The sequence below is a fragment of the Petromyzon marinus genome, chromosome 45 (genome assembly GCF_048934315.1).
Source record: "Petromyzon marinus isolate PM22_M1 ecotype Great Lakes invasive population chromosome 45, UKy_Petmar_22M1.pri1.0, whole genome shotgun sequence".
NCBI lineage: Eukaryota > Metazoa > Chordata > Hyperoartia > Petromyzontiformes > Petromyzontidae > Petromyzon > Petromyzon marinus.
In genome coordinates, this window is record NC_133711.1 from 10,148,948 (window position 1) to 10,269,019 (window position 120,072).

The 120,072-nt window shown below is 52.5% G+C and overlaps 7 protein-coding genes, 1 long non-coding RNA gene and 1 other non-coding gene across 12 annotated transcripts; 4 read left to right on the forward strand and 5 right to left on the reverse strand.

Moving 5' to 3' along the window:
- Positions 1-338: 338 nt before the first annotated feature.
- LOC116952142 (protein lifeguard 1-like) lies at positions 339-15,004 on the reverse strand. Its single transcript, XM_032971224.2, has 7 exons — positions 14,875-15,004; positions 10,340-10,533; positions 9,663-9,775; positions 8,880-9,080; positions 7,859-7,987; positions 7,019-7,162; positions 339-6,141 (listed from the first exon to the last, which is right to left on the reverse strand). The coding sequence occupies exons 2-7, from the start codon at positions 10,521-10,523 to the stop codon at positions 5,992-5,994; spliced, it is 921 nt and encodes a 306-aa protein (XP_032827115.1). The 5' UTR covers positions 10,524-10,533; positions 14,875-15,004; the 3' UTR covers positions 339-5,991.
- Positions 15,005-18,319: 3,315 nt separating this feature from the next.
- Positions 18,320-35,939, reverse strand: LOC116952140 (uncharacterized). The gene is made up of 10 exons (XM_032971219.2): positions 35,763-35,939; positions 35,092-35,233; positions 28,670-28,774; positions 27,421-27,535; positions 22,896-23,117; positions 22,276-22,520; positions 21,637-22,048; positions 20,778-20,956; positions 19,542-19,599; positions 18,320-18,661 (listed from the first exon to the last, which is right to left on the reverse strand). The coding sequence occupies exons 4-10, from the start codon at positions 27,502-27,504 to the stop codon at positions 18,320-18,322; spliced, it is 1,542 nt and encodes a 513-aa protein (XP_032827110.1). The 5' UTR covers positions 27,505-27,535; positions 28,670-28,774; positions 35,092-35,233; positions 35,763-35,939.
- Positions 18,501-21,334, forward strand: LOC142930923 (uncharacterized). The gene is made up of 2 exons (XR_012946904.1): positions 18,501-18,586; positions 20,788-21,334. It is a non-coding gene; the product is annotated as an uncharacterized LOC142930923 (long non-coding RNA).
- LOC116952199 (U5 spliceosomal RNA) lies at positions 25,067-25,184 on the forward strand. The gene has a single exon (XR_004404406.1). It is a non-coding gene; the product is annotated as a U5 spliceosomal RNA (small nuclear RNA).
- On the forward strand, positions 31,995-42,079 carry LOC116952141 (sulfotransferase 2A1-like). 3 transcript variants are annotated; one of them, XM_032971221.2, is made up of 7 exons: positions 32,090-32,223; positions 35,532-35,772; positions 37,697-37,905; positions 38,363-38,489; positions 39,487-39,581; positions 40,199-40,379; positions 40,991-42,079. In XM_032971221.2, exons 2-7 carry the CDS (start codon positions 35,559-35,561, stop codon positions 41,110-41,112), a joined length of 948 nt encoding a protein of 315 aa, XP_032827112.1. In that variant the 5' UTR covers positions 32,090-32,223; positions 35,532-35,558; the 3' UTR covers positions 41,113-42,079. The 3 variants fall into 3 exon arrangements, with proteins under 3 accessions (XP_032827114.2, XP_032827112.1, XP_032827113.1); XM_032971222.2 differs by having other exon boundaries at positions 32,116-32,223; positions 35,537-35,772; XM_032971223.2 differs by lacking the exon at positions 39,487-39,581 and having other exon boundaries at positions 31,995-32,223.
- Positions 42,080-49,302: 7,223 nt separating this feature from the next.
- On the forward strand, positions 49,303-63,391 carry RMDN1 (regulator of microtubule dynamics 1). Its single transcript, XM_032971305.2, has 11 exons — positions 49,303-49,533; positions 56,163-56,269; positions 56,886-56,998; positions 57,596-57,692; positions 60,102-60,264; positions 60,582-60,671; positions 60,761-60,816; positions 61,191-61,278; positions 61,413-61,443; positions 62,065-62,198; positions 63,158-63,391. Exons 1-11 carry the CDS (start codon positions 49,423-49,425, stop codon positions 63,215-63,217), a joined length of 1,050 nt encoding a protein of 349 aa, XP_032827196.2. The 5' UTR covers positions 49,303-49,422; the 3' UTR covers positions 63,218-63,391.
- Positions 61,691-81,131, reverse strand: LOC116952124 (beta,beta-carotene 15,15'-dioxygenase-like). 2 transcript variants are annotated; one of them, XM_076074087.1, is made up of 11 exons: positions 78,097-81,131; positions 76,465-76,593; positions 75,222-75,351; positions 74,486-74,633; positions 71,160-71,307; positions 70,197-70,414; positions 68,067-68,336; positions 66,470-66,575; positions 65,897-65,991; positions 65,087-65,198; positions 61,691-63,790 (listed from the first exon to the last, which is right to left on the reverse strand). In XM_076074087.1, the coding sequence occupies exons 1-11, from the start codon at positions 78,158-78,160 to the stop codon at positions 63,633-63,635; spliced, it is 1,578 nt and encodes a 525-aa protein (XP_075930202.1). In that variant the 5' UTR covers positions 78,161-81,131; the 3' UTR covers positions 61,691-63,632. The 2 variants fall into 2 exon arrangements, with proteins under 2 accessions (XP_075930202.1, XP_075930203.1); XM_076074088.1 differs by lacking the exon at positions 68,067-68,336.
- Positions 81,132-81,285: 154 nt separating this feature from the next.
- On the reverse strand, positions 81,286-93,029 carry LOC116952180 (V-type proton ATPase subunit d 1). The gene is made up of 8 exons (XM_032971304.2): positions 92,775-93,029; positions 88,324-88,495; positions 87,387-87,565; positions 84,966-85,045; positions 84,362-84,439; positions 84,012-84,188; positions 83,603-83,680; positions 81,286-83,029 (listed from the first exon to the last, which is right to left on the reverse strand). Exons 1-8 carry the CDS (start codon positions 92,902-92,904, stop codon positions 82,868-82,870), a joined length of 1,056 nt encoding a protein of 351 aa, XP_032827195.1. The 5' UTR covers positions 92,905-93,029; the 3' UTR covers positions 81,286-82,867.
- A 2,265-nt stretch (positions 93,030-95,294) lies between these two features.
- On the reverse strand, positions 95,295-119,596 carry LOC116952196 (cadherin-2-like). Its single transcript, XM_032971328.2, has 15 exons — positions 119,392-119,596; positions 115,524-115,590; positions 114,732-114,859; positions 113,389-113,535; positions 111,812-111,967; positions 111,102-111,246; positions 108,006-108,178; positions 105,398-105,532; positions 104,839-105,024; positions 104,251-104,501; positions 103,570-103,712; positions 102,897-103,127; positions 101,967-102,197; positions 101,169-101,512; positions 95,295-100,622 (listed from the first exon to the last, which is right to left on the reverse strand). Exons 1-15 carry the CDS (start codon positions 119,434-119,436, stop codon positions 100,389-100,391), a joined length of 2,616 nt encoding a protein of 871 aa, XP_032827219.1. The 5' UTR covers positions 119,437-119,596; the 3' UTR covers positions 95,295-100,388.
- Between the last annotated feature and the right edge of the window lie 476 nt (positions 119,597-120,072).

A 120,072-nucleotide genomic window follows, 5' to 3' on the forward strand; every position in this document is an offset into this window, starting at 1 on the left:
GGTCGCTTGTAGTGGGGTATAATGTGGATGCCTCCTCCATTTCTTCCTAGGCATTTGGCCAGCGTGGAAGAGTAGGCCAAATACCCTCAAGAGTGGGGCTCTCTGGAGCCCCCTCTCGTCGTGGCCCTTACACCAGCAGTGGGCGTTGGCAAGGAATTACAAGGCTGCACCTTTTACGACGGGACGGGTTCAAATATCGTTCCGAGTCGCGAGTTGGCGTCACGACAAATGTGACGGGATTCGTAATTGTGAATGTGTGCACACTTTGCATTTATAACGAGCCCTGCGTGCACACAGCTCTCGGGAACACATTCACACGACGCACGCACACACATTCGTGGTTTTTACATTAACGATTTATTGCTGAAATACACACAGCGATGAATTGTAAGGGTTTCAATTACATCTTAACAGCGAGTGGACGATTGCGAATGCGTACACGCTGTGGCCGAGGATGTGGACAACCAGAACACGTGTCATTCCCGTCCCTCGAACGACCCACAAGCAGGCTCTGCCCAGCACGCTCCTTTTAAACGAGTTGTTAATCCCTAGCACAGCCAAATCACAAATCCCCAGGCCCTGCAGTGACCAGGATAAATCTCGTCAGTGTATAATTAAATCTTCGTCTAGTCTACCGCAAGAGTCCACCATGTAGTTCACTATTAGTTATTAAATGTTAGAGGTACGTGCCACTACCACCTCCCCACGGAAATATTATCAGGTCAGCCAGTCAACTTTTTCTACGTGAGAAAATAACAAATTACCATGTTTGGTATTCCTCGTTGCCCCGTCTCAAATAACGCTACTAAATTAGTGTCTTCGGCTGCGCCTTCACTCAAGGGCAATGTTGGTCTCGTCATAGTCACGCCGAGGTCTTTGCTAGTGAGTCTATAGCTAAATACGTCACGATTGATGGTTTTTCGTCCACTTAAGTCATCGTTGACTTAAGAAATACACATTTTGATTTGAATGTGAATTCCCTCTAGTTTCATGAGCAAACGTTGACACTGCCTAAGGACGGCCCAAAAGAAAGCATCACCTCCCTCGCCTGCCACGCGTTATGAACTTCACGTGAATGTGGAGGCCCTGTTTCAATGATGCATTGTTATTGCTCTTGTTACCGGTTTGTACAGCGACGTCACGTCAGTAAGTGATATGTATAGTGTCGGCGTACGGCGAGGTTGCAGCTGGAATGATATCATTAGCTCATGAGCCATTGCTTTCGGCGATGTAGATGATGGGGATGGGGACAATGGTCTCGAGATGGGTACACGATAGTGTCCTGCTAATTAAGGGGACTCGTGGCTAGACGGATGCAGGTATTTAAGACTAATTGTGGACAATTAAGACGACAGCACCAGCTGTGCGTTATAGTTCATTGTAATGAGGGAGTATTTAAGTAAATTTGGCCTTTGGCAGTCAATTGTAATTTCATTCGACGTTACCATCTCGTGGATGATAGTCATGCTGATGAGGGTTAATCGCGTGGATGCGCTCACGTTGCCAGCCGATACTGCCACCCTCTCCGAGGTGAGTTTTGTGCTTTTTTGGTAATCAACATTTACAAACTCCCTTCACAAGAGTGCTCTTCCTGACGAACAGCAGGGCAAAGCAACACAGCACCCCACAAAGTCCTGCGGAGAACACACGGACATCGCTAGTGCACTGTAACTGCGTTTTAAACATCGTGCAGTCGTCTGATAACATTCTTCTGCCCTTGCGTCTACATCTCGTCGACCGCATCACCCGGAGTGCACCGGATTTCATCAGATCTCGCAAGCTCAGCAGAGTTGGGCCCGGGCAGTGTTGGATTAGCGACCGCCACGCATTAAAACGCCTGTTTGCATGCCGCTCCAGGACTGTTGGTTGACCGCAGTGCAGCAACATACATCGTTGTACCGTACTTCTATGCTCCAACATCTATGCTCGCGCGCTTTCACCGACCCGCACTGACCAACGTGCTAAAGTCGGGGTCAAAACAGCTCCCGCGGCGCGCGCGGAAACCTTCATTCATTCGGCAGTGGTTCGACATGAGAAACGCGCTGTAGCGCGTGGGCAGAAACGGAATGTTGGCCGTACAGAATTGAGACCACCGAGGTCGTCACGTCGCGTGCCACCGATTAAGTGACAACATCTGTCTCAGCCCACCTCGAGCACAGCAATGAAACACTGCCTGGAAGTGGAGGCCCTTCCACCGGCAGTGGGCGGCATGAGCGAGAAATTGCAGGGCTGCGCCTTTGTCTACCCCTCGGTTCCACCACCGCGCGAGCTCCTGTGGGCACGGCGCACACGAACCGCGTGACTGTGACCTCTCCCCATATGCACCGCTAATTGTAAAGATTAATCATTTTTATAATACAAATGCATTTTTTTATTAATTAAAATTGTGCTACTTGCACAACAGTGTAAGGGTATACACCACGAGCTTCATGAATAGTCACACTTTACCAATTAGTACACATCAACCATAATATACCCAGTGTGTAAGCCTCAACTCACCGGTAAGAGCTTGGGTATGTTATAGGTGTCTAGATCGACACACGAAATGAATATGCAACGCCACTTTCATCACTTTCATTTGACGCCGTTTTGGTCACAATCACTTCAGTTGTTAAAACTATATCTAGCAGGCGACGTTTTGGGCAATGGGTCTTTCACAGAACTTTGCTCAAAAAACGTCACCTCCAATGTACCGTTTCCTTTTAAGTGTTAATGACAAATGTGTTGCGGTGTTTTGTTGTTAATTGTGCCCGTGCGAACACCGCTGTCAAACGCACCACCACCACGACCAAATTATTTGTTCGGTTACTAGGATAACATTTTATCAGCGAGGGAAACTGTAGCGACCTACAAGTGACATGGCTGTCCGAACTGGCGTGAAATGGCACAATTTGCCGCCCAGAGCCCTCGCGCAGTAAGGGGGGGGTGTCGGTGGCACGCTGACCCCCGTGACAACCTTCACGTTCAGCGCTCACGCCGAGGAAGATTGTTGAGACCGCGATGTTTACTTCTTTCGGGGCCGATGCGGTGACACGTGCGACCTCGCGTTTCGCGGCAGGGTGTGCCCCCAAACTAACGTCGCGACGTCCATTTCGCACGGCTCCGCGTCACTTTGCGTCTCGTGCATGCTTGGTGTTTGTTTTGATTGCACCGCTGTGTTCGTGCGCTTTGTCGCACTTCCCGCGACTCGAAATCGCCGCCGTGTTGCAAACTGAAACCCGCCCCGTGAGCCGAGACGACACTCGACACTCGCCTGCCGCAAACCTTACAATCGCCGGCGATTTTACTCCGTAAAACACGCGTTTGTTGGTCACACAAGAACGATACCATTCAATATACCGCTACCAGTTTACCGATGCAAATAACACAAAAACACAGTTAATGGGTAATGTAGCCTATCGTTTAAAAAAATGTGTTTTACTATTAACGTTTACATATTGCCAGGAAAGAATAATTTAACAAAAATTAGGAACGAAACATCTTTCTAAATACTAACACGAGTATCGCGGACCGTGTATCGTACGATGAAGCACGTCCCAGCGTCGCCACGACAGGGCGATTCTACCCAAACGGTGCCAATAAAGTGTCGTCCTTGCAGCCTGCCTGCCGGTGGGGTGTGCTGCTGCGTCATCTAAAAAGAGATCTTCCACACCTGCACCGCGCGGTGGTGGAGCCTGCGTGTTAGGAGCCCAGAGCTCTGATACAACATCTCGATATAACTGCGCGGTCGCTACGCGGGCCGGGTGCTGATATGGCGGCCACGGTACACGGGCGCGTTTGTTTGCCATTGCAGCAGGCAAGGATGCCAATTTAAACGCGTGGGCCAATGTAGCCACCCTATCGATAGGAACACAACAAGGCCAGAACGCAGAGATGACACAAATGCATGGGGTCAACGAGTGATGGGGACTCAGCAGTTGGGCCGCATCTCACTTTCACCTTAAAGCAAGGGTGGTGGGACCTTTAACCGAGGCCCGAATGACTTTTAAAGACCACAGGGTTTACCAAACTCCAGTCCTCACGACCCACCACGTTTACCAATTTACTGCTCCCATTAAAATATAATTTAACACGTGCCACGCTGTACGTGCCCATGATTGTTAAACGTCCCACGTGACGTGCTAATTAACGCTATGTCTTGTCACGTGGCACACGTGCATACACACGCGCAGATCTCAAATCTTAATTTCAATAGGCTCTATTAACGCACAGCGTTGATTCAGCTCGTCGCGTGGGTCGTTTAACAATCATCAGGCGCGTGACACGAGTTCACTTGTATTTGAATGGGGAGTATATCGGTAAACGCGGAAAGACGTCGCATGGTGAGATCGCGAGGACTGAAGTTTGGGAAATCCCTGCATTAGCAGGCAACAGCACGTGAACACACACACTTCAGTCACTGCAAGAGGCCCTTAAAAAGACTATTAATGAGTTCCCCAAAATGAAGTGTTGCAAGGTCGAAAATATCCCCCCCGTGGTACTCGATTTGCACTGCCAAGATGCTTGAAGGTTATGTTAAATATCGTGGGCCATTTTTAAGTGGTACACCTGGTACACACAGGCCGTGCGAATTGAGGTCGGTGCCATAGGCTCCCCCTCCCATCCTATGACCTAGATACGCTGTACAATGTCAGTACAAGTGATGGATGGGGGGGGGCGTAAACGGGCTGTGCTGGACTGCGCCCTTATCGATCACAAAGTGAAATGCTGCCACAAGGATATTCACATGCATTAACTCACACACGCGATTCCACACACCGATATACGGACACCTCATGTGCACTCTGCGGTCGCGCGTGACCAACCTGCTCACTGGTTGGCTACATTCTATGCGATGGTATCCGATTGCAAAAAAATAAAATCAAGAACCTGGCCCAATCGCGCACAAAGCGCCGTTACAACAAAATTTAGTGGTGCAGTAACAGCGAAACGCGTCGGTAAGCGGCGCGATCTGTATCCCGTAAGAGGATCGCCTGCACCCCCCCGCCCTTCCCCGGCTAATTGCACACTAATGATACTCGGTGTATCTCGACCTTCAAAACTCACACTCGGGAACTCCTCCACCCAAGCCCAACCTCCACTATGAGACCAGAACACGCATACGCTCTCGTTTAACATCCGCGAAAACACTTTTGCTGTTGACACACCGAGGCAAGTGGAAAGGAGGTAACATTATATTTGATAAGTAGAATTTTTGCTTCTTAAAGGAGGATTTGCATTAAGTAAAGATAAATTTTAACATATATATTTTTTTTACAGAAATTGTTTACGCAACAGCATTTAAACCAAGCAGACAGCCTCAGTCGTTCTACACTCTGCATTAAGACATTGATTTATTAATCCATTAATACCAATTTCTTAGAAACAGTGAAACTCAAAAGCCAACTTGATATGCGACAACCCTTCATGTGCTTGGAACGTGGACACTGGGAAGCGAGAGTTGAAGATGTTGGCGCATGAGCGCCGGAGAGCCCCGACCCTCCCATGTCTCCACCTTGCCCCGTGCGAGGCTCTGGAGAGTAGGGAGGGTCCGTGACCTGATAGCGAAGTGGTTTAAAAGTCTCCTGCTTCTCAATTGTCTCCAAACCTAACTCATTCCAAAGGCCCTATGCTCATGCATGGGTTAGCCGTATTGGTTGTTGCCCATCAAAGCCAATTTTTGTTTTCACTTTTAAAATAATTTATTTCGAGGGCTATTTCATTCCGCGCATTACACGGCGTGAGGCTGCCTTGCCGCACAAGTCTATAAAACTCTATCCGAGCATTTTCTACGAGGTTTCTACTATATTTCTGAGGTGAGCACGGATGTCTTGACACGGAGGTCAGAGGCGTTGACCATGGACGACGACAACTTGCTGCTGTTGCGCCTCGACGGACTGAAGCTGTGTACAAACCTCTCGTCGAAAAATGAGCCAAACGTCACCGAATATGCCACGAATCCCTAACACGAAGACACATTTCCTAACAGGACAAAGCTGGCTCGTCGTGCACTCAGTTGCGAGAGTTCCCAATGATCATCAGGATGTAGAGGAAAATGTTGATGACGTCCGTGTAGAGGTTGAGGGCGGCGAAGATATATTCCTCAGGGCTCAGCGCGTACTTGTGGTTCCCCATCAGCAGCTGCGTATCCACTGCGAGGAACTGTGGAGAGGACAAATCCTGCTTAGCAGCAACATCGCCTATCAAGTGTCTATGCAACCTTGTTCATGAAAAACTCTTGTTACAGGGTTCTTTCAAATGGCAGCCCGTGGGTCAGATGAGACCGACAAAGGCTCTAGAAGCACGATGCTGGGCCGTGGCCCACCGAGAGATATGGCTTGCCAAACCACAGAGCTACAGTGTGCAATGAAACAGGTGAACAAGGGATCGAGATGAGCGAGCTGCAGACGTGAGAAGTACATTTGTTGGTGCCACCACGCTGCGCAACGAGCTGGGCGCCTGTAACCCAGCACTGGTGGTGGATTGCAGATTGGTTAAACTCCTTCCCTTCCCATGGGCTGCGAGGCTTTTAGGGTATGGCGGTATGGCAGCACAGCCAAGTTGTTTAAATTCCATCTGTATTCCATCTGGCCGGGGATTGAGTGTTACCCCCTTCGCATGAGTGGGTCTTTTTCCTGATACTCCGGTTACCTCCCATACGTATAAAGACTCATTCAAGGAGTTAGCCTAAATTCCCAATATAAGTAAATAGAGCTCCTGAAATTGTTGGTAATGATGGTTCTGGTTGCCTCCTCACTTGTCTATGGTTTCCCACGCCTCCAATGGAAAAACAGTACGAGTGACACATTCTGCAGCAGTTAGAATCACGCCGTTACATAAAATAAAACAATGCAATTATTATGGTTGTCACAACATCTGTGACATGAGACTAGGACGTTAAGACATGAATCTGTGGAGGTGGCTACAGCAGAGGCACAGAACACAAAGTCCGTGGATAACTGAAAAACAAGCACACGACACTGTGTGAAATAACGTGATTTTATGGCTCAGAAGAGGTAGTGACATTCTGGCGACTCACCACGGTGAACAGCAGGGCCCCCAGCGCCCCGTAGACGATGTTGAGGATATGATTGCGCAAGATGATGCAGAGGATGGAGAACAACATCAACACGACCAGCATCACCAGCAGCACGCCGTTGCAGGATGTGAAGTCGTACTTCGTCTACAGGAAAGATGGTCACAAAACACAACCGTCGGCTTGACCGTCACGAATACCGTACAACAATCTGCGCACCTTGCGTGAGAGATGTCGTTTGGTTTTGCTTGGCCAGGGCATGTCGCTTGATGGGATGATGGCCAGTAGTCGAGAATAACGATGGAGCAGCAGGCAAGGGTAGGCAATGCTCCCAAAGAGGTCAATCGCGGGGACGGAGTGATGAGATCCGCCCATATACGCATGGTCGGTGGCTTCTTACATCACAGGACAGAGACAGCAAAGTTTGGGGAGGCCTTCATCCAGCAGTGGATTTATCATGAGCATCCACGCTGCCGACGTGAACGAACGTAGACTACGGTGCGTTTAAATTTTGATTTAAAGCTTTTGTGACTGCAGTAATTCATATTCTTAGTTCTTTCGGTAAAGTCACGTTGAAGGGAAACAACAAAATAATAAAATATATATAAAACAATAAAAAATTCTCACGACGTTTCGACCATAACACAAACGGTCGTCTTCAGGTGTGTTGGTTTGCATAAATTTATTTATTCGACCATAACACAAACGGTCGTTGAAGACGACCATTTGTGTTATGGTCGAAACGTGAGAATTTTTTATTGTTTTATATATATTTTATTATTTTGTTGTTTCCCTTCAACGTGACTTTACCGAAAGAACTAAGAATACGGTGCGTTTGTTTACCTGCATAGAGAACAAGATGACAGCCACGCAGACCGCCACTGTGATGCCCATCGCCATCACAACAGCGTCGGCCTCGTAGAAGGTGGCAATCATCCCCACCATGTAGGACATGCACAGCGTCAGGATGGACTGCACACGCGACACATAACCATTTTCATTCAACAGCATTGCCGACACCACAGGTACACAGTGTTAGGTAAACATGGGGAGAGGCCACTGGGGACTCGGAGCTGGGCGACACTGGCCGAGGTTGGTTTTAACGACATTGGCGATGAAACGGCCTTCACCACCCACCCACTCAGCGCAGGACAGGACCGCTCAGTAAAATCGTGATGTCATGTGTTTGTGCTTGTAGTAATCAATTATTTTCAACTGTCACCTATGCAGCTATCAGGTTCCACATGCTTCACAATGGGGAAAAGGTATATATATTCTGAAATCGAGTCGGAACCCCAAATCATGACAAGTCATGCAATCATTCTTGGGTCGGGGGGAGAAGGCAAATATTTACATTGCTATATAAGCATTTGATTAAGGTTATGTGAGACAGGCATTGGAATGGGACCCAGAGATCCATGACCATAAAGAAGACCTCAAGACTTTGCAACAACTACAGGATCTAGCATAACAAATTATCGTGATGTGTGGTGGCATAAATGGCCAAAGCTATTAGGACCTCTTGATCTTGATGCAGAAAGCAAATCATAAATATCATGTTGGATATAAAGGAATAAGTAAACAAATCTCAAGAAGGTATGAGACTAGTCACGGAATTACAGTCAAAGGACAGAATACAGCTGAGAGGTAATCACTGCAGAGATGGAGTTCATTCATTCATGTGCAGGAGCGAGTTGGATAATTGCATCACAGGGGAATCCTTCAACAATTGAGAGACAACTATTGATGAAAATAACGGGGGACAGAGAGGTTCCTGAAAACACAGCTTGGCCAGAAGCTTCACATACGTCACGCTGCCGTGCTGCTGCATTGTGCAGTTTGAAAGTCCTGAATGACCACGCACCAGCGTGATGATGTTCCAGGGATGCTTGCGGCGGAATTCCCCGCAGCAGCTGAGCGCAATGAGACAGACGAAGAAGACTGCGTAGGAGGCGTAGTAGAGGCCGGGAGTACTTTTAACGTATGTCGAGACGGCGGGCGAAAAGCGGAAAGTGCACACGAAGGCGAACGTCACCAGCAGCTGGGCAGTCAGGACCAGGTACACCTGCACGCAAACACACACGCACAGCACGTCACAATGTGTCGGGGCGGTGACACAGCCCAGCCGTTTTGAGTCCGGCGGGCAGCCCTGGCCATGATTGCGCGTGTTTTATCTGTCAGATGCACGATGTCTGCTTCACGGATCCCGTGATGTCGTTCAACATGAGGCCATTGTGTGCCTGTGTCGTGGTCCAAATTTGTCATCGGGAAAAAAAAATGCTGCAAATGACTAAACGGGGATTATATACAGCAATCATTTCCCCCTACTGGCACATGAATACCCACTTGAAGGACAGGTGTTGAGTGACCTTATGTCATACAGGGGCAGCTGCCACTGGGTGTGCCCTTTCAAAGCATTGGAGATATGTGATATAAGTTGCCTTTAAGTATAAAGTGCTCTTACATGCTCCGGAGTAAAGGGCCCTGTATCAAACACAAATTATCATTATTCTGCTCTGTGGGTTTTCGTGGTTATAATGTACGGCTCTCGGATGTGTTTTCAGTTTGTGACATCTGTTGCTTGGCATGATGTCCAAAATTGCCACGGAGTTTCCACCGTTGCTTCTCCACTACAAGCATGACTTACCTTTCTGATGAAAGCTCGCCGCACTGTTTTGTCAGTCCAGTCAGAGATATTGAAGTCTTCATTATCGTGGTATATTGGCGGATGCTCATCATTAAAGGCAGGAGCTGAAGGGCCTGAAACAAATCACACACCCTGTTGAGATTTCAGCTCTGATATTATTTAAAAATATATATTTGTCTCCCAATTAATTTCAATTGCACTTACTGGAATCAGTAATTCCAAGATAGGATGTATTCACGCTCTGAGCCACCTGACGTACTCCAACATCTTAACAGATTTTCAATCATTTGTGTCAACCAGGGAATGGACAACAGTTGAAAAGTTAGACCATCCCCTGATTGTACAGTTTCTCAGTCTTATTTTATCTGGGAATTTTTTTTCCTACCATTACCCCCGCAATAGATAGGTAATATATTCTTCTTTCTTATGGCAAGGAGTTGATCAATAATGTTTATAAGTTCATGTCAAGGATGGTGAGTGAGCCCAAGGACAGCTTCGGATGTAACCACATGGTGAATATCTGAAATGCTGCTAATGAATGATCGCAGCCGGCAGTGGCGTTACTACGAGTGCCCATGGTATGATAATTGTGAAAGCGGTCGCACTATGAACTATCCTTAATTGATCATCGGTGTCGGAAATATATTGAGATGATTATTGTGGGTGTGCAAAAAGACCTGGAGCTGGGTGGTAGGGTGTATCGCTGTAGCCCGGACCCCCGGATGAAGGGCCGGGGGGCGTCAGGTAGGGGGGCTGCACGTAGGGGGGTGCCATGTAGCCGGGCTGATCCGGGTTTCCCCATGACTGGCTGTCCTTCGGTGCATTGGGCGGCATCAGGGGAGCTTTCTCGCTGGTCGACATTGTGGCGTTTCTGTGGAAAAATAAATCACAGCACAAACGTCATTATCCAGCCACCTCCATTACACAGGACATAACCATCCTCATCCATCCATGTCCATTACACAGGACACAACAACCATCCTCATCCAGCCATGTCCATTACACAGGACACAACAACCATCATCATCCAGCCACCTCCATTACACAGGACACAGCTACCATCATTCAGCCACCTCCATTACACAGGACACAGCTACCACCATCATCCAGCCATGTCCATAACACAGGACACAACAACATCATCATCCAGCCACCTCTATTACACAGGACACAGCTACCATCATCCAGCCATGTCCATAACACAGGACACAACAACATCATCATCCAGCCACCTCTATTACACAGGACACAGCTACCATCATCCAGCCACCTCCATTACACAGGACACAGCTACCATCATTCAGCTACCTCCCGTACACGCCACTGCATGAACACTGCAGGCTAGCGGAATAAAGTGGAGCCATCTGTCATCTCGAACAGTAGTAGCTGCCCAACATGCAATACATGAAAGTTATTGTGGGCTTCCCTACTATTTTCCATATGGGCAGTTCCACTTTCGGATGCGGATCTTAAAGATGTGGGTGTAATTAGTGCAATCATTAAGTGACATTTTAATTTTGCGTAGTACATCAATCAATTACGACTTTAATTTGGATAAAATTATTTGTTCACCTTTCTTGGTAGGGAAGAAATGCTCACAGAATACCAGTGTTAGACGTGCTTAGATGAAATCACTTTTTCATCCCAACTGGGATGGTGATGTTATATTCAGTGTATAAGCCACATTTTCTAAAAATATAGACAATAACTTTCAAAATTACAAGCCATGTGTTTTATGATGATTTAGATGTTTTGCTCAATCTGTGGAACTGCCCACATACAAGTACTTTTCAATGTTAACATTACAATGTGACAGGCAATCTTTCCAGCATAATTAGGATTCTCAACAGAGCACGGGTTAAGGTGGCGATGCAGTAATCCCACTCGGCATGGAAAACACATTTCTGCCTCACTGCTAATATGCAGCCTCCCTATTCATTGATGTTCATTGATCATTATTGGCCACAAAGGCCCAGGCAACGCAAGCCTTCTGAACAATATCCGCTCCACTCATCACAAGTACCTCCAGTCCTTGTCCCGCATGTGCACACAGCGGTAAAGGTGCAGCACTGCAATTGTTTGTTCATGTCACTGCTGGCAGAAGGGCCTCCATCAGAGAGAGCTCTAGACAGTCCCTAAAGGGGTGTTTCTGGTCTACTCTTCCACAATATACAGTGTGGGAATAAACTGCCCTCTACCCCAACACAAGTGGACATGCAAATCGATTGTGCTGTGCCCATTTATACTGCTTGGGTGGATTTTAGAAACTTGCTCATTGTTTCAACACGTGCACAAAACAAATACAACATTCTATTCTGTCAGCAAGAGGGCTGGAGGGGCGGTACAAGGTTTGGCCTGTTGTGCAATGAAACCGACCACCTGAGTTCGACTCTCAGCCATGGCTAGCATTGGTGGGCTGTGGGCAAGTGATATCTTAACCAGTTCTGGGCCTCCACCCCTTCACCAACCTGCACTGCTGACCGGCAAGGTGCAGTATAGTCAAACAACCCCCATCCAGCAGCGGACTGACACGCTGTGTATATTTTACCGAAACAGGAAGCTTCGCTCGGTCTCAAGCCTCTTTCAGGAAGGTTCTGCATGACCGAAATTACATGGCGAACCCTTCATTCAGTAGTGTTGTTTTGCAGAAGGTTCAAGATGGAAATGTTAAATCTTAAAAAGCATAATCACCGTGCATTCTTGATAATCTTTGCGATGTAAGAATAGGACAAGGTACCACGTACGTACAATAGATTGACAAAAATAACTAAACAGTACATTATTTTCAGCAACAGCTGTTTAGGCTCTTTGGCAACCACTTTCAGCGAAACTCTCTTTAGTTGGCAGCACCGATGTTGTCGACAGGCCAGCGCCGTGCTGATGAGCTGCTGCAAGGCAACTTTAAACGATGACGCGCGTGTACTTACGAGAAGCAAAGCTATGTGTTGATGCCAGGTAGTCATTGGCCCAAGCAAGCCCGAAACTGAGGATAGTTCCTCTTTCTACAAACGTAAACCACAAGCTCTGCTAGTTGCAGATGAGACCGTTTCTTCATCGGCCCCCTTAGGCAATTAAAGCAGCTAACGTAGTTATGCTGCTGTGCCCTTGCCTGCCAGGAATATTATTATATACAAATAAGAGGAAACCACAAACCCAGTGCGGCTAGACCGTTGTCATGACGTAATACATCTGGCTCCTACATTTTACATGTAGGCTTTCACGACCAACATGATTAATAATAAAATGTGTCATAAACCCTCCTCCACCCCGACACAGCCAATTAATAAAGTTGTCACATGAACAAACGTGCCAATGCATCGCTGCTTCAGTAGTACACCGGTGTGTTGGAGAGAAATATCACACCGTTTAATTCTGAGATCTGCCTGATGATGCTGGTTGTAACTTTCAGCGAAACGTCGTACCCATTCAAATGCTGCGAGATTTATCTTCAACACACACGTGTGCTGAAGCAGTAATTAACATTGGCATGTGTATTCACGTGACTTTACTAATTGGCTGTCTGGCGGAGGAGGGTTGACGACACGCATTGTATTTACAAATCTGCTGCTACTGCTATCATCAACACAAATCACTTGCTACTGCTGCCGCTGTAATAATCAGACTGCAAACGAGATGAGGGGGCAATAGGGCACCTCAGGTTGTTATCATTGCCATGTAACGATGCACAACCTAGTACCTGCACATCGGCTGATTTAATCGCTCCATCTCCAACGGCGCACGTGCTCTATCTAGGACACGATCCATTATTTGGCTGCTGCCACTGTTATTAATATCTTGACGATAGGACATCATCCCTTCCAGAGACGTGTCCCTTGCCCAAGCGGTTTGGAATTCTGTGTTCATTATCCGCGCCTTCCCCTTTCGCGCACTTCTTCACTTTCGTTTCCTCGTGTCTCTTGGCCAGGTTCCCAGTCAAACCACGCAACAATTAACGTAGCAAGGGTATTTTAAAGTGCACTATGGTAGGCGGACAGACACACACACACGGCCCCAGCATCCCACCACAACCACGTTAATGATTAAATAGGCAGTGGTGGCAGCACGGAGGCTGGTCGCAGGCAGCACGCACCCTCGGGAAAGAAAACCATCTTGGCGTGAGATGTTGTGCATCACGCACACCGATGTTAAAACACCCGAAGTGTATATGTTGACAGGATACGGGCTGATCTGGTAATATTATTCCTGTGTTAGGAGGCGCCCTCTGAAGGTCACTAAGCTCCCGGCTGGGCCTTACCTCCCCTCTTACTGCTCCAGCTCCCCTGCATCACCACCACCACCATGGCCTACCTGATTAGAGCAAGCATTTGGCACCGATCCATGCCGGATCAAACAACCAAGAATCCCGACTCAAAATCGGACCGCCAACAACAACAACACACACACAACGCTTCACATTCACTTAGCACAGTCCCCGACATATCCACAAAGCCTGCGCCTCGGTTCCATGCCACTTGGTCGTGGTAATTGGTGTCCGAGCCTACGGGCATTGCAACATCAGGATCCGTCTTTATCCTGGAGAAATCCGTTGAGCTATGAAGCTCTTAAACATGCAACTGACCCAAAGTCCCAACTAAAAGCCACCACCATACCCCACACTCAGCCCTAACGATCAACACTGCGTGGCCACCGAACACATCACTCACGTTGATCGATGCCGATGATGATGACGACAACGTACACACACGGTGGTAGTATGTACAGTATGCTGAACTTCTTTCGCGCCGTACGTAGCCAATCGTGCTAATCTGAGGCGCGGTAATGGTTGATGCGGTAGTGATGTTATGGTGAAGGAGTTCGTGATTAACTGTTTGATGATGATGCTGATGGTGGTGACGTGTTTATTAATTGATGATGATGACGATCGTGTTGATGATGGCGAGGTTGTAATGGCAGCGTTTGCTGCCATGACGATATCGCTTAAGTACGACTATAATCCCGCTATGTTTAGGGTGGCTAAATAACCTATGCAGTCCATAGCTTAATAACGACAATGATAATGAAGACGTTTGATATAATCGCCGTAACATGGCAACAAAGCCATTGGTGATGGTGCTGCTGATGATGATGGGAACCGCGCGATAACGAAGCGGCGACTTCACATCTCGCTGCGTCACGACGACTCGACCCTCGCAACAACCAGGGGGGGCCCCCAGGGGGGCCCAAGGGGACTCCTGGGGGGGCCCAGTCTCACCGGGAGCTGCTCGGGGGGTCCGCGGCTGTGTCCCGTGGGAGAGGAGTCGAGGGGGTCTCTGCGGCGGGGGTCTCTGCGGCGGGGGGGGGTCTCCGGGCCGTCGTCGCCGTTTGTGCTCGGCGGAGGCTTCCGGAAGTGGGGTGAGAGGTCCGTGACGCGCGCGTGACGCTAACCACACACACCTCACTCCTCCTCCTCCTCACCACACTCCTCCTCCTCACCACACACACCTCACCACACACCTCACTCCTCCTCCTCACCACACTCCTCCTCCTACTCACCACACACACCTCACCACACACCTCACTCCTCCTCACCACACACACCTCACTCCTCCTCCTCCTCACCACACTCCTCCTCACCACACTCCTCACCACACACACCTCACTCCTCCTCACCACACTCCTCACCACACACCTCACTCCTCCTCACCACACTCCTCACCACACACACCTCACTCCTCTTCCTCCTCCTCACCTCACTCCTCCTCACCACACTCCTCACCACACACCTCACTCCTCCTCCTCACGACACTCCTCACCACACTCCTCTTCCTCACCACACACTCCTTACCACACACTCCTCCTCACCACACACCTCACCCCACACCTCACCACCTCACTCCTCTTCCTCCTCCTCACCACCACACTCCTCCTCACCACACTCCTCACCACACACCTCACCACACACTCCTCCTCCTCCTCACCACACTCCTCACCACACACTCCTCTTCCTCACCACACACACCTCACCACCACACTCCTCCTCACCACACTCCTCACCACACACTCCTCACCACACTCCTCCTTACCACACTCCTCACCACACAGTCCTCACCACACCTCCTCCTCCTCACCACACTCCTCACCACACACTCCTCCTTACCACACTCCTCACCACACACTCCTCACCACACACACACCTCACCACACTCCTTACCACACACTCCTCACCACCACACACTCCTCACCACACACTCCTCACCACACACTCCTCACCACCACACACTCCTCTTCCTCACCACACACTCCTCACCACACTCCTCCTCACCACACACCTCACCACACACTCCTCACCACACTCCTCACCACACTTCTCCTCCTCACCACACACTCCTCACCACACTCCTCCTCCTCCTCACCACACACTCCTCACCACACACTCCTCACCACCACACACTCCTCACCACACTCCTCACCACCACACACTCCTCACCACACTCCTCCTCACCACACTCCTCCTCCTCACCACACTTCTCACCACACACTCCTCCTCACCACACACTCCTCCTCACCACACTCCTCACCACACTCCTCACCACACACTCCTCACCATCACACACTCCTCTTCCTCACCACACACTCCTCACCACACACTCCTCACCACACTCCTCCTCCTCACCACACACTCCTCTTCCTCACCACACACTCCTCACCACACTCCTCTTCCTCACCACACACTCCTCCTCACCACACACTCAACACACTCCTCTTCCTCACCACACACTCCTCCTCACCACACTCCTCACCACACTCCTCACCACACACTCCTCACCACACTCCTCTTCCTCACCACACACTCCTCCTCACCACACACTCCTCAACACACTCCTCTTCCTCACCACACTCCTCACCACACTCCTCACTCCACACCTCACCACACACTTATCTTCCTCACCACACTCTCCTCACCACACTCTCCTCACCACACTCCTCACCACAGTCCTCAACACACTCTCCTCACCACACACTCCTCACCACACTCCTCACCACACTCTCCTCACCACATACTCCTCACCACACTCCTCACCACACTCTCCTCACCACACTCTTCACCACACTCTCCTCACCACACTCCTCACCACACTCCTCACCACACAATCCTCACCACACAGTCTTCACCACACTGCTCCTCACCACACTCCTCCTCACCACACTCCTCCTCACCACACAGTCCTCACCACACTGCTCCTCACCACACTCCTCACCACACTCCTCACCACACTGCTCCTCACCACACTCCTCACCACACTCTCCTCACCACACAGTCCTCACCACACTGCTCCTCACCACACTCCTCACCACACACTCCTCACCACACTCCTCACCACACTGCTCCTCACCACACTGCTCCTCACCACACTCCTCACCACACTCCTCACCACACACTCCTCACCACACTCTCCTCACCACACTCCTCACCACACTCTCCTCACCACACTCCTCACCACACTCTTCACCACACAGTCCTCACCACACTCCTCACCACATTCCTCACCACTCTCCCCCTTACTAATTGGTGGTGGCGGGTTTATCGACACATTTATATTTATTCTCACCCAAAAACCTCTTATGGATCCAAATAACCTCACCTTTACTACTAAACGCAATAATAAAAAGCACTCTGACTGAACCTCGCACAACACATGCTTTATTTGACACTCTTCACTACAGGTTAAATCGAGGCACCTACAGGCTACAATGCAGCAAGGTTACGTCAGGCTATTTGAATAGTGGAGTGTGAGTGTTCTTTCCTCAACCAAAGGTCCCAAACATGATTCTCTTGAAACAGTATTGAGGATCACTGAAGCTTTATTGTGTAAATTAGAAATCATTTCGTGTCAGTGGACATCACCGGCCACAGTTGATCAGCAATGATTGTTAAATGTTGGTCCCAACACAGCTGCAAGGCTTGTGGTGGCATGATTATTAAACACCTGATGCTAAATCCCATCAACACGTTTGTGGATATGTCATCAATGTCCTCACTCGTTGAGTGAATACTCATGCCACCCTTTTTTTACAAGTTAATAATGTGTTTAAAACACCCCAGTGACCTGCTGAGAAATTTGTGTAAAATCAGAGCTTTACATTACAGAGTGTGATGGATGTGCGGCCTAATGCAAATATGAACAGGCAATAATACAATTGAATTTATAAAATGTCTCAAAATAACACAGCAAGACACAGTAGAACACTATACATTACAATGTGGATCTATATAGAAGCGTCTAAACGCAACCGCATCTCGAGACACGGTATAGAAACATTTATCGAGGCCGTCAGTCATAGGCAGAAGAAAAAAGGAAGATCTTGAATTTGACACGCAGAGAGTCAACAGCACAGAGGGCAGGGGGAAGGAACTCCCTGGTTGTGTTTTCAGGCTATGTTGCGTGTTGTTCACTATTATGTCAAACGTTATTAACACCATTCCTTGCTCCACGTGCTGGGAGCTTCTTCATGCCCTGATCATTGTAACTGAATTGTAACAGTTCCTGAAGAAGGCCCCCAGCATGTGAAGCGAAACATTGGACATGATGTTGAAAACACACCAAAGAGCTCAGCAAGACAATCGTGACCATGAGATTTTGTGGAAGGCGAGCGTTTTGATTATTATTTTTGCAATGAGACCAAACACATGAGCGCTTCTGACATCACCATGATCATCAATCTCCCCGCGCCCTGGCATCCCTGACTGCCGGCCCCAACACCGCCTGCTGCCCTTGCTCCCCCTGCCGCTGCTGCCCCCACAGCACCCCACGTGCCCGCGCGCGTCTCGACAGGAACCCGCACACGCAACCAAGTGCCGTGAGCAGCAGCAGCGTGCCCAGCACGGCACCCGGCGACGCTGGCGGCAGGCGGGAGGACGCCGGCTGCTTTCCTCCGAGCAGGGACCCGTCGGGACCCGGCAGCCACACGCCATGGGGCAGAAGGTCCGAGGCGAAGTGTGTGGGGCCCCCTGACCCCCCAGGCTGGCCAGAGAGTTCTGCAGGCCCCCCGACCACCGGCTAACGGGCAGACGCGACGGGGGAAACCAGACAATTGGTCCGTGTAAGCGGTCACGTAAGATCCTGCAGAACAGGTCCCTGCAGGGTGGGCTGGTAGGAACATTGGAATTTTTCACTTCGTTAAAGTATTGAAAGGGGACGGACGGACGGGTGGACGGACGGACGGACACATTAATCTATTGCAGGCTGGTACACTCAGTTTACAACTTCGTTCCTACCAGTATAAACTGGCTAATGTAAATGGACAACGGAGAGGTCAGAAAGAGGATGGCACATGAGGCAGTCAAGCACGGTTGGCTACGTACGATGCGAAAGAAGTCCAACGTACATACATGTATGTATACATGAGGCTACAGTGGCACGGATATCCACTCATGATGCGTACTGAATATCAGTTCTGAGAAAAAACTCATTCAATGGAAACCAACGCACGGTAGAGCCTCCTGAAAAATAATCCCGAGACTCCGTGGGGGTCTCAATGTACAGCCCTTTGTCAATCCACTGTTTGAAGAATGCCGCCACGCACTATGTTGGCCCTGGAGATTGTTTGAGCCTACCTCATTCAAGTGATACAGCGTCAGTTGTTGAAGAGGTTGCCTTGGCTGGGAATCAGCCATGGTCATAGCACAAAGCGTTTGCCCGTGCAACATTTTAGTTTCACGTGGCAAACATACCTTTGTTTATTACACAACTGGCAAGCAAAATTTATGTAAGTATCGCACCTCCGTCTGGCTGTCTTAGAGGAGGTGCACCAAGGAGATGGAGCGATTAAGGATTTGCAAAGGGATAAATGTGGAACGGCGTGAAATATGTAGAGGGGCCTGGAGCAATTGACGTGGAGTTTGATCGAGCAGGTGACCTTTACTCAGATGTATCTCACCTTCTGGGGTTTCGTTCCACGCAGCTTGGTCCTCGCAGGATTCATAGTTTGCGTGGTCCTTCAGCAAAAAAAACACACAAGCCGAGATTGCCACAGATGTTAATTTAAAGCAGGGGCTGTGAATCTACTGCCCATGGGCCTATAATGAGGCCTGTTGCTTCAAAACGGCCTGAAAGCAATTTGTATTCATTACTGCGAGCATATTAGCCGCACTAATCTGGTACTAGGAGGGGGAGTATTGTCAACCTGGAAAAAAACACTGCTTCTAATTTTAGTGTCGCCCTCAAGTTTACCATGGCAAGGGCCTGTTTTTAATCGGTCGTTATTGTTGCGTTATTATTGGAGGTTGCCCACCAAATATATGTGAAAGCCATACTTGTTGCTCAGGAAGGAAGACGTTCCCCACCCCCAATTCAAAGGAAGATGTGACCGAAAAACAATAATTTATCTTGCAGAGTGTCGGACTAAGCTAGTGCGGGCCTCTAGCATATGTTACAAAGGGGCCCTAAATAAATAAAAAGCACAAATATTAAAACACAATGTTTAACTTGCATAGTAAAGTAATTTTTTCATTGCTATATAGCCAGATAATAAGACAAATCGCTGACCTTAAACACTCAGTCGTTCAGAAAAGTTGAAAGGAGTATAGTACTGTAGTAATAGAGCAAGTGCAGAATCACTGAACCGGAATTGATAGCTTGAAAGAATTTAGCGTGGGGCCCTTGAAAGTGCGAGGCCCGTAGCATGTGTAGCTACTTTTACTAGGATAATCTGGCACTGTTTGCAGATACACATCTAGGCCGCGTTTCCTGGGCTGTCTCGCACGAGTTTAAAAGTATGATGAAAAATACTGCAAAGTTATGGTTAAGACGTGCCATTCTACTATTATGGTATGCTTGTGAGGTCACTACAACGCCTGATTTGGAGCTCATGGCACAACTGCATCAGACTGGTTCTGCCGGCATCGCCCGGTTGCTGCTTTGTGAAAGAGAAACACAAAACGTACATATGCACACAAAACCTTATAATATTGCTTCTCAAATACTCCTTACCTAGGCATGTATATACTCCTAATGAAAATCCATAGGTCTGTAGCTCATCACAGCAGGACTCAAACCGTTATCTCCGTGTACCATCTGAGGTGCTCACAACCATTTGTAATCGTGACTTTGTTTACAAAAAGCTATTCATTGTTTGGGTTGAGTCATAAAGGCATTATTAGATATGTCCCCTGACCTTTGCATAGCGGCGCCCGGCATTCCTGGCTGGTCCGTCCTCGTGGTGGTGGTGGTCCCTCTGGTGGTCGTGGTTCTGGTGGTCGTGGTGGTTGTGGTCAGATCGTGGGGGCATCGCGACGTGAGGACGTTACGCCCGGCCACCCAGGCCGGGGACGCACAGGTGAGGCCGTAGTACACCTGCCAGGAGCCGCAACAGCACCGATTACTCGCCCGAGTAATTGGTGGAATTACTACACTCAAGAGCATTTTTTAACGTGAAAATAGATGAATACAGAGGACATATGCAAATTGGAGATATCATACTGACTGTTAAGGAAAGCAAGTAGGCTTGGCGAGGAATCATCGAGATAACGGCTGGAGGTCGAGACTAACGGTGGAGTGGCAGCTAAAGGGAAGAGCTATATGGAACGTTGCTTCAAGAGATGGCTAGGGGAGGCATTCACCCAGCCGTGGATAGATCATGGCTTGAGTATGATTAAACACGACAACAAATAATGTAAAATAAATATAATTTCCATTGAATTTGGTCTCAATAAAACATGATACGGGCCAAAATGTTCGCCGTGTCCTCAACGGATTGTGACTTTTAACTCTGACTTCTGCGGATGTCAACACTGAACACCAATTCTGCCGCTACCCATTCGCCATTTCTAAGCATCGAAGAGCTGTTTTTCCGACAACAAAGAACGCAACCGGAGAATAAATACCAACACTTTAAAAACAAATTACAAGAACATTGCGCCTGCAAATCTGACTTAACTTTGCAAGTATTACAATCACTATTGTCCCCATCTCCTGTCTCTATCCCCATCCCTACCCCTGGGTGCACCCTCCGGACCCCCGTCCTCTCCTCGTACCCGCACTCTCGCGTCCAGCAGCCGCTGGCGCAGGGCGCACACCGCGTCCACGTCCTCGCAGGCCCATGGGTTCCCGTGCAGCACGAGCCAGCGCAGCTGCAAGGGCCCCAGCGCGGGTCCCAGCGCGGGTCCCAGCACGGGCTCCGGGCTGGGGCTGGGTGCCACGGTGGTGCTCGTGAGAGGTTCGCGGGGTCGCGGGTTGGGAAGGGGCCCCAGGGGGGGCAGGGGGTCGCGAGGGGGCAGGTTGAGCGCCGGCGGCGAGCGCAGGCGGTTGTTGGACAGGTCCAGCAGCTGCAGCCCCGGCAGCTCGAGCAGCAGAGCGACGTCCAGCACCAGCAGCTGGTTCCCGTGCAGGTCCAGCACCTGCAGCGAGCGAGCGCCAGCAAAGTACTGCCCGTCTGCACGAAGGGACCTGGGGAAAGGGGGCAGAGCAGGAGGAGGACTCTCTCTCTTTGTGGCTCTCTGTGTTAGTTACTGGTAACTTGCGCTGAGACTATGAACTCGCTGCGCTTGACCACCCGGATAAATCACGGGTGACCAAAACCCCGATTCGAAACCAGGGACACGACAGCGCCCCGTGAACCTTGCTTCGGGTGAAACTCGTCGCTAATGTTCCTTGGGAATTTTGCGAGCACTCACGTGAGCGCATTCCCGTGCAGGTAGAGGCGTCTCAGGTGCACGCAGCCCGCAAACGCACGGCGTGGCAGCTCTCGCAGTGCGTTCCCGTGCAGGTAGACGTCACGGAGTCGCGACAGCCTGGAAAGACCCTCCGCGGGGAGGACTCGCACGCGGTTGTCGGACATGTCCAGCGTGCGCAGTGCCGGCAGGTCAGTGATCAGGTCAGCCGGAACCTCCTCCAGCTCGTTATCCTGCAGCTCTAGGACCTGGCGAGGGACCACGGGAGAGGTGTTATTTGTTGTTGATTAACACCAGGTGAAAACTCAGGAGATCAGGATAGTCTCATTTTGCAAGAGTGGCCTGGGTCAGCAACATGAAAGAGGTGGGGATCCCACATGGAGGAGGCTGGGACTCCACGTGGGGAAGGCTGGGACCTCAAGTTGTCAAGGTTTGGACCCCACATGAAAGAGTTTGGGACCCCACATGGAGGAGGTTGGGACCCCACATGGAGGAGGTTGGGAGGAGGTTTAGAACCCACGTGAAAGAGGTTGTCACCCCACGTGGAGGAGGCTGGAGATGGTTCGGAACTCCACGAATCGAACACACAAGAAGTGGGACCCCCCCTCCCTCCCCCCCGCCACCTGGAGTCGCAGCAGGCCCTGGAAGACGCCAGCCTCGAGCTCGGCGACGCGCGAGGCTCGAATGCTGAGCCGCTCGAGGCTGGGCAGGCGCGCCAGGCTGCCCGCCCGCAGCACGCGCAGGCGGTTTCCTCCGAGGAAGAGCTTCTTGATGGGACGGTCGTTCTCCAGCAGGGACGGGTCCAGTAGCGGGACCTCCTCCAGCCCCTCGTCGGCGCACTTTATCTGCCACAAGCGATGTTATTGCGGTTAGAGGCTGGGGTCAGGAATAAGGGGTTAGTAAGGATAGGGGTCAGGAATTGGTTAAGGGATATGGATGGCTTTAATTAGGCTAGGATTGGGATTAGGATTTTGGTGAGGGTTAGATATGGCATTATATTTGTTACTGTTTGATTACTATATATGGGTGAAGCTTAGGGGGGGGGGCGGCACGGGGGGACAACGTCCCCTCAAAGTGGACAGCTTTATTTATGTTCGTTAGTTTGCAATTATGATTAAAATTAATTATATGCACCCGCGATTCCTAATGTGAGGGACAAAGCGAACCCCACCGCGACAATATAAACGGTGCTTCAAAAAATGTTTACACTTATATGGTACTTTCGTTTTTGATGGGAAAATGAACGGATAATACTACGCTGTAACGTTATAACAATTGTCTTGTTAATATCTTCAAAGAGTCTCCCCCCCACGTGTTCGCCATCGTTGTCACGTGGCCTGAAATCTTCTCCAGGCGGTCTCCAGAGCCCAGAGGAGGCAGCACATGTCACGTGGTGTTGTTGCAAATTCTCGGAACTGTTCACATTTTTTTGAAGCCCCCTCCCCTGTATTTTATAACCCTGTGTAATGTATCCTCAATTATTGACACCATTAAATCGGGTCAGTCGGTATTAAACGTGTTCGTTTATCAAACATGTACAAATGCATACAATGTTTTAGATTTGTTACAGCGTGTGCTTGCTAAATCGACAACATGAAACAAGCGGGCAACGTTATATATTTATTTTCGATTGTGCGATCGATTGCGATGGGTCTGCGTCCGCCACACCAGAGCAATCGATCGATCGCTCACACGAATACAGAATATTCATAATGTTTGTGTTGGACGGCTGAACATGTTTCAATAACCTCTTGATTTGATGATTTCTTACGTTTGGCCGACGATTGAAGACGCATCAACGTACGTCGATTAACGTTTTGCCGGAAAATGTTGAGGATTATGCGGAGAACGTTTGGGGCCGTCCATAAAATTAAAACACATGCTTCAAATCGCTTTAAACTATAGTCATTGTAGTGCGTATTTAATGTGGCGCTACACTCTGATGTTGTAGGAGAAAACATTTATTAGAAAGTCTATTTAATTAAGTAGAACGTTTTGATTCAAAGCTTTCGTGACTGCAGTGATTCATATTCTTGGTTCTTTCGGTAAAGTCACGTTGAAGGGAAACAATGAAATAATAAAATATATATAAAACAATAAAATTCTCACAATTGTTGTTTTATATATATTTAATTTTATTGTTTTATATATTTTTTATTATTATTTTTCCCTTCAACGTGACTTTACCGAAAGAACCAAGAATATATGTAGAACGTGTTGTCTATATTTATTTAAAGTTGTGCATTTTGATATGACGTCACATTTCTCACCCCCCCTCCTCGTCACACATCGTCACAATGTCTGACCCCCCCCCTAGGTGCGTGACGTCATTTATGGACGGCCCCTTTTACATATACGGTACGGTGCAGTATTGCCGAAAAATTTTACATTTTATATACTTCATCAGAAATGAAACATAGCAAGACATTCCTTCGCTAAAAAAAAATTAAAGGATTGTTTCGTATTTAATATTTTTTTTCCGACACAGTTTTCATTTTCTCAAAGCTATCGAAGGTCTCTGGCTCTTACGTCACTTCCGTCCGCCATTGGTCCAATCGTCTAATTTATGCACAACAAAAATGCAGTGCCGCACGAATGTATACTGTTTTCTTTTTACGTTAATAATATTTGTATAGATATGAATATCCGTCAAGTGAACACTAATCCGAATTTATATCGCACTGTGTTTATGTATTATTAAAAGAAAACGAAATGTTAGTCAGCGAAGTAAGGGACCCATAGGATAAAGAGAGGGCGTGGTGGTATATGTACCCACGTGTGGGGGTCTAAAAGCTAACTCTGGTTTCTCTTCAAAGCGAATAAATCTTTCGCCTTTTACTAAAGATTTCCGTGGAGAGGAACAATCCAAGGAGACTGAAACCAATTTTTCGTTGCCCTGTTTCGGCAGGGTTCCTTTATAAAAACAAAATCAGATTTAATTAATGGCTTATTGCTGGGTGTGCACATTCTGTGGTAATTCTGTATCCACTGCAATTGGAGACCTCTCTGCGGCCGCGATACTCTATCGTGGCACGTTATTGGCCAGTGTGTTTATATTCTTGGTTCTTTCGGTAAGTCACGCAGAAGGGAAACAAGAAAATAACAAAAATATAAATTATTTTCGGTAAAGTCACGTAGAAGGGAAACAAGAAAACAATTTTAAAAATAATACAAATGTAAATTATTTCACTTTCATTAAAATATTAATTATTGTATTGTTTCCCTTCTACGTGACTTTACTGAAAGCTTTAAATCAAAATTCAGTGTGTTTATATCTATACGTTTTTTAATTATGTTCTCCATTTTTGAACGTAACGAACATCAAGCCCATATATAAAGGCGATGTAGCACGCACATAATTTGTTGCTGAATAATCGTTTTTGGAGGAATGTTATACATTGCACGCGAGTGGACGATTTTTATAAAGTGCATACTATGAATAAAACATGTTAATCTACCTTTACAATCTGACTGAAGGTCCTGCAACGGATTCGAGATAGGGATAAGGTTAGAAGTTCGGGTTAAAGATGGTGTTGGAGATTTGGATAACCCTATACTCATGGTTAAGGATTGGGTGGGTCCTAGTGTGTGCATCAGTGTGTGCATGAATAATTTGTATGATTCCTGCTCACGGCCAACACCAGTGATGACAATTATCTGAACCGATCTTGGGCCTCCCCTAGGTCGACTAAGCTTTAAATGAGTACCTGGTGTGGCATGTAAACATCGCTACTGGGGAGACAAAGGCGGCCGGGCGTGGTGCTGGCCACCCACCCCCTCGTGTGCCGTGGCGGTCTTCATAGGCGCTACTCGCTAACAGCACTTGCCCCTACAGCTTGTTACAGGCTATTCTGGCCGCCTTTATCTTTGTATGTCACCGTGCCGATGTGTCAGTACAAATACGCCTCATGTCACTGTTGTAGGCTGTGTGTGCGTCTATAACCCAGCGACCCGAGATCGCTTCCTGCTCACGGCCAACACCGGTGACAGCGATTATCTGCACCGGTTCTGGGCATCCCCTAGGTCGACTCAGCCTCAAATGAGTACCTGGTGCGATGTATAAACAATCGCCACTTGGGAGACAAAGGTGGCCAGGCGTGGTGCTTGACCCCCTCGTGTGCCGTGCTGGGCTTTATAGATGCTGTTAAGGCTATCCCGGGGGATCTTAGTATTTTGTGTGTGACACTGATTGTGCGTCACAGTGTGTGTGTGTCGCTGGATGTGTGTGACGCTCCCGTGACTCACGTAGTCCCTCCAGCACTCACGTATTGTGTGTGTGTGACACTGATTGTGTGTCACAGTGTGTGTGTGTCGCTGGGTGTGTGTGAAGCTCCCGTGACTCACGTAGTCCCTCCAGCACTCACGTATTGTGTGTGTGACACTGATTGTGTGTCACAGTGTGTGTGTGTCGCTGGGTGTGTGTGTGACGCTCCCGTGACTCACGTAGTCCCTCCAGCACTCACGTATTGTGTGTGTGACACTGATTGTGTGTCACAGTGTGTGTGTGTCGCTGGGTGTGTGTGTGACGCTCCCGTGACTCACGTAGTCCCTCCAGCACTCTCGTATTTTGTGTGTGACACTGATTGTGTGTCACAGTGTGTGTGTGTGTGTGTCGCTGGGTGTGTGTGACGCTCCCGTGACTCACGTAGTCCCTCCAGCACTCACGTATTGTGTGTGTGACACTGATTGTGTGTCACAGTGTGTGTGTGTCGCTGGGTGTGTGTGACGCTCCCGTGACTCACGTAGTCCCTCCAGCACTCACGTATTGTGTGTGTGTGACACTGATTGTGTGTCACAGTGTGTGTGTGTGTCGCTGGGTGTGTGTGACGCTCCCGTGACTCACGTAGTCCCTCCAGCACTCACGTATTGTGTGTGTGTGACACTGATTGTGTGTCACAGTGTGTGTGTGTCGCTGGGTGTGTGTGACGCTCCCGTGACTCACGTAGTCCCTCCAGCACTCACGTATTGTGTGTGTGTGACACTGATTGTGTGTCACAGTGTGTGTGTGTCGCTGGGTGTGTGTGTGACGCTCCCGTGACTCACGTAGTCCCTCCAGCACTCACGTATTTTGTGTGTGACACTGATTGTGTGTCACAGTGTGTGTGTGTGTGTCGCTGGGTGTGTGTGTGTGACGCTCCCGTGACTCACGTAGTCCCTCCAGCACTCACGGCACGGGCACGGCGCCAGCACCGAGCCCAGCGCGCACAGCAGCAGCAGCAGCAGCTCCTCCATGCCAGCGGACAGCTCCCCACACAGCCAGCCCCTAGGCAGACAGCTGTCTATATAAACAGCTACCGATACAGACAGTTCACTAGACAGCTCTTCACACAGACAACCCCCGAGGCAGACAGTTACTGGGGCAGACAGCTCCCCACAGAGACAGCCTCCAATGCAGACAGCTCCCATAAACAGACGGCTCCCTGTACAGACAGCTTCCCACACAGACAGCTTCCCACACAGACAGCTCAAGACACTGCCTCCCGTACTTGTCGCTACCCTCGTCCTGTCGCGCTGTCTCCCCGGGGCCTGGAGTGGCTGTTGCTGGAGGCGCGTACGTGGTGATGTGGGGCAGGTGGGGCAGGTGGTGGCGTGCCCTGGGCCCTCTCTGCCCCCACCTCTGCTCTCAGTCCTTGTTGGTTACAATGGTAAATGGCTCTTCTCCAGAGAGTCAGAGAAGCCCTCTTCAAGGTTATGCCCAGCTGAGCTCTCACGCGAAGCATTCAACAGAACCCGCAAGTGCGTTCCGTGCAATTGGCTGTGGTTGACCCTCAATGGTCTCCAGAGTGATTGCGTGGAGGGCTCTTGGCTAGCACAGCACAAGTTTGGCACCAGGCAAACCTGGCAGCAGAGGCGATTCGTCGACTGGGTCGATTAATCGACGCGAAACAAATGGCTGGACTCTACCGCTTGTTTCGTGATGGTCGTTCGAGCTCCTTCGAAAATGCTGGCACCTCAATCCTGCCTCCCGAAGGCGTCAAACCCCCCGGCTCCCTCCCCACGTGCTGTGTGGTCAAGCACGGGTCGATGATTTTCAGTGATTTGTCAAATCCAATATTTGCATGAAAACAGATACATTCGACGGAGACGACGACGCATCCTTCTCGTGTACGTCTCTCCACGTGAATTAACACAAAACGTATTTTCTTTACACCCCCCCTCCCCCCCCCCCAAATTGGCCGCGCGCGATGTCTTCTGGCAGCGATTTCCATCGGCAGCGTTGTTTGGACGCCTCCTCTCCGCGTGTCGCTCACCGGGGCCCCCGTGTGACCATACTTCACCACGCTGCTCAGTGCGGGCTCCAGAAAAAGCCTCGAAATCTGTCGTTTTGCCCGCCCGCCGGACATTTGGTAAATGGCACCCACGGGCGCGAGTCTGGGCCGTGCACGCGAATCCTCACTTGACGGCCTCGGCTGGCAGCTTGGTGCCGGAGAGGCCGAGGTGACGCAGCGCAAGGGAGCTGCAGAAGAACGGCTTGCACGACGGGGCGATGTCTCTCGTTCGTCTGCCGGAGAATGGGAACGGTCAACGGTGGCAAGCACAACCAAGCCCTCATCCACTCGCAGTGAAATACAAGCATCGGGCTCCTCTCGCCCGCCACGACGTCCGCGTACCCAACATTTCATTTGCCACGTGCGTCTCCACTAACACTTGTTAATCTCACGACTTCATGATCCAGCACCCACTGATTCACTCCAGTCACTCACTGGCGCTCGGTCGCCTCCTCATCACTATTCTACCGCTACTACCGCGACCACTGCTGCCGTGATCTTCACTGGTTGATGCCTTCACCCATGTTGAGAACTCGGTCGACCACACGTTGGTTAATCTCAATCCATACCGTGTTCAACCACCTCACTGCAGGTCACCACAGCACACACTCACCTACTCACCCACACCCTCACTCACCCACGCAACCACTCACCCACACACTCACTCACCCACGCAACCACTCACTCACCCACACATTCACTCACCCACACCGTCACTCATCCACGCAACCACTCACCCACACCCTCACTCACCCACGCAACCATCACTCACCCACGCACCCATTCACCCACACACTGATCCATTCCATCACCACACTGTAGGTCACCACAACACCTACTCACCCACACCCTCACTCACCCACGCAACCACTCACTCACACGGTCACTCACCTACGCACCCACTCACCCACACCCTCACTCAACTACGCCACCACTCACCCACACCGTCACTCACCTACGCAACCACTCACCCACAACGTCACTCAGTTACGCAACCACTCACCCACACACTCATCCATTCCATCACCACACTGCAGGTCCTCACACTTCTCTTTTCAGCTTCTTCCCTCGCACTGTTCCACTTTGCAATAACCTCCCATTATCTCTTTTCTCGAGCTGTTATAATAATAATAACAACCTTGCACTCAATTCAAGAAGCGTGTTAACTCGTAGTTCAACTTTGATAGTGCTGTTTGTTGCTGACCGCTCCATGGTTTGAGCCTTGAGGGCCTGTGCTTGGCAGCTGCGTTTAAAGGAACAGCAACGTGAGAGCATTGATAGCGGAAACCACCGCGACGCTCGGCACAGACCCGGCAGGAGCTTCAACGGAGCCTCGCGGTTGTAACCCGGCAGGAAGCCCTGGTAAATACTGCGGTGTGTAATAACCATAACGTGCTATGCGCCCTCTGCCTCACTCGCAATGGACGTTAACAATCCCGCGTGTGTGTGTACGGGTAACCGTCGTGTGTGTGTGTGTGTCACGGTGGAGATTTGCCAAGTTCAATAAATGACAAGGCCAATTACTTAATTGAGATGAAAAAAAACGGAACAATAGTCGCCCCACACAAAACATTCCCCCTTCCCTCACCTCCCCATTGCAGAAACGAGTCCACTCACGGAAACGGTCAAGAGGCAGCGAAATAAAAACACCAGGGACCGCAACGTGGCTCTGTGCCTGCGTGCACCCCGTCTCACCCGGCTCTCCCTCGTGTCCACAGCCTCACGTGGACTCTCGAGTGATCAAGGAAGACTGTGGTGGTGTCGTGATCGAAGTGTCTGTGGGCAGTGTGTAGTTGGTAGAGTAGTGGGCGCAGGTGGTGTATCGGCAAGCCATCTCAGTCCAGTCAACCCATGGCACATGAGTCTGTCCCGTGGCCTCCTGCCAGCGGGCGTTCGACACTTCACGTGACCTTAAAGTGCACCAAGCCTGGCACAAGCGCCGTCGTGACGTCACGGCTTAGTTGCGAATGGCGGCTGTTGTTGCAGTACAACGGTCAGCACGTTGCGTTACGAATGCCCGGCGACGCCCGGTTCGATAATCGCTCACGTTCCGGTCCTGGACCTCTCCTAGGTCGACTCGGCCTCAAATGAGTACCTGGTGCGGGCGTGGTGCTGGCCACCCACCCAGCCCCTCGTGTGTCGTGCCGACCTTCATAGGTGCTCGCCAGCAGCACTCGCTCCTACAGTCTGTTCAGGCCATGCGGGGAAACTTTTGTCTTTTGTAAAATGTACGTGCATGTATACAGGGTAATAATAGGGGGTTTTCCACTTTTCTCTGGCAACAAAACTGAAACCTTTTTTATAAGGAAGCATGTGTGCATTAACCACAAATCTTGTGGTCAAAATGTAAACAAAAAAACACACTGATAATATATGCATTGTCCTTGAAACTGATTGGTCCAGATCAGAGACGGCTTTCTTTTGAGCCTCGTCTCAATTGGTGCGAGACCAGAGGACGCCAAAAGGCGTATAGCTCAAAGACAATGTACCATCAAAGTAATGAGGGCTCGGGGTAAGCATCTACACCATTAGGGGAAAAAAACCCTATTATTATTATAATTTGGTACTGGCAAAGGAGGTCTAATGATAAATACAGGGGGCTTCAAATTAATGTTAACACTTACATGGGACTGTCGTTTTTGATGGAAAAACGAACGGGTAATACTACGCTGTAACATGATAACAATTGTCATGTTAGTAGCTTCAAAGAGTCCAAGAGTCTCCCCCCACGTGTTCGCCATCGTTATCACGTGACCTGGAATCTTCTCCGGGCGGTCTCCAGAGCCCAGAGGAGGCAGCACATGTCACGTGGTGTTGTTGCAAATTCTCAGAAGTGTTAAAACAAATTTGAAGCACCTTGTATATACAAATTGATGTCCTCGTGGACCACACGGCCAAGTGACCCAAAATGGCCCAACTTCAAACCGAACCCGTCCTGGGCTACCCTCGATGTCGACTCAGCCACAAAGGGGTCGCGTCGTGCTGTGTTTGTGCTCCCCCGTCGAGGCAGGGTTGCGCTTCGTGGCCGGAAGCTCAAGCAGAACACTGTGTTGCATCATCATCATCATGATCGTCGTCTTCTCTCTCTCGTGGTGGTGGTGGTGGCTAAAGAGGCACGGGGGGGCGGGGGAATGTTTCGCAAGCCGAGAGGGGAGTCTCTCGTCTCAGTGGGATAGGAGGCCCGGGTCACCGACCCACAACGAAGTCGTCGGTCGATGCGTCGACCTGACCGGTCCGATCGCGCCGGGTCCGTTTGGAACGCACGAACCGCACCGCCGCCGCCAACCACTCGGTCACGTCGAGCGGGCCCGCCTCTGCATCGAGTCGACGATGGGAATCAGCAGACCCCCTGGCACCGCCGTAGCGGGCGAATCTGCCGCATCAGCAGTGACCGCGCATCGCGGGCGTGCGCGCATTTTTCTGCGCAGTCAGAAGGTTGCGGTGTTCGCGTGTTCGTGACGCGTCGCCTTCCCTATTCCGAAATCGGAAACCGCGGTTTTTGCGGGTCTCCTTATCGCACCCCCCCAGGGCTCAGCGTGAACCCCCCCCCCCCCCACCGACTTCGCCGCCCCCTGCATGCCATGAGTTGTGGTCCGGAGCGAGGAGGTAGAGGGAGCAGAAGGGAGCGGAGGGAAGCGCCACTGAGTCGGAGACCGTGAGCCGGGAGGGACCTCTCCTGCAGGTATTCGCACACATGGCCTCCACACCCGGTGTGGATGTACACCCGGGGTTCATGTCCACCTCGTGTTACGATCAATCTCGTGAGAATGTTCACCTGGGGTTCATGTGCACCTCGTGTTCATGTCCACCCGGGGTGCATGTGCACCTCGTGTTAAAATCAATCTCGTGCAAATGTTCACCTGGGATGCATGTGCACCTCGTGTTAAGATCAATCTCGTGCGAATGCTCACCTGGGGTTCATGTGTACCTCGTGTTCATGTCCACCCGGGGTGCATGTGCACCTTGTGTTAAGATAAATCTCGTGCGAATGTTCACCTGGGGTGCATGTGCACCTCGTGTTCATGTCCACCCGGGGTGCATGTGCACCTTGTGTTAAGATAAATCTCGTGCGAATGTTCACCTGGGGTGCATGTGCACCTTGTGTTAAGATCAATCTCGTACTTCCTCGTTCCCGCTTTTACCTTCCCCCGCTTCACCTCCTCTGTCAGGTTAAGCCCCTGCTTAGCTTCCGAGATGCGACGTTCTCAGTGCATTCCCGGGTAATGTATGTACATGCGGGGGCCGTGATGTTTGACCATACTTCACCAGCCGGGTCAGTACGGTTCGTGAAGGTTGGGGCGGGAGGGATGAGTGCAGAACCACAGTTGTTCTGGCCGTGTGTTTTTGTTTATCAACCACGAGAAACAGAAGCAGCGATACCTGAGTGGAAAAAGGGACCCCAAAGGGTACGGGAAAGCACCAGACTCAGCAGAGATACATTGATACCAGCAGAGATAGAGATACAAGCAGAGTTACCAGTAGACATACAGAGACATCAGCAGAGTTACAGAGATACCAGCAGAGATAGACACATTCCAGAAGAGGTAAGGAAATACGAGCAGAGATAGAGATACCAGCAGAGATAGACACTTTCCAGAAGAGATAAGGAAATACGAGCAGAGATAGAGATACCAGCAGAGATAGACACATTCCAGAAGAGATAAGGAAATACGAGCAGAGATAGAGATACCAGCAGAGATAGACACATTCCAGAAGAGATAAGGAAATACGAGCAGAGTTACAGAGATACCAGCAGAGATAGACACTTTCCAGAAGAGATAAGGAAATATGAGCAGAAATAGAGATACCAGCAGAGATAGACACATTCCAGAAGAGATAAGGAAATACGAGCAGAGTTACAGAGATACCAGCAGAGATAGACACATTCCAGAAGAGATAAGGAAATACGAGCAGAGATAGAGATACCAGGAGAGATAGACACATTCCAGAAGAGATAAAGAAATACGAGCAGAGATAGAGATACCAGGAGAGCTTCAACGATGCCAGCAGTTACACTGCGTTTCTGGCAGTAGGTGGAGAAACGGAAGTTGATATAATGCACACAGATTCAAGAGAATATAAGAAAGGAACTAATCGCCTAGGCATTGGAGGCGAGAAATGTTTGTGCCACTACCAAACAAAAAAGGAGGAAATACAATGTGAAACATTGCGGAAAAATTACTGTACTTTAATTTAGCATGCAAGCAAAATTGTTGAAAAGTATTAATGAACAGAATGGCAAACCATTTACTATCCACACATCACATGTATCCACCCGTCAACTCACCCACCCTTACAACCATCCACTCACCCATCCACACAACCATTCACTCCCCAATCCACACCTCCATAAACTGACCCACACAATCATCCACTCACCTTTCCACACAACCATCCACTTACCCACCCACACAACCATTCACTCCCCCATCCACACCTCCATAAACCCACCCACCCACACAATCATCCACTCACCCACCCACACAAACATTAACTTACCCATCCACCCATCTGCACCTCCATAAACTCACACACCCACACAATCATCGACTTACCCACCCACACTCATACTCTCTTTCGGTAAAGTCACGTAGAAAGAAGAAAAAATAATAAAATAAAACACGAGTTTTCGGTCGCAACACAAGCGTCTGTCTTCAGGTGAGGACGCTTGAAAGAACCAGAGAGTATGGATGTATGCAGGCACGAAAGCTTCAAATCAAGATTCACCCACACTCACAGAACCACAAAGAACCCCCGTATACCCTTAACAGACTGTAGGGGCAAGTGCTGTTAGCGAGCACCTATGAAGGCTGGCACGGCACGCGAGGGGATGGGTGGCCAGCACCACGCCCGGCCGCCTTTGTCTCCCCAGTGACGATGTTTACTAACCGCACCAGGTACTCAGTTAAGGCTGAATCGACCTAGGGGAGGGCCAGGACCGGTTAAGATAATCGTCACCGGTGATTGTCGCCGTGAGCGCGAATCGAATTCAGGTGGCCGGGTTCGTAGCAGCAGCGCGCTCACCGCTCCGCCACCGCTCCTCCATCCACAGCCCTCGGCCGGTGGCGCGAGGCGCTCGCAGCTCGCGGGGCGCTGGGATTCGTGACGTCACATATCCAGTACCCCTCGCTCTACGAAGGGGGCGCGTTCTTTAAAATTCACGCGTAAGCACGAAATTTGGTAAACGCGTGATGGCTTTTCCCCATTAATTTTCTGAAAGTAAAAAAAAGGATGTGTTTAGAAAAATGTACACACCTCTGTCGCTTTTCACACCACAATAACAAAGAGGATACATGTTTCGATTTAAAGCTTTCGTGACTGCAATGATTCATCTTCTTTGGTTCTTTCGGTAAAGTCACATAGAATGAGAATAAATAATAATAATAAAACGTCGTGAGAATATTATTGTGTTATTTTATTTGATCAATTTATTCTTTTATTCTCATTCTACGTGACTTTACCGAAAGAACCAAAGAAGAGGATACATGTTAAAATGATCGAATTTTAATTTATTTAAAATTAAATTAATTATCCTTTTCAGGGAACTCACCGTAAAAATCTGCACGTCGGAATGCCTGGACACGTGGAGACGCCAGCGTTGCACTGTTAGGGACTCCGTGACGCTATCGTGGAAGGATGCTGCCCCAGCCTCTGGGGTGGCTCCTCGTTTGATGGCCTCGTGGCGCGTGCCGCTGTGGCATTTCGTTCACGCGGAAAAAAATTATTTCGTTCATTGAAAAGTGTCCATGATTTGTCAATCGCGTTCACGCGAAATTCCGTAAACCGAACGTTCGTAAATCGAGTGATACGCTCCGGTTTGCCCAATCAAATTCATATCCTTATAGACAAACAGAAAATCAAGCTCATGATTCTAACGCCACGATTTAACTCAACATTCATTGAAATTAATCAATTCGCATAGTCTGATGATGATGATGGTGGTGTGTGCACTGTTATTCCTCAACGCCCACGCCTCGCTCCCTTTCCCAGCACAGGGAGCAGTAACGAAGGGCAGCTATGGCGGGGGAGCAGCAGCAGGAGCAGCAGGAGCAGCAGCAGGAGCAGCACAACGGCGTGGTGGAGGCTCAGCACGAGTCGCCGAGGACAGCCATGTTTGTGTACAGCGGGGTTCTGTTCCCCAGCAACATCCACAGCGCCGAGACCCTGGGCTACGCGCGCGAGTTCCCCGTGCGCCCCGATGACCTCTTCGTGGTCACCTACCCCAAATCAGGTGCGCGTCCCTCGCCCCGTCGCTCCACGCAGCGGCGTGACGTGCGCAGGGCAGGCAGTGGGGTGCCCTGCCCCTGACCGCTGGTGGCCAAAGCTACGGGTTGGGTGTCCCCTTGACAACCACCGTGAGATTTGTTTTCAACTACAGTGTCAAAGAACCAACCACTTGTTTAAAACGCGGTTTAAATTATATTTTTTCTGAAAATTGCTTCATTTACGTTCTATGTCTTATTTTTTTAGGCTATATATCGCGACGATATGTAATAGCCGAGGTGCGACTGTACGAGACAAATCAAATATTGGGGTCCCACCTTACCGATTGCCGCACCACCTGAGCTGATAGCGTCGTTACTACGCCACTGTCTGTACACACGTGCACCTTGCCTGGCACAAGCGCTGATGTCGCCGTCACCGAGTTGGAGATTGGCGGCTGTTGTTGCTGGTGGGAGATTCTTTTACCTGTGTTAGTGCAGAGGTGTGTGTGGGCATCAATCACCTGTGCTAGTGTACACGTGTGTGGACATCATTCACCTGTACTAGTATACAGATGTGTGGGCATCAATCACCTGTGCCAGTGTACACGTGTGTGGGCATCATTCACCTGTACGAGAATACAGGTGTGTGTGGGCATCATTCACCTGTGCCAGTGTACACGTGCGTGGACATCATTCACCTGTACTAGTGTACACGTGTGTGGGCATCATTCACCTGTGCTTGTGTAAAGGTGTGTGGGCATCAATCACCTGTGCTAGTGTACACGTGTGTGGGCATCATTCACCTGTGCTAGTGTACACGTGCGTGGACATCATTCACCTGTACTAGTGTACACGTGTGTGGACATCATTCACCTGTGCCAGTGTACAGGTGTGTGGGCATCATTCACCTGTACTAGTGTACAAGTGTGTGTGAGCACCATTCACCTGTGCCAGTGTACACTTGTGTGGACATCATTCACCTGTACTAGTGTAAAGGTGTGTGTGGGTATCATTCACCTGTGCCAGTGTACACGTGTGTGGACATCATTCACCTGTGCTAGTGTATACGTGTGTGGACATCATTCACCTGTACTAGTGTACACGTGTGTGGGCATCATTCACCTGTGCTTGTGTACAGGTGTGTGAGCACCATTCACCTGTGCTAGTGTACAGGTGTGTGTGAGCACCATTCACCTGTGCCAGTGTACACGTGTGTGGGCATCATTCACCTGTGCCAGTGTACACGTGTGTGGACATCATTCACCTGTGCTAGTGTACACGTGTGTGGACATCATTCACCTGTACTAGTGTACACGTGTGTGGACATCATTCACCTGTACTAGTGTACAGGTGTGTGAGCACCATTCACCTGTGCTTGTGTACAGGTGTGTTTGAGCACCATTCACCTGTGCTAGTGTACAGGTGTGGACATCATTCACCTGTACTCGTGTACAGGTGAATGGTGCCCACACGGAAGAAATCCCGTGGCTGTACCGTGATTCTATGCTCCTACATCTATGCTGCGCCCCTTCACGAACCCGTACTGGCCAAACGTAGTCGACTAACCCCGCACAAACCACTCGGCATGGACCGGCCCTGGATTGGCAAATGGGGCCTTACATGGACATGCACGTTGCAGAGTTGCCGCAATTTGGCGATACTATGTTCTGTACAGGTTGTAACGTGGGAGATGATTAGAAAACTCGTCGCAAGCATAATGGAGGTGCACAACAGTTCGATAATACATTTTACAGTAATCCGCACCTCATACTGGCAGTGCAGCAAGGCACACAAAAATAAACAAATAATACCAAAACAATCACAAAGTTACGCTAAACGGATATAGCGATAATCCTCATGTCGTGACAACTGGAATCGTACCGCATCGTGGTAAAACGATATCGCGGCGACGCTGCAACAACATTTCCCCGCGCGCGCGGCACGGCACAGGCACGACGTGGATGCAGGAGATCGTGACCCTGGTGTATAGCGACGGGGACCTGGGCCCCGTGCAGACGGTGCCCAATTGGGAACGGGTTCCCTGGCTGGAGCAGGACACGGGCAGGAAGCACCTGGAGCATCGCGCCTCTCCCCGCCTCATCACCACGCACCTGCCCTTCCAGCTGGCACCACGTGAGATCGGCCAAGCCAAGGCCAAGGTGTGTTGACGGGGGGGGGGGTGGGGGGGGGGTCGCCTCCATGACTGGCTGCCCTCGGTCTGTTGCAGATTTCCACTTTGTGTCCTTCTGACAGATAATCCCGAATGTTCCGAGCGAACTTTGTCGTACGTGCCTTTAGCTTTGCTCGCGTTTATATTCGAGTTCAGACCTTGCAGTCTTAAAGATGCAAGGTTATTCACGAGTGTGTACAGCATTACTTGCTGTGAAAATAAATAAATAAACTCACGGGACAAAAGCTGAAAGGGTGCAGAAAGAATAATGGAGAAGTGCATGCTCGCAATTACACGGAGATGTTCAATATATCATAATGACTTGTCAGGAAAAGTGCACGTCGCTAGAAGGGATGATCGCATGGCCGGTGGACGAGGCTATAAACAGCATCGTCATATCGTGGCAACCTCACTGACGGTCGACCCGTGTCCTTGTCTGGGGAAAGGTCATTTATATGGCGAGGAACCCCAGGGACATCCTCGTGTCCTCCTACAACTTCCACAAGATCGCCCACTTCCTGGAGGAGCCCGGCACCTGGGAGGAATTCTACGACAAGTTCTGTAAAGGCAAAGGTAGAGAGGAGGGTCGGTCGTGGGCCACATTCATGTAATCGTTGCACCCCGAACACCAAAGAAGAAAAGTCCTTCCCTCCACCCCCCCGCCCCCCACGACGTCACTTAGACATACAAAGACAAAGACCCCCCCGTATAGCCTACACAGACTGCTGAGGAAAGTGCTGTATGTGAGCACATGTGAATGCCGGCGTGGTGCGCGAGGGGCTGGTGTGGCCAGGACCACGTTCGGCCAACCCTTGTCTTCCCGAGTGCTGACGTTTTCACACCGCACCGAGTATTCGGTTGAGGCTGAGTCATATTCTCGGGGAGGCCAAGGACCGGTTGAGTCCACTTGCTGCTGATGTTGGTCCGGCTGCAAGACCTCTCTTACTGTTCTTGCAACTGCAAAATAGATATTAATTGCGATTGAAATTCATGAGAATTGCACAATCACATCTTCTTTGGTTCTTTCGGTAAAGTCACGTAGAATGATAATAAAATAATAAATTGATAAAATAAAATAACACAATAATATTCTCACGACGTTTCGGCCACAACACAAGCGGCCTTCATCAGGTGAAGGGGGCGAGACTGTCTGGTAGGACAGCGCTGGAGTGAAAGAGCCACGTTCAGATACGGCCTTTAAGCTGTGTGAGAGGAATCATTCAGCCATTTCAATGCTAAATTATATGCTAATTCCTTTGTCAAGGCGCTTTGTTCCTCTCACACAGCTTAAAGGCCGTATCTGAACGTGGCTCTCTCACTCCAGCGCTGTCCTACCAGACAGTCTCGCCCCCTTCACCTGATGAAGGCCGCTTGTGTTGTGGCCGAAACGTCGTGAGAATAGTATTGTGTTATTTTATTTTATCAATTTATTATTTTATTATCATTCTACGTGACTTTACCGAAAGAACCAAAGAAGATGAATCATTGCAGTCACGAAAGCTTTAAATCGAAATTTGCACAATCACAGTTGTAGTTGACTTCAGGCGCGGTGGTCCCGGCGTTCCCGCAGTGCTGTTTGGCTCCTGGTTCGAGCACGTCAGGGGCTGGCTTGAGAACCGAGACAAGGTGGACCTCTTCCTCGTGTCCTACGAGGACCTGCACCGGGTGAGCATGACGACGACGATCACTGCCAGGCGCCTGCGAGCCCCGACCCACGACATGAGACTTGTGGAGGTCGTAGGGTCACGGTGGCCTCGACAGCAGCAGCGGGGTTTGCTACAGTTTCACGGTGCGGCCGCCCTGGTTAATGCTGCACGTGTATTAACCATCAGTGCTACGCCGACGACTGCTTCGGCGGACGTGAAGGGATCCCGGTGGACGTGATTTGAAACAGAGCAGGCCGCGTGCGCCGTGGTCATGGTCCAAATTAGGAAAATTCCGCCAAAAGATGACTCCAAAATGGGATTGCACAGAGCAACGTCGCCCCCTGTGGAGCACGGTGCCTTCGCGATAGCCCTGCGCTGTAAGAATGTTTCGAATACCAACTGTAGTGGTTACGTGGTGAGATTGTGACGTCTATCGAGTGCGCGGGCGGTGCAACGGCACCAGGGCCCAAGTGGCTGTGGAGGAACCCAAGCGGCGGGTGACCGAGAGAAGGGGAAATTGAAAAGGTCTCCACCCCCCCCCCCCCCAACTCATTCCTCTCACCGTGGGCCCACGCCAAGCGCCCCACGCCACTTATCGCTCCCGTTCCGTTCGCGGCGGCAATTGGGAGAGCGCAGGACTTGGAGGGGGTCGTGCGCCGACTGTGCCACTTCGTGGGCCGGGAGGCGAGCGACCGGCTCACGGAGGTTGTCGCCGCCCACTGCCGCTTCTCCAGCATGAAGGAGAGCCGCATGGTCAACTACTCGCTCGTCCCCGAGCAGTGGATCGACCACAAGCACGGCAGCTTCATGCGCAAGGGTGCGTGCGTGCGTGCCGTGCGCAGAGCGGTCTGTAGTGCTGTGTCTTTGCATAGGGCCCACGCTTCTTTTGAGGCAGCCATAATATTATTATCAGACATCCCTATTCGCACCTCCGATTAACACGGTTGGCTACGTACGGTGCGAAAGAAGTTCAACATACATAATTACGTATTGTGTTTAATTGTCTCCGCGTGTTTCTTTGTGTATGTCTGTTTCTATCTCTTTCTCTCAACCTTTCTCTGTGCCTATCTCACGTTTCCACGTCGGTCTCTTTGTACATTTCTCTCCATCTCCGTACCCGTCTTTGTGTCTGTATCACAATGTGTCATCTGTGTGGAACTCTGAATATCGTACTCTCACATGCACGGTGTATGTTATCCGGTTTCCACCCACACAAATCCAAACACTCCTGAATGTTATTATTCCCGCACCTCCAATTAGCACGGTTGGCTACGTACCGGTACGAAAGAAGTTCAACATTGACCAAACATCCCAACGTAGCAAAACCTCGATCGAAAAAATTGCCTCGTGGCTCCATGTGGATTTTCTCGGTAGTGTAAATAATAACAACATAGAAATGACCTTGCCCCCACGTCTGTGTTTCGGCAGGAGTGGTCGGCGACTGGAAGACTCAATTCACGGTGGCTCAGAGCGAGCACTTTGACGAGCTGTACGAGGAGCGGATGCGGGGAGTGATAATGAGCACCTCGTCAGAGACCCTGGAGCCGTGACACGTCACGGGGGGTGAGGGGTGCCACGTGGCCCAGTGGTACACCCAGGAAAAAAGAAACCGTTCAGAGGCAGAAAATTATTGCCAAGGAATTATTGGATATATGCTGAGTTTTCATCGTCTAATATTAAATTCACTGTATCGAACTTTAAATATGCATAAATAATTATGAAGTTTTTTACAATTTAAAATTTCAAAAATAAAAAATGGTCTGATATACAATGGCCATCCATTGTTTTTAAACAGATTAATATAGTGGCCTCTCAAGGCTGGAGGGCTCCTATAACAGGTCCCTGCAAGGTGGGCTGGTAGGAACATTGGAATTTTGCGCAATTTTATGACATTGTTACGTAAAATTGTGCAAATTGAGAGCGTCTTCCCACCTTTTTGCCCTCAAAATCGTTGAGGGTTCTTCAGACAAATTAACCTCGGTAGAGGAATGGAATGGTGAAGTCCTTATTGACTGAAATCTGCTCATTTTGGAGCAATGTATCATAAAATCGTTAAGGGCTGGGCCGAAAAATGACAACAATTGCATTTTAAAATGAGGAATTGTTTCCCGGTATACGGTAGTATGGGGCTTTTGAAAGGGGACGGACGGACGGACACATTAATCTATTGCAGGCTGGTACACTCAGTTTACAACTTCGTTCCTACCAGTAATAAACTATATCAATTGCTGAGTCAACGTATTGTTCCATGCCTACTGTTTAGCTTAACCATCCTGATGGGAACATAAATTGTCAAGAATGTTACCATTACGATGTGTTTAACACATACTCTATTGATTCCTATCATTGGTATATTAAACTGTCCAGTGCTTAGTGTGGCATAGACGGGTTGACTCGCAATTAGTTTGTGTGAAGCGGTGACGTTGATGGAAAGAGTTGATTGTTGCTTCACGAACTCCTTGCAGCACAATTCAGTAACCGGTTGCACGGAATATTAAAATTGTCTCTTGAACAGTTGAGTGCCTCTTCTCTGCCCTTGTGTAATCGGTGTTTCTATTTTACATGTTCCCCAAATCGATCTGTGGAAAATCCCATTATCTGTCTTCTTTGGTTCTTTCCGTGAAGTCACGTAGAATGAGAATAAAATAATAAAATAATAAAATAACAATAAAATTCTCACGACGTTTCGGCCACAACACAAGCGGCCTTCATCACCTTCATCACCTGAAGACCGCTTGTGTTGTGGCCGAAACGTCGTGATAATTTTATTGTGTTATTTTATTTTTATTTTATTCTCATTCTACGTGACTTTACCGAAAGAGCCAAAGAAGATGAATCCTTGCAGTCACGAAAGCTTTAAATCGAAATCCTATTATCTGCTCATGTATTCTTCCTAGTATCCAGTCTCCACGCTTATTCAAGAATAAGGTGCCTCACGGGGAGTGCCCTGGGTATGTTGAATTTCTTTCGCGCCGTACGTAGCCAACCGCGCGAATCGGAGGTGTCCCTGGTCTCTCCGGCCCCGAGCAGCCCACAAAACACCCAGAGACACACCGCGACTGAGAAGACGGTGTCCCGGCCAGCGAGACATCACCCAACCCTACGCTGCATCACCGTCGTCCCGTAGAATGTCTCATACTCAGTTCCACGGATGTGTTTAACTGTTATTTATACAAGACCTAATTTCAAGGTCACAAGCAAAAAAAGAATACGATTTCTCAGACCCCATCAGACTGTTGAGTTCATTGGAAGTCAGAATCTGGATCTGTTCTGTTAAGTAGGGCAGTCCAAAGTGTTGCTATTTTTTCACGTTATAAATGCAATCGATATGGTAGTCATTTGTAATAATTACATTGACCTTATCGATCAGTTATATTTGCTGTTGTGATTGTATAGAATGTGATCGTTTGGACATATCGATATATATCTATATTCGGCCTATACTTACAGGGTCAAATGTACACGTACGTGGCCCTCGTCTTGAGAAGCTCCACCGCGGTGTAGCGAACCCCTTAACGTTGTACATAAGGCACGTGTAGTTCACTGAACGTGAGCTATAAACCCGTGTGTGAACTCAGTGACACACCAGTATTCACCTGTATGAAACAAATAAGAAGAGGTGTTACAATTTCTGGCAATAAAGCAGGTGGTGTTAAGACGTTCAAACACCGAATAGAAACCCTTTTGAACTAATCACGTCTGCATTAACCACACAAAGTACCGTACTTGTGGTGAACATGCAAACAAAACATGCTCTGATAATATTTGCGTTGTCTTTGAAACTGAGTGGCCTACACCAGAGACAGCCTTCTTGAGGGCCTGGTCTCACCACCAGGGTCAGACCAGAGAACGCAAAAAGGTGAGAAGCACGCCTTTTGGCGTTCTCACCTGTCTCCACGTTGTTTATGCAACTTGATTCCAGGCAAGGCTTAACTCTGAATATTTACCAAGCCACTGCACGTGTTATCATTATTGAGGCAGAGCTATGGACAGAGCGTTGAGTTGGACATCCTCTTGCCTCGGTGACACAATCATCAGATGCAGATAAGACACGCAGTATTATCTGGATAATGCACAAGACACACCCATCACTAGCGTCGCCCAGTAGAACAGCAGTAAATACAATTAAATAAGCAGACAAACGCACACGTAACAACTCATCACATGAACAAATAGAAACATTTTTTACACGTCCCATCAGCCAAATGGCCTTCTGAAAGTGCACAACTTAAGCAGAATTTTAATCCACACAATGGACAGGAAGGACAAGACCAAAGGGCTCGCATAATGCGCATGCATAATGTACGTTGCCTCAGCAATCCCGCCCCCTCCCCCACATTGTGCAAGAGCGCAGAAGCGTGGTCACCACATCTACGCCTCCATATAAGGAACTAAACAGGTGGACTTCTCCACAAATCTGGCTGTCGCCTGATGAAGCTGGTTGTAATTACCGGCGAAACGTCGTACTCAGATTGTAAATGTTGTGGCTTGGCTCTCCAACACACCGGTGTGCTGTACTAGTGACGAATTGGCCACGTTCTGTTCACGTGACAACCCTTACTAGTTGGCTGTGTCGGGTGGTGGCGGGTTCAACGACACATATTTACGCGCTCTAACCCCAACAAACCCTCTATTGTGGTTAAGCAGCATTGGTTCACAACAAAGCAAAACTCTGCACCGGTTTCAAAATTCAGTGTCTCATCAACCGCAATCAATCTCAAAATGCCACGGTGGCTTATGGGATGATGCAAACAGGCGTATAGAATGTGATCATTCGGACATGTCGATATATATTCGGCCTATACTTACAGGGTCAAATGTACACGTACGTGGCCCTCGTCTCGAGAAGCTCCACCGCGGTGTAGCGAACCCCTTAACGTTGTACATAAGGCACGTGTAGTTCACTGAACGTGAGCTAGAAACCCGTGTGTGAACTCAGCTCAAGTGACACACCAGTATTCACCTGTATGAAACAAATAAGAAGAGGGATTATGATCGCATGCTTGTGTTTATTCCTGATTACAAGACGCTCCAGAAAGTAAGACGAACCCCACAAGTAACTTTACAAATATCTCGTGCCGTACCTAAGCACCCCGAAAATTCCGTGTCGTGCTGGCACGCCTTGCTCCCGAGTTGTGATGTTTACACCCCGCGTCGGGTGCTCTTCCACGGTGGATTCTCGCCACCCGTTCAGGTATTCACCACTGACGTTGGCCGTGAGCGGGAATCGAAATGGGATGGCCGTGTTCGTAGCGGAGCGCGCTACCCACACACGCACACAAAACAAAGATCATCCGTGTAGCCTTAACAAACTGTTGGGGAGAGTGCTGTGAGCGAGCAACTATGAGTGGTGCAGCGCCACGCCCGGCCGCCTTTGTCTCCCCAGTGCATACATGTCAACCCATACGCTTTACCAGTATTCCTGTACAAGGGAAATTGAGTTTTCAGGTCCATACGGCGCACAGCCGTTTCAATCCGGGAAACAATAAGTAATATTTAAAATACACTTTTTAAAAACACGCGTTAATGAAATGTACCGTACTAGTAATGTAAGAACTTCACGACTCCAGGAAGTGGCCTCGAAGCTTGCCACAACGTAAGGTACCGTGGTCAATTACAGCCAACGTCAGTTGACCGTGGACAATTAGAGCCAAGCCGAAACATAACATATACAAAATAATGTTTAAAAAAATGTTTGTTCATGATAGAATATAGTATTGTCATCAGTATGACATAAGTATACCAAGGTTGCAGTCGATACCACATTGGGAAGTGGGTTAAAATTGAGTTACGAGATTTGAGGATCCAACGACAACAACAGAGTGAGTTAAACACATTCCTGCGGAGGGAGCTGGTAGGAACGTCGGGTTGCTCGGTCAATGGCCAGGGTCAACGGCGGCACCACGTGGTGTATTCCGCAAATATGCCCGACTGTGAGGGCGGGCACAAGCCGGCGTCAGTAGGTTAAACGTTGAGTTTTATAAGGGCACCACGGGGTGACCAGCCCACCCCACCCAGCCCCACCCACCCCGCCCCTCCCACCCCGCCCCTCCCCACCCCTCCCACCCCCCACCCACCCACCCAGCCCACTCAGCCCCACCCTCCCCTCCCAGCCCCTCCCCACCCTCCCCTCCTCACCCAACCTCTCCCTCCCTCCTCACCCAGCCCCTCCCCACCCTCCCCTCCCAGCCCCTCCCCACCCAGCCCCACCCTCCCCACCCTCCCTCCCCACCCAGCCCCACCCTCCCCACCCTCCCTCCCCACCCAGCCCCACCCTCCCCACCCTCCCTCCCCACCCAGCCCCACCCTCCCCACCCTCCCCTCTCCACCCAGCCCCACCCATTTTTGGATGCACGACGGACGGACGGACACAATAATCCCCTGTGGGCTGGTGTAACCAAGAGGTTCCTACCAGTATAAAAGTGTGTAATAAAAACAGTTTTGTCTATTTGTGTTTGATCCCTTGTGATGGGACTTTGTAGGATGAACGTTGGGATTTGTAAGGGGCACGGGGTAACCAGTCAAGGTCTGTAACAAGGTAGGGACACTGATAAGGGGTTGATAGATATGCCAGTGGTGATGTTTACACACCGCACCAGGTACTCATTTGGGGCTAAGTCGACCTAGGAGAGGCCCAGGAGCGGTTCAGATAATCGTCACTGGTGTTGGCCGTGAGCGGGAATCGAACCCGTGTCGTCTGGTTCACAGCGAAGCGCTAACCACTACACCACCGCTCCCCACACACAACAACAACAGCCATTCGCCACTAAGTATCGGTGACGTCACCACGACGCTTGTGCCAGGCTATGTGCACCTTGAGGCCATGTGAAGTGTCGAACATACACACACGTACACACCAACACACGTACACACCAACCAACACACGTGTACACACGTACACACACGTACACACACACACCAACACACACACACACACCAACACACAACACCAACACACAACAACACACACACAACAACACACAACAACACACACACCCACACCAACACACACATACCAAGACACACCAACACACAACACACACACCAACACACACAACACCAACAACACACACACACACCAACACACAACAACACACACACAACACACACCAACACACACACACCAACACACACAACAACACACACCAACACACACAACACCAACACACACACCCACAACAACACACACCAACACACACACACAACAACACACACACGTACACACCAACACACCCAACACACAACAACACACACACAACAACACACGCAACAACACACGCAACAACACACACACAACACACACACAACAACACACACACCAACACACACCAACACACACACACCAACACACAACACCAACACACACACACCAACACACAACACCAACACACACACAACAACACCAACACACACAACACACAACACCCAACACACACCAACACACACACACCAACACACACACACAACAACACACACAACACACACCAACACACACCAACACACACACCAACACACACACCAACACACACACACCAACACACAACACACACCAACACACACAACACACACCAACACACACACCAACACACAACACACACCAACACACACACAACAACACACAACAACAACCGCCATTCGCCACTAAGTGGCGGTGACGTCACCACGACGCTTGTGCCAGGCTATGTGCACCGTGAGGCCACGTGAAGTGTCGAACGCCCGCTGGCAGGAGGTCACTGGGCAGACCCAGGTGCCACGGGTCGACTGACTGAGATGACTGGCTGATGCACCACCTGTGCCCCCTACTGTGCCAACCTGCTGTGCTTTAGCCACCCGGCGCTCCGCTCGTTGTTCTGAGCGTCGCTCCTCCGCCCTCCGTTGTTGTTGGAGGGCGACTGCCTCCAACTGCCCAGTAGCATCCTTCACGAGCCTCCTCCACAGAGGCCGATCTTGACACCGCTGGTACCGGTCATCGGCAAGTCCACTCAGCTCCACGTCCTCCTGTACCACATCACTCCATCTCTTCTCTAGCCCGTGCCGCGCCCGCTTAGCCCCCTCAATCCGGCCAAACAAAAGCTGTTTCGGCATGCGGTGGCTGGGCATGCGGGCTACATGACCCAGCCATCGCAGCCTTGCCTGCCGGAGGAGCTCACCGATGGGACCCTGCCCAGATCTTTCAAGGATTTGTGAGCTCCTCACACAATCCAGTCTGGTTAAACCCAGGATGGATCGTAGGCAGGCCAGCCTAAATGTTTGTAACCGGTGAAGATGTTCCATTCGGGGGGTCCACGTTTCGCATGCGTAGAGAAGGGAGGGAATGACCGTGGCCGAGAAGACCTGAAGCTTAGTGCGGAGCGACAGACCAGGTAGCTTCCACACAGCGTTACGCAACCAATGAAAAGATATTGCCGCTCGACTGATTCGGAGTGAGACCTCTGCTGTTAAACTGGAGCCAGTCATAAGCACACACCAACACACACACACCAACACACACACACCAACACACACACACCAACACACACACACCAACACACACACACCAACACACACACACCAACACACAACACACACCACACACCAACACACAACACACACCACACACCAACACACACACCAACACACACACCAACACACATACCAACACACACACACCAACACACACCAACACACACACACACCAACACACACACACAACAACACACACACCAACACACACCAACACACACACACCAACACACACACACCAACACACACACACAACACCAACACACACACAACACACACACAACACACACACACACACCAACACACAACACACACCAACACACACCAACACACACAACACCAACACACACAACACCAACACACACGTACACACCAACACACACAACACCAACACACAACAACACACAACAACACATACGCAACAACACACACACACAACACACACACAACAACACACACACCAACACACACCAACACACACACACACCAACACACACACCAACACACAACACCTACACACACACAACAACACCAACACACAACACCCAACACACACCAACACACACACACCAACAACACACACAACACACACCAACACACACACACCAACACACAACACACACCAACACACAACACACACCAACACACAACACACACCAACACACAACACACACCAACACACAACACACACCAACACACAACACACACCAACACACACAACAACACACACAACACACACCAACACACACCAACACACACACCAAACACACACCAACACAAACACACCAACACACCAACACACACCAACACACAACACACACCAACACACAACACACACCAACACACACACACACACACCAACACACACACCAACACACACACACCAACACACACACACAACACACACAACACCCACACACACACAACACACACACCAACACACACACACCAACACACACACACCAACACACACACACCAACACACACACACCAACACAACACACACCAACACACACACCAACACACACCAACACACACACCAACACACACCAACACAACACACACACCAACACACACAACACACACACACCAACACACACACACAACATCAACACACACACACACCAACACACACACAACACACACCAACACACACACCAACACACACACACACACACCAACACACACACACCAACACACACACAACACACACACACCAACACACGTGTGCACCCTGACCCAATTGGAACCCGGACTCGGCCACCCGCCCCGCCCTCGAGGCGGACATTGCCCAGACTCCTCCCGCCCGTCGCCTCTCGCCGCCGCTCGTCTCTCGCCACCGCCACCGAGTTGGCGTCATGAGTTGGACCCCCGTGTCGCGGTGCTGTCGGGCTGGAGGAGGAGGAGGAGGCGCGCGGGCCCGGCTCGTGGCGAGGGCGGCCGAGGGTCTCCGGCGGGGCCCGGCTCCCGTGAGTGGCCGAGTGCGGGAGACGCCAGCGCCTTGCCGGGACCTGCGGAGTCCAGGGGCCGAGGAGGGGCGGGGGGGGGGGTCCCGAGACTCGCGGCCGCGATGTCCTCCACGGACAGGCGGACAGACAGAGAGACAGAGAGAGACAGAGCGAGAGACAGAGAGACAGTGAGAGACAGAGCGAGCGACAGAGAAAGACAGAGCGACAGAGAGACAGAGCGACAGAGAGAGACAGAGCGACAGTGGAGACAGCGACAGAGAGACAGTGGAGACAGAGAGACAGAAAGAGACAGAGCGACACAGAGCGACAGAGCGAGAGAGAGACAGTGGAGACAGAGAGACAGTGGAGACAGAGAGACAGTGGAGACAGAGAGAGACAGAGAGAGACAGAGCGACAGACAGAGCGAGAGAGAGACAGTGAGAGACAGAGAGGCAAAGCGACAGAGAGAGAGACAGAGCGACAGACAGACCGTGAGACAGAGAGAGACAAAGAGACAGTGAGACAGAGCGACAGTGGAGACAGAGCGACAGTGAGACAGAGAGACAGAGAGAGACAGAGCGACAGAGAGACAGTGGAGACAGTGGAGACAGAGAGACAGTGGAGACAGAGAGACAGACAGTGAGACAGAGATACAGTGGAGACAGAGAGACAGCGACAGAGAGACAGTGAGACAGACAGTGGAGACAGAGACAGACAGTGAGACAGAGAGACAGTGAGACAGACAGTGGAGACAGAGAGACAGTGGAGACAGAGAGACAGTGGAGACAGAGAGACAGTGAGACAGTGGAGACAGAGAGACAGTGGAGACAGAGGAGACAGACAGAGAGACAGTGGAGACAGAGAGACAGTGGAGACAGAGAGACAGTGAGAGAGAGACAGTGGAGACAGAGAGACAGTGAGACAGTGGAGACAGAGACAGTGGAGACAGAGACAGTGGAGACAGAGAGACAGAGACAGTGGAGACGAGAGACAGTGGAGACAGAGAGACAGTGGAGACAGAGGAGACAGAGAGACAGCGACAGAGAGACAGTGGAGACAGAGAGACAGAGACAGTGGAGACAGAGACAGTGGAGACAGAGAGACAGAGGAGACAGAGACAGTGGAGACAGAGACAGTGGAGACAGTGGAGACAGAGAGACAGTGAGACAGTGGAGACAGAGACAGAGACAGTGGAGACAGAGACAGAGAGACAGTGGAGACAGAGACAGTGGAGACAGAGAGACAGTGAGACAGAGAGAGACAGTGGAGACAGAGAGACAGTGAGACAGAGAGACAGATAGACAAGAGAGAGACAGTGGAGACAGAGAGACAGTGAGACAGAGAGACAGAGAGACAGTGAGAGAGAGACAGTGGAGACAGTGAGACAGAGAGAGACAGTGGAGACAGAGAGACAGTGAGACAGAGAGACAGTGGAGACAGTGAGACAGTGGAAACAGAGAGACAGGAGACAGTGAGACAGAGAGAGAGAGAGACAGTGGAGACAGAGAGACAGTGGAGACAGTGGAGACAGAGACAGTGGAGACAGTGAGACAGAGAGACAGAGAGACAGTGGAGACAGTGGAGACAGTGGAGACAGAGAGACAGAGAGACAGTGGAGACAGAGAGACAGTGAGACAGTGAGACAGAGAGACAGTGAGACAGTGAGACAGATAGACAGAGAGACAGTGGAGACAGAGAGACAGTGGAGACAGAGAGACAGTGGAGACAGAGAGAGACAGAGAGAGACAGAGCGACAGACAGAGCGAGAGAGAGACAGTGAGAGACAGAGAGGCAAAGCGACAGAGAGAGAGACAGAGCGACAGACAGACCGTGCGACAGAGAGAGACAAAGAGACAGTGAGACAGAGCGACAGTGGAGACAGAGCGACAGTGAGACAGAGAGACAGAGAGAGACAGAGCGACAGAGAGACAGTGGAGACAGTGGAGACAGAGAGACAGTGGAGACAGAGAGACAGACAGTGAGACAGAGATACAGTGGAGACAGAGAGACAGCGACAGAGAGACAGTGAGACAGACAGTGGAGACAGAGACAGACAGTGAGACAGAGAGACAGTGAGACAGACAGTGGAGACAGAGAGACAGTGGAGACAGAGAGACAGTGGAGACAGAGAGACAGTGAGACAGTGGAGACAGAGAGACAGTGGAGACAGAGGAGACAGACAGAGAGACAGTGGAGACAGTGGAGACAGAGAGACAGTGGAGACAGAGAGACAGTGAGAGAGAGACAGTGGAGACAGAGAGACAGTGAGACAGTGGAGACAGAGACAGTGGAGACAGAGACAGTGGAGACAGAGAGACAGAGACAGTGGAGACGAGAGACAGTGGAGACAGAGAGACAGAGACAGTGGAGACAGAGACAGTGGAGACAGAGAGACAGAGGAGACAGAGACAGTGGAGACAGAGACAGTGGAGACAGTGGAGACAGAGAGACAGTGAGACAGTGGAGACAGAGACAGAGACAGTGGAGACAGAGACAGAGAGACAGTGGAGACAGAGACAGTGGAGACAGAGAGACAGTGAGACAGAGAGAGACAGTGGAGACAGAGAGACAGTGAGACAGAGAGACAGATAGACAAGAGAGAGACAGTGGAGACAGAGAGACAGTGAGACAGAGAGACAGAGAGACAGTGAGAGAGAGACAGTGGAGACAGAGAGACAGTGAGACAGAGAGAGACAGTGGAGACAGAGAGACAGTGAGACAGAGAGACAGTGGAGACAGTGAGACAGTGGAAACAGAGAGACAGGAGACAGTGAGACAGAGAGAGAGAGAGACAGTGGAGACAGAGAGACAGTGGAGACAGTGGAGACAGAGACAGTGGAGACAGTGAGACAGAGAGACAGTGGAGACAGTGGAGACAGTGGAGACAGAGAGACAGAGAGACAGTGGAGACAGAGAGACAGTGAGACAGTGAGACAGAGAGACAGTGAGACAGTGAGACAGATAGACAGAGAGACAGTGGAGACAGAGAGACAGTGGAGACAGAGAGACAGTGGAGACAGAGAGAGACAGAGAGAGACAGAGCGACAGACAGAGCGAGAGAGAGACAGTGAGAGACAGAGAGGCAAAGCGACAGAGAGAGAGACAGAGCGACAGACAGACCGTGCGACAGAGAGAGACAAAGAGACAGTGAGACAGAGCGACAGTGGAGACAGAGCGACAGTGAGACAGAGAGACAGAGAGAGACAGAGCGACAGAGAGACAGTGGAGACAGTGGAGACAGAGAGACAGTGGAGACAGAGAGACAGACAGTGAGACAGAGATACAGTGGAGACAGAGAGACAGCGACAGAGAGACAGTGAGACAGACAGTGGAGACAGAGACAGACAGTGAGACAGAGAGACAGTGAGACAGACAGTGGAGACAGAGAGACAGTGGAGACAGAGAGACAGTGGAGACAGAGAGACAGTGAGACAGTGGAGACAGAGAGACAGTGGAGACAGAGGAGACAGAGGAGACAGACAGAGAGACAGTGGAGACAGAGAGACAGTGGAGACAGAGAGACAGTGGAGACAGAGAGACAGTGAGAGAGAGACAGTGGAGACAGAGAGACAGTGAGACAGTGGAGACAGAGACAGTGGAGACAGAGACAGTGGAGACAGAGAGACAGAGACAGTGGAGACAGAGAGACAGTGGAGACAGAGAGACAGTGGAGACAGAGAGACAGAGGAGACAGAGAGACAGCGACAGAGAGACAGTGGAGACAGAGACAGTGGAGACAGAGAGACAGAGACAGTGGAGACAGAGAGACAGAGGAGACAGAGACAGTGGAGACAGAGAGACAGTGAGACAGTGGAGACAGAGACAGAGACAGTGGAGACAGAGACAGAGAGACAGTGGAGACAGAGACAGTGGAGACAGAGAGACAGTGAGACAGAGAGAGACAGTGGAGACAGAGAGACAGTGAGACAGAGAGACAGATAGACAAGAGAGAGACAGTGGAGACAGAGAGACAGTGAGACAGAGAGACAGAGAGACAGTGAGAGAGAGACAGTGGAGACAGTGGAGACAGAGAGACAGTGAGACAGAGAGAGACAGTGGAGACAGAGAGACAGTGAGACAGAGAGACAGTGGAGACAGTGAGACAGTGGAAACAGAGAGACAGGAGACAGTGAGACAGAGAGAGAGAGAGACAGTGGAGACAGAGAGACAGTGGAGACAGTGGAGACAGAGAGACAGAGAGACAGTGGAGACAGTGGAGACAGAGAGACAGAGAGACAGTGGAGACAGAGAGACAGTGAGACAGTGAGACAGATAGACAGAGAGAGACAGTGGAGACAGAGACAGAGAGACAGTGGAGACAGAGAGACAGTGAGACAGTGGAGACAGAGAGACAGTAAGACAGAGAGACAGTGGAGACAGAGAGCGCCTATGCTGTCTCGACGGCGCGAGACAGACGCGGCGCGCTCGCACTTGTTACACACGCGGTCTGTGCTCGCTGTGAGGGGCATCGAGAGCCTGGCTGGAGCACGGTGGAGCACCGCTGCGCCACCCTTCACCTCGTTATCGCTGCTAGCTTGAAGCAGGCGGGTCTCCCTACCCAACATGTCGGCGGTGTCGTCCAGGTTCACCCACCCAACATGGCAGCAGCCTTGCTCGGATTGGCTGTGGTGTCGTCACGTGTTGACTGGAGAAGCTCATTGATGATGATGGAGCCATGATCCGTGTGCTTCTAAAACTTGGATTGAGTCACAGTGGCACGCTATTAACAAACCTGTCAACCCCTTATCAGTGCCCTACCTTATTACAGACCAATTCACACCGTATTGGTCACCCCGTACCATTATAAATCTCAACGTTCATCCTACAAAGTCCCATCACAAGGGAGAAACACAGACAGAAAAAAATGTTGCCCATACTGAAACGTCTGTGCGCCGTATGGACCTGAAAACTCAATTTCCCTGCACAATACGGGGTAAACCGTATGGGTTGACAGCTATCCATTGCTAGCCATCATCCGCGTTCTGCATTAGCTTGAATTGAGCCACAGTGCTACGTTAACTCGGAGCACATGGCCTGGGACACGGCGTTGGTTTATTCAGAGTCGCATTGGACGTTCAGGCAGGCACATCCATATTATTGTTTTATTGTTAGATCGCGTTAATGTAAATGAGTCGTTAAACCCGACACAGCTGAACAGAACGTGCCAATTCGTTACTAGTGCAGCACTAGTGTGTAGTGTATAGTAGTGTATAGTAGTGTACTAGTACAGCACACCGGTGTGTTGGAGAGCCAAGCCACAACATTTACAATCTTAGTATGATCTTTCGCCAGTAATTACAACCAGCTTCATCAGGTGGACAGCCAGATTTGTGGATAAATTCTGTTTTCCTTAAATAGAGGGATAGATGTGATGACGTCACTTGTGTTAAACCGCACATCCGTTCACATACAGCTCACCAGCTGCAGCATTACACACGCAGTGCATGCTGCCAGATCAAACATACTAACCCCTCCTCCTTATACTGTGTGTGGTCATGCAGTGGGTTGTCTGGACATGTGTGATGATGATGGGTTGTCTGGAAGTGTGTGATGATGAGTGGGTTGTCTGGACGTGTGTGATGATGAGTGGGTTGTCTGGACGTGTGTGATGATGATGATGGGTTGTCTGGAAGTGTGTGCTGATGAGTGGGTTGTCTAGCCGTGTGTGATGATGAGTGGGGTGTCTGGACGTGTGTGATGATGAGTGGGGTGTCTGGACGTGTGTGATGATGAGTGGGGTGTCTGGACGTGTGTGATGATGAGTGGGGTGTCTGGACGTGTGTGATAATGAGTGGGGTGTCTGGACGTGTGTGATGATGGGTTGTCTGGACGTGTGTGATGATGATGGGTTGTCTGGACGTGTGTGATGATGATGGGTTGTCTGGACGTGTGTGATGATGATGATGGGTTGTCTGGAAGTGTGTGATGATGAGTGGGTTGTCTGCACGTGTGTGATGATGAGTGGGTTGTCTAGCCGTGTGTGATGATGAGTGGGGTGTCTGGACGTGTGTGATGATGAGTGGGGTGTCTGGACGTGTGTGATGATGAGTGGGTTGTCTAGCCGTGTGTGATGATGATTGGGTTGTCTAGCCGTGTGTGATGATGGGTTGTCTGGACGTGTGTGATGATGATGGGTTGTCTGGACGTGTGTGATGATGATGAGTTGTCTGGACGTGTGTGATGATGAGTGGGTTGTCTAGCCGTGTGTGATGATGAGTGGGTTGTCTAGCCGTGTGTGATGATGAGTGGAGTGTCTGGACGTGTGTGATGATGAGTGGGTTGTCTGGACGTGTGTGATGATGAGTGGGTTGTCTAGCCGTGTGTGATGATGAGTGGGGTGTCTGGACGTGTGTGATGATGAGTGGGGTGTCTGGACGTGTGTGATGATGAGTGGGTTGTCTAGCCGTGTGTGATGATGAGTTGGTTGTCTAGCCGCGTGTGATGATGAGTGGGTTGTCTGGACGTGTGTGATGATGATGGGTTGTCTGGACGTGTGTGATGATGATGAGTTGTCTGGACGTGTGTGATGATGAGTGGGTTGTCTAGCCGTGTGTGATGATGAGTGGGTTGTCTAGCCGTGTGTGATGATGAGTGGAGTGTCTGGACGTGTGTGATGATGAGTGGGTTGTCTGACCGTGTGTCCCTTACAGGGGGGAGCCCGGAGGTGCGAGGGTTCGGTGCTGACGGCCGCCACGTGCCGAGTGTGGGCGACCCCTGCAGGAGCTGCTGCAGCTGCGGGGCTGTCAAGATTGTGCGGGTAAGCAATCCCCGACGACTTCCACACAACGCCAAACCTTCCAGAGCCCCACCACCGTCCGTCTCGCCTTGCTTGCCAGCTACCAACGCAGCTTCCCGTTTTTTTTTGTTCGGGTTGTGCCCGCGTGTCCAACGCCGCGATGTCCGACGTTTCGCTCCACGTCCTGGCAGCTTCTTCAGAGGCTCGTGTGCACAGCTGAGTAGCTACAGCACTTGAATAGTGAGGCACCCGTGCCAAGGGACTCGGCCATTTGAAATATGCGCCCGTCACCAACCTGCACTGTCAAACAACGCGCCGCATCACCATGGGCCCCAAGTCCCCAGAAGCTCTGCATCCACCAGCCGTGGCATTGCGATGGTGCAGAAGCAGGGTGGTGACGAGAATCACTGGGTACGGACATCTCAAGGCAGTCACCACGTAACGCAGGTCCTGTCATAGTGACCTGCCAGCAGCGAGCCTTCCACACTTCATGTCGCCTCAAAGCGCACCTGAGCCTGGCACGAGCACCGTGCCATTATCACTTTCACCGAGTGGCGAATGGCAGCAGCTGCTGTTGAATCTGTGAAGAGGCCCGAATGCGTGCGTAGCGTCACGGCGTGCGTGCGTGTCCCAACAGCCCTGGAGTTGTGCGTGGCCTCCGGTGGGCCCTGCTTGGCGGTGTGGCCGGCTGGGCCGGGGTCCAGATGCAGAGGCCTCCCCTTGCGGCCGCCCAAGCCACCAGCGGCTCAGGTGAGCGGGAGACACGGGAGCGGCGCGGCTCGCCCGGGTGGGAACGTTGGAAGTTGTGCAAATCGAACGCGGCGTGGATTCACGTCACAGCGTTTAAATGCGACCACTTTTCAGGGCGACGTGCTGCAAGTGGGCTCCCCCGTGTGTTTCCACATCTGTGAAGCATCCGGCATGTTCACGCAAATTAAAGCTGTGTTCACACTCTGGTGATAGCTTTTTCAAGCGCTGGCCATATTGGGAATACGAAAAGTCCCCCAAGAGCCACGACGTTTGTAAATGTGACATCGCCCTGCGCGTTGCTGGCGGACTGCCCGCCAAGTTGTTCAGCGATAGTTTGCTGGCCCGCCAAAACTATGCCGCACAGACCGCTTGCGTCCCCCGGGCTGCCTGCTTCGCACGGGCCGCTTGCGTCCCCCGGGCAGGAAGTTGCAGACTCCAGTTCCAAAACACACCTCCGTGTTGACGCCGATTGAGCCCGCGTGCCCATGCTCACCTCCGCCCTCGCCGCGACGACGCCGCCGCCTCGCGCTGCCGGGTTGAGTTCGACCTTTAACCTTCCCTCTGTGCCCGCGCGCTGCGACGACGCCGTGTGTCCAGACTACGCGCTGGAGAAGCTCATCGAGCGGGCGGATTACCTGTACGGCACGCTGGAGTCCGAGAAGCTCTACCTGCTGCTCAAGGAGCAGGCGGACCGGTGACGAGCGCAGCGCCGGCGCTCTCTGCCGTTGCTACGCAACGCGACGGTCCATCGATCCATCGGTTAATGCCGATGCCTGCGCAAATTGCGTTGTGCAAGAGAACGTGTCGGTTGCATTTTGGCAATTATTTCGTTTGTGACCAAATCACCGGGAGGGGGGTTGGGGATGCGTCGGCTCCCAGACCTCGGAATCAGAATCAAAATATTTATACCGGAGGAATCCGATTAGCTATAAATCTCTGTTTCACAGAACTCCAGCTAGAGTGGGTCACAAAGTTATAACAACAATACAGGAGTGCAAAGTATAGGTAGCTAAGCAGGATGAGCCTGGACAGTCCTGAGAATGGGTGACCACCGTCGAGGACCAAGCGGTTGCTATAGGTTACCACAGGTGACTCTAGGTTGCAGGTTGCTATAGGTTACCACGGGTTACTATAGGTTGCAGGTTGCTATAGGTTACCACGGGTTACTATAGGCTGCAGGTTGCTATAGGTTACCACGGGTTACTATAGGCTGCAGGTTGCTATAGGTTACCACGGGTTACTATAGGTTGCAGGTTGCTATATGTTACCACGGGTTACTATAGGCTGAAGGTTGCTATAGGTTACCACAAGTGACTCTAGGTTGCAAGTTGCTATAGGTTACCACGGGTTACTATAGGCTGAAGGTTGCTATAGGTTACCACAGGTGACTCTAGGTTGCAGGTTGCTATAGGTTACCACGGGTTACTATAGGTTGCAGGTTGCTATAGGTTACCACAGGTGACACTAGGTTACAGGTTGCTATAGGTTACCACGGGTTACTATAGGTTGCAGGTTGCTATAGTTTACTACAGGTGACTCTAGGTTGCAGCCATAGGTTCCACGAGTTACTATAGGTTGCAGGTTGCTATAGGTTACCACGGGTTACTATAGGTTGCAGGTTGCTATAGGTTACCAAAGGTGACTCTAGGTTGCAGGTTGCTATAGTTTACTACAGGTGACTCTAGGTTGCAGGTTGCTATATGTTAACACAGGTTACTATAGGTTGCAGGTTGCTATAGGTTACCACAGGTTACTATAGGTTGCAGGTTGCTATAGGTTACCACAGGTTACTATAGGCTGAAGGTTGCTATAGGTTACCACAGGTGACTCTAGGTTGCAGGTTGCTATAGGTTACCGCGGGTTACTATAGGTTGCAGGTTGCTATAGGTTACCACGGGTTACTATAGGTTGCAGGTTGCTATAGGTTACCACGGGTTACTATAGGTTGCTATAGGTTACCACAGGTGACTCTAGGTTGCAGGTTGCTATATGTTTACACAGGTTACTATAGGTTGCAGGTTGCTATAGGTTACCACAGGTGACTCTAGGTTGCAGGTTGCTATATGTTTACACAGGTTACTATAGGTTGCAGGTTGCTATAGGTTACCACAGGTGACTCTAGGTTGCAGGTTGCTATATGTTAACACAGGTTACTATAGGTTGCAGGTTGCTATAGGTTACCACAGGTGACTCTAGGTTGCAGGTTGCTATATGTTAACACAGGTTACTATAGGTTGCAGGTTGCTATAGGTTACCACAGGGCTCACACATGGTGGGCAGAAGAGGAAGGTGCAGCTAAACCTAGAGTTGTGCAGTGCTCCTCCACTCCCACATTTGCGTGTCCCCGCTTGAATCGGCGTGCACTGACCAGTGTGGTGCAGTACGGTCGTATTAACCCCGACGTACCCACACACACAGGCATTGGGGAAGCCCTCATCCAGCAGTAGATTGACCAAGGACTTTTACGCGTACACAACCACTATTGACGTTGGCTTCTTCTGTTCCTCTGTCGGCCCGGAATTAAACTCCGGGCCGACAGAGGAATGCCGCTGGCATCGCAGCAGGATGCATAAACCACGATGCTACTGCTCCCCAAACACACACTCACGTGTACACACCTAAACACCGAGACAGAGATGCCCTGTATAGCCTTAACAGACTGTTGGGGCTAGTGCTGTTAGCGAGCACCTATGAAGGCTTGAACGGCACACGAGGGGATGGGTGGCCAGCACCACGCCCGACCGTCTTTGTCTCTCTAGTGGCGATGTTTTTACACGCCGCACCAGGTACTCATTTGAGGCAGAGTCGACCTAGAGGAGACCCAGGACCAGTTCAGATAACCATTAATGGCGTTGGCCGTGAACGCCAATTGAACTCGGGCCGCCGGGTCCGTAGCGCAGCACGCTAACCACAACACCGCTCGCCGCCGCGCACGCACACACATTTGCACGTGCATTACACTCACGGCTGCTTCTGTGGCGAGACAGAGAGAGAGAGACGGAGACGAGGGGGATTCAGAGAGGTGGAGAGAGACGGAGAGAGACGCACACACAGACGCACGAGTGTGACGGCGAGAGAGGGCTTGTCGTGCTTGCCCCCCCAGGCTGGACAGCGACGAGGTGCTCTGGCGATTGGCACGAGCGGCGCGCGACCTGGCCCAGCGGAGCGGCACGACCACCGAGGAGCGCCGGCGGCTCGCGTACGAGGCCCTGGACGCTGCCAAGAGAGCGCTCGACAAGAACCCAAGCAGCTTCGCCTGCCACAAGGTGCGGCCTCGGGGCCACAGGGAAAAGGAACCGCCAATTCAAATGGGGCGACAATAAATCAATTGCAACGCTCTGAAAATCAACGCGCTAGCGTGGTAGCACTTCTGTCAGTTTGTTGAAGTGGTTCACGGTTCAAATCCCATGTTGCTTTGTGGGAATCCCATGATGCTTTGCGGTTTTGCTATGACGCTTTGTGCTCTTAACAAACGGCATTGATGGTTCACGTCTGGCCTAGTGATCTTAGAATGCCAGTTATTGCATTGACGATGGAATTTTAACTTCGCTGAAGTTTAAATTCCTCTCCCATCTGCGCGTAGTGGTACGCCATCTGCGTGAGCGACGTGGGCGACTTTGAGGGAATCAAGGTGAAGATCGCAAACGCGTTTGTGATAAAGGAGCACTTCCAGGTAAGCCGACGACCCACACGGGGGGGCACGAGGCACACCGGCAGACGGGCGCCGCGGCTAACACCCCCTCCTTTCCCTCTCCGCCACAGAAAGCCATCGAGCTGAACCCCAGAGACCCCACGTCGCTCCACCTCATGGGATTATGGTGAGACGCATCCTCCGTGTAGATTTGAACAGACCGTTGGGGCAAGTGCTGTTGAGTTCTTTAACAGGCAATGATTATCACTGCTAAAAAACAATTTACGCTTACTTCACGTGAAATTCCAAAAGCAGACCCCCTACGGTTATGGTGAAGGCTCAATAATGAAGTACCTCTGTCCATGAGTTAATCTGCCCATATGCCTGTTCTTCAATCTGTCAACCCATCTGTCCATCCATCCGTCTGTCCATCCATCCCTTCATCCATCAATCTGTTCATCGTTCCACCCCTTTGTGCATCCATCCATCCATCAATATCGTCCGTCTGTGCGTTCCTCCGTCCGTCCGCTTGTGTGCCCGTGTGCGCGCACAACACCCCAGGTGCTTCACGTTTGCCGAGATGCCGTGGTACCAGCGGCGGATCGCCGCCGTGCTGTTCGCCTCCCCCCCCAGCGCCACCTTCTACGAGGTAGCGGCCGCGACGCGGCGCCGGCGGTTTGCGAGAAGCGTCGCGACTTTGCCATCGGTGTGCCGCGCTCGGCGGCGTGCCGCACGCGGAGGGAGGGCCGCGTGTGACTCGATGTCCCCCGCTGTGTTTTCCAGGCACTCCAGTATTTCAGTGAAGCCGAGCAAGGTATCCCCGCACCTGGCTACATTTGTGAGAGCCCTGTGTTTTTTTTTACTGGGGATGTAACAGTTTTGCCTGCGGTGCAAATGGTTTGTTGTTACTTGAGGTGATTAATTTATTCAAGATGTTTTGTTTCGCGATGCGGAGATTGTAGCACCTGTCGTGGCTGCAGGGTGCATGATAACCCACCTGCATATGTCTACGGATACAAACAAATGTAATTTCACGGATAAATTCGAGGCACGAATCATACTCGTAAGAATCGATTTTAATTCGTGAATCATTATACGCCGAGTTTTTATTGACCCTGCCAGGAAAACCAAAGTTTGAGATAACACCGCACGCAAATTAAGCACGCAAAACTCCCTGTGATTGGCCAGTTTTGTAACGGACGTCAAATATGAACTGAACAGTCAACGTATGAGTGGCCGTCCGTTCATGCCCGTCAACTTTTCACGGAAAGTTGTGTTGCTATGTGGGACTCTTTGTTCATCAAACGATTGCCCCAATACTTGGGAGGCTTCCATAGCCGCGGCCTAAACGCACGTTGGAACGTGTCGGGGAGAATCCCTGCGTGGGGGCGCGGCTTGTTTCCCAACTGACCCCGCGTTGGCCGTTCTGTCCCAGTGGAGCCCAGCTTCTACAGCAAGAACATGCTGATGCTGGGGAAGACGCAGCTGCGCCTGGGGAACGTGCGCGGGGCGCTGCTGTGGCTCACCAAGGCGCGCGACTTCCCGGCTCGTACCGACGAGGATGCCCAGGTTGGGGGCGCGCGTGTGTCTCTTTGTCACGACGGAAGTTTTTTATTTTTATTTTAATCATTTCCCCCAACGTTGTGTCCCGTCTGTTGCTCTCGGCGTCGCCATCACGAGACGGAGAATCCATTCGGGAACTCCCGCAGAGCAGCGCGACCCTTCGTGTTAAGAGAAAGGCCCCGCGGAATTGGACGTTGCAGAGCCGCGTCTGAGATCCCTCCAAGCGAGCGAGGGGGGGGGGGCGAGGAGCAGCACTTTACGCACCTACCCTGCCGAAGAGAATCACGTCCGTCACGTCCGTCACGTTCGTCACGTGACAGATGAAACGGATATTTTAATCCTTACGGCTGGAATTTAGCCAAATCAGGAGCGGAACCAAATTGACCTTTGTGCTTTTTTTCACGTGCAAATGTCCCGAGAGTGGGCTGAGAGCTTGTCTCCACTTGAAAAACCACAACGACATGGTCCAATCGCAATGACGTGAAACTGTATGTGTTTTCGCTGAGAGTGCTATGAGAATAATTGGCCATTGTGTGAAATGCCACGGTTTGTATCTTTATTATTTCCAGGCAAGGTGCTCCTGATGAATGTGTTGAGTTTTTTTTCTTCTCCGATGCGTGTCTGTGATTCTTCACGCGAATATTTTGGCCTCCGTATCAAGTAATTGGTGACCGGGCTGAGACCATCAACTCACCGCACTCTAGAACCATGGAGCGTACTGTAAACCACTGTAGCCTGCGCTCCTTCGACGGAGGAGGAACGGCAAAAAACGACACCACCTCTCTTCTGAAGCCCTCTCGTCGTTGCCAGCAGCCGAGCTCGACATTGGCATCGAGCTCCTGAACGTATTGCCATCACAACGCAGGAATAGAATTGAACCTGAGAATGCGGAATAATCGCGCGTGCCGAAGGCACTGACGCTCTCCCGCCGCCCGCCCGCCCGCCCGCCCGCCCGCTCACCCCAGGTGCAGAAGGAGGCCGTCGAGCTGCTCAAGTCGTGCACTGGCAAGGGGGAGCGCAAGTAGCTGGCGCCGGGGCAGCGGGCTCCGGCAGTGACGTGGCGTGGCAACGCTCCTCATCCGCACGCGTCGGATGAAGACGACGCCATTGCTTCCGAGTGAAGAACATTTGTGCGACGTAATTGTAGCCTCTGAGGATTTTTGTAGCGATCGGTGAGAATAAAAAAAACGCAAAAAGAGCGACTGTGATCTTTGTCTGGTTTGGTGTCTCGCTGCCCAGCTGAGCTCTCACCACTGCTCGCGAGGGCCGCCACGACATGGGGATACGAGGAGATATCGTGCGATGTCACGTCCACCATATTCCTATCGGCCGTTTTGCTAAATGTCGTCCGTTACATTGAGATTATCGTACCGCCTAGCGAACGGGACCCTTGTTGCTCGGTGCTGCAGTCGTACAGGTAGGCAGGGGGAGGAGTGGTCGCTAGGCGGAGTGGTCGGGGATGAAGATGCCGTGCATGTCCATCGGGAGCAAGGAGGGGGTGCGAGCGCGGCCCAGCTCCTTCATCTCGCGAGCGTCGATCACCACGATGTCCACGCCATGCGCAGCGTCGTGCGACGCCGTCACGCACAGCAGCACGCCTGCAACACCGTCGCAGCACCGTCGCAGCACCGTCGTCACGTAACGTCGTCACGTAACGTCGCGTCGCGCAGCAACGCACGGCGCACCTCTGCCACGGCGCAACACTGTCACGCCACGCCGTCGTCGTCACACCGCAGCAGCACACTACGCCATCACGCGACAGCCCGGCGGAACGCGCACGTCGCAGCACTCAATCGCAACGCATCTTACCGTCGCACGCCCTCCATTCGTCCACAGCAGCACGTTTCACACAAGTATACGGCCATACAGTCGCACATATTCACAGAGGTGTGTACCCACGCAGTCACACCTGCACACAGGTGTATACGCACTCACCCACACAGTCGCACATATAATGTTGAGAGCAATAAACATGGAATTTTCAGCTTTTCAATTGAAAAACGATGGAAGTTCAGCGTGCTAAATGGTTGAGCACACTGAACTCGCAATTCAGAGGTCTCCCCTGCTCTCTGCCTACCCAGCAGGAGCACGAATGAGCACGCCACAGTGAGTCGATCGGCAGGTCGCACTTGGTGAGGTTTGTGTAGGGCCCATCTCTTTCAACACATCTGGTCAGAGTGTAAGAGAAGACCACTTGCCCTCTTTAGCTCCCTCTGTTGGAGGTTATTTCGCAAGCAGTGGCACGAGCGATACATTTAAGGCTTCCACCTTTACTTCTGAACTGAGAAGCGAAGGCAAATATACTATGTGATGACTTTGGGCTACCGTGCGGTTTGTACATTTGCGAGTGCCGGTAGGTGGACTCGTTACTAAGGTTCCATTGGAGTCTGTTACCGGTTCTTGAATTTCGGAAACGATAACTAATTCTTAAAAATGGTTCCTGGTTTTTGCGTTTAACAACGCTAGTTTATACCCACTCACACACATAGACACGCACAGTCACACGAAGACATATCCTCCATATAGCCTTAACAGACTTGGGACGAGTAAGGTTGGCGAGCAACTATGAAGGTCGGGTAAGTGGGCGGCCAGCACCACACCCGGTCTATGGTGTTGTTTTCACACCACACCAGGTGGTCGGTCATTTAAGGTCACGTCGACCTATGAGTGATCTAGGACCGGTTCAAATATTCAACACTGTTCTTGGTCATGAGAGAGCATTGGACTGGGGCCGCGGGGTTACTGGCGCCGTGCCGCTAACCACTGCACTACCGTTTCCCCATACACAGCCTCACAGTCACACACAGGTGTTTACCCACAACCCCCGGCGCAGTCACGCCCACACACGCGGACACATGGAGTCGAGTAGCGGGGCTGCAGGGGCCGTCACTGACCGTCATCCTCCGCCGAGGCGTCGGGGCTGGCCACGAACACGGGCTCCCCGCACCACCCGTTATCCGCCTCCCAGAGCCGGGTCTCACGAGTCTCCAGGTCCAGCTTCACCATCTGCGGCACGACCAGAGCACAGCACTGCTCTCGGTGTCTGTGTGCCGCTCCCAGTGGGCAGCACAGGCGGCCCATCCACCTTGAATAATCCACGACAGCCGCATCTGTCCCACAGCCTCCTGCCAGCGAGCTCTACACAATTCACTTCGCAAGCTTTCTAAATAAACATCAGCACTGGAGAGGCAAAGGTGTGATGCTGGCCACACCACCCCCTCGTGTAATGTGCAGGCCTTAAACGAGAACTCGCCAATGGCACTTACCCCAACTGCTGTTGTCGGCGAAAATGAGGATCTGCGTCTATTTTCGTGTGTACGTGTGCATGTGAGAACGTTGTATATATGAGCATGTGCTTACAAACGTATTTTTTGTGCGTGTGTGTGAAGTATTCACAATGCACGAGCGCTGTCCATGGTCCTGAACTCAATGAGCGCTATCCATGGCTCTAAATTCAATGAGCGCTGTCCATGGTCCTGAACTCAATGAGCGCTATCCACGGCTCTAAATTCAATGAGCGCTGTCCATGGTTCTGAACTCAATGAGCGCTATCCATGGCTATAAATTCTATGAGCACTGTCCAGGGTCCTGAAGTCAATGAGCGCTATCCATGGTTCCTGAACTCAATAAGCACTGTCCATGGTTCTGAAGTCAATGAGCGCTGTCCATGGTGCTGTACTTGATCACACACACACACGCCTTACTCTTTTGCTGGTGATTCCGCCGTCAAACTGGATCGCGAACAGGTACCGGTACTTCTTCCCATGGTAGCGGGGGTTGATGCAGGGAAGGTCAATGTCTGGAGGAGAGAGGAGAGGGATAAGTGAGGAAGTTGGGAAGGAACAGCAACAGAGCACTATTCATGTTCTAATAGATAAGATTTAACACGCATCTTTGAGCTATGTTACAAGAGCTTGGGGAAAGAAAGTCAATAGGAGGGAATCAACAGTTGAGAAGTGCAAGGGCAGACGCAGAAAGATATTTGTTGCGACCTGTAGTGTGGTGATTGAAATCAGTGTCGATGAAACTAAACAGTCAGTTGACTGAAATTCACGGGAACAGTAACCATGTTAGTAGTGATAGAGGAGTAACAAGGCCAATGACAGCTAGTAAGTGAGCGAGTGACTGGAGTGAATCATCGAGAGCTGACTGCTGCTTTATCTTGAAATCTATTGGGTGTAGCAGTGAGCTAGGGACTGGGTGGTCCACCCCAGATGTGACCACAGCATTGCGGTGAGATTGAGGGTGGAGTTGGAGATGCAGATCGGAGAACTCGCCAGGGAAGAGTTCCTCGGGGATGCATTCGATCTTTCCCTTCTTCTGCAGCAGCGCCTGGGCCGTGGTTCCGCTCATCGTCACCAGGTTCGATCCCAGCTCCGCTCCCTGGGCTCGGAAGAACAAAAGGAAACGACCGCTTGACGCCACCAACCCACAAACTTGCAGATACACAACAAAGATCCCCACATATAGCCTTTATAACAGACTGTTAGAGAAAGTGCTGTCAGCAAGGCCAGCACACAAAGTTACAGCACTACACCTGTCCACCTTTGTCTTCCCAGTGCTGATGTTTATACAGAAACAGAAGATGCAAATACACAATGATAGGTACAGAGGCACACTGATGCACACACAGATTCATAAACACACACAGATTCACAGACGAACACAGATTCATAAACACACACACAGATTCATAAACACACACAGATTCATAAACACACACAGACGAACACAAGCCCGTAGAGAGACGCACATTCGGACACAAAAACATCTGCACATTATACAAACACAAACACACATACAAACACACATATACAAACACACACATACAAACACACACACATACAAACACACACATACAAACACATACAACAACAACCGCCATTCTCCACTAAGTGGCGGTGACGTCACCACGACGCTTGTGCCAGGCCATGTGCACCTTGAGGCCACGTGAAGTGTCGAACGCCTGCTGGCAGGAGGTCACGGGGCAGACCCAAGTGCCACGGGTCGACTGACTAAGATGACCGAGATGACTGGCTGATGCACCACCTGTGCCCCCTACTGTGCCAACCTGCTGTGCTTTAGCCACCCGGAACTTCGCTCGTTGTTGTGAGCATCGCTCCTCCGCCCTCTGTTGTTGTTGGAGGGCGACTGCCTCCAACTGCCCAGTAGTAGCATCCTTCACGAGCCTCCTCCACAGAGGCCGATCTTGACACCGCTGGTACCGGTCATCGGCAAGTCCACCCAGCTCCACGTCCTCCTGTACCACATCACTCCATCTCTTCTCTAGCCCGTGCCGCGCCCGTTTAGCCCCCTCGATCCGGCCGAACAAAAGCTGTTTCGGCATGCGGTGGCTGGGCATGCGGGCTACATGTGCACACACACACGTACACACATGTGCACATACAAACACACACAAACGCATACACACACTTACGGATACACACACAGATAAAGACAAAGACAGCCCCGTATAGCCTCAACAGACTGTTGGGGAAAGTGCTGCGAGCGAGCACCTATTAATGCAAGCACGGTGGGGGAAGTCATCAGTGGTTGTCCTATTGAGAGACTCTCTCCCGCCATAGAAATGTGGAATTCCCAACACCGGCTCAGGGCTGTGAACAGGAGGTGACCGCGGTCTAGGTCAGGGGTTGTCAACCCGGGGCTCCGGAGCCGCGTGCCGCTCTTCTGGACTGCTTCGTGACGTCGTTTATTGAGGACCGCCGTCTCGTAATCACCACGCACTGCATTGTGACTCTTCAAATATTGAGGGATATTTTTTTTTACGTTTAAACCAAATTCTAAAATTAAATAAAAATGCCCCTTTTTGTTATTTCGCCCGAGGAGGGTCCTCCTGCCGCCCCGTGGCTTCACCTGGCGCGGGCCCAGCGGGAGCACGTAGCGCAGGCCTCTGCAGGAGATGGGGGGCCCCCCGGTGCTTCCGACCACAGCGTTGGGCCCCCTGAAGAAGAAGGCGGAGTATAGTTGATCCGTGCTGTAGGCCATCACGTCCACCACGAGGTGTTGGCCCTCGTCGTCCTCGTAGGCGTTGGCGTGGTGGTAGACCACCATGGGCCCCGCGAAGTACTGGGGTCCCTGGGACCCGTGATCCGACCCCGAGCGGTCCAGCACGTGGATGTAGGTCTGCGGCAATGGGCGTCTCTGTACGTTAGCGATGTCGACGATCTTGCAACGGGGAGAGAGTCATTGACCCAAGGTCTTCTCGAGCGCAAACACACGCACAACACAACAAACACACGCACAACACAAACACAAGCACAACACAAACACACGCACAACACAACAAACACACGCACAACACAAACACAAGCACAACACAAACACACGCACAACACAACAAACACACGCACGACACAACAAACACGCACAACACAACACAAACACACGCACAACACAAACACACGCACAACACAACAAACAAACACACGCACAACACAACAAACAGGCACAAGACAACAAACATACGCACGACACAACAAACACACGCACAACACAAACACACGCACAACACAACAAACACACAACACAAACACACGCACAACGCAGAAACACACAACACACACGAACACGCACAACACACACAACACACACAAAAACGCACAACTCGCACAAACACACACAACACACAAACACACACAAAACACACAACACACACAACACACAACACGCACAAACACACACAAACACACACACAAAACACACAAACAAACGCACAACACACACAAACACACAACACACACGAACACGCACAACACGCACAAACACACACAACACACACAACACACACATACGCCTAGGGCGTGCGAGGCTGCGTGTTGGCCAGCAGACGGCAGTGCAACATAACCCATTGGTGGCAAGTTGTGTTTCAGTTTCATAGTTTAATTTATTTGGTATAGCCCTGTGAGCCATTCGGCTCCTGAATCGGGTGCAACCGCAACAAACAAAAAACATGAACAAGAAAACATCTTAACCGAGCACTGAGCGGCAGCAGCAGCATACGGCACCTCGAGCCACTGCACGTCCACGAGAAGAGCCCGGTCCACGCTCACGAGGAATTGGCGCGCAACAACCCAGGCCATGTGTTCCATTTAGAAAGTGTTTCTATCGTGAACGGTTTGGTAACACTGGCTCGCAAGCAGTTTAGAAGAGGTGAGTGGCTCTGAAAAGAGCCTTTGGGTTGGTTTAGTGTGCGAGAGATAGGCACTCAGCCTCCGAAGCCGTAGAGAGTACGGCTCTGGCGCTTGAGGGCGTAGATCACGTCCATGGCGGTGACGGTGTTCGTTTCAGGTAGTCAAGCGGATGTGTTTTCGGTTACGGTTCAGGTAAAAAAAAAACGGATTTAAAGCGGTTAATATGTTTATATTTTTAAATTTCGTTTTTTTTATTTTACCTAATATATAATCTTAATTGCTAAGCAGAGAGATGTGTTTGAATCCCTTGAAACACGTCTGCTGTTATTGCTTGCAACTGCTGCTGTTCTGATACTACTACTGGTGCCCAGTCTGCTACTACTCATGTAGCTGCTGCTACGACCGGTGCTAACACAGTGCTACTGATGGTGCTACTGATGGTGATACTGTTATTATTGCTGCTGCAGCAGCTGCTGCAACTACTATTATTGACGCTACCGCTACTATTTGTTGCTAGCGCTATTGACGATCCGATCCGAGTGTTGGTACTGCTGCCTGTGGGATTGCTGGGTGCTGCTGTCACAGCTTTCAACCCATAACGGTTTACCCAGTATCCTTGTACAGGGAAATTTAGTTTTCAGGTCCATACGGCGTACAGCCGTTTCAATACGGGCAACACAAAGTAGTGTGTCTATTTGTGTGTGGTTCTCCCTTGTGTTGGGACTTTGTAGGATGAACGTTGAGATTTATAATGGGCACGGGGTGACCAATGAGGTCTGAACTGGTGTGTAACAAGGTAGGGCACTGAGAAGGGGTTGACGGGGATGTACTGCTGCCGGTGCTCAACTCGTACCTTGCCGTCCGGCTGGAAGGAGAGGCAGCTCGCCATGCACGCGCCGCGCACGTAGGCGGAGAGAATGCGCGTCACGTCCATGACGTGCGGCGTCTCGAGCAGCACGGCGCGGCGCGCGCTCAGCCCGAAGCTGTGCACGTAGCTGGGGCTCAGGCGCTGCCGGGACGGCACCGAGAGCACGGAGCGGGCGCCGCGCAGCCCCACGCACGGCTCGTCGCCTGCTCGAGGAGGCACGGGGGAGAGACACGGGGAGAGATAAGGGGAGAGACACGGGGAGAGATAAGGGGAGAGACACGGGGAGAGATAAGGGAAGAGACACGGGAAGAGACAAGGGGAGAGACACGGGGAGAGATAAGGGGAGAGACACGGGGAGAGATAAGGGGAGAGACACGGGAAGACAAGGGGGGGTGGGGAGACAAGGGGAGAGACATAGGAGAGAGACACGGGGATAGAGAAGGGGAGACACAATGGGAGAGACGAGGGGAGAGAGACACGGGGAGGTGCAGGGAGAAACACGGGGAGCGGCGCGGAGAGACACTGGGAGATGTGGGAAGAGACGCGGCAAGGCGAAGCGTGACAAGGGAGATGACATAGGGACACGGGGGAACACGAGCACGGGAGACATGGTAGGGTCAGAGAAGACATGGAGAGCGAGGAAGACACGGGGACATAGCGACACGTGGGTTCATGGGAGACGGGTGTAGACCGTTTTAGATAGAAGCGCCCACTTAGTTACCTCACCTCAGTTTGATTCCCCGTGTCCCTGCGTTTCCCTGACCGCCAGTGCTCCCATTCCACCCACACCTCCTTGTCCCCATGCCCCCCGTTCAACCGAACCCGTCTGGTACCCCATGCCTCCACTTCCCCTTGCCTTTCGTCTCCCGGTATCTCATAGAGTCCCTATTTCCCCGTGTTCCCCTTGGCCCCGTGTCTCCGAATCTCCGTGTCCCCGTGTCCTCGCACCGGGCAGAGTGGGCGGCACGGTGAAGAGGCAGTACTTGGTCTTGCCCTTGTCGGCAATGGCCGTGCAGATGTTGACGATGGAGCCGTCCGCCTCGTAGTGCGGGTGAGCGCTCATCATGGTCGCGGTCAGGAACTTGGCCATGTCCACCTGGGTCGAGGCAGCCGAGAGCTGGGTCACGCGACCACTCCCAACACTTCTAGTTAGGTGACCACTCCCAAAACTTCTAGTTAGGTGACCACTCCCAACACCTCTAGTTAGGTGACCACTCCCAAAACTTCTAGTTAGGTGACCACTCCCAACACCTCTAGTTAGGTGACCACTCACAACACCTCTAGTTAGGTGACCACTCACAACACCTCTAGTTAGGTGACCACTCACAACACTTCTAGTTAGGTGACCACTCCCAACACCTCTAGTTAGGTGACCACTCCCAACACTCCTAGTTAGGTGACCACTCCCAACACTTCTAGTTAGGTGACCACTCCCAACACCCCTAGTTAGGTGACCACTCCCAACACTTCTAGTTAGGTGATCACTCCCAACACTTCTAGTTAGGTGACCACTCCCAACACTTCTAGTTAGGTGACCACTCCCAACACCTCTAGTTAGGTGACCACTCACAACACCTCTAGTTAGGTGATCACTCCCAACACCTCTAGTTAGGTGACCACTCCCAACACCTCTAGTTAGGTGACCACTCCCAACACTTCTAATTAGGTGACCACTCCCAACACCCCTAGTTAGGTGACCACTCCCAACACCTCTAGTTAGGTGACCACTCCCAACACTTCTAGTTAGGTGACCACTCCCAACACTTCTAGTTAGGTGACCACTCCCAACACTTCTAGTTAGGTGGCCACTCCCAACACTTCTAGTTAGGTGACCACTCCCAACACTTCTAGTTAGGTGATCACTCCCAACACCTCTAGTTAGGTGACCACTCCCAACACTTCTAGTTAGGTGACCACTCCCAACACTTCTAGTTAGGTGACCACTCCCAACACCCCTAGTTAGGTGATCACTTCCAACACCTCTAGTTAGGTGACCACTCCCAACACTTCTAGTTAGGTGACCACTCCCAACACTTCTAGTTAGGTGACCACTCCCAACACCTCTAGTTAGGTGGCCACTCCCAACACTTCTAGTTAGGTGACCACTCACAACACCCCTAGTTAGGTGACCACTCCCAACACCTCTAGTTAGGTGGCCACTCCCAACACTTCTAGTTAGGTGACCACTCCCAACACCTCTAGTTAGGTGGCCACTCCCAACACTTCTAGTTAGGTGACCACTCCCAACACCCCTAGTTAGGTGACTACTCCCAACACTTCTAGTTAGGTGATCACTCCCAACACGTTTAGTTAGTTGACCACTCCCAACACGTCTAGTTAGGTGACCACTCACAACACGTCTAGTTAGGTGACCACTCCCAACACGTCTAGTTAGGTGACCACTCACAACACGTCTAGTTAGGTGACCACTCCCAACACTTCTAGTTAGGTGACCACTCACAACACCTCTAGTTAGGTGACCACTCCCAACACCTCTAGTTAGGTGACCACTCCCAACACTTCTAGTTAGGTGACCACTCCCAACACTTCTAGTTAGGTGACCACTCACAACACCTCTAGTTAGGTGACCACTCCCAACACTTCTAGTTAGGTGACCACTCACAACACCTCTAGTTAGGTGACCACTCCCAACACGTCTAGTTAGGTGACCACTCCCAACACCTCTAGTTAGGTGACCACTCCCAACACCTCTAGTTAGGTGACCACTCCCAACACTTCTAGTTAGGTGACCACTCCCAACACCTCTAGTTAGGTGACCACTCCCAACACTTCTAGTTAGGTGACCACTCCCAACACCTCTAGTTAGGTGATCACTCCCAACACCCCTAGTTAGGTGACCACTCCCAACACCTCTAGTTAGGTGACCACTCCCAACACTTCTAGTTAGGTGACCACTCCCAACACCTCTAGTTAGGTGACCACTCACAACACCTCTAGTTAGGTGACCACTCCCAACACTTCTAGTTAGGTGACCACTCACAACACCTCTAGTTAGGTGACCACTCCCAACACCTCTAGTTAGGTGACCACTCCCAACACCTCTAGTTAGGTGACCACTCCCAACACCTCTAGTTAGGTGATCACTCCCAACACTTCTAGTTAGGTGACCACTCCCAACACCTCTAGTTAGGTGACCACTCCCAACACCCCTAGTTAGGTGACTACTCCCAACACCTCTAGTTAGGTGACCACTCCCAACACTTCTAGTTAGGTGACCACTCCCAACACCTCTAGTTAGGTGACCACTCCCAACACCTCTAGTTAGGTGACCACTCCCAACACTTCTAGTTAGGTGACCACTCCCAACACCTCTAGTTAGGTGACCACTCACAACACTTCTAGTTAGGTGACCACTCCCAACACCCCTGGACACCGCCGTGGTGTAGTGGTTAGCACAGTGGACCTGCAATCTCGAGGTCGGCGGTTCAATCTCCCGGCACGGCAGTTGTAAACAATGAGACAAGTTTCTTAAATCCCCCCTCCCCGCCTCTGGCGTACTCATTGATACTACTGGATTGACAGGGTCGATCGGCAAGCCGCGTGTGGTGGGTTAAAGGGTGGGTCCTGACAACTCTTCTAAGACGTCTGAAATTGCAGGACTGCACCTTTAATAAACATCCTGGTTTGGCCAGGGACTGTTCCCGTGGTGTCAGAAAGTCTGCCCCACCCCCCTCCCATCCTGGACTTTTTTGTGAAAATCGAGATTCCATCAATCGGTTCTAAATGTTCTGGCCTCGTGTTCAACTCATGATGCTGACAGAGGGGCGGGGCCGATTGAACAATGGGCGGGGCTACATAAACAGTGGGTGGGGTTACATAAAGTGGGCGGGGATACCTAAACAGTGAGCCGTGCTCCATAAACAGTGGGTGGGGTTACATAAAGTGGGCGGGGGTACCTAAACAGTGAGCGGGGCTACATAAACAGTGGGTGGGGTTACATAAAGTGGGCGGGGCTACTTAAACAGTGAGTGGGGCTACATACATAGTGGGCGGTGTTAGCCGTGCAGTGGGCGGGGTTAGTGGTGGAGTAGGCGTGGCTGACAGGAGTTGGCTGCCAGCTCACCACGTGCTGGTTGAGCCTGCCAGAAATGTGATATATTGTATTTTATTAAAGGCCAAGGTGACAACGTGTAGCCTGACTAACGCCAGGGTCTCTCTACGCGACCCCCCCCCCCCCCAAACCTCACGGTTCTCAGGACACGGAACGAGATCTGAGCCAGCACCTGGGCCAGGGCCCAGGTCAGGATGCGAACCTTGTCAAGGGTGTCGAGGGTGTCGGGGTCGAGGCGCCGCATGATCGTCGTCTCGGTGCACGCGTACACGTCCTGCCCGTACCGCACCACGTTGATGAGACAGTTGTCCGTGTTGTCGGGCATGATGTTCCTGAGATAGGTGATCGACCTGGACAAATCGAGACGAGTAGCGGACACATTCAACGTTACGTCACCTCACACACACAGCAAAGACAGAGATTCCCCCTCACCCCCCCCCCCCCCCCGTGTCGCCTGCGCAGGGAGATGGGGCAAGTGCTGTTTGCGAGCACCTATGAAGGCTGCAACGCAGCGCAAGTTGTCTTGTGGTTGTTGTTGTTTGACTTGCATCCCACTGGGATTTTTGCACACAGCGTTGGTGTGCGGTGCTTTTTCAGGAATATTTTGCTGTTTATTCCTGGATTTTCTGTTTGCACAGTCACATAGTCACTTTAAGATGTTTTCTTGTTCATGTTTTTGTTTTTTGTTTGTTGCAGTTGCACCCGATTCCAGAGCCGAATGGCTCACAGGGCTATACCAAATAAATGAAACTGAAAACTGAAAAGGAGGCCAGCAGCATGCCCAGCCACCTTTGTCACCCCAGTGCTGATGTATACACCCTGCACCAGGAACTCTGTTAAGGCTGAGTCGATCTGGGAGAGGGCCCAGCAACGGTTCGAACCGCTACCCTCTGCAACAATCGCTGGGCCACGCCAATGCCCCAGGGTGTGGGAAGTACTTCTCCAGGAGGCCCAGGCTGGGGTCGAGCTCCACTCTGGTGCCGAACTCCGGCACTACAATGCGATTCGCCGCCACATTTTTCTTGTAGGTGTCGCTCTGCAGGTAGCGGCTCGAGAACCACACGCGGCCTGCGGGCGTCACGCACGCGGCACAGCAGGTGGCACATGTGAAGGAGGTGGCACAGGTGACACGGGTGGCACAGATGGCACAAGAGGTGGCACAGGTGACACGGGTGGCACAGGTGACAGAAAGTTTGGAAGAGGTGACACCTAGTTTTGTCTATTGGCATATCCAATGGGCCAAGTTCATCTTTAACGCACACACACAGCTCGGTCCCTAGCCCTATCCACAGCGAGCATTCAGAACAAAGCCTTTGAGATCAGAGAGGCGCTACAACACTCAAGTGCACTGCACCGAGGACACAAACCCCACGTGGGTCTCACTCACGCTCTGTTAATGGCCCGAACACGTGGTGTTCCATTGCTTCAAACTACTGGAAATATGTGAAAAATTGCTTTATTAGCTCATCGGATTCCTCCAGTATAAATATTTTTTTTATTCTGTCCTTGGTGACTGTCTCTCTTCTAACTCACAAATTGAGGCTGAGCTGTTGATTCTTTACAATTACTTCGTTTGTAATTGCCATTAAAACATATTCCTGTTTACATATTAGTGCAATACCACCCATAGACATCTGTATGTTTCTGAAATTGTATTGTACTATGCACGGTTGAAAGGTAACTTGAGTAATTTTCACGACGGAAATTTTTTCCTTTCATTATAATTGATGACTTTGCAATATTTTCAATTTCTTCTGGGATGCAGTCGTTTTTGCTCAGATTTGTATTTGCATCATTGCTGTACAGCTACTTATGTTTTTTATATTCATTGGTTTTGTTATTTTGATGACCCAGATCACTCTGAAAAATGGGTTCTTAACTGTGTTAAACAAGCTTGAAATTAAAGTGTAAAACAGCTCTGTGTGCACTCACGAGATCAAAATCTTTATCCTGGAGGAATCCGATAATCTATGAAGCCCTTTTTTTCTCACAGATGTCCCGCAAAGTGGACCTTGGAGGTCAGTGCCCAATTACCTAAAGCCTCGGGAACTCTGGCCGTGATGACCTCTGTAACTTGAGCCCGATTGCGTCCCCACCCACCCGGCCAACCTCTGACCAGAGCCCTGCAGTGACCACCACCACCGCCGCCCCACCACCACCCACCACCACCACTCGACTCACCGTCGCGGAAGCGAAACTTTCGCAGGAGCGCCAGGCCGTCGAACCAGTGTTGGTAGCAGGAGGGCCCCACGCAGTGTCGCCCGGGGCCGTTGCGGATGAGACAGCCACGAAGCCACCCGGGCACGGAGCCTACACGGTCCAGACACGTGGCCTGTCAGATGGAGGGCCGACCTCGCACTCCATGCCTGCAAATGATCCACCAGAGGTGGCCCCCATTGGGGGGGGGGGGGGGGGCGAGTGGCGCGGCTGCACTGTGTAAGTGGGCCAAAAGTTTTTGGGTGATGCTGCGTTGGCAGTGGTGCACAGGCGCAAATAATAGATACGCCCACACACTTGTTAATGATTGTACTCTCAGAGCAAATGTTCTGAAAGTACCTTCATAGCATCTCTCTCTGCTATGCATAAGGGGCATTGTGCGGAACGTCGCCGATTACATACTTTATTTTAGTATGTAATATGGGTTGTGTTTGGTTTGTTGTCATTCTCCGCACCTCCGATTAGCACGGTTGGCTACGTATGGTGCGAAAGCAGTTGAACAATAGAGCAGTACATAGTCAACACGCCTTTAACTCAACGGAACAAATACATCAAAACCTCAGCCTTTCCCACCTGATGACGGACGCTTTGTCGCGCCCGAAACGTCGCGAATTTATTTGATTTTTTTACCTACGTGACTTTACCGAAAGAACCAAAGAGTATGGATTCAAGCTTCAAATCAAGATGGAACAAATACAACTGCATTCAATCACCGCAACTCTGCCGGCTATAAACTTAGCAGCACCGAGCAGGCTCGCTACTGCTGGAGTCACCGATTGCAACCTGCGAAGGAACCAACGATGGCTCAATGTTCACCTGCCCTCAATCGGGTGCAGCCCTGCTCCGTGCGACTCGTTCGCTTCCTCGGCTCTCTGCGGCGGAAGAGCTTCGACCGTCGAGAGCTCTGAAGGGCATTTGGTCTACGTTTTGGTGTTTCTGTCGTTGGAGACCCACGTCGTCTCTGGAGGTCTCGTGTGGTTACACAAAATTCACTTTAACGCTCGATCTCCACGCTCACCAGACGTCTTGAAAGAGGTAGGCATACCCACACTTTACCCCCGCACCAAAGCCGACCTGCCGATCGACTGTTGTACCCACGTATGCTGCTGGGGCAGAGTCCACGAGAATCGCCCCATTGTTTCAACGACCGCGCCAGGAGATAAGAGGCAAACGTCTGGCAACCCTCACACCACGGAAGCCCCGTCTGTGTTACGCGACTAACGAACCAGGTAGGTGGTGGGTAAACATTGCAAACCGAGAAGGGATATCGCCCCAGTGTACATGGCGAGTTAGAACCAGCAAGAGTACGCGAGTGTACTCTTGCTGGACACCCACTGCTCTCATTACCTGCAGCGTTTGCGCAGGAGACTACCTGTATGAGAAGAGGGTTTTCTCCCTTTTTATGGCAACAAAACAGGTGTTAAGATATTCATATTATTAGCTCTTTCGGTAAAGTCACGTTGTTAAGATGTTTAAACACCAAACTGAAACCTTTTACAAGAAATGAGGTCCCATGATGAGACTACCTGCCTTCAAGAACGGTGGTGGCACACACAGACACACAGCTGTGGGAAGACCGCGGAGACCTGCACTCACCCTGCACCGACAGCTCCACGGGATCCGGACACTCCTGCTCGTGCTGCCTCCCCAGGGAAGCCATGGTGGCAGGTGGCGCGGGAGTGAAGCTGCGTGGGCAGATGGGCAGGGGACAGGTAGAGAGCGAGGTGGCGATGCAGGAGGCAGCGAGGCACCGTCTCTAATGAGTGCCGGATTCTCGAGATCGTTAATCCAGTCCTCCCTTCTCAGCCTGATATCGAGAACAGATCAAGGTGCACGGGGCTATTGGCAGATATTGGTCAATCCAGAGGGGTATAAACGAGGAGCAAAGTCCTACCACACCCAACACCGACACGTGAAGACGAAATCCTCGACAGCCGAGTAGGTGTTGTCACTGGGGGTCGTAAAAATAGCCACAACAAATGTAGATTTCAACATTAATTCGCTTTCTGTGGTTAGCATGTATTGCGCTGCATTGTCACCGGCCGCTTCTGCGGCTATCTGGAACGCTCTTCCTTCCAAAATGAGAAAGCCACTGGAGCTATGGACTTTTAAATATAAAATGCAAACCTATTTATTTTGAACTGCGTTTTGTGTTGTCTGTTATCCTTCCCCTGCACCTTCGGTTAGCACGGTTAGCTACGTACGGTGCGGAAAAAGTTCAACACACATGCATACAATTCAGAGTGTAAACGTCCTTTGAAAAAACACGTTTCCTACTTTTCAGGAGAATAGAATTGTGCAATCAACTTGCAATACATACCTAATCGCCATTCGCCACTAAGTGGCGGCGGAGAAGTCACCTCGGCGCTTGTGACAGGCAAGGTCCACTGAGGCCACGTGGAGTGTCAAAAGCTCGCTGGCAGGTCACGGGACTGACTCGGGTATTACGGGTAAACTGAATGAGAAGGCTGACAGACGCGCCATTGGTTCTATCCAGTGTGCCAACTGAATGCGTTTTTCTGCCTGGCATTCCGCTCGTTGCTTGCGAGCTTCGTCCATCCGCTGTGCTGTTGTTGGAGGGCGACCATCTCCAACTGCCCAATAGCGTCCTGCACGAGCCTTCTCTACACCGCGGGTCATTGGCAAGTCCAGATTCACATCCTCTTGCACCACATCTCTTCTGTAGGCCATGTCAAGCCAATTTAGACCCCTCTAATCAAGCCAAACAGAAACTGATTGTGCACGCGGTGGATAGGCATGCAGGTGACATGCCCCAGCCAAGACAACATCACCTGGCACAGAAGCTTACGGTTGGGACTGATTTGTGAGCCCACCACGCAATCCAATCTAGGTAAATCGATGATAGATCGTCAGCAGGCCAGGCTGTATGATTCAAACTGGTGTAGATGTCCTTTGAAGGAGTCCACGTGGGCATAACTGTGACCAAGAAGCCCCAAAGCATCGTATGGAGAGACAGGCCAGGTAGCTTCCATGAAACGTTATTCAGCCGCTGAAAATATGCTGCTTTAATGATTCAGAGTAAGACCTCTGCTGCCAAACCAGAGCTGGTCATAATTACACTGCTCAGATATGGGAACTCCTCCACTCTCTCAACAACTGCCCCATCACCCAATAATGATTAGGCCTCACCTCTTCATGGCATTCTCCAGGTTCAGCGAGAGTCTCCAACTCTCAGTGAGCAGCAACCACCAGATCAGGATTTAAAACATGGTTAACCAATAAGGAGCCATCCCTTGACCACATCTAGGCATTGACCAGTCTCCCATTGTATTTGTACCAGATTTCAATACATCCAATACGGCCATGGAAAGCTTCTCAAACTACATTATCAAAAAATTGTATTAGTGTAAGAGCCAGAGGACATCCCTGTCGCACCCAAAGGTGAAAAGGAGATGGCTCTTGACTGTCACGTTGCTTTGACCTGGGCCTGCTCACAATCATGAAGGTCCTTAATGATTGCGAAGCAGAGGGTCAGGGAACCCCCCTCCCTAAAGCACGAAACCAAAGGCCTGGCCTGTTCAGCGTATCACAGGCCTTGGCCAGGTCGGTGAAACAGAAATCGAGATACCATTGAATCTTCCTACACCTTTGTTGTGAAAGATAATTTAGATTTTTAAACCCAATGTACGAAAAACAATCTGTGGCAGGAATGGGGGGGGGGGGGTAATTCCAGCCGCAATCAAAATTTGGTGGGAACGACCACAATTTCACTGAAGCATCTACCATGCCAAATACGTATGTAGTCATAACTCAATACCTTTTCCACAATCCTCGAGTGTCGGTTTGAATGACATGCAACACTTTATACAAAACATAAAAAATAGGTGTCACCTAGTCGGGTGGTTAAGTGGTGAGACCACTCAGCTGGCACTAAGAATGTAGATTTACCTGTGCTTAAACCAGGAACTCAAGAAGTTGATGGTAGATGACTGCACAAAAACAGAAGAAATATGGTTGTGCTTAAACGTCACTAAATTCCAGCGTTGAAAAGTGAACATTTTGCTTCGTCACCAACATTTCTCGGTGGCACGGCAGGTGCGGAAGTGCTGCCCCCTACTCTGGAAAGCAGAGGTCACTCGAATGGATATTGGAGATATGTTTAACTTATTTTGCACCATACGTAGCCAACCGTGCTAATCAGAGGTGTGGACCTCCAAAATATCCACTTCCGTGAGCCGTTATCTTCACACAAAGGGTTGTAGCGGTCTGAGATTCCAATGGATTGTCTCATGAAATGTTGACTGGGATAAAATTGAGTGTAAAGACAAATCTTTGAGTTATCACCGTGAACACGAGGCTATTGAGGTCTCTAAAAAAAAGTTTGTTTTTATTTGATCAGGTATGGCTCACTGAGCTACATAGCTCGTTTTCAGAAACGACCTGGCCACAAATGATAGCTCAAGTGGCTTATCTTGTGGACATTTATAGCAGCCAAATAGTCTAAACGCATGTTTCTAAATGTGGGGAGAAAACCAGAAGACCCAGAGAAAATCCCACGCGACCAAAGGGAGAACATGCAAACTCCAAATACACAGGAGTTGTGATATGAACTGTCGGGCCAGTTCTCGGATGCAATGCGAGTGTGGTTATCGGCGAGAGTTGTGTATGGAAATGTTCACGTCTGGCATAAAGCCAATGGAACGAGGAATAAATTTTAGAAAAGAAACGAAATTCATCCGCACAAGTTGAGTTGTACTTCGCAACCACGCGCACTCCTTGAGCAAAGAGCACGGGCACGACAGCAGTCACACAAACACGACCGAGTAATTGGTGAGTCATGATTGTAAATACAGCCATTACGCACAACACGACAACTCCATCGACAGAACACGACAACGGAAATATATATTAATAATCTCCCGGCACGCAACCGAGGCGGGCATGTGAAGAATTTAAATACATCACAGGGTAAGGCGGCCACGTGGCTTAGCTAGCGCCGCTGAGCTCCTGGGTTCAAATACAGGCGGCCTTCGATGATGAAACTGGGCTCTCAAACACGCGCGAGAGTTGATGGTCTCAACCCCAGCACCAATGACTGCACACAACAAATACTCGTCAGATTTAATTTGGTTTTGCACCTAATTCCACTTATTCCAGCTCCGAGGATTAAAAACATCGGTTTGACTATCAATAGGAGGAAAGCGTTGCCTCCTAATGTGGGAGGGAGAAAAAAGTAGGTCACGAGAAGGCTTCTCTGAAGTAGGTTGTCATGCTTTTTTTCCATGGACCATTATCTACCACAACGGATTGCACTGCTCTGCGAGATTCGAAAAGATAATTCATCCCACAGTTGACCAACCAAAAATCACAACTGGAATAAAATTTGGGGGAAACATAAAAAAGGCCCTTGCTAAAAAAATATATCATGGCCCCAGAGCCCAGTAGAAACCAGATTACCCAGAAACAAAGCCCCTTGCGGTACCCCTCTCTCCATATGCGTGGCGGGGGAGAGAACGATGTCTCACCCACAACAATCATGCTGGGGGCCACCTCTCCGTGTGGGGCCTCACACCAACTATAGGCGTTGGCCCAGAGGATCTTCTTAACCATTCGCCGCCAGCTTCCCGGACATTCACACTGCGACTGATAAAATAGCGAACACCACACCGAGGTGTGCGTCTAGGGCTTACCCAGCCGAGGCCAGCCATCGCGAGCCTGGAATGTTATTTTAAAAGCTCCAGGGGGGGGGGGGGGCGACACTCGCGTGCAGAACGTTCTACAAGGTCAGCGAAGCGGGTACGGGGAAATGAGCGAATGCCAGAGACCCCTAAAGTAAAGCACTACCCTGCAGCATACAAGCACGGACGTGGCGCCCGTGCTGCTGGTAGCGTCAAGCGCCGTTCAACCACCGCCGTCGCTCGCCGTCAGAAAACAAAACATCAATACAACCGATTTAGAAGCATCTTAGTAATTCCGTTTCTCGATCTCTTTCGATTCCAAAGTGACGAAACGCTGTGAAATTTACGGACGGCTTTCGTGGTGTTTTTTTCACCAATCAGGCCGTGAATCAGAACGGCGGAGTGAGCAGACATGGGCATGAGGTTTACAATGGGGCGGGGGACAAATAATCTAACTTAACGCTACACATTCTGCACCAACACGGACAACCACAATGGTGCACATTGTTATTAGGGCTCAGGGGACATCTCCTTATCTGTTGGCATACACATCAAAAGCGTCATTCCAGACTGCACCATAAAGGAGGACAAGTGCTTGCGACGCACGGGAGGTCCAAGGGGTGCAGGCGTTGGTGGGGGGCGAGGGAGTTCTGCGAGCGATGATGGGGAGAGGGAGGGGCAACGGTGCGAGGGAGGAGTGAGGGGAGGGCGACGGTGATGCCGCCCGCTCAGAAGATGGCGATGTAGTTGTCGATCTTGGCGCGGTGGCGCTGGGCGATGCATTCAGAGATCCACACGACGTTGCGGCACTCCTGCTCCTTGAGCTTCACGTAGGCGTAGAAGACGCCAAAGTGGAACTGATTGATGAACGCCAGAGAGTTGAGTTTCACCTGCAGGGTCGGAGGCAGCACACAGGGGAGCACGGCCAGCACGCGAGTGTGCGGATTACACGACAGCGTGCCGCTCGGTATTACATTAGACTGGGGTGGGTAAAGCGCTATCAGAAAGCACCTGTATACACAACACAAAGATCCCCCACGTAGCCTTTAACAGGATGGGGAGTGTTAATAGCGAGCACATATGAAGGCTGGCAGAACCCACGATGGGGTGGTGTAGCCAGAACCACGCCCGGCCGCCTTTGTCTCTCTAGTACTAGTATTTACTCACTGCAGAAAGTTATGAGTCAACCTAGTACAGGCACAGGACCAGTTCTTTCATTTGATCTCCTTTTTTCTCCTTCCTTCCGTTGGCTCCCAGTCTCTTATTAATATTGCCATCTGTCATTTGATGTCCTCGTCATATAATGCCCAACTATGGCTTTGGAAATTCCATTCCAAAACAAGAATGAGCGGAGCACAATTTTAAAACAATAGGTCTCACTGATATCACACGTGGTTCTGCAGGCTGCGAGATAGCAATGAGGAAACTCGCCAGGAACAGGCGGCAGGGGCGACGGCACTGACCTCATGCTCGAAGAAACGGTCCTCCAGCGTCTTGTCCCCGGGGCCACTCCCTGCACCCTCAAACAGCTGCTTGTACTCCTGTCGGGGTGACCGCACACAGGCACCGTCAGGGGGACCGTCGCAGGACGCGCCCGCTTGTGCCGGGGGCACGCCTGGCATCAGTCTTGGATTCGAGGCTGGGACCCACGTGGGCTAGGTCAAGCTGGAGGCCAGCGTCGAGGCCAGCGTCGAGGCCAGCATCGAGGCCAGCGTCGAGGCCAGCGTCGAGGCCAGCGTCGAGGCCAGCGTCGAGGCCAGCGTCGAGGCCACGGTCAGCGTGGGTTAGTCGCTCACCGGGACGCAGCAAAGGTCATGCCGAGGGTCGGATTTAGCAGTCAAGAGCTACGCCTCAACGGTTGGTTGGTCTCACCGGGTAGTAGTCCGCCACAGCCTTGACCTGCTCCAGGTCCTCGGCGCGGGACAGCAGGGTGAGGCCCTCGGGAAAGAGGCGCCCGCAGCGTGGGAACAGCCGCGCCCGGTCCTCCTTGGACAGCTCCGTGCCAAACGAGTTGATCGTGATGACGAAGGCACGGCGGTCGGCCTCAAACTGACGCACACGATCGAGGGATCATCATTCGCCAGCCACACCTCCCAGAAAACCACAGCTAACCACCCTTGCACCATAGTATATATACACACACGTTGTCTTTCAGATGTTTTACAAGCACGGAACCCTCGTGGGAGACAGGTCCTTGAGTTAGGGAGCGGGTGACCACTCACCTCCAAAATAGGGCACATCACGTCCTCTGTGGTGCCCCCTAGCTTCTTGCAGAATTTGTAGAAAGATTCCAGGTAGGCCTGGGGGAGCATAGAGCAAGACACTGGGTCATGGTGAGCCGTTAACAAACACCACACACACAGAACACAGAGTGCACACACGATCCACATACAGAGTACACAGTTGACACACGATCCACATACAGAGTACACACAGTTGACACACATGGAACACAACGTACATACATATACAGATGGTAGATACAGCGAGTATAAATAAATACACAATAGGCAGAAACCACATAGAACACATGGGAAATAAATGTATCGCACTTTTTTGTCCATCCACTGATGGATGAAGCCCCTCCCCCCCCCCCCCCACAGATGTATGGGACCAATTAATTGTTCGAGGTTTGCAACAAGTGAGCAGTTGTTAGTGACTTATGGTTATTCGCAAAAAAACAAACAGCAGCATCATGGGCACGGCGGGACGATCAGAGTATGTATGATTGTGTGCTGAACTTCTTTCGCATCGTACGTAGCCATACAAACCGTGCTAATCGGAGGTGAACGGAGGTGACAGAGCATGCTCAGGAGTGGCCCCTACCTTGTACAGCGTGTTACGGATGATCTCAATGTTCATCTCATCCAGATCCTGCTCCGAGATGCAGTCCTGGAAGAAGGGGGCTGTGGACACAATGAGGGGGAAGGCTCACGGCATGGCTACGTAGAGAAGCAGTGGCATTTTCAAAAGGACCACTAATCTCGCGTTGCCTCCAAGGGTTTGTTTCCATCCCCTGGCGAAAAGTAAGTTGACTAAAGCCCGTGGTAGTGGTGAAACAAACGCTTATATTTTTTTATTGGGTACAGTGCACTCTATAAATCCAGAGGCTGGCACTGCTGGTGTACCGTTGTTGGCATGGGCTATGGTTCAAGGAACTGAATAGGTACTCTTTGGTTCTTTCGGTAAAGTCACGTAGGTAGAAAAATAAAATAAAACAAAATATAATATATCACGATGCTGCCCAGCGCTGGTTCAAGAGTTCCAGTGCTGGATTATTTTTTCCGCCTGAGGACGACCGCTTGTGTTGCGATCGAAACGTCGTGATATATAATTTTTTATTTAATTACATTTTTCTACCTACGTGACTTTACCGAAAGAACCAAAGAGTATGGATTCCTGCAGTCACGAAAGCTTCAAATCAAGATTGAACTGAATAGGGTTGCTCCAATCCAATTTCCTCCATTTTCGTAGCCCAGCACCTGGGCCCCCTCCTGTGCAGTTGCACCTCCGGCACACCCGATAAGTAAGCCGCCGGAATTGATAACTTGTCACACGGATGATCCCGTTCAGCCAGCTACGAGAGATTGCTGTTGCGCGAGCACAACAGCAACAAAAGCCAAGGACAGAAAGATCCGTATTGCAAAAAAACGAGCGAGTACAGGGTTCCTTGAGCAACATTGCACAACTTACTAACGAGGTACTTAATGGTGGTAAAGTAGAGGAGAGAGAGAAAATTATGAGAGCAAGAGGCACCGCAAAAGAGTTAGGTAGAGGTTGGCACCAAAGTGTCAATGGGCTGGGTTGGTTGCGAGTCCGCGAGCTGCCGTCACCAGTCGCCGTGAACCTTGTCAGAGAACGCCATGCCTACCACCCGGCGCTCGTGCCAGAATGGAGTTTTAAAATCTACACATATCAACCGTACATATTAACCATATTAACTATAATTGCATTTGGAGTGTAAAGCCACCTGGTGTCGCAGCCAAGTGGACTTGGACCACGTCTTCCTAGAAAAAATATGCTTGGTGTGGCTCCGAGGTTAAACTTGTGCCAAGCAGGTCAAAAGTGACGCAGCGTAAAAACACTCCGACCCTGGGGTTGAAATAGGTTCGTTTGAAGGGTGTGGCACAGCTGTGAATGGGAAAAATAAGGGGATGGATTGGCTTGTAGTTAAGCAGTCGGGAATCGTTATTTATTGGATGAAGCACTACTTGAGTTTTTGTCTTTTTTCCAATCCAATTGTGCTGTGGGCCAGGGGGTGAAACATTCGTTTGTGACTCTGAGAGCAGGGCATCACCCCATGTTAGGGAAATGGCCTGCAGTAGTTGGATATCACAGAACTTCTAGATTAATGAGGTTATATTTTAAGGGAGCATATTTTCCCACCTAACCTGCTATTGCAGAAGTGTCTGTTGAATGGGGGTTCAGCTTGATACCTTTTTAAACTCAGAGATGGATTTTAGCCAAATTAGCCAAAAAACAACATTCAATGTGCTGGTATTGTGTGCAGTCGTTGGATCATCAGGTTAAGACCATCAACTCTCTAAGCTTGGGAAGCTGAATTAATCACGGGCAGATAAAATCCACATTAAACCCAGGTTCTCAGTGGTATCAGCTATGTGCTCTGTACGTGCCACCTGGCACCACAAGGAGCGGTGTCTCAAACAAAAAGCTGTCTGCAGTGTGATCAGGAAGGGCTTGTCCACATAAACCCCCGAAACACAATATAGCAGTAGAGAAGGATGGATGTACAACAAAGATGTATCCAAATGAAGGTGGAACCGGTATAGAGTGGTGTGGTCGTCTCGCAGCTGTCTAAAAGTATGTGGCCAGAATTGACTCTTTTGACTTGGTGGTCTAAAGCAAGATTGTGTGCATTATGCCCAACAGTATGGCGATGTCACGTAACATGTAAGGCATGATGGCAGGACCGATTCTATAGTCACAATGAACATTTTCCTCTCTAGAAATCCCCTTTCGTCAGAGCTTAAATTGAGCTGAAGCTACCCATGTCGGCGACACGTAAAATATTTTCACGCCCAGCACACCACATGCAGTATATTACTATAGGTCAGGGCTACTAGTCACGTGCCACTTCCTGGTCCACCAGGGACCTGGAAAACAAATCATAATCAGTTTGAAATTAGACACCGGTCCTTTTGTGTGTAAGTCCAATTACTCTCAGTGCTTCACATGACAGTGCAGGCTGGTGGTGTTGGCGGAGGGGTATCACCCGCGTCATCTCACCGAGCGGCGTGTCCACCAGGATGGCATTGTAGAGCTCAGCGGGCGTCTGTGCGATGTTCACCGCCTCCATTTGCTCGAAGCTGCCCAGCGGGTGGCATTTCGACACAAGCTCGGCGATGGGCCGCTGGTGCAGCGTGCCAGTGATCAGCAGGATCACGTTGTCGATCATGTAGCTGTACCTGTCCCACGGACAGCGGCACGAACACTATCTCAGCCAACTGGGTCTCAAACAGTGGGCGTGCTCTACGCAGCAGGCTTATTGAGCTCAGAATACGTTAATTGAATTTTGTGATAATTATTTTTGATCCACATAGGTAGTATGGGGAGAGAAGCAGTGGCGAATGAATTTTCACCAGTGTTTGCAGAAGTCATGTTGAACCAATTAAATACAACATATACAGCTCATCCCGATTCTTTAATTGCGAGTATCAGAATCAAATTTCATCACTTCATCATTAAATGTATATCTACAAGACAAGAGCCAATTGTGTTTGAGGGCCGTGAGCATCTAAATATCGTCCCTCATCTGGGACAAAGGTCTCTGAATAACCTGCATATAAAACAAAGTCACAACATCACAATACAATGTGGATTCATATAGCGGTCTCTAAATGCGCCCACATCTCGAAACATTCAGTAGAAGTAATGGGCATATTAATGTTGTAGAGTGAGGCAGTCAGCCAATGGCAGAGCAAACGAGCCAGGACTTCCAGACCACAAGCACAGCAGCGATCAATGTGAATTACCAATAACTACAAAAGTTACAGCTCAGCCACAGATCACAGAAAGCAGATGGCCCCACTGGAACAGCAGACGATGGCAGTCGGTGGTACTGTGATGGCATTGGGCGCTTTTTAATTGTAAACGTAACTTTACTGAGACAGGGCTAAAAAGAAAGAGAGAAAGTGGTGCTGTGGTGCAGGACAGAGCCACACACGTGATGTAGTCCAGGAAGGTGGCGAGCGGCTCGAAGGCATGGTTGCGCATGTGGCGGAACTCAATGACCATCTTCTCCTTGAGCTTGTCGTCAATGACAGAGACCGCCAGGGGCGACGCCTCATTGGCCAGGAAGTGACCGTAGTCCGTGCTCTGCAGGTGCAGTTTGAGATCTGCATCACACACACGGCACAGGGGTGATGACGAACCGCCCATTCTCAGCACTGCGCCAAAACCAACCCCTTACTACCAGCAAAGACTTGAGCAGTTGGCGAAGTAACCGAGGCTTCCTGTCAATGTGCTAAATCAATCTCTAGTCGATGGGTAGTAATTTCTTCTATGCTGTTGCTCCCCCTCCCTGATGTCTGGAAGTCCCCCCTCTACTCTGCCAAATTAGAATTACAAAAGCGTTGTTGGCGAGCTTTACAATTAAAATGCGATTGTAATTCACTACGAATTACACGATTGCAAAAGAGCCCAGATCTGTCCTTAGCCTATGACTGACATTTCAATGTATCCAAAAGTCTGATGGGCAGTTCCACAAAGAATATAAGGGTGAGGGTGATCCCTTCATCAGAATAGTTTACAATCCGCTGTGGATAGTTATTATTGTAAAATTTCTCCACATGACAAAATGGATTTAATCATTTACTTTTGTCATCCACTTACTCTGGCTACTCTAAAACAGCCTACTTTACAGACAAGCAGATTTCTAGGAGTTAAAGTTTTTTTCCACCACGCCCTTTATATTTATAGTTTCAAATACAAATTTTCTGTCTCGTTGGTACAATAACTCTCACTCTTCTAAATTTCACACGTATTATTCTATTCATGTAGTGCTTGTGTAAGAATTGATTTTAACTAATAAACGGATGCATGGTTACCATGCCGACAGAGGCCACACAGACAGAACAGTGGTCAAACGCCCAATCTGCAACCCCAATCCTGCACACCGCTCAATGCACGCCTCCAAGACGTGCAGTATAAACATGCTGCCCTCTGTGGTTCAGAAGAATGAGATTGGACGACTATGGTTAAGCCAGCAATGAGAACACTCGGGTTGTTCTCAGCTCTAGTTAGGGTTTGGCAAATCCAGCTTTATCCGACACAAGTCTAGCTCTGGGCTTCAGGGACCCATAACTGTGTTCGCATGGATAAACTTGACAATAAAACTCAAATAAAGGACTGACTTTCAATCAGACCGAGGGATATACACGAATCCACGAAATAAAAGTATCCCCACTGTAAGAGATTTTATCAGGTTATGTTTTCACTCCAATTTTTTAGGAATCATCTCAAAGACGCACTATATCCAAGGCAAAATCCTCAGTTCAGGCATTTTAATAGAACCTATTCCATTACAATAAAATCTAAATCAATTTCACGAGAAACACAGCCCTGACAGCAGGAGGGCGGGCAGTGAAGGGCAATGGTACGGCAGTTTTACTTTTGTCCCACAACAGTAAATGTATCTTGATCCACAATGTCCTACATCACGTGAATTACAGGCACAACACCGATAACCGTCACCATATATCTTGCCTGCAAATACACGTATTCTGCGTGCAACGCGGGACAGCGCCGGTAACAAGACGGGCCACCCCTGATTGATAACCCCCTGGCCCTGATTAATGCTTTAATTGGACGCAGGCTGACAATTAATTTGGCGACATTCCACACACAAGGGCACGGGGGTGATGCAGCTTCACGGCCAGTCACGGGATGAGGCTCAAACCATCACAAAGCGGCCAGCCCCGGCTTCGTCTGAGGCCAGGGTAAACAGTAAACATTGCGGCACTCGCCCTCCTGCCCTTGAGGCTCACGCTAGCCTCAAGCTGAGCGAACTGGCCTGGGCGAGATTGAGCCCTAGGGGGAGCAGCAGGAATGAGCAGCAATGAGTGCTGGGAGAGGGGATCTGGCCTCTCAGCTGGCAAAAAGGCTTGGCATTGATGGCAACACGTGTTCTGCCATACCCCTGCTGAATGCGAGGTGAATACAACCACCCCCTGGAAAGCGCACAATCTCACCGGTGGAATGTCATGTTACATATTGAGGCTGCTAGTACTTACTCAAAATAAAAGGTATTACTACACTCCAGAATTATACTCACCACTTTACCGACCCGTAATGACTAGCGTAATCAAGAATGGTCATACAACCACCACGACATGCACGGTGTGGGGAGGCCCTCAGCCGGTATTGGATTGCCAATTATTATACATTTACATGCCAGCAACTGAGTCCAGCTCCTACTGACTCGAGACACTGACCTCAGGTACTACTCACTTAATCTACTGGTCAGAATCAGAATCTTTAATTATCTTGGAGAACTCAAATAGACCCTAACTACCTTTGACTCCAGCAACTACTCACTTTCAATCACAAATTAATCCTGCCAATAAAGACTCAAGTTGTTACGAACTCCAGCTACTACTACTCGAGTTACAATGGACACAATGAGCTGCTAGCTACTGTTGACCTACTTCATCTAACAGTAGACAGATCCTGACGACTCCAGTAGCTGTTCTTAGTACAAACACCTAATTTTAAGTGGCATCGTTGTACAAACGCCATTCTTTATCAGATGAATGTTTCATTTACAAACGGGAATGGCTGTTATAATAAGCTGATTATTGGCCTCAAATAGGCCAATAACGTTGTACACCTAATCCCGGGCTGTGGGATGGACTCTTCTGTAGGCACTTAAGGATCAGCAGTGACATGTCTCGCTTGTGACGGTGAATCGGCTCTAACATTGCCCATATGTAACGCGCTGAAAGTATCGTAACCCGGCGCGCACGCCGTGCTCGTTTGGGGAGTTAAGGTAGCCTCTGCAGGCCACACAACACCGGTAGTGGTGGTAACAACAAAAAGACAAACTGTATAAACAAACATATGGAAAAAAGCCATCTTCCTGAACTGAGATGTCGGTAAAATCAATGTACAAGCGTTTACTCTCGACGACACCACTGAGCCAATACATGCAAGTTTAAAAGGCACAACCCAAAAAAACCACATCACAGATGTTGGGATCATGGGGGTTGTTGGGATCATGGGGGTTGTTTGACCACACTCCATCGCGCGGCTCAGTGCGGGATAGTGAATGGTGTCAGTAGCGGTTCAGATACTACTCGCCGCTGGCATCAGCAATTGCCGAGAACAGAACTCTGGTTCATAGTAGGGTTGTTAACCAATAACCCGTTAAACCGGTAACCAATTTCAGAATCGATTTCGAAAGCCAAAATACGACAAATGTTTCAGTGGAACATTACAAATGAATGTAGATTAGCACGCGCGAATGTACAATTCACACGGCGACCGAAGAACAATTTGCCTCCGTTTCTCGGTTTCCTGCTCATGCCCCTGCTCGTTGGTGAAAGAGCCCTCAAATACAGGGAGCTCTTGGAGGGTATTTGGTCTACTCTTCCACGGCGACCAGATGTATTGGATGTGGGCGCACCCACACTTTACCCCCCCCACCCCTTGACTAACCCGTACTGAGAAGCCTGGTGAACTTGTGGTTAAATAACCCCGGCACTGTGTAGCGTGGCTGGATACGACTTATTACACTAATTTACCCACGGAAGCCTCACGGAATAGTAATGCTATTTTTCAGTAGGTGCCAGCATTGGGACGTTTAAAATATTCCATTAATGGGAGGAAACAGGAATACCTGAAAAAGACTACAGATATGATGAGGAGGAGGGGGGGGTGGCACGTACATAGCCACACAAATAGATTCAGTAATAACATAGCTGTACTCCCAAAGCTTGACTCTGTGAGCAGAGTTTGCGACACATCACCAACCAGTTAAGCCAGGCGAGACCCCTCTGAGAAACGTCTCTTGGACAAGAGAGACCTGGGTGACTAATTGTAAACGTACAAATCCATTGCTTATCAAACCACTGATTGATGAGGGTCCCCCACACGCAGAGAGGTAATTTGGCCATGCTTCACCACTGGTTATTGGGGACTGGTGAAGGCGGAAGCCCATAGTATACGGTACACACTATGCCAAGGCAAAAATACAAAAGACTGATAATAAATAACGTTACGACTTTAGCAAGGCATAATCCCTCCCTCCGCGCTCTATAACATGAGTACCACCGCCTGTGAGATTTCAACAGCGGCCATTCTAATAGCCTTGCTTCCCCACGTGATCATCACCATCCACTGCTGGATGAAAGTCACCGCATCTCCGCCGCAGAAAAGTGGGATTTTCACCACAGGCTGAGGGCTATAACCATGAGATTAACGCCTCCGCAGGGGAGCGAGTCAGGCCGGGGGGGGGGGGGAAAGAGAGACAAGACGGGTTAATTGAGAATCAAAAGAAGCGTTAAGAAAATGATGAATGTGAGACCAGGCCGCTCTCGGGCCCCCGATGCTCGCCTGGCCGCCCTACCGATCACCGTGCCTCTTATCCCGCACCCCGGCACCAATCCGCCGGCTCACCCTCAAGGGTCTCGCACTGGATGAGGTTCAGGTAGTCGGCCTGGCGCAGGATACCCGACTTGAAGCCACGCACAAGCCCCTCCAGGTAGCCATGGTCCACGTTGAACGAGAGCTCAGAGAACCGCGACATCTTTTTTATTGTCGCTGTCACCACCGCCGCCGATTTTCTCTGGGGTGGGGAAGACGAAGGCCCTGGGTCACGTGACGAGCGGCTGGTCCCGAGGTCACGTGACTCACGGTGGTGGGTGGGTGGGGGCTTTGTCGCGTGGGAGAAGGGGGCGTGATTTATTTAAATCAGGGCGCTGCGTAAAACGCGCGTTTTCATTGGTCGGAGTCCAAAGTGTGACGTGCCGAGAGGGGGGTGGAGTTAATCCGACCTGACGGAACCCCTGGACGGTCACGGGATTGTGATGTCGCGAGCTGCTATTGGTTCAGAGAGCTCAGAGGAAATTGTTCCCTTCACGAGACCGCGTGATGCGGGGCGCCAACAACAACAGCAGCCGCCCACGTTTAAATGCCAGGTCGCGGTGACGTCACCGCGGCGCTTGTGCCAGGCTAGGTGCACCTGACCTGGCACTGACCTGGCACAGGCGGCACCCGGGAGTCGGAACCAATCAGGAGCTGGCGTTGGCGCGCCAGGTGCACTTCGCATTCAAAGTGCACCTGACCTGGCACAGGCGCCGCGGGGACGTCACAGTCACTCAATGCCGAATGGCGGGTATTGGTTATTGGCGCTTTGAGGCCGCGTGAAGTTGTTGAAAGGCTTCGCTGCTGGCAAATGGAGGTCACGGAACAGACCCCACAGGTGCCGTGGAGTTGACCGACTGAGACGATTGGCAGGCGCAACTAAAATGCCCCCCGAATTTGGTTGCGTCTGGAGCCAAATGCGGAGGGCATGCACTATCGCCAGCTCCTGATTGGTTCTGCCTCACGGGGGGGGGGGGGGGCTCCCTGGACGGTCACGTGCGAATGAGACGTCGAATGTCACGCGCTCGCCACTGTCACGTGATGCTAACACCGCGTACCCATTGGTCCAGGTTTCTGGGATGGAGGGGAGGGGCGTGTTGCCTATGGGCTGGGGGGGTTAAATCTTTGGTGCGTCGCTGTGATTGGTCGTCCCTGCGAGCACGTGACTCTAGCGCCAGCTGATCGTGTCTCGCAACACAGAGACGGGGTCCCCCGGCGCCACGTGCTCTTAAGAGTCGCGCGTCAATCCTATAACGGGCGTTATAACAGGTATTAGTGGATGCAGGGGTGTTGGCAGAAGATGCCAGTGTGCAGCACAGTACAATGTATTGTATTATTTCATTGCCGGCCCCTCCCTTAAGTCTATACTGACTTATGTTACTGACCAGCATGAAGTATGGTCAAATAGTGCACATGACCTGCACGGCGTGTGGAGGCCCTCATCCAGCAGTGGATTGGTTTAAAGAGTTGTACATGTTATGTCCAGCGCTCTGATTCATATACAAATATATTTTACTACCTCCATATTACGACTTCCTGCTGACACCTGTGATGCAGGACCCATCTCTAAACCATTGCAAATGTTAAGACCCACAGTGTCCAGCATCAATGCCCAAAACTGCCAAAATCTGCAATTCCTCGTTCAAAGTCATCGCTAACTTAAAACCCCCGCATTGTCTGCATACTCCCAAGTATCTCAGTTGTAACTTACCCATTGTGATCCTTGAGTGTTTTTTCGCTCTCCACGGTGCTGAAAAGGTCCCTGGCGAATGTCACCCGTGTTTGTCCAAATCACCGGGGACATGCGCACGGTCTCATCAGAATCTCAGGGGCTAAGCAGGATTGAGCCTGAGGTAGGGAGTGCTTGGATATGCGACCGCCGTGTAAAACAAACAGGAGGTGGGCGCTGTTGTGTGCAGCATCAGCAGAGAGCAGTGAAGTAAAATCAAAGTCAGTTGCCGTACTTAGGGGCCGTCCATAAATGACGTCACGCGATTTTGGATGGTTTTTTGCCCCCCCCCCTCGTCACACGGTGTCACAAAAAGTCAGACCCCCCCTCAAATATGACGTCACAAAGCTCTGCCCCCCCCCAAAAAAAAACATGCTTCAAATCGCTTTAAACTATTGTCATTGTAGTGCGTATTTAATGTGGCGCTGCACTTTGATGTTGTAGGAGAAAACATATAAAAAAAGTCTATTTAAGTAGAACGTGTTGTCTATATTTATTTAAAGTTGCGCATTTTGATGTGACGTCACATTTCTCAAATCCCCCCCCTCGTCACACATCTTCACAAATGTCTGACCCCCCCCCCCTCAGGTGCGTGACGTCATTTGTCATTTATGGACGGCCCCTTAGGTGCTACCACGTCTGTGCTCCACGCCGTTATAAACCCGCTTGTACCAGCGTGGTGAAGCATATGGCTAAAGTAACCCCCCCCCCAAATGACCTGCACGGCATCAGGTGAACCCTCATTGAGCGTTGGATAACGGGCCGGTACATTAACGGTTCATTGTCGCACCCGCGTTTCCAGTGAGTGGCTTGGCACGGGGCGGTGCAAAAAGTGAGACACAGATTTATTTGAGTAAAAAACAGAAGCCGCCGTCACTCCGCAGCGAGAAAAGCACAGGAGGCCAGATCACAGATGAGGAGTCGTCGGCACGAGGCAATCGACGGCGCTTCTTGCCTCGTGTCCCAGCCCCTGTGAACGCGCAAAAATTTCGCAGCTGCACGGAGTACAAAGAAAAAAAACACATCGGGAGGTAGTACAGCATGTCCTCGAAATACCGAGGATGATTCAGTGATGGGGTACATGACGACCACATGCATCCGATTCACAGCTTGCAATGCGAAACAGTACCGCCCGCGTATTTTCGCGGGATACAAATTCGGGGTGGAGGGTGGGTGTGGGGAGGCGAAACGTCGGCACGCACGAACCCGGATCAACGCGGTGGGATGAATGTGACGTCATCACGCAGATGTGCGTATGACGTCACCACGGAGCACTTGTCCGCCCGCGCGCCAGCCAGCCTGCCAAACTTGTTTTTAAATAGATATGATGCTGTGGTGTATATATTAATACACTGCTGAATGAGGGCCACCCCATACCGTGCAGGCTATGGAGGTGATTGTGGCCTTATGCTCAATACTACGCCACTGAAACCATGGAAAATCATAAGCCAGTTCTGTCACGTACAATCCAATGCTATGCAGTATATAGTGTTTCAGTAGAGACCCACACTGAGACTGCCTGAGCAGCGTAGAGACGCGGCTGGCGACGCGGTTAGCATCGTGGCTTTGCACGATAACTTGACTGAGCTTCGGGAGTGCGATTTTCAATATCCTTCCAATGTTGTGTTCAAGTATTAGGGGTGTTAAAAAAGCTCTGCTATGTGCGGGACAAGGAATATCCGCCCACGCTATTCCCAGGTTCGGTGGCCTAGCGGTGGAGCGAGCTGCTCACTAATCTTAAGGTTGTGAGGTCAAATCACGGTTAGGGGGAATAGATTCGTTCAATCAACCATCCCTCCAAAGTCAATAACAGTGGTTGTCCTACGGATAAACTCAAACCCGCCACGGGAACGATTAATTTTTACCACTGGCTCAGGGCTGTAAAATAGCAGGTGAGCGCCCCAATGATCATGTGAGCTGACACATCACTTTGGCTTTCTGTTATTTCGAGGACACGCCGTGGCTTTGTGTTGCACATTTTAACTCGGCGCTGCTAAAACACGGGGCACGCGACCACTGGGCGTTCGTGCCCCCCCCCCCCCCCCCGAGTGGGGACGCGACAAGACGGCGAGAACGGCGGCGTCCACGCGGAACGCTCGACAGCACGACACGACGACACGACGAGAACCTCTCCCGCCGGCTCCACCACACCTCGGCCCCGCCGGTTGGGCAACCGAATCGCCAAAGCAGGGTCGCTCGAAACTCGAAAGTGGGCCAATTATTTAGCGACACGCTGTTACTGCTGCGTTGGCAGCGGTGCACAAGCACAATCAACAACAGCAACAAACTCAACACGTTCCTCAATAAAACTGTGGCCTTCAACGGAAAATAATCTAATTGACGACGTTTCTGGCAATGGACCTTCCGTCATACATTTGTATTTGAAGGCACCAGCTGTTATTGACCAATGTATTGAGTTGCTTGAAAGCAGAGTCTCCGTCTCTACTGCACGCACGCAAGCGGCTGTGACAGTTGCTCGCGATTGGTTGCAGAGACGAGCCACAGTTGCATGCAGCCAAGGTTGCGCGACTGATGGCGCGGGCGTGGTGGACTCTGGTGGACGACTCCGCTTCCCCGCGGACGCAGCAACGGCGGTGGCAGCGGCGCCACGTGGCGCCACGTGGCGCCCCGCGCGCTGCGTTCACGCGCCACGAGTACAAAACGCACGGCAGCCGGAGCTGCGTTCCCCTTATCCACGCACACGGGCGCACGGTTTACAAAAAGCCGGGCTGTAAAAAGTGGACGAGACGCACACACACACACAGAACCGAGAGGAGGCCGCGGAGGTAGGCGCAGGCACGCGCGCGCGCACGGCAGCATCCTTGAAGCATGCATCACACTGGGGGGGGGGGCGATGATGCGACCCCGTGCGTCGCTCCCCCACCACCACCACCCGCCGCCGACCCCGTGACATCAACACTCGAGAGGAGTTGGGGGGGGGGCGAGAATGCGCTGCAAGCGTCTCTCCTCCAAAGCTAGCGGGGGACAGGGCACAGAGAGACAGAGCGAGAGAGAGGGGGGAGGGAGACGGGTGCCTGCTCCGGGGTTTGAGAAGTTTAACAGTAAAGCCGATCTGGCACGTGGCATTGCTTGGCATGGGAGACCCAACCCCCCTCGCCACCTCTTCCTCTCCCCGGGATCCGACTGTGGCGTGGTCAGGGGCAGTCCCCGTTCCGACCAGGGTCCGTCTGCCGCCACGTGAATAAAACACCTTACGCGAGAATCCCCCCGCCCTCCTTAATTAACACGGATTTAAAGAAGCCGCTAGGGGAATATTATAGTTAAGTGGTTTTATATAGCCGACCTCTGGGCCCCTAACCTCCCGACAGTGTGCTGTGCTGGCTTACAGCCAAGCGGGTTCAATTAATCTAATTGGCCTAATTGGCTGCAAATCTCAGCAACGGTTCTAAGGTCACAGGTTTATTGAATGAGGTTTGCGGAAAGGCGCAGTTACGTGCCACATGGCCCTATCACCGATACATGCGCCAGAACTCGTCGGATCTCAGACGCTAATCGCGCTCTGGCCTGCTTAGTTCCTGGAGGGGTGAGCACCAGGGCTTGCCAGGCGTTGTAGGCGTGGGGCTGCGAGGTGTGGCCAGGAGATGGCAGTGCCAGGTGCCCCTCCCCCCACCCATCGTATGCGAGGTGGGTTTTTTTTCAGTTTACTACAGTTTTCTCTGATACGAAGCCAAAGTTTTATAATGGAATTGACTAATCTTGCAAATGCTGCAGGGCTCTCCTAAAAAAAAAGTTTTGAGACTCAACGAGAATTTCCCGGGTAAGTAAAGGGCATGATTCTGTCACTGGCAGTACAATGTTTGCCACGCCAGTGGGCCTGTGGTGCTGTACACATCATTCGGTGTCTTGTACTTGGGCGATTTGCAAAGTTCATGGTCAACGTGGGTGAGAGGGGGATCGCGCCTGGCTTTCGCGGTTGTGCTACCGTACGGCTCTCCGCCGCGTTTGCCGGGTCGTGCCGCGCGATGCTCGGCACGGCTGTCTGACGTTTTGCTCAACGCGTGCGGTTCCTGAAGAACCTCCCGGCACGTGGAGAGAAACGTCAGACAATGGTGCCGAGCATTGCGCGGTACCACCCGAGCAACAACAACAACCGCCCCACGTGGGCGAGCGAGAGGGTGACCGCGCCACCACCACCGCCACCACCGCCACGTGTTTGCACCGCGACTGGCGGCGAGCGAGCGTGATGCGTCCCCCCAGAGCCCTGGCAGGCGGTCTCACGGACACCCCTCGCGGTCCTTTCCCTCGCACAGTACGTCTACACGGCGAGCCCTTTGGTCAATCCACTGCTGGATGTGAGCCTCCCCCTACGCCATGCGGGTGGTGGTGGGGTCTTAGATCGTACAACAGTTGAAGGTGGCGCGCATAGACGGTTGGAGCGTAGTACAGTACAACAATTACGTTTTTTTTTGCACTTGCCCTCCGTTGACTAAGCCAGCGCCTCTCTCCCTTGAGCGAGACCTCGCACGGCAAAGGGGAATCCTGCCCGACGAGGGAAGGGGTCATCGGATTTTTTGGTGAAGTTGCGCCGACATCCCCACAGCCGCCAATGGTGGGGGGGGGGGGGGGGGGTGGTGGGGCAAACGGCAAGGCCATTCGATGCGTTTTGGCCGTTTCGTTGAGATGCGAACACTTTTTTCTTTCAAACGTATATTTACAGCATTGGACGTCGCGGCGTTCATTGAAGCGTTAGTCGTGTTACGATACTTCATCCTTCATCGCGAGGAGGAGGAGGAACAAACCCGCCACGTACAGAGAAAGGACACGAACACAAAGATGGAGCGTTAAAGAAATCACGTTGGTATTATTATCATCATCAGACTTAAGACAAATATCACATTCTCCAGATTATAAGATGCTCTTGAAAGTAAGACGCACCCCTAACTTGTGCCCTGTGTCAATAAAGTTATGCATATCTGGTCACGCTCACGCAACTGCCAGACCCCCCCACCCCCAAGGTTTGCTTTAGAATCGAGGGTAGGGATCAAGTGCGTCTTGCAATCGGGAGAACATGGGAATGTTTGCACGATGCAACTGCCGCGCCAACTTGTGAACGAACCTGGCCAAAGGTATTTCGTGCAGCCAGCCCCTGGGGCAAACACGGGAGGCGACATCTCACTGGGCCACCACCGCCACCCGCACAATGGTTACACACGCCAAGCACGACCACCACCACCACCTCTCAGTGACGGGCGTGAAATGAGAGCTCCCGTGTGGAGACTCGGCGAGGGCCGCGGCGTGCGGGTAGAGATTTGAGACCTCCATCTCCACGCGGCAGCTCCGCCATCACGCGGCGTGCGCAACGCTGCCCCAGCTCGCGGCTGGACTCATGGCCCACGGGACCCCCCGCCGGTTGAGGGGGGGGGGGGGGGCCTCGTCCATGAGTGGTTTCCATCGCGGGCGGCGGCCTCGTGCTACTCGGTGGCTTCTTCCCGTGATCGCGGGGGCTCCGGGATATTCACGAGGCCACGGCCGACAGCGCCCAGCCGCGTGGGCATCGAGCGCCAAGCCTCAACGCCCGCGGGGCTTCTTCCCGAGAGCATGGCACGCTCTGGTGGAGCGGGTGGCCTCTCTTCGCCCCGCCGCAGAGTGTGGGGTGGGGGGGGTACTCCGGTGTTGTAGCCCCCAGGACTTAAATGTATTCACGACTGACCCGCCGCATCCAGCATACCTCCACTTTTGCGGTGGCTGTGGCTAGCCAGGGCCACGTGCCACCTACCCAACTCGAGCTAGCGACGCGGAAAATCATCGGTGAGAAATGAAGCCCGTTCGGAAAAAGGCTGAGTAGGTAGGGATGGGTGGGGGGCAGAGGAAGGGAGGAGGAGGGCACGAGGGGATGGAGGGGACGAGACTTGGCACTGGAGACTTGGCACGGGGCGAGGGGTCGTCCCCGCCCGCCGCTACTCGTGAGAGCCGTACATGTCGGCGAGGCGGCGGAAGCGGGGCCCCCACTCGCGCAGGTAGGCGTAGTCGTGGTCGGGGTCCCCCCCGGAGGGGCCCTCGGTGCCCCCGCAGCAGCACGAGGACTCGAGGGAGCTGAGGGAGCCCGCCGTCGAGCCGCTGCCCTCGTAGTCGAACATGAGCAGCGAGTCGTACGGGGGCGCCGTAGGGTCCTGGTCGGCCGCGCGGAGGCTCTGCGTGGGACGCGCGCGGGAGCACGGAACGCGCCGGTGAACGCTCACGGGTGCAGACGTGCGAGCGAAAGTATGAACACGCACACACACAGGTACAGACGCGCAGACACAGGCGCACGGCTGTGTGTGTACACGCGGACACGTGGACGCACATGCAACAACAAAAAGTCCAATGCACAAACACTGGTACGCGTGTATAAAGCGCGCGCGTAGATTAAACAGCGCACACGAGTGTGCAAAAGCACGTGCAGTGTTATTGAATATATTCGTTTCCAGCTCGCATTCACTCTTCTGTTGGGATGGGTTTTCCCGTCATTTACATGGACACAGGTGTACGCCTACACACACAGATGCGTCGACATGCAAGTACGAACACGCGTGCACAAACACACGGTCGCGTGCACGGACACACACGGACGTGCACGCGCACGCACACATGGCCAAACCCCGCCACGGTGTGCAGCTCTCACGACCCACGCACGATCCGTTCCCCCCCCCTACCACCGCCCCGTCCCGTCCCAAAAGTCTCCCGTTCCCGCTCCTCACCTCCCCGATGAAGTCCATCATGTCGGAGGGGTGCTGCGGGGGCCCCGCTGCCCGGCTCGGGTAGCGAGGGCCCGGGCTGGCCGTGGGCCTCTCGTCCAGGCGCCGGAGGGCCGTGCCGGCATCGCCGCCGCCGCCGCGGCCGGCGCACTCCGGCCGACGCAGGGGGGAGTCTCCCGGGCGCTGCAGCTGGCTCAGGTCGTAGTCCTGGTCCTCCTCGCCGCCGCCCTCCTCGTCGTAGCGCAGGATGTTGTCGCGCACGTCCTCCTCCGACTCGAAGAGCAGCTCCTTGGCCGCGTGGTCCTTGTCGCGGCGGCGCGAGTACGCGGCGAGCAGCAGCACCAGGACTGCAGGTGCGCAGGGGACACGGGGCATGAAGCCATGGGGACACGTGGGGGACACGGGGACAAGATGACATGGGGACACGGGGACACAGGGGACATGGGGCATGAAGCCATGGGGACACGTGGGGGACACGAGGACACAGGGGACACTGGGCATGAAGCCATGGGGACACGTGGGGGACACGGGGACACAGGGGACATGCTGACAGAGGATGTAGGGGCATGTGGACATCGAGGCACACGGAGACGTTTGAATGCGAGGACAGAAGATAGAAGCGTCAACACAGGGAGATGGGGAGAAAGACGAGATAAATGTGGGGACGTACACGGGGCAGAGACACGCGGTCGCAGGGGCACGGGGACACGCGGGGGGGAGGGGACACAGCACTCCAGCACAAGCGAGCGCGGTGGTGGCGGGGGGTGGTAGTGGACGGGACGCCCGGCTCTGGAGTCTCACCCAGCAGCAGCAACACGCAGGTGAGGATGGCGATGATGGCGCCGGTGCCGAGAGCGGCCACGAGCGGCTGCACCAGCGCGCACTCGCCGTCGTCGGTGCAGACGCAGACCTTGACGAGCAGCACGGAGACGTTGCTCATGGCCGGGTTCCCCGAGTCGGTGACGCGCACGGGCACCGCGTAGCGGCCCACGGGCAGCTGCGGCACGCGCAGCTGCAGCTCCACGCTGCGGCCTGCTTGGGGCGGGACGCGCGCACAGAGAGAGGTCGCCCGGGGAGCGGGGGGGTGGTGGCGGGTGACGGTGGACCAGCGATGGCGGCGCGTTCGCCGCTCGCTGTTGCAGAGGTTCGCGGTTCGAACGCGGCAGGCCACCCTGGATTAATCCGGCAGGCGCGTTTGCCGCAATGACGCGTCGCCCTGGTTTCCCAGTGCAGCCGTGACGTCGTTCTCAAGGAGTAAGCCATTGCATGCCTGAAGCCAGCCATGATTCCCTACATCCCCTTCATTACTCCACGCCCCCAGATTCCCCTCGTCCCCCTGGGCGTCCTGGATGCTCCATCCCCTTGTCTTCCCGGACCCTCCCCCCTTTACCGCCAATCATTCCCCTTTTCCCTCTCGACCTGTTTGAGCCCCCTTTTGTCCCCTCGGTGACCTAGACCCCCTCCATCCCCTGAACCGGCCTCGTAGCATGACCTTATTTAAAGGGGGCATAAAGAAATGTTAAACATAAAACACGCCTGTCCGGAATCCATGGATTCCTCTTTGACCCCTGAACTCCACGTTCCCTTTCAACCTCTCAAAACGAGGCTGCCCTTTGACCCCTTCAACCCGCGGGCGTTCCGAGTCGACCCCCGAACCCCCGGAGCGCTCCCCTTTGACCCATTTGGGGGGGGGGGGGGAGACACCCTCTCGAGAGTCGGGCGCCGTCGCACCGTCGATGCGCCTGATGGTCCAGTTGCGGCGCACGTCAGGGGGCGAGGGCGCGAGCTCGTAGGAGAAGGGCTGCCCGTTGGGGTCGCCGTCCGCGTCCGTCGCCGTCAGGTTCAGGGAGCGGCGCGCGCGGGGACGCAGGCACAGCTCGGCCTCGCGCGACAGCAGCGCCGGCGCGTTGTCGTTCATGTCCACGAGCTCCAACAGCAGCGAGCCCGTGCCCGTGCCGCCAGCTGTGTACACGCACACACACAGACACACACACAGACACACACAGACACACACAGACACACACACACAAAGATTCCCCCCCCCCCATGTAGCATCTGACAGAGACCGTTGGGGCAAGATCTGTCAGTGAGGAGCAGCAATGAAGGCCGGCATGGCACACGGGAGGGGGTGGGTGGCCAGCACCGCACACCGCGCCAGGTACTGATAAAGGCTGAGTCGACCTAAGGTAGGCCCAGGACCGGTTCAGTTAATCCATCGCTGGTGTTTGCCATCGGTGGGAATCGAACTCGGGTCGCTGGGTTTGTAACGCAGCGCCCTAAACCACTGTGCAACCACTCCCCACCTAATTTTATACGCAGCACAGACAGAGGAAGCGAGTTACAGGAGGCCAGGTGGTCGTGTGTTGGACACGCGGTGGGGTACAAAGGAGACCGTGGGCCTCACCGCCGTCCGTGGCGATGAAGGAGGCCACGTAGGAGCCGGAGGAGACGAAGGGAGACTCGCGGTCCAGAGGGGCCGTGGTCACCACACGACCTCCGAGCGCGTCGACGGACAGCCAGCCCGCAGGGTCACTGAGCTTCGAGAACCTGGGACAGCATCATCGGCATCATCATCATCATCATCGTCACCAGCGTATGTGTGTGAGTGTTTGGGTGTGTGTGTATATAAGACAAAAATCTCCCTCGTAGCCTTAACAGACTGTTGGAGCAAATGCCGTCAGCGAGCATCCCAGTGTGGAGCGGTGGTGCAGCGGTTAGCGCGCTGCGCTACGGACTCGGCGGCCCGAGTTCGATTCGCACTCGCATAGGTCGACTCGGCCTTAATTGATTACCTGGTGCGGTGTGTAAATATCGCCACCAGGGGTGGGGGCAAAGGCGGCCGGGCGTGGTGCTGGCCGCCCACCCACCATCGTGTGCCGTGCCGGCCTTCATAGGTGTTACTCGCTAACAGCACTTGCCCCATCAGTCTGTTTAGCCTATACGGGGGATCTTTGTCTTTGTAAGATGTAATCACTCCCATCTGCCGTTTCCTGGAGTCTCTGCACGGTGTGTCTAAGTGTGCGTGTGTGTGTGTTTGTATTGGGTGTGTGCGTCCGTGTGCGCGTCCGTCTGCGTGTTCACCCACCGCACGGTCTGCCTCATGTCCGAGTCCGGGTCGCGGGCCGACAGGTTTCCGATGGCCGTGCCGGGCGTCACGTTCTCGGCCACGCGCACTGTGCGCCGCTCGGGCCAGAAGCGCGGCGCCTCGTTGTCGTCGCTCACGGCCACGGAGACGGTGGCCGTGGAGAAGGGCGCGTACGGGGATCCCTGCAGCTCCTCCTCGTTCTTCGCCTCCACCAGCAGCACGAAGCGGCGGTCCACCTCGTAATCCACGGGCTGGGGAGTGAGGAGGACGGGGGGCGAGAGGGGTGAGGAGGACGGGGGTGAGGAGGGCTGTGAAACCATTTCCTTCCTCACAGCCATAGGCCTAACGCTATCCCTAATCCCGTACACTAACAGCTAGCCACAAACCATAACCCTAGCCCTGGACACTAACCCAAGGGTTGCTGAGAGCTGAACACGACCTTTGGCGGCATTAAGAATAAAACAATCTCAGCTGTCCAGCCGGCTCACCATCACTCGGTCCTCCTCACCCGCCGTCACCCTTCGCTCAGCCCAGTTCCTCGCCCCACACTCGCCCCGTCGCCTTGGCTTCTCGCCCCGGGGCGCTCACCTTGACCACGGTGAGGATGGCGTTGTTGGTGAGCGGGTCGGTGTGCACCGCAAAGTGCCCGCCGGGGTCCCCGCGGAGGACGGCGTAGCGGGCGCGCCACGCGGCCGTGCCGGGCCCGTCCAGGTCCAGCACGCTCATGTTGGCCACCGTGACGTCGCGCACGTTCTCCCGCACGTAGCCATAGAACTGCGGCCGGGGGTCGGGGGGGGTCACAAGAGCCACGCCGGGCCGATCGATCTGACACGTCGATGCCGTCGCGCGCTTTTGTGCGGAGCCACCGCGCGAGGTCGCGACCGTACGCCGACGGCATCGTGGGCGATCGCTCGTGGGCGTCGCATTATTCAAGAAAACGCGATGACGGTGATGGTGGTGCCTCTATGGACGTCAAAGGCGTTCTAGGGTGGAGGTGCACTACCACGGAGCCGCCCTACCCTGGAGCTACCCCACCGTGGAGCAGCTCAACTGTGGAGCCGCCTTACTTTGGAGCAGCTCCACCGTGGATGCACCCTATAAATGGAGCCACCCTTTATAGCGCCACCCTGCCGTGCAGCTGCCCTACCGTGGAGGTCCGGAACTCGGGTGGGTTGTCGTTGACGTCCATCACGTGGATCACCGCCAGGGCCGTGCTCGTGAGGCCGAACCAGGTGCCCTCCATGTCCGTGGCCTGGATGCGCAGCCTGTACACCGGCTCCTTCTGTCACGGCAAAGTTAGCGAGCGACTATTGAAGTTAGCGAGATCCTGCCACCGCAACAAGAGTCCCCTTTGGCTAAAAATAGGTCAAAAATATCTCCCCCCCCCCGTAACCGATTAGGTTGGCTGTGATGTTCGGATAAACGGTGGTTGAGTGCCGTTTTGAAGTGGCAGGCCTCGTGTGACCGTGGGACGTGTGAAATGAGGTCGTGTGCCGGACACAGCCCACATCACCGAGATTCCCCAACCCCTAGCGCGTGACAACACTGTTAATGCGACGGATCCTAAATACATTCACTGACGTATCGCAAGGATGACAATCGATATTAAATGGTGAATCTTTACACGCCTAGTAATCATCATCAGCCATGGTCAATCCATTGCTGGATAAAAGCCTCCAAGAGCCACCTTTATCTCTCAAGATCCCACCATATAATAGTTCGCCCAACACCGATACTCCAGCTAATTTCATCGCTCCATCTAATCGGTCAACGTATTCTCCGACACGTTCCACCAATAGTACGAAAATATTAATTACCATCATCCGTAAATTTTCCGCGAACAAAAATATCCTGACAAGGGATTGGCCAAACATCCCAATGCAATTAGGCCTTGCTACAACACATCAAGGCCCAGCTACAGCTTTATTAGAATTTTGTTAAGCTTTGCAGCTTTGCAGCTTTGCTGAACAAAATAAACAAATATTATTACTCCTATTTTGAATATTATTAACAGTGCCAAGAAACAAGGGTCGCCATAATGACACATTCCTGGGTTGTTATTTTTAGACTAAGTGGGCCGAAGGGAATTTCACTCCCGGCGCAAGCTTAATTTGATTCTCATTAAAATCGCCACTTTTTAAATTTCGCGAATGGCTGATGTCACCGCGGCTGGGATGGGGGTTTGGTGCCGGGAGCTTGAGGTCAGGGATCCGGGGCCTGGGGTCCCAGGATCTGGGATCCGGAGGCACAGGGCATCGTGTTTTCACCGCCACGGCTGTCCCCGCGCGGGTCCCCAGCTCATTACCGCCGTTTAAGAGGCGGCTTTAGGGGGAGTGGAGTCCGAGCGCGGTGCCTCGCACACGGCACGTGGGGGTGGGTTGGGGGGGGGTCGTTGCGTCTCGCGGCACGGAGACTCACACACGGAGACTCACACACGGAGACTCACACACGCACGCACCGACACAGACCTGGACGCGTACGTGCGTGTACGTACCGCATCGCATCGGTCACACAAAAACGTGCGCGTGCACGCACAGAGACAAATGACACAGACACACTGAACACGTGCACACATGCACGGGTATGAATGCGTTCACGAAAGGCAAGATACACACGCGTGCATAATAACACACACACACACTCAGGCACACCGTGCAGTGCCTGCAGCAGATGGAAGTGATTACATCTTGCAAAGACAAAGATCCCCCGTATAACCTTAACAGACTGTCGGGCAAGCCTTTGGGGGCAAGCGAGTACCTATGAAGACCGGCACGGCACACGAGGGGGTGGGTGACCAGCACCACGCTCGGCCGCCTTTGTCTCCTCAGTGGCGATGTTTACACACCGCACCAAGTACTCATTTTAGGCTGAGTCGACCTAGAGGATGCCCATAACCGGTTCAGGTAATCGTCACTGGTGTTGCCCGTGAGCGGGAATCGAACATGAGTCGCCAGATTCGTAGCACAGTGCGCTTTCCGCTACACTACTGCTCCCCCACAATGCACACATACACGCGCATACAGAGACACACACATCCATAGAGACACATACACGGGTATAAGGCTGAGCGTATGGTGTACGAGAGATGGCAATAGGGTCATGAAGGTACACTGCTGCAGGTACAAAGCGTAGCTATGATGCTGCTGGTACGATGCTACATGTACCATGCTGTAGGTACCATTCTGCAGGTACTATGCTGCAAGTACCGTCTGTCTAGGTACGATGTTGCAGGTACCTTGCTGTGTGAGTCTATAGATTTGATGTTGCAGGTACCTTGCTGCGTGAGTCTATAGATTTGATGTTGCAGGTACCTTGCTGTGTGAGTCTATAGACTTGATGTTGCAGGTACCTTGCTGTGTGAGTCTATAGATTGATGTTGCAGGTACCTTGCTGTGTGAGTCTATAGATTTAATGTTGCAGGTACCTTGCTGTGTGAGTCTATAGATTTGATGTTGCAGGTACCTTGCTGTGAGTCTATAGATTTGATGTTGCAGGTACCTTGCTGTGTGAGTCTATAGATTTGATGTTGCAGGTACCTTGCTGTGTGAGTCTATAGATTTGATGTTGCAGGTACCTTGCTGTGTGAGTCTATAGATTTGATGGTGCAGGTACCTTGCTGTGTGAGTCTATAGATTTGATGGTGCAGGTACCATGATGTATGCCTGTATAGGTCTGATGGTGCAGGGAGCGTGCTGCAAGTAGGCCTGTCTAGGTACAACGGTGCAGGCAGCGACGCGTTTGCGGGGAGGGCGCACCTCGCGGTCCAGCCCGGAGGCGATGGTGCTGATGAGCCCCGTGGCGTTGTTGATGGTGAACATGTGCGGGAAGGGCCGCTCGGGCTCCTGGGACACCACCTTGTAGCGCACCATCCCGTTGGGCTGCTCCGCGTCGTCGGCGTCGTCCGCCCGCACCCGCATCACCGGCGTCCCTGCCCGGCCGGCACCGACGGTCAGCGCCACCTCGCCGCTCCGGCGGGCCCCCGCGGCGCCGCTTCGCCACCCCGGAATGTTTTTTTTTCTTTTTTAAATCGAATTATTTTACAAGCACTTTTTCCGCCGGAAACGTGGGAAGTTCCACATCCCTCTGGCGGGGCCGAGTCTATCCGTTAGACGTCCAGTGTTGACTTCCGTACAGAGTCGGTGCTCGTTTTATCGACCCCCCCCCCGTGCATGCCCTGCCCAAAGGATGATGGGCCGAGTTAACCCCCCACGACCAGGATTTGAACTCGTCACTTTGTCTATGAGCCGCTCGTTCGCTCTGCCGCCGAGCCACTGGGACGAGGATGTTTCAGTGTTTTTTCTTTCCGGCTTTGTCCGGTAACCCGATGACGGGCTTCACCGCACAGATCGAGCCGTCTGGGAGCAGCGCGCAGGACGAATTCGCCTCTTTAACGGCGCGGCTGTTCGAAACAACGGTGCTCATGCCACTGACTGTCAACCCGGCAGCAGTCATGGGGTTCACCACGGTTAGCCGGTCGGCGGGTCATCGCGTGGGGAGGGGTAAAGTGTGGGTACGCCTACTGGACATCTGCGAAAAAAGAGCTTTATAGCTCATCGGATTCCTCCTCCAGTACGTGTTCACGCGTGGCCAATTCGGTGCGTTCCTTCCTGGCATTCCACTGGAGACGATTGCCGGCTCGCGAACTTTCGGAGCGGTGTGGGCGTTTTTTCTGAGATGAGTTGAGAACGCGCGCATTTCGGCTGACTTGATTCGTGGTTATAACGAGAACCAATTCCAATATTTTCGTCGTCGAGCGCCCTTTATTGATGGCCCTCTGATGGCATCAATCCCTGACGCCCACCGCATCAGGCACTGATTTCAGGCTGAGCGGACCTAGAAGAGTCCGGAGTGAAACAGACCCTGCCCCCCCCTCCCCCCATTACCCACGAGAAGCCGCTGTGTCTCAGTGTGAGCAACAAGGTCGGAGAGGCACACACCGAGAGCCGTGGTCCCGAGGGGGAGAGATAAAAGCGGGGAGATGCGGAAGAGATAAGAAAGGGGAGACGGGGTGGAGCAGGGAGTCGGTGGAGATGCGGGTCGAGGATAAATGGGAGAGGAGAGAGATGTGAAGGGAGACGTGATAGGGTTAGGGGGAGATGAGGGACAGAGGGGAAGGGGTTAAAGGACAGATAATAGAAGGGAGGTTGGGGGAGATGAGGGAGAGAAAAAGAGAATGATTAAAATAGAGAAGGGAGATGGGTGAATTGAGGGGAGCGGGAATCTTCAGGGGCTGGTCAACGTGCTCTTCGGCTATGCCAAGCTCGCCATATACAGGGCAATGAAGGTGGCCCTTGAGGGGCAACGTCCGGCCAGCAGCCTAGGCATCTTCCGCGCTCTGGTCGGAGCCAGGGTGAGTGGGCTGGAGTTCTGCCACACGCGGCTGACCCACGCCGTGCCGGCCTTCAAGGAGCAGTGGGTGCTGTAGGAGGCCGTGTGCTCGGTGGCAGATGACGGAGAGCTCTGCATGCAGATATAAGCTATCCGTCGGAGGCCGTTTGACTGTGGGAAGGGCTGCGTGCAGATGCAGCACTTGTCGTAGTTAAAAATATATATTTTGTTGGGTCTTTCATTTAAAAGGGGGGGGGGGGGGTTACATAAAGCAAAGCATTAAAAAAACCAAAAAAAACGAAATGATGGACGAAGCAAAGTGCCGACTACACCGATAATTTTCTTGTTTCCTCTGATCGTAAAAAAAGAGAGAGATGAGGGGAGAGGGAAGAGAGGAGAGGGGGATGAGAGGAGGCGGGGAGAGGGGGACGGTGTGTCGGTTCAGTGCGCAGAGCGGCGACGTCGTCACCGGCAGCGGAGCGGACTCCTCGCCGGGGGAGGGGCCACGCGGCGCGGGGGAACGGGGAGCGGGGAGGGGAGGGAGCGGGGAGGGAGGGGAGGGAGCGGCGTGGTAGGGGGGGGGCAGCGCTGAGAGAAGCTGCGGTGGAGAGGGTTGAGAGTGCGGGACGAGGGCCCAGCAGCGTCCGGGCTGGCCGTGTCGGCCCGTAGCCACTTCCAGCTCGCCCCGCCTGCGGCCACACGAGGCCTATCGCGGCACACAACACTTACACATCGCTGCGGCGAACATCTTAGCAGCAACCGATCGGGTACTAGATGGGGGAAGGGTGGGGGGGGGTCGAGTGTTTCCAATTTGTGCTTCGTCGTGTCTGTCACGCTCGGTCGCCTTCTGTCGGTGCGCGGCCGCTTCTCAGTGGCCGCCACAATGGGACTGCGGTGCCCGCGAAGGGCACGGAAGGGGAGAGGAGCGAGACGTCGAGAGTGGAGCGCTCTAGGAGTGGAGACGTGGAGGAGAATGGAGATGTGAAAGGGGGATTAGGGTGAGTAGTGGGGGATAACGGGAGTGGAGATTTGGAGTGTTGGAGTCGAGGGGGACAGGATGCGAGCCGAGCGCGTCCCATCGACTTGGTGAATCTCCGCTCCCCCGGGGGGCCACGGGGGCCGGTCGGGCCTTGAGATGGGACGGAGGGTCGGGAGTGGTGAGAACTCCCCTGCGATGATGAACGAGTGGCAGGGCCACGCATCCATCACTCGGCGCTATCGACGCGCGTTCCGCTCGCGCGTCGATCGAACGCGGCGGAGAAGCCCCCCCCCCCCCCGCGTAACAGCCCCCCCCCCCCGCGTAACGTCCCCCCCCCCCCGCATCTCCCAAGGACGGCGCGATCAGCGGAGCGGAGAGCGGAGCGCAGGAGTAACCCCCCTCCCCCGGCTCCCCCACCGTACCCCCTCTTCATCCCCACGTCTATTTAAGCTGAATGATGACGGGAGCGTGGCTCCCCATTCGCCCGTTAACCCACTCCGTCTACTCCGCCTCCGCCCGCCCGCCCGCCGGAGCGACCTCTCACCGGGCGGGGAGCCCTCGGGCACGGAGCCGTTGTAGAGGGCCTGCGAGAAGTCGGGCTTGTTGTCGTTCTGGTCGATCACCTGGATGAGCAGCTCCACCGCGTTCTCCACCTGGTTGCCGTTCAGGTCCACGGCGTGGCCTCGCAGCTGTGGAGACATCAACACCGTGAGGTGCTGACGCTGACCCTCACAATGAGACTCAGACCCTCACAGCGAGACCCTGGTCCTCACAGCGGGACCCTGACCCTCACAATGAGACCCTGACCCTCACAATGAGACCCTGACCCTCAAGGTCAGACCCTGACCCTCACAATGAGACCCTGGGACTCACGGCGAGTCTCTAACCTCAGCCCCCTATGGACGATGGTACCGATATCTGCTCCGGCTCACACAGACCGCGCCACCCTTCCTCCTCCTCCTCCCCCTGCCCCTTGCAGGCCGCAGGCACCTGCAGCCGGCACTCACAAACCTGGTAGGTGGCGATGCGCTCACACACCTGGTAGGTGGCGATGTGCTCACACACCCGGTAGGTGGCGATGTGCTCACACACCTGGTAGGTGGCGATGTGCTCACACACCCGGTAGCTGGCGATGTGCTCACACACCTGGTAGGTGGCGATGCGCTCACAAACCTGGTAGCTGGCGATGTGCTCACACACCTGGTAGGTGGCGATGCGCTCACACACCCGGTAGCTGGCGATGCGCTCACACACCTGGTAGCTGGCGATGTGCTCGCGGTCCAGCGAGCGCGTCACGTACAAGCGGCCCGTGATGGCGTTGATGGTGAAGACGCCGATGGGAGGGAGGTCGGAGCCGGGGCCCGTCACGCTGTAGCGGAGCTCGCTGCTGCCGTCCTTGTCGGACTTCACCTGCACGGCACCACGCCCCCCAAACCGTGAGACGCGCCCGAGCTCCCGATTAAGGGGGGCAGACGCGGGGACGTTTGCCCGTGGACCCCCACGGATAGAAAGAGCAAGCGTTTCATTTCCTTACTACGACAAGTGGGGCCGTAATTGCACTGCCCGTTGTGCCGCCGCTGCTGCTGCTGTGTAGCTCCCAGCGAGGTTGGTGTGGTCGGGTCGCACCGCGCGTTGCTCGGCACGATGGCCCACGTTTCGCTCCACGCGCCGAGATACTTTTGCAGAATTTCAGTTCCTGCGGGAAAGCTCCCATCGCGCGGAGCGAACCCGAATTCTAAATCTCAGCTCCTGCATTTTATTCCCAGCCACGGATAGCATCACGAGTGAGGAGCAATTCTCCGAATCGGGTCCTGTGCATCCCCTAGGTTGACTCGGCCTCAAGTATGTACCCGGTGCCGTTGTGTGTAAATATCAGCACTGGGGAGACAGAGGGGGCCGGCCATGGTGCTTGCCACACCGCCACCTCGTGCGCCGTGCCCCCCTTCTTAAGAGGTGCTCGCTAACGGCACTTGCCTTCACAGGCGGTGAAGGCTACACGGGGGATCTTTGTCTTGTGTCTGTGTGTGTGGCGGTGGTGGGGAGCGGTGGCGTAGTGGTTAGCGCTACGCTGCGCTATGAACACGGCGACCGGAGCTCGATTCGCGCTCACGGTCAACACCGGTGACGATTATCTGAATCCGTCCTGGGCCTCCCCTAGGTCGCCTCAGCCTCAAATGAGTACCTGGTGCGGTGTGTAAACATCGCCACTAGGGAGACAAAGGCGGCCGGGCGTGGTGCTGCCCCCCCGCCCCCTCCCTCGTGTGCCGTGCCGGCCTTCATATGTGCTCGCTAACAGCACTTGCGTAGGCTATTTGGGGGATCTTTGTCTTTGTCTTGTGTGACGGTGGTGGCGGTGGAGAATGGACAGGGAGTCTGATGAGTGCTGATTGGTTCACGCGTGCGGTGGGAAGGGGCGCGGACACCGACGGTGATGCGAGGCCTCGGTGTGGGCCCACTCACTCTGTGGGCACGTGACTTGTCTCTGTGTGGACACGAAGAGCGTGTCTCTGTGGGGACATGCAGAGTGTGTCTTTCTGGGTGTCTGACGAGGTGAGTATGTGACGAGGTGAGGGTGTTTGTGACGAGGTCAGTGCGTGCGTGACGAGGTGTGACGAGGTGAGTGGGTATGTCACGGGATAAGAGTGTGACGAGGTGAGTGCGTGCGTGACGAGGTGAGTGTGGGTGTGACGAGGTGAGTGCGTGACGAGGTAAGTGGGTGTGTGACGTGGTGAGTGCATGACGAGGTGAGTGTAGGTGTGACGAGGTGAGTGCGTGCGTGACGAGGCGTGACGAGGTGCGTGCGGGCGTGTGACGAGGTGACGGCCCCTGACCGTGACGAGGTGCTTGGGAAAGGGACCCCTGTCGTTCTCAGGCACGCTGATGGGAGGGATCACCCAGTCGCGCTTCTGCCGCCGGGAGGCGTCCCCACCTCGGCTGAGCTCCCTCCACGAGAACACGCGCTCACGGGCACCCACAGGCTGGCCGTCGTCAGCAGCATCGACGGCACAACAACCATCATCAGCAACAGCAGCATCAGTATCAGTAGTAGCAGCATCGTCATCATCAGCAGTAGCAGCAGCATCAACAGCACAACAACCATCATCAGTAGCAGCAACATCATCATCAGCAGTAGCATCAGCAGCAGCAGCATCAACAGCACGACAACAGCCATCACTATCAGTAGCAGAAGCAGCAATATCAGAACGACCACCATCATCATCCGGACAGTGATCAGCAGCTGTAGCGTCATTGTCATGACAATCAACATCATCATTCAGTTGCATAACCAGAATCATCATCACGACAATCAGCATCATTTATCATTATGATGACAATTATCATCATCATCAGCATCATCGCCATGACATCTTCAGCAGAAGAAGCAACATCATGCCGATCATCTGAAGCATCAGTGTCATCATCGGTACAATTATCATCGTCACGTTGACTATGTCAACCTCGCCACTCTCATCACGATGTTCTTCAACATCCTGGCGATCTGTATCATCACCGTCGTCATCACGCCCATCGAGGTGCCAAACCCTTGCTTAACAGTAGAATGTAGTACAGCAAATGTGAACCAACATCTTCTGTGCCTTTGGAATGAGATACAGCGTTGCCCCCTTTCCATGCGTGGGTTTTTTTCCCCCGCGTGCTCCCGGTTTCCTCCCACGTGTATGAACGACTCCAGTAACTGGTGGGAAGCATCTGAACGTCGAGATAACCGATGAGGAATCGTTGGTGGTAGGGAGCCGCTCACCGCCTAGCAGCGACCTCCCCGCTCGTGTCTGTGGTTCCTCTTTGGCGATTGTGAGCTGCGATTTGCATGGACGACGACGACGCTACACAAAAAACTACTCGCGAGAGTGCGTGTTTAGATTGTGTGTGTTAGATTGTGTGTGTTAGATTGTGTGTGTTAGATTGTGTGTGTTAGATTGTGTGTGTTAGATTGTGTGTGTGTTAGATTGTGTGTGTTGGATTGTGTGTTTAGATTGTGTGTGTTAGATTGTGTGTGTTGGATTGTGTGTGTGTTAGATTGTGTGTGTGTTAGATTGTGTGTTTAGATTGCGCGCTTAGATTGTGTGTGTTAGATTGTGTGTGTTAGATTGTGTGTGTGTTAGATTGTGTGTTTAGATTGCGCGTTCAGATAGCGCGTTTAGATTCGTCCACGTGCCTTAGAGTCGCGGCGACCCGGGGGGGAGCCGTGGGGGTGCGGCTCCGCGGGGGAGCAGCGCTGCGCCCCACGTGGCGTCCGCTCCACGTGCGCACCGCTCACGTTCCCCGAGCACGTGACCACCTCCACTGCGGGGGTTGGTGGAGGGGGGGTGTCAACGTGATGGGGGGGGGGGGGTCAAGAGGTCACGCGGTTGACCCGCTCACCTACCGCTTGAGTAAAAATGGGAAGAAGAAAAACATGACCGCAATTCTTTTGTGCCGGGAATCCGCGCCAGATAAACCCCCGCTTAGAAATCTACAGCCTCCCACTTACGTCAGCAAGGTTAACGCAGAAGCGATACGCGAGTGAGAAATAAAGCAAGCCACCAAACGATACGGGGAAGGCGTGACCGGAATTTATCGGGGAGCGCAGCGTCATAGATCAGCCGAGCTGCTTCACGCCGGATTCTGTAAAACGGGAACTGGGATCTCGAACGCGGACGCGGTATTCCGACGTTTCGTTGTGTTCCTCGCAAAGAGACCGCGTGCGCCTCTCCGGAGATGGAATCCTCTCGCGCACGCGCCCTGTGCCCGAACTGGAGGAGGCCTTTGCTCGTGACTCGGAAGAGTTGGCAGCTGCGAGTCTCAAGTTACGGGTGGACATCATGGGGAGACGGAGCCGAATAAACGACCCGCAGCCACCAGGAGGGGCTGCACGTGAGTGGTGCGTTCTGGACGACGGTGATAAACGCCGGGACTCGCCAGGCAAACGAGGAGCGCGAGTGAGCGCCCAGAGGGGCTGGGTTCGTACCCGGGTGAAGGCGCTGTCCTCGACTCGGAGCTTCGAGGACGCGGCGCGCACAGACTCCGAGCAAGGCCTGCAGATTCACACAAAGACAAAGATCCCCCGTATAGCCTGTAACAGACTGTTGGGGCAAGTGCTGTTAGCGAGCTCCTATGAAGGCCGTGACGATACACGAGGGGGTGGGTGGCCAGCACCACGCCCGACCGCCTTTGTCTCCCCAATGGCGATGTTTACACATCACACCAGGTACTCATTTGAGTCCGAGGCGACCTAGGGGAGGCCCAAAACCGGTTCAAATAATCGTCGCCAGAGTTGCCCGTGAGCGGGAATCGAACTCGGGTCGCCGGGTTCGTAGCGCAGCGAAGCGCTAACCGCTACGCCACCGCTCCCCACCACGCAGACAATCCACAGCCACACACGCGCACAATGACAAAGACCCCCGTGTAGCCGCATGGAGCCTATTGGGGCCAAGTGCTGTTAGCGAGCACCTATTGAGGGGAGGGGGGGAGTGGGGGTCGGGCACGTTGATGGCCCCACTGTGAGGGCCGGCTGGGGCGAGCCTCCCGGTCCGCGATGGTGCAGACGAAGTCTCGAGACATCGGACAAGAGGCGCATTCAGACGCACGCGAATCCGAACCATCGATACAAAGACACGCGGGCAGGGACGCGCAGGGACACAAATACAACCGCGTAGATTCGCACAAACGCGGACGCGCTGACGCACCGCCGCAATTGAAATGCACGAAGACAAAGATCCCCCGTATAGCCTTGACAGAGTGTTGGGGTGAATGCTGTTAGCGAGCTCCTATGAAGGCCAGGACGGTGCACGCTCTGGTGGGTGGCCAGATCCACCCCTGACCGCCTTTGTCTCCCCAATGGCGATGTTTACACACCGCATCAGATAATAATTTGAGGCTGAGTCGACCTAGGGGAGGCTCAGCAACGGTTCAGATATTCGTTACCGGTGTTGGCCGTGTGGAACCCGGGGTTCGTAGCGCAGTGCGCTAACCGCTACACTACCGCTCCCCACGGACACACACGCACAGGGACACTGAAATACACACCACAGACACGGCCGGTACACAAACGCAAAACACACAAACCGACACATATGCAGATACACACCCACACACGAGCAGACACACACCGACACACTTCATCTGCCAGAGCGGTCATCCAAGCCCCGTCAATAGATAACAACCTGCACCAGCACCCTGCATAAGCACCCTGCACATCGCACCCAGCATTTTATATATTGCACCCTACACATCGTACCCAGCACCCTGCACGTAGCAAACCTCGTTTCCTACAACCAGCACCATGAATCTTGCACCCCGCATGCCTGAGTCTCGTATCCGCTCGCGTCCCGCCACCGCTCTAAGTCGGCACCCACACTCCCTGCACCCCCTGCATCTCGCATCTCCCCGCGCCCTGTTTCCCTGTGTCCCTTGCCTCTGGACACCACACCCTGAAATATCGGCGCCCTGCTACGGCTATTCACGTATCACATGTGCTTGCATCCTACCTATCTATGCGCTGCATCACACTGCACTGCATCCTTCCACTCTGACTCTCTGCGCTCTGCATCGCACTGCATCCCTCCACTCTGCCTCTCTGCGCCCTGCATCGCTCTGCACTGCATCCCTCCACTCTGCCTCTCTACGCTCACGCTGCGCGTCTGCACCCTGCTTCGTCTCTTCACGTGCCCCCCACCAGCGCATTCTAAACTACGCATCCCTACGCCCTGCATCTTTGTGCCCAGAACGGTGCACCCCTCCATCCCTTGTCTCTGCTCCCAGCACAATGCACCGCCTCCACCCTGCACAGCTCACCCTGCACCGTGCACACTCTGAACGCCGCACCCCGCACACCGCGCGCGCTGCGCCCCCCGCTCATCGCCCCCCGCTCATCGCCCCCCGCTCATCGCCCCCCGCTCATCGCACCCCGCTCATCGCACCCCGCTCATCGCACCCCGCTCATCGCACCCCGCTCATCGCACCCCGCTCATCGCACCCCGCTCATCGCACCCCGCTCATCGCACCCCGCTCATCGCACCCCGCTCATCGCACCCCGCTCATCGCACCCCGCTCATCGCACCCCGCTCATCGCACCCCGCTCATCGCACCCCGCTCATCGCACCCCGCTCATCGCACCCCGCTCATCGCACCCCGCTCATCGCACCCCGCTCATCGCACCCCGCTCATCGCACCCCGCTCATCGCACCCCGCTCATCGCACCCCGCTCATCGCACCCCGCTCATCGCACCCCGCTCATCGCACCCCGCTCATCGCACCCCGCTCATCGCACCCCGCTCATCGCACCCCGCTCATCGCACCCCGCTCATCGCACCCCGCTCATCGCACCCCGCTCATCGCACCCCGCTCATCGCACCCCGCTCATCGCACCCCGCTCATCGCACCCCGCTCATCGCACCCCGCTCATCGCACCCCGCTCATCGCACCCCGCTCATCGCACCCCGCTCATCGCACCCCGCTCATCGCACCCCGCTCATCGCACCCCGCTCATCGCACCCCGCTCATCGCACCCCGCTCATCGCACCCCGCTCATCGCACCCCGCTCATCGCACCCCGCTCATCGCACCCCGCTCATCGCACCCCGCTCATCGCACCCCGCTCATCGCACCCCGCTCATCGCACCCCGCTCATCGCACCCCGCTCATCGCACCCCGCTCATCGCACCCCGCTCATCGCACCCCGCTCATCGCACCCCGCTCATCGCACCCCGCTCATCGCACCCCGCTCATCGCACCCCGCTCATCGCACCCCGCTCATCGCACCCCGCTCATCGCACCCCGCTCATCGCACCCCGCTCATCGCACCCCGCTCATCGCACCCCGCTCATCGCACCCCGCTCATCGCACCCCGCTCATCGCACCCCGCTCATCGCACCCCGCTCATCGCACCCCGCTCATCGCACCCCGCTCATCGCACCCCGCTCAGTGCACCAGGGATGGAGGGGAGGCGCGCGCGCAGCGTGACCACGACGATGATGATGGCGGTGACCCGCAGATGATGATCACGATGAGGACCGCCACAACGATGCTGATGATGATGACCATGGCAACAGCGGAAGCGTTAGAGATGATGGTGGTGGTGTTCATAGTGGTGAGGATGATGATGGTGGTATCCATGATGATGAAGAGAGCGAGAGCGCTGGTGATGATGGTGATGAGTGTGATGATGGTGATGATGATGGTAGTGGCGGTGAAGATGGAAACAGCGAGAGCGCTGGTGATGATGATGGTGGTGGTGATGATGATGGCGGTGGTGGTGATGATGATGATGGTGGTAGTGGTGATGATGGTGGTGGTGATGGTAGTGGCGGTGATGTTGATGGTGGTGATGATGGTGGTGGTGGCGGCGGTGGCGATGATGTTGATGGTGGTGATGATGATGATGGTAGTGGTGATGATGGTGGTAGTGGTGATGATGGTGGTGGTGATGATGATGGTGGTAGTGGTGATGATGGTGGTGGTGATGGTGGTGGCGGTGATGATGATGGTGGTGATGATGGTGATGGTGGCGGTGGTGATGATGATGGCGGTGGTGGTGATGATGATGGCGGTGGTGGTGATGATTATGATGGTGGTGGTAGTGGTGATGGTGGTGGTGATGATGATGATGGTGGTAGTGGTGATGATGATGGTGGTGATGATGATGGTGGTAGTGGTGATGATGATGGTGGTGATGATGATGATGATGGTGGTAGTGGTGATGATGATGGTGGTGATGATGATGTTGATGGTGGTGATGATGGTAGCGGTGTCGATCACCGAGCCAGGCGGCGCTCGCCGCAGCACAAAGGAGGGGATCGCGGGATGTGAATCGGCACCAGACGGAGTCTCCCTCCTCACCTCAGCCAGCACCGCCAGGGCCCACAGCACCCACGGGGCACGCATGGTGCTGCCAGGGCCCCTAGGCAGAGCCCGCGGGGGGCAGGGAGGCGCGGGGCCCCCGTGATGAAGCGCGAGAGCTCCCCGCTCCTCCTCTCTCCTCCTGCTGCTGCTGCTTCTGCTGCTGCTGGATTTCGACGGTGGTGACGTCACCGCATTAAGATTCAGTCCGCATCAGAAAATCGTCGCGCCTCTCCCCCCAACTCCTACCCCCGCCCACCCCCTACTCCCGTGCCCCCCACCCCACCCCCTACTCCTATGCCCCCCACCCCCTACTCCCGTGCCCCCCCACCCCACCCCCTACTCCTATGCCCCCCCACCCCCTACTCCCTAGCCCCCCACCCCACCCCCGACTCCCATGCCCCCTTACCCCACCCCCTACTCCCATGCCCCCCCACCCCACCCCCTACTCCCTAGCCACCCCACCCCACCCCCGACTCCCATGCCCCCACCCCACCCCCGACTCCCATGCCCCCCCACCCCACCCCCTACTACCATGCCCCCCCCACCCCACCCCCTACTCCCACCGCTCGAGTCACCTCGTCCTCCGTCTCCTCGGCCCCCCCAGACGCCTTCCCGCCTCATCCTCTTCCCGTCCCTCCGGCGTCTCGCTGCTCCTGTCTCAGTCCCCCAATCTCTCCA

Bases quoted from the DNA above. Each gene is read 5' to 3' on its own strand.
- LOC116952142 (XM_032971224.2), bottom strand. From the start codon at position 10,523: ATGTCGACCAGCGAGAAAGCTCCCCTGATGCCGCCCAATGCACCGAAG. The intron at 9,776-10,339 runs GTCTTTTTGCAC...GATTTGTTTCAG, and splicing joins ACCCTACCACCCAGCTCCAG to GCCCTTCAGCTCCTGCCTTT. The intron at 7,988-8,879 runs GTGCGTGGTCAT...TCGCGTGTGCAG, and splicing joins CCTGGAACATCATCACGCTG to TCCATCCTGACGCTGTGCAT.
- RMDN1 (XM_032971305.2), top strand. From the start codon at position 49,423: ATGAGTTGGACCCCCGTGTCGCGGTGCTGTCGGGCTGGAGGAGGAGGA. The intron at 57,693-60,101 runs GTGACGAGCGCA...TTGCCCCCCCAG, and splicing joins CTCAAGGAGCAGGCGGACCG to GCTGGACAGCGACGAGGTGC. The intron at 62,199-63,157 runs GTTGGGGGCGCG...CGCTCACCCCAG, and splicing joins GTACCGACGAGGATGCCCAG to GTGCAGAAGGAGGCCGTCGA.
- LOC116952140 (XM_032971219.2), bottom strand. From the start codon at position 27,504: ATGGAGGAGCTGCTGCTGCTGCTGCTGTGCGCGCTGGGCTCGGTGCTG. The intron at 23,118-27,420 runs GTGAGTCACGGG...CGCTTGTGGCAG, and splicing joins GTGAGTGCTGGAGGGACTAC to ATAAAGTGCGCCGACGAGGG. The intron at 20,957-21,636 runs GTACGAGGAGAG...GGCTCCTGGCAG, and splicing joins TGCTGGACGCGAGAGTGCGG to GTGTACTACGGCCTCACCTG.
- LOC116952141 (XM_032971221.2), top strand. From the start codon at position 35,559: ATGGCGGGGGAGCAGCAGCAGGAGCAGCAGGAGCAGCAGCAGGAGCAG. The intron at 39,582-40,198 runs GTGAGCATGACG...GGGAGAGCGCAG, and splicing joins CCTACGAGGACCTGCACCGG to GACTTGGAGGGGGTCGTGCG. The intron at 40,380-40,990 runs GTGCGTGCGTGC...GTGTTTCGGCAG, and splicing joins CGGCAGCTTCATGCGCAAGG to GAGTGGTCGGCGACTGGAAG.
- LOC116952196 (XM_032971328.2), bottom strand. From the start codon at position 119,436: ATGCGTGCCCCGTGGGTGCTGTGGGCCCTGGCGGTGCTGGCTGAG. The intron at 111,968-113,388 runs GTCAGGGGCCGT...GGTGCCGTGCAG, and splicing joins TTCCCAAGCACCTCGTCACG to GTGAAGTCCGACAAGGACGG. The intron at 111,247-111,811 runs GTGTGTGAGCGC...ATGTCTCCACAG, and splicing joins AGCACATCGCCAGCTACCAG to CTGCGAGGCCACGCCGTGGA.
- LOC116952180 (XM_032971304.2), bottom strand. From the start codon at position 92,904: ATGTCGCGGTTCTCTGAGCTCTCGTTCAACGTGGACCATGGCTACCTG. The intron at 84,189-84,361 runs GTGAGTGGTCAC...CGTGTGCGTCAG, and splicing joins TGATGTGCCCTATTTTGGAG to TTTGAGGCCGACCGCCGTGC. The intron at 83,681-84,011 runs GTGAGACCAACC...TCACCCCGACAG, and splicing joins CTGTGGCGGACTACTACCCG to GAGTACAAGCAGCTGTTTGA.
- LOC116952124 (XM_076074087.1), bottom strand. From the start codon at position 78,160: ATGGCTTCCCTGGGGAGGCAGCACGAGCAGGAGTGTCCGGATCCCGTG. The intron at 76,594-78,096 runs GTGAGTGCAGGT...TGGACCGTGTAG, and splicing joins CGTGGAGCTGTCGGTGCAGG to GCTCCGTGCCCGGGTGGCTT. The intron at 75,352-76,464 runs GTGAGTCGAGTG...TGACGCCCGCAG, and splicing joins AAAGTTTCGCTTCCGCGACG to GCCGCGTGTGGTTCTCGAGC.